Genomic DNA, 112,169 nt, shown 5'->3' with positions numbered 1-112,169 from the left:
AGAGACAGTCTACGTAGATAAAAAATAATCATTTATTTACAAACAAGATATATACAGTGGTATTACTAAAAGAAATTAGAGTCTGTGCGGAAAGAGAAGAGTCGTGGGATTTGAGGGCGCGCCAGTGCTATTTTATGATTTTTGCTATGCTGACAACCTGGTCACGTGATTATAGTACGACAGTAAAGGTCATGATACTTGAATCCCTTTTGTTTCGGTTTTTTGCCACGGCTTAATAAACGGAGCCTGGTGGTGGTGTCGACTCGTCAACTCAATCCTCTGATTTAGCGCAGGTACTAGTTTTTTAAAACACACTGTTGTTTTTATGTCTCGGATACTAAAAAGTGACAGTGCGATTGACAAAACTGCTTAAACTAGTTAAGAATCTGCCCAATACAACTGCCATTTTAGTACCAAACAAGATTTTCTTCCCGCTGACTAAACCGAGCAATGTTAAATATAATTTTCCTTGTGGTTTTATGCACGGTTTTATCGTGTTTTGAAAATATTTTATACACAAAATTTGCGGTTTTTGTTAATACAAATATACAATGACAGAAGTTTGTTTACTTTTTACAAGACAGGTGTCCAAGGTTTGATTGCCATATAAAATTGAAAATGTTAGTTCCCATTTCTGCCACGACTCTTCTCTTTCCGCACAGACTCTAAGATTTGCAGTCAAATCAATGAGCAAGGAACGTCAAACTTCTATCAAAATGTGACGTAACGTCTACGGTTGCCAAAATATCACTGCAAGCTTTATTTAGACGGACTGCAGTCAGCTCGCTAACATTTAGCATGTGCCCGGTATAATGCACCCGCCTCCCGTGACGTCAGTTGCATTGATCGGCTCGCAGAGTTCGTTGCAGGTCACTCTTCGTTGGATAGAAAATTCATTCCCATTTTTTGACTGAATACGCCTCCAGCAGCTAACCAGAGTTTACACATGAGATCAGGAGCCGTCAATCAGTAAATATTACATAGTAACAGGTAATTAATTTCATCGAAATTTGTTATGGATGATCTTTCGGTGTCAAAAGTGACGTTTCTGTTTGAAGAAATGACACTTTTGATCAGTGTCATTCATATCATAACCATAACGAATTCAGATCAAATCATAACCTGTTATCACAATCAGAATACGCCTCTAGCATACAAACAATCGGATGCACAGATCCGCCATTGCAGTCCCTTTACGGATTGCGGTATACGACCAGTATCATTAATAATTACGCGATCGGACTTATGATTTTAACCGCTTAAATTAAAGTTTTTGTTGAGCAGACGTAGGCGCAGGGCTCGGCGTAGGAATGCGGCGAAGGATTGTGATATAAGCATGTCGTCGGAAATAAAATGCTTCTTGTGCTCAACAAAATTGCAGTTGTAATTTCTCATAAATTAAACTACATTTCGTCCATGTCAGTGGATGATCAAATACGATTTAAAACAGTCACATTATTATAGTAAAATATGAAAATAGGATTTACTTATGCAGAGCCTTACATATTCAAAGGAGAGGAAACGACAGACAAACCGGATAGAATTGTAGAGTGGTAGCATAGAGTACAAACTTAGGTGTTGCCTGTTTATGTTAATAGTCTATACATGTAAAGGGTATACTACACGAATTCTAACACTCCTCCTTACACTTTACATGCCAAAAAAAAAATCTAAGTATGGCTCTACATCAAGCATACTTATAATTATACACTGCACGCTAGTATCTGTTACAATAAACATAGACATGCAGAAAAACAGGCTATGACAGGCATTACATTTTTAACACAACTAATACATATATCTTAATCAATCCCTGTATAAATTTAAATAGTTTAGCAGTACATAAAGAAAAACAAAACATCTTCAAACACAATATTGTTAGTTAACAAGCCCTCTATATTTAAATCAGGTCTTAAAGAAACATAACTTAGGTATATGTTAAATTGTTTTCATGGGAGTATTAAACAGAAAGCTTTTAAGCTCTTTGGCTATCACAAATAACAACACAACGTTTTGTTGATAATTTCAAAGAAATTTCAAACAAAGCAAATGTTCCTATAATAATCTCCAAGGGCTATGTACCAAGACTCACAATTAGAAAGTGACATATAGTACAACGCTTTTCTGGCCTCCCAGTTACAGCCCACATAACAGCCTAAATTAAGGATAAAGCCAGTAGGGACTTGTAAACAAATCATTAGCCCATTCTGCAAAAGCATATGCATTGACTTTTAAAACTTTATGAAACAAATGTCACTATTTATAGTACCATTCATTAAGTAACGATGCACACGCTTTGCAATGCGCCAATGACTCATTACATGCGTTTAAATACATAATATTTGGCTACATTTTCAAAAATACTTAGTGAAGTACAGACAATAATGAAAAATAAACACAAGTATAGAAGGTAAGTACAATACACTTCTTTCATTGCCTGTACAAAAGAAAATTTACCAAAATAAGTCTAGTAACCACTTTATGTACCTACTTATTCAGATTGATAAGTTGTGAATGCATTAATCTATAAAATATATGCATGACAAAATCAGATTAGCCCATATGTTAGTTACATTTTTAAAATTAACATTGTAAAAGTTGTAAAACGTCAATAAAATTTAAAATTAAATATAATACATTAAAAATTACAACATTCTACATATAGGCATTATTAGCATTATTCAGCCTTTGTTTTTCATTCATGATATAAATACACGGATCACATGTTGAGTAAAACTTATATATATGCATTATACATGTGACTTGTTTGCTTAAGGCCATACAAATTATGATTTCTCAGTATTTACTACAGATGGCCTGTAAATAGTTTGCCATAAATAAAGAATCGCAGGTGTTACACTGGTATAACAATAAATAAATAAAAGTTTGTTAAATCTTATGCCTTAAATGTATAAGGTGCAAAAGTGTCCGTGAGGCGTTAAGTCAATGACTGTAGCCACGAGCAACCAACCTTATGTAAAATTGTAAAGGCTTGCCTGATGTGTTCATCTATAGGCATGTCTACCAGGATCTATTCTTAGGTAAAGAATTGCACTCACCTTGCATTTCACGAACAGCCTTTAGCCATTATAGTTTCCGATTGATATGGTCAGGCAAATTACCTCGTGTTTTACATTGGCAGCGACGTGAACGATACGTGTCGCTAACAGCCGGCAACGTCGGTTCGTTTAGTACAGACTGGCAGAGAAGACATGGCACAACTACCTACTTCATCACCTTCGTCTGTTACAGACAATCAGACTCAGATGCTCACACATTAAAATTGTATGTTACTTACGGGACGAGAACTAGACGTGTCGGAAGCAGCCGGCAGCGACAGCTCACTTTTAGCATAGTCCGTCAGAGAAGTTACGGCGCCCATCATATTACCAGCTTCATCACCTTTGTCAATCGGTGGAGACTCCGGCAGAGAAGATACGGCGCCCATTGGGCCACCAGCTTCATCACCTTCGTCACAACTGTCAAGTGATGACTCCGGCAGAGAAGACACGGCGCCCTTTGGGACGCAAGCTTCATCACCGGGACTGTCACTTGCACCTACATCATCCGCATGGTAGTATCCAGATAGCAGCAACCACGCTGACCGCGTTGGTGACTCTGCATCTGAAACATTATTAAATGTGTATGAGCAATCAGCTGATTTAAAGTTATTATTTATGACTTTATTAAAATTTAAAGCTTCATTAAAATTATAGTCATAATTAAAATTATTCAATGCAATAAAAATTTTTTCATCATTAGGCATTTGAATATTAAAATGGTCTTTGTCATAAAAATTATGATTATTGAAATTGAAATTGGCTCTGCATTTAATTTTACCACTGTCAAGTTTTCCAATTAAATTATCCTCAATAAAAATGACTAGAAATGATTGCAAAACTTTATGAGGATAAAGCGGATCAATTAAGCTGTATCTTTGAAAAATATCACCATAACCAACTAAAAGAAGAACCTTTGCTCTAGTGTCAAACCACTGAATAGAAACATATGCGTAGGTAATACTATCGAAAATGCTCAAGTGACTAGCAACTTTAAAAGACTTAGTCAACAAGCTTTTGAGTATCCTATAAGCAGTAAAATCTAAATGACACAAATGGCTGACATAAATAAAAGACTCTGTCCTTAAGCATTTGGATAAACCATGGGCCATAAAGCCAAAATAGCATAAGTGGCTAACATCGATGAACGACTCAGTCCACAAGCATTTGGACAACCCATAAGCCATAAAGCCAAAATAGCATAAGTGGCTAACATCAATAACAGACTCAGTCCACAAGCCTTTGGACAATCTATAAGCTGCAAAACCGAAATAGCATAAGTGGCTGACATCACTGACGGACTCAGTCCACAAGCATTCGAGCACTCCGCCTGACAGTGCGCTGGTAGGAGATGTCACTCCCCAGTAACAAACACACAGGCCGGATAAAAGCAGCATAGATTTGGCTTTATTAAAATTAAAAATGTTAGTTTGCTTTTGACAGTAAGGCAATGTGGTTAGGTGTGTGATACTAAGCTCTTCAAAATAAATGGCAAGTTTATTGCATGAAAAATCAAGCCTACTATGAAAAATGTGTCCTGGCAAAACAAAGAGCTTCTCAATAATGTATATAAAAGCAAACAAAAGAGAACTCACCTTAAAATATTGCTTCAATTCCCATATTCTTCGGGTACAAAGGTTTGTGAAGGCCAACAAGATGCAAGTTACGCCCCAAAAACTGGCTTGCATAAGTCCATTCACATCAGGATATATCTTGGGTTGAGTAGCGAGCGTACTGCCAACAGATGTTGGCGCATCGCTAACATTCATGGTGTATTTCTGGAAAATAAAACACATGCACTTTTTCCCGTCACCACAAACCCACATACCTGATCCTGACAAGTGATATCGACATTTTAGCAAAGTGTCCTTTGACACCGTCAGCACAGTATGAGCATTCACTGTCCTTTGCCTCTGCAATGGCTTGGAATGCTCCTCCTCAAAGACGCACTGCACTTGTACCATATACAAACCATTCTCCTTATAAGCATTAAATGTTTGGTTGCCAGTGACTTTCAGAAAATCATAGTTTTTATAATGATCCTTTTGGAAAACAACAGTGTAACAAATGTAACCCCCATAGTAAATAAGTCCTACATACAGAAAAATGATTGAAACAACAAATACATGGAAAGCATTTCTGGAGATGACATTAGAAGATAAAAGGGCCCTAAATGTATTATAACTAAGTAATTTAATACCATTTGCTACTATATTCATTCTTGAACGTGATGGCCTCTTCTTCTTGTCCTCCAGAACACAGTGCTACTCCTTCCTGGTCCTTGCAGTACTAGGGCACGCGTAGGTTTCACCGACAACTCGTCAGTGAAGCAAGCTGTTTCCATGGTTCCATGTTGCATCATTGTGTAGGCATTTTACAGGGGAGATCACACCCCTGTGATCATTTGTGTTCCATCCAACATCATTGTGACAGTATTGGTTGAGCACAGAGTCGACGACGACGTGAAACGTGATTAACGTGAAGGATATTTCTAACCTCAAAATTTTCACTTCGATACAATCATACCTTTCTTTGGTTTCTAATTGCCAGTATCCTCGCGGAATCCACCACTGGGCAGCTTAACCTGTTGAGCAGACGTAGGCGCAGGGCTCGGCGTAGGAATGCGGCGAAGGATTGTGATATAAGCATGTCGTCGGAAATAAAATGCTTCTTGTGCTCAACAAAATTGCAGTTGTAATTTCTCATAAATTAAACTACATTTCGTCCATGTCAGTGGATGATCAAATACGATTTAAAACAGTCACATTATTATAGTAAAATATGAAAATAGGATTTACTTATGCAGAGCCTTACATATTCAAAGGAGAGGAAACGACAGACAAACCGGATAGAATTGTAGAGTGGTAGCATAGAGTACAAACTTAGGTGTTGCCTGTTTATGTTAATAGTCTATACATGTAAAGGGTATACTACACGAATTCTAACAGTTTTGGTTGGAATCCGTCCTTGCAAATAGAGTCTAGCAGCCATACACGTTTCTTAAAATTCGAATACCGTAAAATGGGGTGAGTAGGGTCAAAACTGAAATTCAAACCTCGATAACATTTTATTTTTATATATGAAAACTGAATGGTGTATAATAAGTGTTCGGGACGTTTGTATTTTAGTTTTTATTTTATTTTGGGTAGTTCCATTTCATAACTTTGACGATAAAGAGGAAAACCCACCTCACCCCCTAGTGCCTCGTATTTGGGGTGAGAGGGGTTTTCATACAAAGGTATCTTTTGGAAGATTGTTGGATCGATTTTTTTTTATCATGCGTATTACTATAGCTCCATTTTAAATTGGAATACATTATTTTTGTAGCAGTAGCCTTAAAATCCCTTCTCACCCCCCTCTCAAACCTTCTCTCCCCATTCATAACCCACCTCTCCCCGCGAAACCTACTCACCCCGTTTTACGGTATGGCTGTAGTTTTCGTGTAACTGTTCATGGCAATGCTCTTAAGAGCTCTAAAAAGAGAGATTAAACAGTGTAAAAAAAGGTAGGTGCAAAGTACAATTTTGCGTTAGCCTCCTCTTAATAACACGTCAGGAAAGTACAGCCAAGACTCCAATGAACGGATATGAAACCAAAAAAGACCAATAAGCCCTTAATACCGATTAGAAAAGGCAAAGGAAGCTCCAATAAAAGTAAAGGTTGAGACAATGGAGTCGGATTGTCTACGCTCGGCCGGGCACTTTGAGTCTGCAGTCTTTGAGAGTACCTTTTTAATACCGTTCTAATTCTTATTACTCTTCAGGTACCTACTCGTATGTCCACACTAAGGGATTATTTCAGCAAAGTATTAAAAAATGAATTTATTATTAAGCTTACCTTAGCTGCACGCGTTATAGGTACTTATAAATTTTACCGTTTTAAAATGTAAAGATGGACTCTTTTGCTTGTCACGTTGACCTATCTCTCCTAATGATTCCTATGGGAACTTGAGGGTTCTACTTATTCTGTGACCATACAGATTTCGAAGCTTAATTTCAGCCTGAGTGGGAGGCGCCTAACATACGTACCTATTTAGCATATAGCGTTTAAGTAAGGTGTTCATTTTAAAAAGCAGTGTATACTCGTATTATCTTTTCACAAATATACAGTCGACTCGATTTATCTTTTTCTTTTTTATAAATTAGATGAAAATAAAGTAAGTCGTATTAAGTCGTTGGACTAAATATGAAAGTACTGAGGTGTTCTACTGCATCTACCATAGTTTTTAAACGTTTTGTGAAATTCCATGATGTTATCAGCAAGATTTCGATTTAGCAATATTTGCGGGCCTATTTCATGCATCAGAGGCACAGGTTGTGACATGGCTACTATAAATCATCAATTTACACGAAACTTTACACGTGCCACGAGTCCACGACCTTCCCAGTCATGACAGTTCGTTGGCAGTGACAACAATGGCGTTCGAAATTAACTGGTCCGGCCTGATATTTATCAAACACACGCTTCATGAATTAATCGGGTTAGGGCCTGTGCAGACTTTACGTGACCTGCATATAAGAGCACAAGTGGTACGAGCAGGACTTGCATATACTTATAGTACTAGGGCTTACGGCGATATTTGGGTCGAAAGCTGCACTTCATGCAGAAAGCAAGCCGCTTTGCTCAGTAATACTAGGGACCAATCTGAATGATTTCATCCGAGGAAACACAAATTTCATCCACCAGAATTCAAGATGGCGGACCTTTTCCAAAATGGCGGCTGCAAAATTTAAAAAAATTGTAGAGACAGAACGGCTGCACCGATTTTAGTGATTGATCAATCAATTCGTATTAATACCTGTAATTGTAACAAAAATAAACCATTTAAGAAATTAAAGAAGGCGGCCAAATATTAAGAAAAATGTTTATTTTTATTTTTTTCCTTTTAATGAAAATAACAACCAAATATTCTATGGTATGGTCACATATTCTTTTATTTACTAAGCCTTATCACTATTACCAAAGCGTGTAAGTAGAAAATTCTGAAAACCCCCTTACAACGCCGCGAGAATAGTCATTAGTATCCTTGTAGTGTCAAACTGACATATTCGCTAACGGGTCAAAAAGAATACTGTGTTCACGTCTTTCCTGTAGACATACACAAGAGTTAAGGGCTATAAAGGTTAATTTTCTTATTTAATCCTTATCCACGTGAAAAGGTTCTTCTTTTATTTAGAGAACTATGATAAAATCATTACTTACATGCCCACAAGCTGTTAACTATTGCCCACAGGAGAGAGAAATGTACAGTTCGCGCTAACACACTAGTTTTCTAGTAAAAGTCTAGGGTCAAAAAGAATACTGTGTTCACACATGAACACAGTATTCTTTTTGACCCTAAACGTCTGCGTAACTTACATTTCGGTTGCACTAATGTGCGAGTAGGAGCGAGATGCATAATTATTCAATTCAATTCAATAGTGTCAAACTACTGATCTTATCAAAACTTAATATGGTCGATAAAATAAAGTTTGACTACAATTTGCCGTTAAAGGTTTTGGCATTTAAGCTTTGAAATATTGCTCAACTTATTCTTCTTCTACTAATACTTCTATCGGGTTAGCTACACTAAGCCGCAAATATACCCACTTAATAAAGAACTATAATTTTACCACATTGTCAAACATTTAGGGCGGTTTCAGACTAGCGTTTTATATGAGCGTACGCGTAGTCGCGTACGCGCTTGTAAGCTCGCATAGACCAAATGCAGGGAAAAGAAACGCTCGCGTAAGCTCGTACAAACCGAATGTAGGGAAATGTAAGAAGCGCGTAAGCTCGTACCGCCGAAACAATCATATACGCGCAGAAAATACACTAGTCAGAAACCGGCCTTACAAGAATCAATAACTTTTCACAGCTTATATTTTGTGTAAACCTTAGACTAATTGCTCTAAGCCCAATTTATACAAGAAATTAAATTACGAAATTACAAGATAAAATACCTAATACCTAAATTTGCCTGGGCCTCAGGTATAGCTAATTTTAGATGCTTTCAGGTTTTGACGGCCGAGAAATTATTTATACCTACTTAGAGACTTAGGTAATATTTTCGACGTATTCCTTTAGAAAAGGTGTTCATTGTTTCTTACCTTTTGCGTGGGTTTGAATACGCCTTCAATTAATATATTATTATTGACAATTAAAACGAAATACTATCTTTGCTTCTCGCTATTAATACAAATACAAATACAAATACTCATATGAATATTTAACACGATGTAAGAGGATTACATGTCGTTGGTGTTTTGTCATCCCGGGTCCCGGGGCTAATTATTCTAAAGCTCAAAGCATTTGAAAATTATTAATAATACTTTAAAAAGTATGATATGTATCTTTTTAGGGTTCCGTAGCCAAATGGCAAAAAACGGAACCCTTATGGATTCGTCATGTCTGTCTGTCTGTCCGTGTATGTCACAGCCACTTTTATCTGAAACTATAAGAACTATACTGTTGAAACTTGGTAAGTAGATGTATTCTGTGAACCGCATTAAGATTTTCACACAAAAATAGAAAAAAAACAATAAATTTTTGGGGTTCCCCATACTTCGAACTGAAACTCAAAAATTGTGAACCGCATTAAGATTTTCACACAAAAATAGAAAAAAAAGACAATAAATTTTGGGGGTTCTCCATACTTAGAACTGAAACTAAAACATTATTTTTAGGTCTTCAAAAATGATTTAAGGTTTCTAATAACATTTTTTTCTAAACTGAATAGTTTGCGCGAGAGACACTTCCAAAGTGGTAAAATGTGTGCCCCCCCCTGTAACTTCTAAAATAAGAGAATGATAAAACTAAAAAAAATATATGATGTACATTACCATGCAAACTTCCACCGAAAATTGGTTTGAACGAGATCTAGTAAGTAGTTTTTTTTAATGTGCACTTGTTTAACAATCGCTATTAAGCACTGGATGTTATCGTTACTAGGTATATTCGGGTATTACAGCTGCTGTTATCTTTATGTCAATTAATGTAAATTAATTTCTGTGGCCCTAGTGAAAAAAGGTACAAGTCTCGCGCAGCTTAAGTATAAAAGGGCATAAGTGTTACGTGGAACTTGCGCCCTTTTAGACCTGCGCTGCCCGAGACTTTGTACCCTTTTTCACTAGGGCCATAGATTTATTTTTTCGTTACCATCCACTTAAAGATAATTCTTATTACAGATTTCTTAAGTAAGTTAATTCGCGTGATACTAAATTCATGAACAATTTAATAATAAACTGTTCGCCATTGTTACAAAATACAACCTTTCTATACCAAAAATCATATATTAGCCCTTAATGAATGTCAACGCCAGATCCACTTAGCGAAACAAATTAAATTGGCTCGACCAAAACTCAATGGGACCAATTCAATTAAGCCCCCGTACAACCCATTTGACCCCTTCACATGTAGTCAGGCAACGGACATACGGATAAGTGGATCTGGCATTGACATTCATTAAGGGCTAATATATGATTTTTGGTATAAAAAGGTTGTATTTTGTAACAATGGCGAACAGTTTATTATTGAATTGTTCATGAATTTAGTATCACGCGAATTAACTTACTTTTAAATCTGTAATAAGAATTATCTTTAAGTTAAGACGGTAACGAAAAAATATAAATCTATGGCCCTAGTGAAAAAGGGTACAAAGTCTCGGGCAGCGCAGGTCTAAAAGGGCGCAAGTTCCACGTAACACTTATGCCCTTTTACACCTAAGCTGCGCGAGACTTGTACCTTTTTTTCACTAGGGCCACAGAAATTAATTTACATTAATTGACATAAAGATAAGAGCAGCTGTAATACCCGAACATACCTAGTAATGATAACATCCAGTGCTTAATAGCGATTGTTAAACAAGTGCGAGTCGGACTCGCCCATGAAGGGTTCCGTATTTAGGGGATTTATGAAGTATTAAAAAAACCGGCCAAGTGCGAGTCGGACTCGCGCACGGAGGGTTCCGCACCATCAACAAAAAATAGAGCAAAAAAATCGTGTTTGTTGTATGGGAGCCCCCCTTAAATATTTATTTTATTTTATTTTTAGTATTTGTTCTTATAGCGGCAACCGAGATACATCATTTGTGAAAATTTCAACTGTCTAGCTATCGCGGTTCATGAGATACAGCCTGGTGACAGACGGACGGACGGACGGACAGCCCAGTCTTAGTAATAGGGTCCCGTTTTTTACCCTTTGGGTACGGAACCCTAAAAAACGACTTACTAGATCTCGTTCAAATTTCGAAAATTGTGGGCATTTTTCTGTCACTTTAATTACGCCTTCATTGGAGTAAAAGAGAAAGTTCCCTTAATTTGCGAAATTCGGTTTTCGCGGTAGCCCCTCTGTCCCTAATCCGCCGGACAGAATGAAGTTGCGCAAGGTCACGGGTATTTTGAGTTTGCTTGTTCAAGCGGACGTGCGGCACGCAACCGAACTGAGGATTTCATATTTCCAACGAGGTTATAATTATAGTGAATGTATTCAGTCGTGGGTAGTGTTTTGCATAGAGATAGACTGCCGTATTCGAACTTCAAGATATTCACAAGAGACGACACGTACTAGATCCATTCTAGATACGTTATAGTTTAGATTTCAAATAGTTCTCTTTTGCAGCGCAATTCGGGCAACCAATGTCACTTTTACGATAGATCGTGTTAGATATCTATTAGATGTGAATTAGATCTCTAAGTACCTAATATCTTGTGGAAATAGTTCAAGAGTATCTCCAAAATCGCGGAACTGTCAAACTTGACAGGTTAGATCTTAAACATATCGTTATCGTATCTTGGCGATGTCTAAAAGATATCTAATAGATGTCTATTACAAAATCCGAATCGGGCCCAGAGACTTACGGGCCGATTCAAACTTTAAGATACGTCAAATATTACATCTAGATACGATATGGATTAGATATGTCAGTATCTAAAATGACGTTTCTTCAAACAAAAACGTCACTTATCTAATCCATATCGTATCTAGACGTAATATTTGACGTATCTTAAAGTTCGAATCGGGCCGTTCATGACTAACACTAACTGACTAATGGGTATAGCTAAAGATTTTTTTTATTGATACTATAACATATCTAAGCAAACTTTTTGCTAACGAAATAATACCTTTTATATGTAGGTATATTTAGAATGGGTGAAATATTTAATAAATATATCGCATCAAGCTGGATCAACACATGACTTGTTAACATGAAAATCGGTCTAACATATATCCTTTCATATTTACGTTGTGGCTACATTCAAGACATGGGACTCGAGTACTCGACACGACATGATGACAAGAGATGACAAGACTACTTATAAGTATTAATTTTAATTAAACTATGGCTCTATGAAGCGGTGGTGGCCGAGTGGATATGACGTCCGACTTTCAATCCGGAGGTCGCGGGTTCAAATCCTGGCTCGTACCAATGAGTTTTTCGGAACTTATGTACGAAATATCATTTGATATTTACCACTAGCTTTTCGGTGAAGGAAAACATCGTGAGGAAACCTGCATACATCTGCGAAGAAATTCAAAGGTGCTAGCGTGGGGACTATAGCCCGAGCCCTCTCGCGCATGAGAGGAGGCCTGTGCCCAGCAGTGGGACGTATATAGGCTCAATTTATTATTATTATTATCATGGCTCTTTGCCGAATGCTAAAGTTAACTTTTTTAAATTGGCGAAAACGTGTAAGAGAACCACCAACATAAGAGAAAAAAGTGCACGTGTTTATAAACCTATAAAGGTACCTATACAGTTGTTTACGGCCATTACATAGTGACATAAACAGCCGTATTCGAAGAATAAGATACGTCAAATATTAGATATTCAAACGATATGGATTGGATATGTCAATTGTCAGTGTCAAACAAATGTCAAAAGTGACGTTTTTGTATGAAGAAACTTTCCTTTTGACACTTGTTTGACACGGACATATCCAATCCATATCGTTTCAATATCTAATATTTGACGTATCTTATTGTTCGAATACGGCTGAAAGTCCTTAAAGTGCGTAAGTTCTCATTCTATGGGTTTTAGAAATTATTCTGCTAAGGACGGCGCCCTCCAAAATAAAGGAACTTTAACATGAAACTACCCTAAAACATAATACCAATGAAAATACTAGATAAATCTTCTTTTTGTGAACAAATTAAGGGATAGCGTGTATTTTTTTATTATTAATCAAACACGGAAATACTGTTTTTTAAGTTTGCAAAAAGCAAAAGCAGACTGATCGGTGCCTAAGACATAGAAAATCTGCCTGAAATAGTACTTAAGTATAGGTACTTTTATTTTTCTACTTAAGAGTGGTCAACAAATAAAGTGAACTAAGCGGAAAAACATAGACAATCTCAACAAACCGATGAAAATTCTGTCCACGATGAATGCATAAAAACACCATTTAGTAGATGAATAAACCATTTAGGCTTCACAAACACGAGCCCTATTTCCAGGCGAGTGCGTGGTCGGCACGCGTAGGTACGATAGACGTCAGCGCGCTCTATAGGAATTTAATGAAGCATGGAATTAATTTGAAATTTCGAACGCGCGGGAATAATCATGGCCGCTATTTATAACGGCCATTGTTGCTACTAGCGGAAAAGCAACTTGCGTAACATCTACATTGAAAATAGTTACATGCTATATTACATGCAGTTCACCGCAAAGTTATTTGATGAGATAAAAAGGTATCACATTTACCTTGCATCGGTCCATTAAGTGATGGGAAATAACCCCTAACGTAAATTTATTATTTAATATCTGGGTGACCGAGCTTCGCTCGGAAAACATATAAAAACTCGAAAATGCGCGTTTTCCCAGAGATAAGACCTAGCTAGATCGATTTTTCGCCCCCAAAAACCCCCATATAGTAAATTTCATCGAAATCGTTAGAGCCGTTTCTGAGATCCCCGAAATATATATATATATATATATAAATAAATAAATAAATAAATAAACAAGAATTGCTCGTTTAAAGGTATTAGATTTTAAATGTATAATATTATTTACCAATGTATGTAACAAAAAATCTATTTGACAGAGTTAACGCTGAATTACAGAAAATCAAAATTTTAAAACATACACATTACTTATTATATATTATACTTACCTACTTAATTATAAAATACAGCTTTTTTAATAAAAAATACCTACATATGTTTCGTTCATTTCGTTAGCGTTTCGTTAAAATAACAAGGAGTCTAATTCTAACCTTTGTATTAAAAATATCCTAATTGTATGACACAAATGTTATACGTCGTACAAGATCAAAAGAATATATATTTTTGGACTTACCAAATTACGACAAAATGTCGTGGTGAATTAATAGAACCATCATACAAAGGCCCCAGCCTAATTAGCTACTCTCAGCAGAAGTTTGCATCGAGTGGAAGATAAGTACCTAACTTCTAAGTTAAGAGACTCCTTGAGAAACTCGAACCGGCATCAGGATGTAGCGTTCTGCGAATATATACTCGTAAAGGGTTCCCCTCTCTTGATTAATAAACCCAATTGGTATCATCATCTTCCTCGCGTTTTCCCGGCATTTTTGCCACGGCTCATGGGAGCCTGGGGTCCGCTTGGCAACTAATCCCAGTAATTGGCGTGGGCATTAGTTTTTACGAAAGCGACTGCCATCTGACCTTCCAACCCAGAGGGTAAACTAGGCCCGTATTGGGATTAGTCCGGTTTCCTCACGATGTTTTCCTTCACCGAAAAGCGACTGGTAAATATCAAATGATAAACCCAATTGGTATATTATTAAAATAAAATGTATCAAAAGAATTTGCTGGGGCCCGTGTTAGTTTACGTAATACGTGAACGTATTAAGCGAGATCAGGCGGCCTAGCCAAGGTGACAATCGCTATCGCTTCGCCATCGAATCGCTTTGTGTCTCTCTATCACTCTTCCATATTAGTGCGACAGTGATAGTTGCGTTTCGATCGCTACGGAGCGTAAGCGATTGGCATGTTCGCTACGCGGCCAGGTCTTGTTTTGATACGACCATAAATAACTCTCACGGTGATTGGTGCTTGTGAAATGAAGTGAAAGTGGTGTGGGAGATGCGCGCCAATCACAAAGACGATCGTTGAGGTCATAATAAAACCAGTTCAGAACCATAACAAATTGTTAAATTAGAATGGACCTCCCGGTTCTACTATACAGCTTGGCAAAAAAGAGTAGAAATTAAAAAGTGGCAACATTGTAGTGTTGTCCCTTTCAAACCAATTTATATAAGAAAACGGGACGACACTTACAGTGTTGTCACTTTTTAATTTCTACTCTTTTTTGCCAAGCTGTAGTTGTAATGGTAACAAATTACGTGCGTAGCAAGCTACGAATACACGTAGCATACGAATCAACTCTTGCGCCTAATTTAATCATTAAAGAAGAAGACCGATTCGAAGGTACAAATTTATGTCAATTTAATCTCATTTTGACATCACTTACTTCACATGATAAGGCCCGAAACCCGCTCTCATATCAATATTCAGAAAAACCAAAAGATCTCTTTTTTTCTACTCCAGCACTTAAATGTGTCAATTAAATGACTGACAGTGATATCTAAAGCAATGTCATTTGAATGATTTGTCTATAGGCTCATAAGATGACTGCTAGCAGTCATCTTATGAGTATAATACAACTGCTTTATTTTTTTTAAAGATACAAGTTCCGATCATCTTGATTGAAAGAGGTATGTTTTCATTTACAATAATAACTCTTTTTTTTTTTAAATAATAACTCAATTTTTTTTAAATAATAACTCTTTTTTTTTAATAACAACTTTTTTTTTTTTTTTTTTTCTGCAGCTGTCATAGAAAAAGTAATGTATGCAACAGCTCATAATTGGTTCTTAAAATTCTCGGGTCTTTTTTACAAAACTCGACTACGTCTCGTTTTGTAACTTCGACCCTTGAATTTTAAGAACCCTTATTATATCACTGTTGCATAAACTACTATTATTGTACACATTTCAAAAGCGAAGCATATTAATAAACGGTTCTCATCAAGAGTTTTTCTTCGAAACTTCCATCGATAGTATAATAATCCTGGCGTTTCGAAAATTTTGTCTATTTCCACGTGTGGCCTCCAACATGGAATTTAAATGAAAGCAACTTTAAATAATTAACATATTCCGTGTTCGCAAACGACATAATTGCGTATTCTTAATGACTACAATTAAGGATACCCTATAACCCTATACAAGCAGCTCATTAAGAACGTTTAATTTAGTCTGAGCACGTTACTCTCGTTTCTCTCACTTGTTTGAATTAAATAAACGTTTGAAAACAATTGGGTGGTAAGATAACATGTAACTCATGTAAGTAATTGGAGTATAATAATACTTACGCTCGAATGATGTAAGTACAATGTTTTTAGAATTACTTATATCTGAAATATTTTACATACATCGTGTTTAAGAATTTTCAGACAATTTTCATGTGCAGTGAAACATTCATATTTTTTGCTGCAATTACTTTTTTCTGTTTTTATTTACATACATGACATACGTTTACATACATGAGCTTGAGGGTAATAATCATTTATTTACAAACAAGATATATACAGTGGTATTACTAAAAGAAATTAAAAAGTAGCTTAAATCTGAAATAGGCCCTGAGGCATTGTACCAAGGATGCTGGCGACATTGTTAATATTTGTAGTATAAAACACCCCTACCATAAATTTAATATATCTATAAAATACCAAAGACATCAACCAATTACTTAGAGAAGAAGTATCATGTTGTCATCAAAGGAATATTGAAGTGAATTAATGAAACATAAATTATTATTCTTATAATTGGATATCTAACTACAACATCAAAAAAATTACATTAAACAAAAAGACAGTTTAATTTGAAATCTAAATTGTCGAAACAACTTTTTTGTATAGGAACTAATTTAAATCAGAAATTCTTAAGGCTTCTCAGTTAATTGCTTTGCTTGTCTTCAACCCTTTCGCGGAGCCTTCGAAATTCAAAATATTTGCTCCATTGCGTCTGATGAGCAGTGAAGGTCAGAATGTCGGATAAACGGGACAAAGCTGCCCAAGTTTTATTTGCACGTGAAACGATGACTGATACATATAGCTATAGCGGTTCGCCAAAAAACGCTGCAAATGGTGTTAAAGGTCTGAACATCGGTACGATTGATCTTTAGGACATTTGAAACAATTTGACCCGAAGCACCAACGAAGAGTTTTTATTTCTTATCGAAGAAGATTTAGGATTACCTAAATGTTCATTAGAACTGATTTCAAGATTTCTTTATTTGTTAGCAAAAAAACCTTAATGGTTTTATCTTAATTAGAACTGAAATCCGAGACGGTGGCACTCTAATTGTATAAACTTATTCTTTGTCAATTTTATGAACCTAGTTGGAAATAGGTACGACTTTTTGAGGTACCTAGAGATTTTCTTCTAGTCCATCAAATTATTGAAAGGAATCTATTTTAGCAGATTTCGCCAGAGTGGAATTACGAGTACCTACCTAACTCGATTCTCCTGAAAATTAAAAATTTTCAAGCCTGACCGTTAAATAACATGACATAAATTTGGGCATTTTCAAGCATGTTATAAGCGATGCGAGGCTGTGAGTTTTTTATGTTCCTCCACAGTGTGCGAAGAAAGTTATCCAATATTTACCCTGTTTACGTAATTATGTTGTTATATATGTACACAGTTAACCGTGGCGTGGCGGATGCGACCCCACCGGATATCCGGGATGAGCGTATCGGATCGGACGGGGTCTACGGAAATAGAGAATTGATAAGAAAATGAGATTAGAAAAACTGTCAAGTTGAACTTATCTCCTGAATTCTATTAGAAGCGGGACACTGGAATTATTGTAAGAAAAATCCATCTCTTTATTTCAGTATACATGGAAGGTCATCCTGTACAAAGACGTCTTTATTGCTAACGTTTTTTCTGTCTTATTTTCCCAGATATTCCAGTTTTTCCAGTCATTCGCGTACTAAATTTGATTGTCAGCCCATTAATCAACTAGAGTCTTTTTATTTCAAAGATGATGAGATAAGTAAGTCTGTCTTAGCACGAACACATAAGTGTAAATGACACGCATCATATTGGCAATACACCTCTTTTTATCTCTTGAAATACAAAATTTCAGAAACCGTATATCCCTGTAGATTTTTCTTTTTTTAAACAGTACGGGGTTGAGAGATAAAAGTCAAGAATTGCTACGAAGTTACGAACTGATTCTTTTCGAACATATTGAGTACGTATCTGTATTTTGTAATCTTGTTTTAGCAAATACATTTGTTGGTCTGGTAGGTACTAAAATAAATTACATACAATGTAAAATACGGGCCGTAAATAGCCCAACTACCCTGCAAATTTATTCACCAATCAAGTTGAAATATGTCGGGAAAGAGACATTAGGCCGCTTCAGGCTGACCACCCAGAAATAACCAGACGAGCCTAGTCTAGAAATACCTTTTTACTGACATTTTACACAAAGTAGTCAGTCAATTTACCAAACTAACTTCGAACTTTGGTCTTCATTGAGCGCGTAGTTGACCGTGAGTCAAAAACTTTTTAGTATGAGTTGAGGTTATGCGTCTTTTCTGTGTACATCATAAAACAAGTGGACCTTAACCTTATAGGCCTTATGTTCAAACCTTTTATTTCTTAAATAAAAGCTATTCAGTTAAAGCCTTGGTAATTTGTAAGGTACCGAAATCGTTAACTTTTGAATTGTCTACAGGAACGTTGCTCGTTTCCCTTGAACTATTTACCATACCTATATTTGGGTACCTACCTACTTTACTCGATTCAAATGATGCATAATTTGAATTACCATACTAATCCATACGATCTTTAGAGTACTCCCTAAGATATTACGTTTACATAGAAATTAGGTATATTCAGGTGAAGCTTTTCGGTACTTGTGGTTTATTAACATTAAACCTATAACATACGAAATGTGTTGCGTTTGTTGGGCTACGCATTCATTACAGTACACACGCACATTTTGCATAATCATGACGGATCGGCGCGCGGCGTCGATCGCTCAATTAGCCTTCGGCTATGAGCCCACCATTTGTCAATAAACTGAATTAGCGAGCTAATCGGGCAGACTGCCGGCTTAACAGTCGATTATCTAATAGACTAACAGTTTATGTTAAGTATACACCTATTAGTATTTTGAGCAAACAAAATGAACGAGTTCCAAACAGTTGCAGGAACATAATAAATAGGGTTTTTAACCAACAAGTTATTAAGTTTGACAGAGAACTAGATGGCGCTATATTATGGCGCCATATGTTATATATGCTATACCCCATTTCTAACATAACTCAATTGTTAAAAGTTAATAGTTCATTTCTGACAACCAGGGACCAGGGTTGCCGCATAATATATTGATATGATATGCGCGATCTACATAAGCTGGACATTTCGAAGGACAAGTTTCTCTTAGACTTTATACGTTTTATATAATATATCTCTGGTTCTAACTACTTAATCTATACGATGTCGCGTCAACGCTTTGACATGAGTACTAGCAATATTATCGTTTCCTTAAATTACTCAAAGTAATTTCGTTAACTTTACCTCTTTATCACTATTGAGATGATACCTATATTATATTCTTTTCAAATTAATACAGAATTTACAAACTTTGTTATACCTGCGTGTTTCAGTAAACAAGGAAAGTTTCGGCAAGCCTCGAAATATTCCACAATATATAACTGAAAGTGAGATAAGCTTGTAAAATAAATGGAATCGCAATTCGATATGAATGGAATATTCATTTAATAAATTCGAGAGCCGAAGTTGCTACTTTGCGAGGCTTTGGATCTATCCAAATTAGATTTTTGTACTGAGAGAAATTACTTTTTGATAATTCACCTAGAAAACTAATCTGAATAGGTATTTCAACCCTTAGACATATTTTGCGACGTCAACTTTGGAGTTCGTTCTATAGTAAAAATTACTCAGTATGACAGGGAAAAAACATCACCTACTTACTGTTTGCATCTTCTTCTTAATTATGTGTTAATTAGATTCTTCGCCCGGGTGGATCAGGCAATGAGTGTTTGTAATTGTCTTCGAGCAACACCGGCTTCCGACACGTCGGAAGAGAGGGGCCCAAGCGATATCTTACCGTACAAATCTTTCTGCCCTTTTTTGCGGGGGGAAAGGTGCACACAGGCGCACTTCTCACACACTTACATACAAAATCCAATCTGTAATGACGACACAAATACATAGAAAATGACACCCTACACAGACAAATCTTGCACACCTCGATCTGTTTTTGTGTATGGACGAGTCACAAGTGTCACAACACGCACACTAACACATTTTATTCGAAGAATTTTATTGTTTTCTGAGAGATGAGAAGTCGGATTTGTCGCTCCACCAATCCGCAATTTGTACTGGGCGAGCAAAATCAATAAATCCAACAATTACATGAGACTAAAATATAATAATTGTGTTTAAATGTAATTAAACGTATGATATGTAAAAAAATATTACATGTGCAATGTAACACCTTCTTTTTGTAAATTTAATGTCCCCGACCTCTTTTTACAACAAAAAACCGAGCAATTAGGCATTTTTTCTGCTGCTGTCTTTCCTTTTAAATTGATCTATTTTATCTCATCTAATGATATTTTAATGTTCAATTGTTCACCGTTCAGATGTGTAAAGGAAACTGCACAGTCATTTTAGGTTTTCGAGACGTCATGGATCCTGGCTCGACCCCGACACGATAATGAGATTTGATGATTGCACAAATTCATCACTTTTAGGTGTTATTTAGTGCCAGCAATCTCATGGATTCTACCAGGTACTAGAATTCTGGCCCGACAACACCACAACACAACAAGGTTTGATTATTTAGGTGCTATTTGGGTGCAATTCGGATTTTGAACTAGACATCTATTAGACATCACCAAGATTCGACAACGATATTTTTAAGATCTAGCGTCTCAAATTTGATATTTCCGCGATTCTGGAGATACTCTTGAACGATTTCCACAATGTCTAAAACGTCTCGTTATGATTTGTAGATCTCAAAGCGATTTTGAAACGATCTTAATACGATAATTTAACGTAAAAGTGACATTGGTTGCCTGAATTGAGCTGCAAAAGATATCTAGTTCAAGTTGAAATCTAAACTACCAGGTATCTAGTACATATCGTATCGTTCTCTTCTCTAGAACGGATCTTGTTTTCCGGATACCGCGGTTAGTCATATTCATTTATAACTTTCCCGTTTTCCGAGTTTACCTAATTACTGCTAATTTAAAAATGGACGACTTTCAAGATGCTGAAATGAAGTTAAAGTAGTGCGTGAGATTGTATCAAAACCATAACAAGTTGTAATATCAGAATCGGTCTCTCGGCCTGAGCCTTTTAATATAGCAGTCATATTGCGAAATCGAGTTTTCCCCGATAGGTGATGAATAGAGTAGTCAGATATTAGAAGGTCTGGCACGTGTGTTCAGACCTTAGGGACTCTTCTATTAGATAAAATAAATTAGGTGTTTTCAGTCTGAAAAATTGTTTGATTAGATATTTTTTGTTTTTGTTGTCATTGTGTGAGTGTTTTTATTTTAAATTTAAGTTTTTCTATCTAGTTTTAGCCATAAATGTACTAGAAAAGGAACGTCTATAAATAAATACTTTAAAAATATTAAAATTTTACCTTGAGCAGTTTCACTTGAGAGTGTATACTGTATGTTCCGAAAATCGTTATTTCCTAATTGCAGTTAATACCATTCGCATTATTTCTCACTTTATATTTTTCTCGTAATCTTCCTTTCCCTATAGCAACTTTAGTCATTCGCATATTTTTCCATTCTATTTTTTTTTGAAAAACTTATTTTCCCGGTATGTTTTGTAACCATTCGCATTATTTTCCATACAAACGTCCGGAACACTTATTATATATGTCTTAGTCAGATTGTATAATCCGCCGTATTACATTACGGCTAGCCGTTTTACAAAACAGGGGCGTTTTGAAATGCGGCGGTTCGACGATTAGCCGGATTGTCATTACGATACGTTCTTCAATAAGGCGGCCTACGTTTAGCCGCATCGTATCTACTATTTAAATTGTAGAGTGACCATTCTTTCGGTCGCCTACGTAACCGGAGTTTGACAATGTTTGCAATTTAATTTATTTTTACCATGATCCCACCGCACTTCATGTGTTTCTTTTCCAAAACATTTCCCTCACAACTAAATAGACGGAGCCCCGCTTCGCGGGGCTCCTATTTCTAGGCGGTTTGCCCTTCGGGCATCTGAAGCTACCTAACGAACCTAACCTACTTACCTACCTACGCTTTTTTCCCCAAAGTGTAATGTTTTCACGGACGTCTCACTAAATCAATAGCTAGGTAGGTTAGGTTCGTTAGGTAGCTTCAGATGCCCGAAGGGCAAACCTCTCAGAAATAGGAGCCCCGCGAAGCGGGGCTCCGTCTAGTTAAGTTGCAAAGGAAATGTTTTTTGAAAAGAAACAGTCCGACGAACTCCATCTTTGATGGACACCCCAGCGTTTTTCATAGTTTGTTGTTGTTATGTCAGGCAGAAAATAAGCTACTAATAAATACATAGAATGGGTAAATATGAAAACGGTTCAAAAACATATCGAGAAAATAAGCTACTAATAAATACATAGAATGGGTAAATATGAGAATGATTATAATTGCTATTGATAAATGAAGCTTACGAGAAAAATAAAAAGTGGAAAAAAATGAGAATGGTATTAACTGCCATTTAGGAAACTACAGTATACACTCTCACTTGATATCATAATTATGTAGATATTTCATTGATTGTGTATTCGTGTCACGCATAAATTGTAGCGTAAAACAGTTTGGCTTCGATTTTGTTGTTAATTAAGTACCTATATAAATAAAATAACTCTGTTTGTCAAAAGTTGGCGTTTTAGACAATTAAGTAACGACAAAACATGATGACGTACAGCGCCATATAGTTCATCTGCCAAACTTAGGGGCAGATTTATCTTAGATTTTTTTTACTTTTTCTTACACCTTTTTACAATCAATAACACATTGGATTATCTCGGCCTGCTGTCACTCGCGTTCCAATAGTCCCTTATCAATTGTCACGTCAGTCTGATGGTTCTCTGGCAGGTCATCCGACAATCGATCTACCTCCTGCCGTTGTCAAATGATGAAGAAATACGCAAACGGTTTAGATGTAGGTACGTTATTGTAGTTTATGTGACTGCTACATAATGAGAGGCATTAAAATACGAGTGTGATATTATAATATCTTAGAAAAAAATTCTTACCAATTGCTTCAGAGTGTAAGAGTGTAAACTACTTGTACCTATGTAACTGTACATAATTAGGCATTAAAACACTCGTGTGATATATCCTATTAAGAAACTCACTTTGTTCGTTTCTTAAACCCACTGCCCTTTATTAAAAATCAACCCTTATTAAACTGGACCTTATAAGCACTTTAATTGTATTTTATATACAATAGATTTTTATCCGTACATATAGGCCCGCTCACAAACGCAGGACTAAAACGATTTACTTTTCCTGCGCCGTCATTTATTTAATAAATCGTATCGAGCTCGTGCCGACTCCAAAATGGGGTATAAATCCATCTTGATGGCAGATAATCTTGTTACGTAAGCGACAATTGAGTTGCAAATTCGAGAGCAAAGGCCCTTTGATTCCATCAGAGCACGAGCGCTGTATTTATTTATGAATAAGGGCAGTACGATTAAGTCGGATTTACATTAGTATACTCGTAGTTAAGGATTACTCACGCTACTCTAGCCTATACTCGTGCCTAGCTGTGCCCGACGTAATGTATATTCGAGACGATTATGTAAAATAACCCTAGTTAACCCTATTTGAATTAAGTGGTAGTAACCAGCCTCAACTACGTGAAACGAGATCAACGACGACTACCACCAGGCGTTGTTTGGATGCGTTAACATTTTATGACGTTAACGATTCAGACATGTTAATAAATAAGCTGGATTTATTATAACTAAATAGTTAGATTGTGCTTTCTTTTTAATAAACAACACGAGTCGAGGCAAAGTTTTAACACATATACGGTAACCTTTTCGGTATATTTATTTGCCTATATATCTATTCTTCATGTAAAACACTTGCAAGTCATCCTCGTAACAACTTATTCGTTTATGTTTGATTGAAGTATAAATTGTGTATTGTGCAATAAATTACATTTACATGTGACGCACAATCTAAATTCTAGAGGTATAATAGGTATTATAATTTATTACATATACGTAAGTCTACGTACACAGGTGTTCACAACTTCAAACAAAACTCGAATCGAAGCGACGGAACATTGCACTGATACCCGAGGCCGAAGCGTAGCCTGCGGCGGCACGTTGGAAAGTTGAGGAACATTCCGAGTCTTGAGTTTCACAAAATCGATGTCACATCAGATATAGACCTGTAACAGTAAAATATTTCATCACACATTTTCTACGACGCATACTAAGCTACAAAGCAGGGTTTGAAAGGATAATTATCAGTGATAGTTATCTTGATAATTATCGTGATTTTTATGCCTGATAATTATCGATTTGATAATAACCTAATAAAATGTATAACAAAATAGCAAAAAGCGCCCCAATTATTTTTACTATCAAAGAATTCAAAGAAAATAAATATAGCACCACATACCTGGGACAATTATCCGCTATTTATCGGATAATTATCGCGATAATTATCAAAGACTATAATTGTCTGGTTAATTTCGAACCCTGCTACAAAGGCAAGTCACATTCCAAATATACAAAAAACAATTATGAATTTTTAGCTTTACAGTAATTACAATCTTGGATTAAATGCAAAAAAATGGGTTAGGGATATCCTTAATTTTACCAAGGTTAGGTCATAGTATGTATGACGAATTTATGATGTCCCTGGTCGTTACTTTAGTTATATTATCTACAGAAGCTTAAATGACTAGCATTTGTTTTAGCGCTAGGGTAACTGGAAAGGACATAGAACCAGTGAGATTAAAAATTATGCCAGGTAAACGATGAAATTGGCGAAAATTTGAGATAAGATAATAAAAAAAAGATTCCAATTCCGACGAATTGAGAAAATCGGTTAAAAATAGGCGAGTTCTTCAAATTTTGTTCCTACCAACAATAATGACAGTGTGATAATGACAAGTCATTCAAAATTGACGCTTATTTTATCAAATAACGCTATTCATCATGCGCCTGCAGCTTGGCTACAATATACTACTCGAACAACCTGCACAATGGCGGATTAATACTCGTAGTACAGGCATTGTTGTCAGCAACCCCGTTAGTTCGTTAGTCTGTAACTGGGTTAAACAGACAGACATGACGGCTTTATTGAGGAATTATTACATTTAAATATGAGCAATTTGACAGTTAATCTACTTGTGGCGTGCGGTTTGCGATAATTGAGACACTGATTTAAACTTTCACGATTTATACATATTATTAAATTGTACAACAGGACTTAATCGCGTATCTAAGTTTTAAGATTTACCTCCGACGTTTCGAGGACGGCGTTGTCCCCGTGGTCTCGGAGAACTGGATTAAAACTTAGATACGCGATTAAGTCCCGTTGTACAATTTAATAATATAAAATTAAGCTTCTTACGGTAAGTTAATACGGATAAGTATGGCAGGTCTTCACATTGCCGCCCTGTTTAGGTATTGCAAGTTCATACATTTGCTGCATTTAGTGGCAAATGTACCTATTAAATATGTAAACAGGGCCCAATGTGAGGGCCATTCACACTTAACCCAGGCAGCCACACTCATGTTGCCCTTATATCGGTATATCGAGAATCTGTTTCTGAATTATTTTACACTGGTTGTACATTAAAGATTATCTGCCTAAGTACTTACTAACTCTTGCATTGTTAATTACATCTATGAATATTCCATTAAATAAAAAAGAAGACAAATCCTTGTAATAACCTAATTAATAACTTTTTATGTTAATTACTTGATTAGCAGCCATTAAATCAATTAAGGGGTAACTTGATCTAATTCTGGCTAATCCCGCGCCAACGCTAAGGGAGGCTTCTGAAAAATTATGCAAATGGAAAGTTAAATGTAACTTAAAGAGGGGCTAACTGCTCACGCTACGTAAGTACCTACTTTTTAAATACTTCATTGTTGTACCCAGGGGTCGGAAACCGGTATTTGCTCCATACGAAAATGCCGGTATTATTACGTTCTTTTTCGTTCTTTGGTTTATTATTTAATTATTAATGGGACAATCTAATAATACAAAGTTGTTACCTAAATACATGATTCTGTTTTACTTAAAGAGCATAACATTATTAAAAATATTGGGTTGTACCAGAGGCAATACATTACATAGACTAACTACCTAACTAGCGACCAGCCCCGGCTTCGCACGGGTTACCCTTAACAAATTATACACCTTAACTTTCCTCAAGATTCTCAAGAATCAATCTGTCGCAGGGAAATGATCAAAACAGAGATTTGAACAAATCTCTAAGGGATATGATCAAATCACGCAGGATGTTAAAATCTCGAATCCCTATCATCATTTCCCTAGAAAAATTCAGTCATTTGACCAAATCACTGACTCTGTTTAGTGAAAAGACAAAATCGGCCAATAAACGCGAAACGCTTTTTCATTTCACTAGATTTGTTTAGGAATTTGACAAAATCCCTAACCACGACAGTAAGTTGACGAAACGAACTTAAAAAGTCAACTAGTTTTATCATTTCGCTAAACAAGTTTAGTGAAATGATAAAGTCTCAACTGGAAGATAGTACCTATATGGTGATTTGATTAAATCTGAACAGTTTAGTGAAATGACGAAAGCAAGACAGAATACAACAGTTTACTCTACAGTTAAGCGATTTGATCAAATCTCTGACTAGATTAAGTGAACATTTTTGAAAATATCGGCTGAAAAAATGAAAGAGACTTCTCTGCACAAAGAGTTGCTAATCAAATCAAGCGTGTTGGTGGACGTCCCTAAGGTAGACAGAGGTCCATTAGATAGAAGTAATGTACCGGGGATTGTTTTAAATAGGTATTAAAAATTATCTGTACCAAATCGGTACATCTCTCGGCATCATAATTTCAAAAAATTTCACTTAATCTAGTCAGAATCAAATCGCTTAACTGTAGAGTAAACTGTTGTATTCTGTACTTGCTTTCGTCATTTCACTAAACCTTTCAGAGATTTAATCAAATTACCATATACCATCTTTCAGTTGAGACTTTATCATTTCACTAAACCTGTTTAGCGAAATGATAAAACAAGTTGACTTTTTAAGTTCGTTTCGTCAACTTACTGTCGTGGTTAGGGATTTTGTCAAATTCCTAAACAAATCTAGTGAAATGAAACAGCGTTTCGGCGTTTATTGGCCGATTTTGTCTTTTCACTAAACAGAGTCAGTGATTTGGTCAAATGACTGAATTTTTCTAGGGAAATGATGATATGGATTCGCCATTTTAACATCCTGCGTGATTTGATCATATCCCTTAGAGATTTGTTCAAATCTCTGTTTTGATCATTTCCCTGCGACAAATCTATTGATAGATAAAAACCGCATAAAAATCCGTTTAGTAGTATAGTCCGTGTAGGCGTGTAGTCGTATGTATGATCGCGATAAAAATATCGCGATCATACATACATACACACAGACAGACGCGGCGGGAACTTTGTGTTATAAGATGTATATAGATAGGTATTAAAAAGTCACGTTATTTAAAATGTAAAGATTTTTCCCAATTTTCTCAATGAAAAAGGCTCTGATTTATAAACTTCTTCGAATGACGATATCCACAATAATAATGAGAATATCGATTTTATATTGACGTCATTCTTACGTGTCATCGCATCAATTACGCGTCGTTTTTACTTGCGTATCATCAATTATTTTAATTCTGAGCAAATTGAAATATGATAAAATATGATTGAAATATGATTGAAATATGATTGATATATGATTGAAATACGTTATATAAAATATTAGCAACAACAACAACAGGTAGTATATTTAAAAAAGAAAATCTAATGGCTCCTCTACACGATGGGCCAGCGCCGGCCACTCCAAGAGACGCAGCCATGCGGTAGAATGAGATAGTAATATCACTTGCTCCCTCTAACGCATAAATGCGTCCCTTGGAGTGGCCGGCGCTGGCCCATCGTGTAGAGGAGCCATAAATCTTTTTTACAAATAATTAGGTAAACAAGAATGATGAGATTATTTGTGTAAACCTAACTAACGTCATTTATAAAATAAAACTAATTTAAATTGCAATTTTAAATTACATACAACAGCTCTAAAATCGGCAAGAACAATGTAAGAGTTTTATTTCATGTGACAGTTGCCTCGCAACTTAAAACAGTACGGAACAAAATAGAAATTCCACGTTAAAAGCTAAATAAAATGCTCCCATTTCCCAAGCCAACTGTACGTCCAATAAGTCAGCCGTTGACGGCCGTAAGCCGATTTGCGAAGTACAGTCGACTTCCTAACAGCACTTTGTTACCGTCATAATGTAATGCCGGCGGAAGGGTAAATAATTTAAAGGAGTACATGGCAACACTAGGCATTATTAAGGGGATATAGCACTGCCACAGAATAAATAATAGTACTAAGTACAGAAGACTCACTCTCTAACAAAACGCGTCTGTTACGATCAGCACAGATATGGCCGCTAGGTGGCGACAGCGTCACGCGCGGCTTATGGCTTTCCCCAAAATTGGGGCCGGAACGGATGTACTTTTAGCTACTTGTAGCAAAGCGACGAAATCGCGAAGTGAGACACGCCTGGCACTGCTTTTAACTGGCGTAAATATTTACCTTGAGAACCGAAGTGTAATGAGGAAAGTAGTTAATTATAAAGGATACCTACTCAAATGTGTATTTAGAGCGTTTAGCGCTTATAAATTTAGATTTACGGTTTAGGTTTACCTAAGTTAGTACTTACATTAAGCTTTACGACTTTATCCTTTGGTAGATCTATTCGTAAATCGAATATTTCCGAGGTAGAATTAACTAACTGAATATATCTAACGTTATAATCAGTAAGTACAATAAATCATTATGTTATTTGCTTATTGTTGTACCTTAATTTAATGTAATTTTTTAACACAGAATTATGATAACTATCATTATAAATATCGGTAACTAATAAAAAAGTAAACACCCCTATACATGGTAAACACCCCGTATTCCATAGTGTTCATAGTCGTGTAAATGACCATGTTAGCTTTAAATCGTACTTTGACATTATTTTTCTATTGTTTTTTTTATTCCCTTCACTCGATTGGCTCAATTTGTTTTTATTATCTAAGTAAAATGCATGAACACAAAAATGACGCTCGGAGTTTATGAACACCTTAATAAAAGCTGAGCGCCTACCGCGAACCACGTTCGACGTGTTGCCTCTCTGTCGCACTTGTAAATTCGTACGTAAGTGTGACAGGGAGGCAACACGTGGAACGTGATTCGCGGTAGACCCTCTGATTTCAGCTCGTTTCCGGACGGATGACTGCGTCATACTGTGAACTTGATATGGGCTACTAATTATGGCGGAAAATTTCCGAATCGCCCGTTGTGTAGATTTTTATAGTGAGAACGCTATAATTACTTATCAGAGGGGCAAACCGAATTTCGCAAATTGCGGGGATCTTTCTCTTTTACTCCAATGAAGTCAATAGGTACAGGTAGAAACACTAGAAACTAACATTCATAAATTTAAAACACAACTAAAACAATATTTAATCAGCAAATCATACTATAAGCATTCAAGAATTCTTAAGTGAGAATTAGATTATTCAGTTGTATTAGTCAGTTGCTATAATTATTGTGAAAAATTATTATTAAGATTTTAGTTATTTCATATATTGTTTACGCATATTTAATGTTGCTATAACTTCTCAGGGTTCATGTTGAGACTTTACTTAGCTTTTAGCTATATACAAGCATCAAATGTACACATGAAATGCAATAAAATATTTGATTTTATTTGATTTGATTTGATGAAGGCGTAATTAGAGTGACAGAGTAAAATGCCGGTTCTATTTTTACGAAATAAAGCTCATAAATATTGACAAAATAAAGTTTTCTTATTTAATAATTTTAGTTAGTCATGCGCAAAATGTGTCACTAAAAAGAAAAAATTGATATGCATCTTTCGTACGCTCTGAAGTAGGTACTTCACTTCTTTAGTTCACTAGTTCAGTTTAGTTCAGTAGCTCAACAGATCCATCTATATCAGTGGTGGGCAAAGTACGGCCCGCGGGCCAGCTCCGGCCCGCGAATGGATTTTATCCGGCCCGCCGCCGGTCCTATGAAATAATTAATAACGATTGGCCCACGATTCAAAAATAAATCGCAAATCAAAATAAATTTTGGCTACAATTCTGGCCCTCCACTAAAATTTCCTAAACTTTCTGGCCCCCCATGAAGAAAGTTTGCCCACCACTGATCTATATCAACAGTACTGGTTTCATTTCTGTCATTTGCGGATATATTGAGTTGAGTGAAGAATTTGATAGATAATTTCATTCAATATGAATCAGTCAAAAAAATTTATTTATGAATCTTAGGTTTAACATGGCATCCTTGTCACTCTCTAAGCAAATGAGCAAGTAAATGAAAAGGTTTTTAAACTGAACTGCTGAAGTAAAGACCTAAATGAATCCGAACTGAACTAGTGAATGAACGAGTGACATCAAGTGAATTTAATCTTTCATTCGCGAACTACCCATGTCTAATTTTAGTTATTCCACCATGTCTTATGCAGTAGACTGTATCTTTAGGTATGCTCCCCTTGACAGGCCCAAAATGCAATTTAATTCCAATCCTAAATATAAAACAACTCAAACTCGGAAAAACAACAGAGTAAATCCATTCGGCCAGATGAATCCGCAAATTTGAGAGCCCTCAAACAAATTGAAATCGATTTGGAATTGGACGTTACAAGATCTTTAACGAATATGAGATGTCTGCCATTGGAATAAGAGTTGAAATAACTTGCCGGCCGTCTTCTATGTCGTAGTAAAGTTCTTTTGCGATATTGGTTCGATATTACTGCAAAACGAAAAATAAGTACCTATACCTACTGGAGACAGTTTCCAGCCAGTATCAGAACGTAAGTAAGTAAGTAGTGTTACTAAGTGATGTAGTAAGGAACTGCAAAGATACTTATGGACTACTAGCTTTTGCCCGCGGCTTCGCACACGCAGGAGAGTTTTTTTAATTTTGTTTTTTTTTATGAATTTTGAAAAATCCTTTCTTAGTGGACCCCTAGACCTTATAAGGAACCTACTTGCCAAATTTGGGCTTTCTAGTCCCAGCGGTTTGCGCTGTGCGTTGATTTAAGTCAGTCAGTCAGGTCTTTCACGTTTATATATATAGAAGATTAAATTGATAAAACGATATACATACGTATAAGTAAAACATTAAACTCAAACAGTTTTAAATATCTACACACTTACTTCAACTCAACTTACAAGTAGGTCTAAGGGTGATTACCAACTGGGCATAGCTATTATTCAATTTTGTAACAGGTCATCAACTGAGATATTTTTGATTGATATTTTTATCCAAAATAAATTTTCTAAAACTGTATAACATGTTATTTCCGCGACGTAACGTAACATAGAGGTGTATTAAAAATAAGTGCCTGAGAGCAAAGCGATAACCAGATGTGTTTTTTGTAAGTAGACATATAATTTAATCATAATAATCTATATTTAATTGTTTCAGGTGTAAACGATGCGTCTAGTGATGCCTGGATTTATAACAGACATACGCGTGAGGCCATGGCTGCGCGTACTGACCCTTACGCTCCTTATGGCCCTGTACCTCACGAGCGGTAAGTAGCGTGTGACATTTTATAGAAGGAAGAGACAATGTAAGCGATGCGTCTAGTGATGCCAGGGTGTATAATGGACGTACGCGTGAGGCAATGGCTGCGCGTACTGACCGTAACGCTCCTTATTGCCCTGTACCTCACGAGTGGTAAGTAGCGTGTGACATTTTATAGAAGGAAGAGAAAGTGTAAGCGATGCGTCTAGTGATGCCAGGGTGTATAATGGACGTACGCGTGAGGCCATGGTTGCGCGTACTGACCCTAACCCTCCTTATGGCCCTGTACCTCACGAGTGGTACTGGTAAGTAGCGTGTGACATTTTATAGAAGAAGAGACGGTGTAAACGATGCGTCTAGTGATGCCGGGGTGTATAATGGAGGTACGCGTGAGGCAATGGATGCGCGTGTTTATCCTGGGCTCCTTATGGCCCTGTATACCCCACTAGTTGTAATAGTATAGGACATTATTTTGAAGGGAATACAATTTCCAGTTTATTATAATTACTGGTTTTTATTTACTGGTATATAAAACAAGTAATGAATATATATACATACTTAATGGCAAAATTCAGCAATTTTGTACCTACGAGTAACTACATAGATTAATATAAAAGGAGTTTAGTTCAAATACCTAACTAAAGTCATTACATGACATTGACATTGTGCTTGTAGGTGAAAACGAACTCGAGGTGCAGAACAGACTTGAGAAGTGGCGGCAAAAATTGGAGAATGTTGGCCTGAAGATCAGCAGATCTAAAACAGAACACATGTTCTGTGATTTTGGCGGTCTCTCCAGTTTTGCTGCCATAAAACTCGACGGCGTTACATTGCCGGTTTGCTCCGACTTCAAGTACCTCGGTTCGCTAGTACAGTGCGATGGCAATATCGATCGTGACGTAAAAAACCGGATTAGCACTGGATGGATGAAATGGCGACAGGTCACGGGAACCATTTGCGATGCCCGAATGCCTCTTCGGTTGAAGGGTAAAATTTATAAATCAGTCATAAGACCTGTCGTCATGTATCAGAGTGTTGGCCCCTAAAGGTGACGGATGAAAAGAGATTGCATGTAGCGGAGATGAGAATGTTAAGGTGGATGTGTGGCGTGACAAGAATGGATAGGATAAGGAATGAGTATATAAGAGGAAGCCTGAAAGTTGCACCCATAACAGAAAAAGTAAGGGCAAACCGCCTAGCCTGGTACGGACATGTGATGCGGAGGGATGAAAGTCATGTGACGAGAAAGGTATTACGAATGAATGTGGAGGGAAGTACAAGGAGAGGAAAACCGAGGAAAAGGTGGATGGACTGTGTGAGAGATGATATGAAACGAACGCAAGTGAATGATGAGATGACGGGTGACAGAGAGGTATGGAAGAGGAAGACATGCTGCGCCGACCCCAAGTAAATGGGACATGGGCAAGAGAATGATGACCTAACTAAAGTCATTACAAGTTGGTCCTCCTGGTAAAATTGTGGGATTTTCCGTCCAATCTAGGTTTCCTTTCACTTAAATATTAAGGGTTTTATTCTGGAAACGTTTTTGTCGGCTGACTGGTAATAGGCAGAGGTAATGAATTTAATTTGTTGAGCCGATAAAGAAACGTTACTCTTACTACAGTGGGAATAGTGGGATAAGTTGTAGTAAAAATCATACGATTGTTAATAAGATAAACCACATCCACCACTTAATAGTCAGCCAAGTTTTTTTCTTAATCAACTTGATAAATTCTCAATCAGGAGTAAATCATCAGTATTCATATTTTAGGGGTCCGTAGTCAACTAGGAACCCTTAGAGTTTCACCATGCCCGTCTGTCTGTTCGTCTGTCTGTCCGCGCCTTTGCTCCGGTATCGTTAGTACTATAATAGAAAGAAAAAAACTTACATTTACGAGACTTTATGATACATCTCCCTTAAGCACTTTACGACTTTTCTCCTGCAGAACTTGATCTTAAAAATCTGGTACCTACCTATTGGAAAGTAGACTGCGTGAATAATGGCGTTAAAATTGATTTTTTTACAAGGTCAACTGCAATCAGACCACAAAAGCAGAAATTAGAAATTCTCAGCACGCAACATTTCGAATGACATTGAAAACGGACCAATAGCCGCAATTTGTAATTTTGGATGTGAAAATGTGCGTAAAGACATTTCATTTTTTTTTTCAATATCAGCAATTTCAATATATTTCATGTCAAATATATATTTACCAAAGTGTTAGGTTTCTGAAATTGGATCGTTATTTTACTTTTGAAATGGCTGCATTTGTCTCGTAGTTTTGAATTATTCCGTTTTTATTTTTCTCGAAAGATGAATTTCATTGTAATATGAAATACAAATACGGGCGTGCTAAAAAAACCGTTCATATGCTCAGGCCCTAGACAACGGTATCTTATTAAGACAATATAAAGAATATTTAGATATATTAAAGTTAGTTTTGTATGATTTTTATATACCATTAACCTTTTGTATAATAAAAAAATAAGTGATTTTTGACATTCAATATATGTATAGGTACCTATTTTTTCACCAAACATATACTTTATATCATTAAGTAGGGTCAGGGTGAGGTCAGAGGAACACCGGGACAAGAGAAACGGGAACACCCAAATATTCCGAAATATGTTTTTCCGACTTTCATAACCTCGATTTTCATAATCCCGATTTTTTATATGTCCGAAATATCGAAATTACGACTTTGAAAACGACGAAAGAAGAAAATCACGACTGTGTTATTGCCGAATACTTAAAATCCGATTTTCATATGGACGAAAGCTTATAGTTCCGATTTAGAAAAAATCCGAAAATATTTTTTCCGAATTTGTCTATTCCGAAAAATCATTGACCGATCGGAAATAAAGTAATTCGGTATCAATTTTCTCTTAGATTATACTTATCCCTTTCCACATTTATTAAATTTCTACTCGAAATAATTGATATTTTATTGTATTTATAAATTTATACTTGTTAGAATATAATGTCTATACCTGTAAAATTAATATTACCTACTTAGTCTTAAACTGTGTTGCTTTTTTATCTAAAACATTTTTGTACAAATAGGTGAACTTCATAAAATGCTCTGACTAGACGAGAACATATATAGGTAGGTATGCATCAGAGCTCGTATAAAAATAAAAGCCCAACTAAATTTTTTATCAATTTACGCGCGAATTTTTGTTTCATTATCTTGGCAACGTTTATTACTTTTATTGGACACTATTCCTTTCCACACAAAAGTTTTATTAAAACAAGCATTTCATTGATTTAGGTAGATAAAATGAAACTTTGACACTCGTCGCTCACAGGTTCATTAATTGGCACCTTCGGAGAAAATCAAATTAGTGAGAACGAAGTTCGATCGATCAGCGAAAAGCCAGTTATCTCCGATCGCCGACTTCGGGCAATGTTACGTTCTTCACGTATTGAATCTTGAAGTTTAAAGACCCTTTTAATTAATTAAAGAAGTGAACTATTGACTTTCGCCTTTAGTTAGGATTCATTAGGATCAGATGATCCTAATGAATCCTAACGCATATAGTGCTAAAACTTAAACGTATTGGCTATAGTATGACTATGTCCCCTGCTATTTGGGCCGATTTATTTTTCGATTTTTTTCTTCATTACATTTCGATGACAAATAGCTGGTAGAAAAGCTCCTCATTAAGAACGAGATAAATACAAGAATGACAACTTATAAAAGTTAAAAAGTAATTTTCCATCAAGTTACGAAAATTCCATCCGTTTTCGTAACATAGAGGAAGATTTTTTAGAACGCACATGTGATGAAATTGGGCTTATCAACATTTTACTAAAATAAAATGATAACCAATGTAAAATTTACCCATCTGGCACTTGCAAATGACAAATAGAATGATAATTGAGGCCTAATAACATAACAATATATTTTAACTTAATAGAAGCGCTGGTGGCCTAGCGGTAAGAGCGTGCGACTTTCAATCCGGAGGTCGCGGGTTCACACCCCGGCTCGTACCAATGAGTTTTTCGGAACTTATGTACGAAATATCATTTGATATTTACCAGTCGCTTTTCGGTGAAGGAAAACATCGTGAGGAAACCGGACTAATTTCAATACGGGCCTAGTTTACCTTCTGGGTTGGAAGGTCAGATGGCAGTCGCTTTCGTAAAAACTAGTGCCCACGCCAATTACTGGGATTAGTTGCCAAGCGGACACCAGGCTCCCATGAGCCGTGGCAAAATGCCAGGACAACGCGAGGAAGATGATGATGATACTTTAACTTAATATTAGTTAATATGTATGCCGCAAGTTGTTGATGTTACTTTTAACGCAGTACCTATATAATATACCTATATACTCCATAAGGTATACAAATAATTTAAGCTAATTTATAGATAGGTGATGAAAGAACAAAAGAGACCCAAAAGTTGTCCAATACCTGGCACACCTGTTCAGCAAAGTTTGAGGTTGGTTGCCAGTTTAAAAACAGTACGGATTTCTTGTAATTACCTAATTATAATCAAATTATCAAAACTTATATCAGATTCGACAGAAATGTAATATACCTACAATAAGTAATGGTATAAAAATTGGAAGAAGTGAAATTAATAACTAATATTATAACTGTCAATTGTAACCTCCCACTATTCACTTACTTACTTACCATAATATAAACACCCTCTTTAGATTTACCCTTAGAATATGGCCATGTGATTTAGTCGTGATCGTCTAGTCTAGCGTTAGGACCCCTCGAAGTGAACCGCGGTACCCTAGGTTCTTTAATGAGTATCAGCTAAATTTTGGACTCTGATTTTATTTACAATTACCTGGACTTTGGGAAAAATATATTATGAAATTGGAAGCACATTTATTATGATGTTAACGAGTAACTTACTAGAATAATTTATTAAAATACAGAAATAGTACTGAAAGTTACCAGAATTTATTACTGTAATGTAAATGTTGTTATATTTTACTTCAAATGATATTATTTAGGTAAATGCAGCATACATGATAATATGAATATAAAAGGAATATATTTGGTAAAATGAGTTTAAAAAGGGGGTTGGTAGAAGCCTGCCACAATCTATTAAGCCTCCGGGATAACATATGAGTAGCACTCCTGGGGTAAGCCCATTTACACCCTAGCATTTCAAGTTAATATTATTAACTACCAGCTTCTATACGAAATATGCTACCCATACGCTCGATGCAGGATTGGGGGCTCCTAGTCCAATCAGCAAGGTCAATTGGAACTCCTACCCTACTCTTTAGCCAGACGGGCTATGACCAACACTTCGGAACCTATGCGTGCCTAGATGACTATGAAGAGAAGTGTCAAAGTATCCATCAGTCATCAAAATTACTATTCTTTTTTATTTCAAAAACTAGGGATGCGAATCCCATTTCCATTCCCCAGAACTAAAATATAAACTGTATTTCTAGTTTTTTAGAAGTATGAACGAAGTACTAAGTTTATTTGTTAAAAATATACTATATTTTATGAGACTGAAATATCAAGATGAGCATTATTTCACTCAAAATATCCTTCGGATTACTCTTGCCTGCCAAAGGTTCCCTAAAACAGCTAGTCGTCGATTTTCTATCTCCGAATAGACTGTGTTCCTAATCCCAACTTGATATTTATGATTTTATTGTGTAAATACCTTAGAAACATGATTGTAATACTCAGTACCTCGTCTTTACACCAGAAAACCAGAATTTCATAAATAAAAATAGAGATAAGATTTTACGTTAATTATTTTCCCCAAATAATTTAAATATTGGAAGATCTAAGCAATTCAAACCCTATACCTATTTACGCACAATTTTAGTATAGCGAGACCGTAGTTGAAGTCCCTTAAAAAGAAAAATACATCAGTTTTACAGACCAAGACTAAAACGAACCCTAAATTCCGAATAATTGGTGTGTGAATTTACCCTAAACCTACCCTTGTCCCTACTCTAGTATAACCAAAGCACAGTTCGTACTTACCATCGACCTGGTACTTTGGAATATACGCAAGTGTATCCCTACTAAGAAGCTGTAAGAGTTCGGCGAGCGATTCCGAGAATGCAACCTAACAGCTCGTGGTCTTGTCTCCCCCCATGGCGGGTTGCACAAAGGCAGGGTGGCAACATGGGTAAGACAGGGCCCTATTATGTATATAAGTGGTATAAATAAATATATTTAATATACGAAGCCTCCAAATACTGTAGATTTCAAATGGGCCCAGATTACTCCGGATGATGCGCACGTGACATCCCCATTATTCATCTAACAGCTGGACATTGGAGAGCTAAGGAGGGAGACGTTTTTCACCTTCTATGTTGGTAAAGAGAAGGTGCCAAGATAACCCTCATCTTGGAACAAAAAGACTCCTAGACAGCTCACATTTAACACCGCAAGGGGTGAGCGGTCCAGTCGGACAAACAGTCAGTCCAAACAATGATCTGGTTTTTAAACTATATAGCAAAAGACCCCATAGTAAAACACTAAAATAACTAGGTTCAATTTTACGAACCAAACTACTCACAAAATCAAACTAACTAAACACAGAAGTGAAATTCCCTTAAACACCGCTATCTAAGTTCAGTTTTATGACGATATTGTCCCCACAAAACCAAACACAGACACGCTTTCCAAGCCCCTGTTATGCAACGATACTGTCCCTGCATAACGTGACGGCACTTAGAAAACACAGTGTAGAAAACTTCACTATAACAACACACAGTAGCAAAGAATCCCCGCAATAGCCCAAGTTCAGTTTTACGACGATATTGTCCCCGTAAAACTAAACACAGACACGCTTTCCAAGTCCCTGCTATGCAACGATATTGTCCCTGCATAACGTGGCGGCACTTAGAAAAACACTGCGTAGGAAACTTCACTATATTTAAATCCCGTACACGGTAACAAAGAATCTCCACAAAAGTCTAAGATCAGCTTTACGACGATATTGTCCCCGTAAAACCAAACACAGACACCATTTCCACGCTTAAATTCACCAGGATAATTCCAAGCGAAAACAAACATAGCAACAGTAGTAGAGGAACTTTGCTCACCGAATATTTAAACGCCCGAGAACCAGAGTCACTGCTAGCCGATGGTTGAAGAATGAATGAATCGCTCGCAGCGCGCACCCGCCTTTTATACCCCTTACTGGCGACCTATTAGCGACGCAACGGCGACCTATTGGCGACAGGCGACGTACTGGCGACCTATTGACGACAGGCGACTCAACGGCGACCCATTGGCGACAGGCGACGTACTGGCGACCTATTGACGACAGGCGACTCAACGGCGACCCATTGGCGACAGGCGACGTACTGGCGACCCATTGGCGACAGGCGACGTACTGGCGACATATTGGCGACAGGCGACATAGTGGCGACATATTGGCGACAGGCGACGTACTGGCGACATATTAGGGACCTATGCCTAGGGTCATAACAGTGTCGTATTGACAACGTATTGACGACATATTGGCGACATATTGGCGACATATTGGCGACATATTGGCGACATATTGGCGACATAATGGCGACATAATGGCGACATAACGGCGACATAACGGCGACATAATGGCGACATAATGGCGACATAATGGCGACATACTGGCGACATACTGATGACATAATGGCGATATAACGACGACATACCGGCGACATAACGGCGACATACTGGCGACATAATGAGACAAACATTAATCAGAAAGTACCAGGATACCATGACTGAGGAAGAGGTCATTTGCCCCGTACCTATTAGCGATATGCAACCGACGACCAGTGATTTATTAAGACAAATGTTTACCAAAAGTACCAGGCTACCATAACCGAGGAAGAGGTCAAAAGTCGTAAAGTTCGATGCTACCAAGATCTATCCCTTTCACGCTTGCGTCTTAGAGAAAGACGGAGATATTCTCAATGACGTCTACGCACACATTCACAGGCAATAATCGGGTAGTCAGTTTGAGTAGACTAAATTATAATAAAAAGGAACGCTTTATGGCCCCTCTACACGCACGAACCTGCAAGCATTATTTTACTTTGGGATATTTTTAGTCTCTTTCCGAAAAACACTCCTGTGTGGAAGTATTTTACGTTCACCAGTAGCAAACATACTCAAAACATAGCGGGAAGTTTAAAATCTTAGGCGTTTTGGACTGTTTGTATTAACTCTGTACTAGGAGTTCAGACTTCAATACGACCGAACGTCACGCTGTCAATGTCACTGTCATTCTAATGCCAAAAGTTCACATATTTGGGTTAGTTTCAACTTGTGATGGTTATTTTACGCAAGTTATTAATCTAAATAGCAAAAAATTTATAGTGGGTTATATATTTAATGAAACCACAAGTGGTGAAATACGAAACGTGCACTTCAAGTTGTAATTGTGACATTATTCATATGAATCATGCATGAAATACGCGACTGAAAGGGATTTTAGTATTCAAGGTATTTCTTTCTAGTTTGTGTGTTTTGTAATGAACAAATTAGGTTAATACTAGGTATGTAATAGGCATACGACCAGTCACACAATATATAAGTAAATATCATTTTTGTTCAAAAGTCAATCTTAAATTATTTTTAGAAATAACAATCTAGTAAGTATCTCTAATTAAAGAAGGCTATAGATTAAACTTCACCCTCCACTACTCCACTAAATTATTATGTACCTCTTAGAATTTACACCAAACCCACTTTCAAAAAGGCGATTACGAATATGTACTTAATAACCCATTTCCCATTTAACGTGGAATAAGGATTTTCTAAATTATTGTTAATATCTGGGAAACCGAGCTTTGCTCGGAAAACGTATAAAAACTCGAAAACGCGCGTTTTCCCAGAGATAAAACCTAGCTAGATCGATTTTTCGCCCCGGAAAACCCCCATATACTAAATTTCATCTAAATCGTTAGAGCCGTTTCCGAGATCCCCGAAATATATATATAAATAAATAAATAAATATGCAAGAATTACTCGTTTAAAGGTATTAGATAGATTAGATATTCTAAATATGCTCCAAAAATACGTACCTCTATCATTGTCTATGATGTGTTAATATTTAAAAAAATATATTTTTATAAAAAAATTCAACCTGTTTACTGTAAAAAATCTGTGTACTAGCTTGAACGAAGCGAGTTTAAGGACCCACGAACTTTCTAAGTACGTGCCGTGTTTCCTGTGTTATTTTAATTATACTATAGGTACCTCAGGGTATTATCAAGACATACTTCATAAACTTCATAGGTATTTATAAAGGACACACTCGGCAAAATGAAGCCCTCTCACCAATTAACCGTCAGTATTATTTAAAAACAAATTATTAGAGAGTAAGAGTTTTTAGGTACTGAAAATTCGTCAGTTTAGCGATTCATTTGAAACTCTATTTTGTAGTACCTACCTATAACTAAAAAAATACCTACATGTCCGAGCGAATCGAGCGTTAAAACGCCTCACTAAAATCGAAGAGCAAAGCCGTGGCAGATGTATAGTCCAGTTCACAAACATATTTTCAAACCAACGTTCCAAAAATATACTATCTCGCCTGTAAGACACTGAGAATAAGGTCGTGTGTCGTGTAAATATATTTTTGGAACGTTGGTGTTTGTAGATTTTTGCTGTTAAGGTTAGTTACAAATTCATTGCTGTTAAGTTTGTGTTTTTCTACATTTAACCTGCTCGCGACGTCCTGGGGAGGTTCCCTTAAAAAAGAAGAAAAATAAAAAAAGAAGAAAAATATACAGCTGGACCCAGTTTAGGGGATCGGGAAATATGTCTTTATGCCAAGTGGTCGTGAAATAATTTTCGTGAAATGAAAAAGATATAAGAAACACTGTTTTGTTATATAAAAAAAAATTCTATTACAGGAGCGCTGGTATTCCAGCAATTGGAGGGTCAGAAGGGTCAACCAGACGACCAAAGGGCTCGGCAGGTCCAAAAGTACAAGCACGACTTCTTGCGGGACCATCCTTGTATCTCAGGTTAGATTACCTAGTTTAATTGTCTAAAGCAGGCCACTGACGAGCCTTCCAACAGTCCAAATAGCGTGGCTGCAATCCAAAATCGGTCCGTGAATGTCAAAAACGTAATGTTTAATATTAGGATGCCGTCCATTTGGATGAATGGACGGATCGATGGATCGTCAGTGGCCTGCTTTAAATACTTTTTGTCAATTTGCTAGAAATAATTGCATGTATTTCTAGATTTAACTTTATTAGTGTTCCGTACAAAACTTTGTTCACGGAACACTTATGGGATCACTTCGGTCTTGCAAATCAGTTATTTTTAATTTTATAATAATATAGTTTGTTTATGGGGCATATTTGCTGAACATATGGAAATATGGGGTAGGTATGTGTGTGCGTGTGTGTTTATGCGTAATTAATTATGAATCCTGCTAGGAGCGATACATTTTCCGTTTCTTGAATATAAAGCAGGGATGTTGCGGATGCAGATTTTTTGACATCCGCGGATGCGGATGCGGATGCGGATATTTAAAGGCTCACATCCGCGGATGCGGATGCGGATGCGGATGTCAAGATTAGGTACTTAGAAAACTTCAAATATTACATGTTTAGTATTTGTTTATTTAAAAAAACGAAACGTTTAGTATTTGAGCAAGAATATAGGTGCGTTATATTTAATAAACAGTAACTTCGCCGAATTTTCTGGATCTAGACTATTCTAGACGATTTCGTTATAGGTAATGACGAAATTACCTAGCACTTACGCCGCCGCTAAGACGTTCCTGTACCGACTTATTCGACATCCGCATCCGCATAAGCTCCGCATCGATTTTATGCGGATGCGGATGCAGATGCGGATGTTGAAAATAATGCGGAAGTTCCGCGGTTGCGGATGCGGATGCGGATGTTCGCAACATCCCTGATATAAAGACATAATATGTCAGTGAATATGTCACATGTTCCCGATTATTATTATTATCTCGATTCGACCCTATTACAAAAGGTGACTGTTCACGACTATCATTTTATTAGCACGAATAATGACAATATTATACTTAAATTTAATTGCCATTTATAAAGTAGGTTATATCTACTTAGTTTTCTTATCTAGGTACCTATTTAAAAGCTTTATATGACAACGGTATAATGCTCGACTTGGCGGGGGAACTACCGTGCCCACAGATGCAAGTGGGAACACCCTCATTGAAATATTTACTTAGATACCTAGTTAGATACATCAGGCGGGCCGCTCGCTTGTTTGCCACCGTAGTGGTATGAAAAACTGATACAGTCAGTTTATACAGTCATTAATAGTAACTTCAATATGCGTGTTCATAACATGAACCTATAATATTACGGACAGAGTTTCGCTTACAACACAGCTGTGATTCCAACATCCACCAGTTTCTAAGTATTTACGCGTGACACACACACATTGACAGCCCACATCCACCAGTTTGCCGTCAGACGAATCGAAACGTCATTGAAGTAAACATGTCGAAGAAAACTATAAAATATGCGTAGTTAAATCCTGCTAGAATTGTACCGATCGAAAGAAAAAAAGTCACGGAATAACTTTTCATACTTAAGTTTATCAATTAGTACGTAAAATCACGATAATTTGTTGTTTATAAATTATCAAACTGCAAAACAGGAGTGTGACCAGTAACATGAATAGGGTAATTTCCCGAAAGTAGGGTAATTGATACCCTTCTTATTAAATCATTATTTATTAAGAGATCATTTAGGTAAATGGTTAAATTATTGATTGTGCATTTCAAACTAGGTCGGTATGGTAATTTCCCGATACTAAGGAGCGATACTTAACGTTTATTTGTTATGTATTATAATTTTTTTGTTGAAAACCAGATGTGTTTCAAGTTAAATGTATAAATTAAAAAAAAACATGACGAACTGATTTCATTACGATGCTAAATATCATTAGGTATTGAAAATAATGTTTGCACAGTAATTGTGCAATATTGCGCATTTTCAAGACCTATAAAATCAGATACGTACACACCTTTTTTTATTGTCTAACGTAAAACTGTCCTAATTTTTTATTTTAAATTAAAAAAAAAACTAGCACGATATTAAAAATAATTGTTTCACCAGGAATGGTCGGCCTTCAAACACTAGAGACTAGACGAAAGCTGCTACATATAATGCATTATCGCCAACTACTTCACAATAAAGTAGATGGCGCATCCGTGCTTGAGAGAATGGGACTGCAGAGGGCTTACCGCGAACCACGTTCGACGTGTTGCCTCCCTGTCACACTTACGTACGAATTCACAAGTGCGACGGAGAGGCAACACGTCGAACGTGGTTCGCGGTAGGCCCTCAGGTGTCACGGGCAAACGTCGCAACAGGCCGGGTGGGTCCGGCGGCGTGGGCGGCGCGGTGCCGGCGCGGCGGCGGCGGCGCCTGTTCGCGAGCACCGGCGCGCGCACGAGGCGCGGCGCCAACGCTCCCACCGCTCGGGCCCAAACTGCTCTTAACCGCATCATACTGGAGTCAGATGATGTAGATATATTTGCTGATAGTGCTGGTGTATTTTACAGGAAACTGATAAGGTGCATAGATAAATAATATAATGTTAAAATGCATCCCTGATCTCATTGTTATAAGTTTGTTCTGTTGTAAGTATAAATATTTTAATATAATTATGTAATATACCACATAAGTGCTTTGGTGTTATACTGTTAATTTATGTGTAAAGTTTAATAAATAAAATAAAAAATAAATAAAATAAAATTAGGGGAGAATTTGTGTTACATGGTAACACTCGTCTACACGCACATATTCAAACCGGCCGCCATTGCAGTGTCACAGTTTGTCTTAGGTGACAGTCCGTCCGTAATATTCTAGGTCCATGGTTCATAAAGTACCTAATGCGTAAGATACGCAACGTAAGCGATTCGACAGCTGGCATATACTTACATCCATACAATACAACCAGCATTTTGCAAGTTTAGTGTCTAGCATAAAGCTGAGTCCATGCTGCATGATGTTCATCTGGTCATTGGGTAAAATATCTCAATTACGAAATATGTTTGCTCGATGTTCCATTTGCCGAATTTTAATTTGACCGAACGCGATCCTGTAGAATCCATTGGGTTAATTACGTTAGGTTAGATTCACTTCTAAAAATTTTACGGTTTTGAGAAAAAACGCGTTCGGTCAAATGAAAATTTCGGGATTTTAATAAATTCCGGAAATGAGATATAGTCCGTCAACCAAATCTTGTCAGTAGCAATGTAAAGCAAACTAAAGTAGGGCAACACTCAAAGAGCAGTATTGCGCTAAGAAAAGCAGCAATGTACATCGAACCAACAGATTTTTTTTCCGCTGAGCGCGCCCTGCGTACGTCAATTCAAATTGTCACTCGCGGTTTATTGAAAAAAATTGAAACATGGACGGACAATTTAAAAGCGATGTTAAAACAATGTTAATCAAAATGATGAACAAATTTGAAGATATCAAAAACAACTGCTTATATTCTCTTTGTTCCCTATCTATGTCTTCTAAGTTTACTAAAATAAAATCATATCAAAATGCAGATAATTAGATAGTGCATATATTTGTTATTTACAATATAATATGCCACTTGTTAATGTAAATTAGTGTACTGTTCTGGATGAATATGACATACCTGTGTAATTTTTTTGATTGGTATATATTGTACAATATACATATTAAAAATAAAACAACTGATATTTGGGTGTTTATTTAATTTAAAGGTAAATAAGATAAGGGTCACTTTTCGACTTGGTTGCGTTGTACATATAAACCGCCATAGGTAAGTATTGTCTGAAAAGATACTACCTACTACGAACGCCTTATATTGGGCAAGATTTAATCCTGCAACAAACATGTATGGATTAGGTAGATATTGCGAAAGAACGGCGATATAATCAAGTTTACCTTTGTAAATAGTCACAACTGATTGCTGAAAATATTAGACATGTGGGCCTATGGACGGTTTCCAGGACACAATTTATGGTCTTGTTGGATAGATTTAGGCATACGTTTTAATTTTATTTATGCCTTTTAACCCTAAAACAAAAAACTGAACATAATCGTAAAAGTTCGAAAGAGTTCTTCCAATACTTGTCATAACCTCAATTTTTAGTAATGTTTACCATCAACGCCAACGAGCATGATTGTACATTGTAGGCCCCTTAGCTTTGCTTATTCTTATTTAATGTATTGGTATTTAATGGTGACAGCAGAAATATCTCTTGAAACAGAAACGATTCAGAATGAAAACCAAATGAAAACAAATAAGGTGACGGCTGTCGTTCACGATCCACATTCCACAGATAAAACACAGATGACACGCGTTTTGGAACTATTTGAACACAGTGTTGCTAACCCGCGATTTTTCAAATTTGCCGCCTTTTACTACTGACAAGATTTGGTTGACGGACTTTAGTTAACCATATATTGTCATTTAACTTACATGTTTTGATCGCTAGTGTGGGCGCTCCTTAAATTGACCATGACCGACTTAGGTCCAAATTTATTCGGTCAGTTTATCAGTCTGCTTTATATAAGTCGAACACATGTTATCACTTATCACTCTTTACATTGTAAGTAAACTTATCTGTTTAGTAATTGATACAATATCTGCGTAGGTAGGTAATCATATTTTTTGTTATAGTACTAGCGGTATTGTTAAGTAATTTTGAATCCAATTCAATGTCAGAAACGACCTTGTTGGAAAATTCCTATCTTTTCTGCTATTTTTCTGAGCGGCGCGAAAGTATCATATGTTACTTAAGGTGACACGTGCCTAAGTTTGAGATAATATCGTAACTTTTGTCATTTGTCTTTCTTCGTTTTGACATTAAGTAAATACTTCTAGCTTCTAGACACTGTAACTTATACTTTATTAGAGACACGCATATTATATAGACTGAAGTCTTCAAATTTAGTTTATAATCAGCATCATTGTTGCAAAAGTTAAGTCTCAGCCAGCTATCTATGTTATAATACGTATAGTTAAAGTTAGAGTTAAAAGTAGTTTCAACATAATGCAAGCGATAAATCTTAACTTATACTTTAACAGATACCGTAGTTGTAGATGGATTCACAAAGGTACCTACTTTGTGAATCCATCTACAACTACGATGTAAATCACATCGTACTATATAAACTGCAAGTTCTTATTTTTCACATGTCCTTAATATATACAAGTAGGTATAAGACCGTACACGGCGGGAAGAAGCTGATAACTCGAGATATTTTGTTGAAGAATTAGGTAGAACTTTAAATTAAATTACATAAGGTTCACATTTTTTCCATTATTTCCCGCGAGTTATCAACTTCTTCCCGCCGTGTATATACCGTTAGAGTGAATCAACTTTTTCGTTGCCATGGTTACGCTCGCCTGGGTCATTCTTCAAATCCTTCTAATAATCCTTAAATCCTTTAAATGAACCAAAACAACATTTTTGTGGCAGTTATAAGCCTTTTCCAAAACGGGCCATCCACAAAGCACTATGATATAACGTGGTACAGACAGACACCTGCAATAATATGTTACACAACGAAGACTGCAAAAATATCTGACACGATCTTATTTGTAGAACTATAAGAGCGTGTCACATATTTTGGATTTGGCCTTCGAAGAGTAACATATTATTGCAGGTGGCAGGTATTTACGAGAGTTCTAACAAACTGTGCTACTATTATTGCATGGCTGACGGGACAGAATATACAAGAAATAGTTGATTCACCCATATGTACATATTGTACATTCGTGAGCACCGAAAAGAGGGACGAATTATCTAGTTAAAGGAGATTCAATAAAATCACTTGAGAGTTGAGTTGAGACCTTTACTTGCAACGATCTTCAATCGTCAGTCATTGTAAGTATATACATATTGCTATCTATGATGCAATCTGGAGCGTGAACTTTAGTATCTTAGGGAAAACGTAATAATAAATACATAAGTGCAATAATTATTGTTTTTATCAGAAGCCACGCCTCTACTGTTTACAATTGGCATATTGACGTCATTTAATTTATCTTGATACTTGGTTTAGATCATTATGTATGTAATTCTAGCAAAAGAAAAGACAAACTTTAACATACATACCACGTACATACAATAAAGGTGACGGTAGCTGCATTATTGTTGCGACATTACTACTGCGGCTTTGACGCGGGTGCTGTAGTTAAGTGGTCTACCACCCTACGGTTGAGGTTCGTTTGAACGTCATGAGACAACAAGGTCGATTTACTTTAAACTCCGTTAGAAAAGTCAACCTTAGCGATCGTTAGATCTCGCAGAAACTTGTCAAATTGGTAGACCACTTTCTTGGCCCACTGTACGTATCTGTCTATTTCCTTGATAAAATGAGTGACGTTAGCCACCGTATTACTGCTGCGATTATGACATTCATTCCGTCACTCATTTTATCAAGGAAATTGACAGATACACGCCTGCGTTAAAGCCGTAACAGTACCTTATGTCGCAACATGAACACGACTACAGTTGCCATCCGAACGTCACCTGTAGGTTTTCTTTCTGGCGGTGCGGTTACGGTTAGGGCTTGCAATCCGGATATCCGAATATCCGTTTTATCCGGATATCCGTTCTATTTACTATCCGCATTTAGGTGAAGTTGATATCCGGATAAAACGAATAATTCGAATACTAAAATTTTAAAGAAAACTATTTTAAAAACGTTTAAAGTTATAATGGTAATCACGTTGTCGGTTGATTTTAATTATTTGGATACATTTTTACGTTATAAAAACTGTTTATTTCAATATTATTGTCGACTACCCCCTTATTTTTTTGATATTTGAGATATTCTTATGCAGATCGACCTAGCTCCGTAAAAGTAACTTTGAGTGTACATACTTGTACCGTGTTCTTGTTAAACCTGATGCGCTGTCATTATCGTTAGCGTCCGAATACATTATGAACAAAGTGCGAACAGAACCAAAATGAGGCCAACGGAGGATGATTTCGATTTATAGGTATTGAACTGCCGAACGAAATGCAGTAGGGTTTTGCAGAAATGATGATGAAGGTTTTATCATTTTCTATTTGAATAAATATGTAATGAAAACCTTGATTGACTTTAAATGCAATGTAAAATCTTAACAAGAAGAGACTGTTCTAACAGTTAAAAGATATTCGATTCTCTAAATATTATCAAAACCTAGTGGTTTTGATAAAAACATTGGCAGTCCAAGAAATTAATTTCACAGCGCAGACTGCCAATATTAAATGGAAGTTGAAGTATCGCCATACCCTAGTAAATTATTACAAATATAGTTTGTGTCACCTGTTCTAAAACTATATCTAATCTAATCCAGCAATTAAACTTAAAGGTTATGTAAGAAATATTTGCCGAAAATATTTTTTAGTGTTTGGTGAGTATAATTTCATTTTGCCATTATCACGTCACGTGACAACTCAACACAGTCATGCGTAGGTATTAACTTAACTAACCTAACCTCACGGTTACACCAGCTATATATTTGCACTTGCACATAAACTTAAAAGCATCGATAAAATGGTAGAACGCCGAAAAATTGCTTAATACTTGCTGCTCGCAGCCTTGTGTCCGTAAAATTATATTATATTACACTTTTTATTAAGTTCATGTGAGTTTTAATAAATAAAAAGTAAGTATTCGAATTATCCGTTTTATCCGGATAGTAAAACAATAAATATTCGAAATATCCGGATGCGAAAAATGGGCGGATATTGCAAGCCCTAGTTGCGTTGGTGAATACCTCGCCATCAAAGTTTGTTTACTTATCGTAGGTACATTAAATCCCTCGCAAAATCGCAACGTTCAAATGTCTACATTTGCTACGATCGTAACTCAACATCGCAACCTTTAGCTTGCTAAACTTTCAATACAATTACGCACGTGTGGCAAACATTGAAGGGAACTTAATATAAATCTAATTATCATACTCAAAAGGGTCTAAGCGATTTTCGAGCGCGTATAGTTTATAAATAAATAGTTGTTTATTTAGGTACAAGAACAGTATAAGTATCTAGTATCTAAGGGCCACTTGCACCATTAACTAACCCGGGGTTAACCGGTTAAACCATGGAGTTAACATGGTTACCAGTACAATTTGACACTGGATTAAGGATTTAACCGGTTAACCCCAGGTTAGTGGACTGGTGCAAGTGGCGCTAAGACATCTAAGTATCCCGTCTTTATCACAGCAACGTCAAAAAACTTAAGTAGGTAGGTCGGTAAATGAACCTCTTATCTACCAACAACACGCCGTAGATTAAATACTTGATACATCGCTCCAACCCAACCAGTTATTCAACGGCCCCCGCGTTGAACGTACTGCCGCGCTTCTTCACTTCCAACCGTAAAATGTATCAAAATGGTCGTTTCTAAACTCGAAAAATGCCTTCGTAACTGTAAAGTGACAGAGACTATAGCGTTATTCGTCGAACCTAATCATCCTAAGCGGTTTTTTAAATACAGTTGACCAAAGTTTTACGTTCCGCCGTTTGGAACACTTTGAAACTTGATATTGGACATTTGAAGTTCGAAATTTGAAATTGACTCAATAATGGCGAGTAATAAATACACGCGTGTTCATTCGTACGGAAGCATGAGCTCAAGAAGTGACGACGATATGGTGGTGCATTCGCAACTCTACCCTTATCCGAAGAAGATGGTGGTGCAGCGGGAGATTTTGTATGAAGAGGAGCATCCTCCGTTCCAACCTTTAATAGCCACTGAGAGGTGTTTTGGAAAGACTCGTTTTACTTTCCTGCTGCTGAGTTACGTGGCGTTCTACTTCGTCTATCTGATTTCTGGCGCATTGGTGTTTTCGGCTTTGGAAGCACCCATGGAAAACCAGGTGCGGTTGGACGTGATCAGAGCGAAGCAGGATTTTATGATGCGGCATCCGAATATTTTAGGTAATTATGAGGCACTTTTTAGTTTAATGAAAAAGCGGGTAGATTATTTCATTAAAAAGGGAAGCACAACTTGACTTATTAATAAGTAGGTAATAGGTGTGGTCCAACTTGTCAATTACCACCACATTAACTTAACACAACGTTCGTTGTAGTCACAAAGTAGCATCAAAGTAAAAAAACAGGCCAAGTGTGAGTCGGACTTGCGGACGAAGGGGAACCCGTTTTTTGCGTAATGGTACGGAAGTACCATTACGCAAAAAACGGAAAAAAATCACGTTTGTTATCAATCAATCAAAATATTTATTGTTGGGAATGAGTTAAGAGATGTGAAGCGATAGGAACAATGCTCAGGTTTCCTTGCGTAGGTACGTAACGTACCCCATACGGACACAAACTTTATGGGTTTCATAGTTTCGGTCAATACGAGGTAAAGTTTAGTAGGGGATAGGGGATACTATGGTACTAAGCAAGAGTGCAATTATGTAAAAAATAACTACCTACCTACCGTTGCGTTTCTTTAATAATTATATGTGTATCATCAATTATGAAGCGCTGGTGGCCTAGCGGTTGCGACTTGCAATTCGGAGGTCGCGGGTTCAAACCCCGGCTCGTACCAATGAGTTTTTCGGAACTTATGTACGAAATATCATTTGATATTTACCAGTCGCTTTTCGGTGAAGGAAAACATCGTGAGGAAACCGGACTAATCCCAATACGGGCCTAGTTTACCCTCTGGGTTGGAAGGTCAGATGGCAGTCGCTTTCGTAAAAACTAGTGCCCACGCCATTTACCGGGATTAGTTGCCAAGCGGACCCCAGGCTCCCATGAGCCGTGGCAAAATGCCGGGACAACGCGAGGAAGATGATGATGTGTATCATCAATTATAATTATGGGGACAAAGATACGGAAAGTTACGCAAATCGATCTGCCTAAGTAAATAAGTGTTATTTTTTTTATTTAAAACTCTAAGAAGTTGGCTAACATACAGGTTGCTAAGTAAGAGACCACTTTTGAAAACTTGGTAGTATGTAGGTAGGTAATTAAGTTTACCTATAACACCACTACTCTTATTTATACCATCATCGTATATATGTATAGATAGAATATAATAGAAATGTTTATTTGCCATAATACGTTACAATTAGGTCTTAATACAGTTTTATCATCAGTATTCAGTCGACATAAAGCCAACATGCAAAATGTTTGTAAATTACAATACGGGTACATCAGGTACATGCAATAAAATTTTAATGATCCATACATATATTTACATTGGTAAATAGCAACGGTCGGTCGGTCGGTCGGTCTCGGTCTTGCGTAGGTTAGCATTCGCTAACCTACGAAGGTTATGACCTGACACTTGTTTGTCTAGGTTAGTTGTAATTCTATCCTTTAAACGAATCTGTATTGTGTTGCGTAACGTGTAACATAATATATTAAGTGTAATCAATTACTTAACGAACAAAGTCGCCATTTCTTAGGTAGTAGTGGATAAATTATTAATTAAGTGACATGGCTAATTTTGTGTCAAGACGGCGCTGACAAATGTTTAAATATATCGGCAATGAAAAGACGTATTAAGAAACGTTTAAACTGAATGTTTATCAATTAGTGTTTGTTGAACAACAAACTTTTTGTTGAATTTTTAACCCTGTAGTCTAAAGGGGCCCACTGTTTAACAGTCCACCGGACGACATCAGCCTGTCAGTTAGAACAAAAAGTTGACAGTTCCGAACAACTGACAGGCTGATGTCGTCCGGCGGACTGACAATCAGTGAGCCCTTTTATAAATATTGTTAACATTTATTTTTAACTTTACTAGACATTTTTAATATTAATTTGGTATCGATGTTCTAATATCTCGTAAAATGGAACATTAACTCGTTCGAACCCGCAAGGACCGTGAAAAGCCTCAACAGAAGGCCTACCGCGAACCACGTTCGACGTGTTGTCTCTCTGTCGCACTTGTAAATTCGTACGTAAGTGTGACAGGGAGGCAACACGTCGAACGTGGTTCGCGGTAGGCCCTCTGATGGTAGAACGTGGTAGAACTAAAGGTTCCGGTTAAATAAACAAGTCTTGTTGATTTTGGTACTAAACTTAGCAAAGTTAATTTACCTAATTCATTACCTATTTTGATTTTCGCAGTTAACCAAATTGAATGTTAACGTGAAAGGTCTATTCAGGGCCCCGTTGAGGCTCCTAAATGTATTGTTCTAATAAACATCCAACCAGCTTAGCCCTTTTGGCCATCTATCAACCTGAAAAGGAGGTGGACGTAATATTGCCTGTGAAAATGTAGAACAATTGGGCATTATCAGGTCAACTCTGGAGCCTTAATTTTTATGTTTTCAGTAAGATGAAGTAACTTTTTTCTAGAGTTTGAACATTTTTCTGTAGGTACTTCATTTGATACAACATTTATATAAAATATTTTTAGTAGGTACCTAAGTAAATCTCTTATGATTCCACAAAATTGCAATCATAAAATATTCGTTGTAAGAAAACAAACAAATGGAAAATAAGTAGGTACCTATAACCTATATAAAGATCAAAAGCAAGGACACTGTCGCTCAAAAGAGCCCATTTCTATTGGTTTACGGCTTTCTTGCTACTGTATATTTTACTGCTAGTTATTGTTGTTTTTATGCTACAATAATAAGTAAAAACGAATTGAACTTTGAAATGCGATACTAATTAACTGTTGTCATGAATGTGTGAAAGGCTTAATAAGACATGTTCAAAAAAATACGTAAGTAGATATAGAATTGATATTATTCTCATTAGTTCTTTGGTACAGTACCTAAACCTTATAGATAACCGCAAACATTATGTAGAGATACCTACATTATTGTGTCATCGACTGCACTTCAATCATGCATCATTCATGAGTACTTACATAGTACATACATTGCGTATGCCAAAGACATATATAATTTCATCCTATCTATTCTCTTTACTTATGCATATAATATACAGAGTGGAAATTGCTAACTTTTAACAGTAGATCATCATATCCATAACAAATACAAATTCATAATCTGTTTTTATGATCAGAATACGCCTCAAGGTACCTCAAGGTACAGGTAGAGTTAAATAAGTAATCAGACGATATAGGTACTTCTCCTTCTATGTTTGAAATAACTTCAAGACACAATGACCTTCTGAAATCCCAGACAGTTCAACGTTGTTTACTTATTTGTAACTTTCATAAGTTATTCTGCGTTTTTAAAGTAAAAAAGTTTTTTTTGTAGCGCTATTGGAAATATTTTTGAAGTGAAAACTTCTTTAGCGGCGCTGTGCACTTTTTGTGATGGGGAAAAATTGTTAAACTCGTAACAGGTGTCACGTGACCGTAAGGCGTAAGACGTAACCCTCTCTTTCTACCGCGCGGCGAAAATGCATGCCTGAGCCTGCGTTTCGTTTTTATTTACCAAAGAACTTTAGTCATAACGTATCATAATCAGGTCAATCATTTAAAACTGGACTTTTATATTACGCAATAAAGTTCAATGTTCTAATCTTGTACGGGCTGAAATAAGAGGATCTCACAGTTACATTCTAACTTCATATCACTCAAATATAATTCAATAAAGCTACATCTCGATGAAATCGCTAATAAAAGCGAACTCTAGTACTGGTGATTAAAACTCAAACACTAACTTATTAATCTTATTATTGATCCTTGGATAGGCTAGCACGGGTAAGGTGGTACGACCTAATATACCGTGTTTTCATGCTTCATTATCTAATATCTTTCCAACCTATCAATTACTTCAATTATGAATCATTTTGCAGCCGTAATTGTGTCAATAATCGTTATCGATTTATAACCTAAAAGATTAGATAACATTGATTGCTACTACAACAATAGGTATCAGTCGAAATTAAACAACAATTTTATTTGGAGTTGCATCTATACTTCAACATTATCAGGCGTGGCTCACTCCGCGATTTCGTCGCATAGACTAGGAATCCTCTAGACGGAGCTTAGAGCAATTATTTCATGAAACCGATGCTGCCAAAAATACGCGGATGCGGGGGGACGAGGTGACCGAATCCCGTGCCGTGATTGGTCCGTTCAAAGACACGGACCAATCACGGCACGGGATTCTGACACTTTGACTCGAAGATGGAGTAAAACTACCGTATATAGTGGCAGAGGGGGTAGCGTTACTATGCTCAGTCTAGAGGATGTCTTGTCTGTGTTTCGTCGCTTTGCTACAGGTAGCTAAAAGTACACCCGTTCCGCCCCAATTTTGGAGAAAGCCATAAGCCGCGCGAGGCGCTGTCGCCACCTAGCAGCCATATCTGTGCTGATCGTAACAAACGCGTTTTGTTAGAGAGTGAGTCTTCTGTACATAGTACTATTATTTATTCTGTGACATATAGTATTTAATACCTACAGATGTAAATTGAAAAAAAAAACCACCAACATTTCTTTTAAAGTAGTCCATAGGTATCATAAAATAGTATGATCAGTACGGATATGATGGTCGTTCTTGTCTACGTGACAGCGTGATAAAACGGTGTCCGTCACTTTCTTTCCCACGGTGTTAAACAGTGACAGTTATTTTATCACGTGGATAAAGATGGATAAAGCTATCCATAATAGGCTGGCTGGTACCTACTTTTGTAAGTAGTATTTTGGTTTGTTTGTTACCATCAGAATCAACACCAGAAGAGCATTGACACACAATCAAAATGTTAATAACAAAATCTCCCTTTGACCTAAAAACTAGAAACTTGCTTGAAACAGCGTCCAAACTACTTTTAAAACAACCGGTTTTTTAACTACATATATAGTTATGCATCCACGCAACCAACCAGTTTCCAAAACTGATTGCCAGAGGACAGAACTCGTGAACTTTAAATATAAATAATATTATCAAAGGAATGTAGCCAACCGTAAAAATTGGTGTAAAATCAATCTGCAGACGTTGCTAAGCAAATAAACATTCCGAAAAAAGAGGATCTCACTTCGTCGGGATTTTTTTAATTTTTTTTTTAGGTACAGTAGGTTCCCCGATTTCTCAAAGACGAGATTAGAAAGTTATTTTATTTGTATAAAAGGTCCCGTTATAATCAGCTCAAGATTTGATTACGACATCATAGATTATATATTTATTTACTCTTTAGTGAATTCGTAAATAAGGGCCATAAAATAAAATGATGTCACTGTTTGTAGAAATAAATTAAGATTGACAGATACGTTTTTCACATAATACGGTATAATTTGTTAATTTGTAGATATAGAAACCCCTGTACTAATTTTGTTCTTAACTAGAGAATAGGTGCTTCATAAAAAAAACTTAAGTCATTTGCTACGAAAATAAATAAGAAATGGTAGCATAATGAGCGAGTCGAAATTAACACGCATTAGTGATTAGCAATCGTTATTCTTAATTAATTAAATTACACACATAAACTAATAGAAAATATTTTATTGAATAGAAGAGTAATAACAACTGCTTCAACTACTTTGGATTTGGTAAGTAAACAAATGATCATAAGAATTTAACTAGTAGTTCGCCCCGAACTGAGAACTCGCAGTTTGCCAAAAATTAGCGATTGACTTTGTTGCACCTACTTACTCGTATAGTGCGACATAAAATAGTAGAAGCCGAAATATTTCCTGTCAAATGTCAAATACGATATGTTTATTTTATTTTATTTTATTTTATTTTTATCTTGCGAATTATTTCAAAATGGTAAATTTAAAAACGATATTATATAAGTGTAAGCCGAGCACTTTCATTTGATACCAAACTCGACCATACTTTCTTGCAAATAAAATGACCAGAATAGCAAGACCCCTCACAAACAGCTTTTTGGCCTTCTTAGCTCTTCTAGCTCAATAACCCCTTGATCGAGCCTGCTCATAATTTAATGACTAAAATATAATGCCCTCGACTACATGTTTACCCAATTTCATTTAAATTAGAACAAATTTACTAAAGTTATTGTGTATCAAACTATCTTCTGACAGTTCAGCTTAAAAACATCGAAATGCCGGGACGTGCCGCTAGCCAGCCGCGTGTTCCAACTTTCCAAGTCGAATGTAAGAACTTCGCTTCGCTTCGCTCGCTCGTTCGATAATGTAATCTAAAGGTTATTATTTGTTAACAAAACTCTGAGATTAGTTAACTGGGCCCTATACTTTGCTACATAACTTGTTTTATTGGAAAAGTTTCAAATAATTATAGTTACTTATGTTTATAAAGTTATTGAAACATGGCCGCAAGAGAGGTAAAATAAGTCATAACTTATTATTAGTATACTAGGTACCCTCAGCCAATGCGTTATTAAATAAGTCAATTTGGTAGGTATACTTAACTCAGTTAATATCGTGACTCTGGCGCCTAGGTAAATAATAAAATAATTAATGCATTATAAGTTAAGTCAATAAATAAGTTTCTTAGAATTATATAGGACTGTAATATCTACAATATAATTATGTTTGTTTTGATTGCGTATTTGAAGTGACCTAACTATTGAGTTGAAACGTCACATAAGGTCATCAATGTTACAAGGTTAATATGGATATGGTTTCTGTCTTGGACCTTTATACCGACCGGTCCCGGACCGATAGGTATACTAGAAGTCAAGGATTCGTTACGGGATGCGGGTAACGTGATCGGTCCCTTTTTTGACAATCTGTATGAGATAAAATGCCGCTTTTGCAGAGGTTTATATATTTAGGTATGTTATACCTACTAGAAAAAGTGTTCCTCGACTTTATTGATGATATCCCCTTTATTGTTTATTGTTTCTGGGCTCATGTAGCCGAATACGTAAAACATTTCATTCAATCTATGGTCACGTTTCAAAATTGTACACAATTTCGGATCTTATTCCATAAACTTAAAGTCTAAAACGTTGTACACGGCTTTTGGAGTAGACGAGCCCTCGTAACATCTGCATTACGGTTCACTTAAAAAGATTCATATTGTATGAAGGCTTAGTGTCGTTACTGCATTATTCTTGTACGCTAAAACTGATATTTTGAACCAAAAAGACGTATGCCATTATGAAACTCAAATGAAGATACGCCTTTTTAGCTTAACGCGATTGAAAACTGGTCACTCCCAAGTGTCGGCGCCCTCCTGGGTTATCAGAATACCCCCTGGACACAGCTTGAGCAATTACTTTATGTAATAAATATATTATGCTCTGATAGGGCGGTCATGCACGCACATTATCACGTGTCACCTACTTGTGTATATGATTGGTGGGTTTGCTGTCTAGAATATTACTTATTGCTTTCTTGCTAATTAGCGATCCTTTAGTTAGAGTAATAGAATAGTCCTCCATATTTAAGCTAAGGCGGTAGATTTATATGTTTGTTATGTTATGTTTCTTAAGAGATTACCTTACACACTCATAAATTAATTTAAGGTTCAAGTGAACAAGGGTGTGCTGCTTATATATGCAATTCACTAATTAACATTGTATCGGAAACACTTCTTGGCCCTGTCCAAAATTCTCTTATAAATGCACTAATACTGATAAACTATAGAACTCAAATAAATATTCTGCCGCTGATTTAAGGCACTCCGATTTATTTCCAAATTGAAGTCCTACCATTCAAATGTCGAAATAACATGAAATTAATCGCTGTCAGGAAACATTTATTCATAATCTCACGAAAAACATTAAACATTGTAGCCGGTCAACGCGACCAAATCCCAAAATCCATCAGCTGTGCCATTAATCAAGCAATAACACAACAATAACCCAACTTTATGATGAGCACAATGGCGCCGCGAATGGGATGGCGGAATGAAAACTCCATTATTCATGTTTCGGTACTAGGCGGTATCGAGGTGAAATTGTTCTGGATAAAGTTATTATGGGTGAGTTGGCATGAAATGATGAACCTCTAGGTACTCTTTGTTTTGCAATAGTCAATAGTAAGAACGATTTGTTTGCTGATGTGTCATAAGATGACGAACAGAAATAACGAAACTCCGCAAATTTTATTTATAAGAATATGGATCTAGGTAGATGAATAACAAATTAGAGACGAAATAATTACCTATGTGTGTTTTTATAAATACGTCACTTATTTAAAAGTAGGTACTAGTCTAGTTCGTATTTTCATATTTATCGACTAAAAAACAAGTTTAAAAAATCCTGTTAAGTAATACCTATCAAAAAATTCAAGACTTACCTACTCTAATTTTATATTTTACGTTTATGTTACTTACACGATGTGTCAGACCTAATATTTCAAAGGCACATAATTAACTACTCCATATTTTTTTGCACGCAATCGTCCAAATAACTCCAGCGGGCTCAGCACGGTTCCATTTTTATCGACTATCACTATGCCCGTCACTTTCACACTTACATACTTGTTAGAACGTGACAGGCATGGTGATAAACGATAAAAATGCTTCCGTGCTACTGGGCAGGTAAAGTTTATTATTATAAATCGGTGCCAAGCTACGTTATTTCATTAAACGGCCAACTTGCAGCGCGTTCTGTTGCCAACTCATTACTTATTAAGCCAAAGCCGTTGTTTGGTACGCAGACGTGTTGCCTTAATGCGGGTTTCTGGAAAAACACTGAAAAGCCTAAAGGCTATTTGCAAGTTGGAAAATAAGTTACTTTTTTTATTTAAACGGTTGTGGTTTTAACTACAGCTGGTGTTACAGTGCATTCGTTAACGTATAAAGAAAGTGCTGTTAAAAGGAACAAAGTAGCTTTATAAATGTAATAATAATTTCACTTAAGTAACACATTTTAGGTGCGATTATCTCTTTAGGGATTACTTCATCTTAATATGTTGCGGCGTTATTGTCAAGTATTTTTGGTGTTAACACCCGACGGTTACTAATCTATAACGAAAAGTCGCTCTTAGGCCCAGTCGCAAATTTTAAAAGCCTTTTAGGAAAAACTACCTGAGATAATAATAACAATACTCAAAGTACATTGTTGCCGAAGGAATAAATTAACTCACACTCATACCAATATGTTTTCTTTTTAGGGTTCCGTAGCCAAATGGCAAAAAACGGAACCCTTATAGATTCGTCATGTCTGTCTGTCTGTCTGTCCGTCTGTCCGTCTGTCTGTCCGTCCGTATGTCACAGCCACTTTTCTCCGAAACTATAAGAACTATACTGTTGAAACTTGGTAAGTAGATGTATTCTGTGAACCGCATTAAGATTTTCATACAAAAATAGAAAAAAACAATAAATTTTTGGGGTTCCCCATACTTTGAACTGAAACTCAAAAAAATTTTTTGCATCAAACCCATACGTGTGGGGTATCTATGGATAGGTCTTCAAAAATGATATTGAGGTTTCTAATATCATTTTTTTCTAAACTGAATAGTTTGCGCGAGAGACACTTCCAAAGTGGTAAAATGTGTGTCCCCCCCCCTGTAACTTCTAAAATAAGAGAATAATAAAACTAAAAAAAATATATGATGTACATTACCATGTAAACTTCCACCGAAAATTGGTTTGAACGAGATCTAGTAAGTAGTTTTTTTTTATACGTCATAAATCGCCTAAATACGGAACCCTTCATGGGCGAGTCCGACTCGCACTTGGCCGCTTTTTTTTTACTGCGTCCGTGCCGTGCGCGGGGTGACGCTGCGTTGTCCACGCTGGGATAAAAATTGGGCACTTTGCATCTTACGAATAAAACGTGACCATTTCCGAGCATGCTTGAGAAATTCCTATAGCCTTATGATATGGTTATAACAAGCCCCATCTTTCGCAGCTGATGACCTGGAATCGCTGATAGAAGTGGTGGTGCGAGCCACCAACCAGGGCGTGCCGGCGGCGCAGAACGTGAGCGGCGGACCCAACTGGAGCTTCGGACAATCGCTGTTCTTCTCTTCTACTGTCATTACTACTATTGGTAAGAAGTTTGTTATATTTACCACTATTACCACCACAAACCACACCACAACTTTTGCCGAATGTAAAGTTGAAAGTTTTGTACGATTTCCCTTAGTTTGAAGTAGGTCTGGTTCATTCCGGTCCGGTTGCATTCTGAGAAAATACTTTAAAGAAGATAGCCAGTCCGCCATCATTGTTTATTAAAATCCGTTAATTTTATCTGTCCTAAAAAGTCTAAGAACACAAAAAGGGAAAACCCAGATATACTTAGTAACTGGGTCAGTACCAGTAGGTACCTACCTACTTAAAGTGATAATAAATAAATGTAACATTGGTTCTTCACATTGTCAATTTCACACCTGAATCACCCTGAATTTTTTGTTACAAATCAATAACGATTTTAAAAAGTATGTGAAACATTATAAAAGAATGGAAAATTCACCGTAATCAATTATTTATGTTCCTTGTTTTTTAGACTACATTGATGGATGGACCACATTTTTAGGACGGCAATGATCATTTAATACACTTTATGTGAACGTATTTTTTTGGTTGTTCACGGTTGTATTAGGCACAAATTAGGTAGGTACAGTACATTATTATGCTCCGGTTGTCTGTAAGGTGGAGAAACTTCCCCAGTTGGGCTCTGCTCTAGATCTGGAATGACATCCGCTGTGCTGTGCCCTACCACACAAAGCGAGACGACATTCACAGTGCCTATACCTCTCTTTTGGATACCGTATATAGTTTAAGTACATACCCGGGTCCAATAATCTGAGCTATCGTGGACATTTGTCATTTGTCAACTCATAAAATCTTAAATTCCAGGCTACGGCCACGTGACCCCCCTCTCCAAGATGGGCAAGCTGTTCTGCATGCTATACGCAGTGCTGGGTATCCCCCTGACTCTGATCCTGCTGTCTGCGCTAGTGGAGCGACTGCTGCTGCCGGCCACGGCTCTGCTGCGGACCCTTAACGCAGAGCTTGGGCACCTCTACAGGCCCTTTACTATACGGCTGGTGCACCTTTCGATTATTGGTAAGTAGGGGAACATCGGTTATATTGTACCAGTTTGTTAATTAAACTTCGATATTTTATTAATGAAGGCATAATATATATACAAATGTTTGAATATGCACATAAAAGTTCAGTATCTTGGCTATTACGTGTGAAGATGAGTATTCTGGGATTAAAATATCTTAGTCAAAATGTATTTTTTCGAAGGCACTGTCATCGGTACGATTTAGCCAACCGTTTAAATCGTCCCTTTTTCCGTAACGCATGACGCTCAGAAACGCCAACATCGATAAACATTTTCTGCCATTCTATAGCTCTTGCATATTCGAACGATAGAGAGGCAAATATAGAAATTTCGATTTTAATTTGTCACGATAGGACCTCAGACTGCACATAAGATCAAGATCAAGTTGCAGCTGTCGCATTCTCAATTCCAGTGACGTTCCTGGTGGTGTTCTTCCTCGTCATTCCAGCCGCGATCTTCGCCTCCCTTGAGCCGGGCTGGGACTACCTGGACTCGTTTTATTACTGCTTCATTTCGCTGACCACCATAGGACTGGGCGACTACATTCCTGGAGACTCGCCTGGGCAGGAGTACCGCCCCTTGTACAAAGTGGCTACTACTTGTGAGTTTGATTGCAAATTACATAATATATGCCTATACTACTACCTATGTGCCTATTAGTAATTTCTTAGAATTACCTATCATTTCTGTAAAAGTATTGTTTTGTTTGACTGACGGCTATAGATGGACTCAATAGTACTTAACCTAATAGGAGTTTTGTTTGTTCAGACAAACTTACAATAAGACATAATTCCCTAAAGGCGTCGTGGTAGGCCTAATCAGATGAGCGGATGCTTGATGGTCCAAACACCCATCAAGCATCCGCTTGGTGTTCAAACCTTAATGATTTTTCTGTATTTCATCGCGTTATTCATAAACTCGCTATCACCCTCAATCAGATAATGGTCACTTGTCTTAATCTATCTTTTTGACTTACATATGTATTCGCAATAAAAATTATGTAATATTTGTAAAGATCAATGAAAAAGGGGGTCAGATTACTCAGAATATTCCTTGATGTCTATTTATTTATTTTTCCAGTCTTCCTACTCGCCGGGCTGACCTTCCTCATGCTGACACTAACCGTTTTCTACGACATCCCGCAACTGAACCTCAGCACCGTCTTCTCCACCGTGAAACTGGACGAGGATCCGGAGAAGATGCGTCTCAGCGGCTCCGGCGTCATGGGCCCCGGCTACGGCATCGGCGGCCTCGTCATGAGGGATGATTACAACCACCACGACCAGCGCCGGTCCGTCGTACACATTCGGCCACATTTGGATGACAGTCCCAGCCCTGAGGACACCACGCCTGTCCATGCCAGGGATATGAGGGTGCCTCACGTCCATTAAGCGGTTACGTTGGACTGCCTGGCAAAATGATTTACAAATATATACCTAAACCAAAAGGCAGACGGACGGAACAGATCTTGATAAAAAAAAGGTTTTAAAAATGGAGCAGATAGTCAGATTTGTTTACTCTTGCTGTTTTTTCGTTTAAGTATAACGTAATTCGAAATATCGAAACAATTTTTTTGAATCATCATAATGTCGACGTGTGCAAAGCAATTGACGCTCATTAGTTTTGGAGTACGCCATTTTAAATTTTGCCTGGGTATGTCTTACGGCGTCAGAACAATTGGCTATCTTGACAGCATTTGCAAGAGAACAAAAAAATGGCATTGCCTACTAGGAATCTCTTTTCACACTTGAGATATAAGGATTCCTAGGTCTATGATTGTTCCCTGAGTAAATAGCAAGTGCTACGTAAACAATAATCAGACCATCATTTGTTTGTTTGCATAATGAACTTGACGCGGAGCTATTATTACATATTGGCATAATTCTAATTATATTTATGTAAAGATATAGTTCATACCTATAATATGTAATTTCTTATGTTTGAAAAATATTTCAATCTATTTAATTCATGACTATGCTCTTTTTTATAAGAGCGCAGTGTTGCGGTAGGTATGGTTTTAATTTACCTAATTGTTTTGATTGTGAATATGATTTCGTCTATAAATATAAGCGAACTTACATAAAAAAACATAACTGATATACTTACATAAAAATGTCAAATTGTTATTTCTTAAGAAAAAGTGTCAAAGTAGGTATCCATACGTTGTTTGTATTTAATAGAGATATATACTTGGTCAACCAGATCTTGACAGTAGAAAAAGGCGGCAAATTTGAAAAATGTAGGCGCGAAGGGATATCGTCCCATAGAAAATTTGAATTTCGCGCCTTTTTTTACTGACAAGATTTGGTTGACCAGCTATACTTATTATGAAGATTTTAAAAAACTGCATAGTCAAAATAATCGTAATTTAAAAAAAACTGTTATCTGCTTCTCTTTCGCTCTTGCCTACTCGAACGACAGAGACGCAGATAACGTTATATTTGTTCATGTTGACGATCCTGACTTGCGCTGAAACTGCCTACTTTGGTATATTTATCTACTTTGTTCGAGGACAAATATTTCATCTATATTTCCTGCAGAACTATGCAAAATTACTGCTGTTTTTTACAAGTCAATAAAATTATTTTAAAAAAGGGGCTAAAATGGCTAAATCAATAATAATAAACTGTGCAGAAATTGCATTACTTCAGGAAACTCCTGAATTTTGACGCGCAGTCTGCAAATACTTGGTTAGATACATGCTACAAAATATACCTAAATCATTTTACAAACCTTGCACAACTTGTCACTTGTTTCCTCTGTTTATATCGATGACCGTCCTCTTAAAAATAACTTAACAGTGATGTTCACGTAATCCCTTGGAAAATTCGTCGAATTCACAACCGCTGGTGAAACTAGCTGAACTGAGCACGTTAAGACTGACAAGGATTTAACAAATTTTCGCACTTTTCTATTTTCACATTAGATTTTGTATTTGGGACTAAATGAACATAAAAAAAAGTTTCAAAAAAAGTACTCCGTTTCATAGAGTACAGATGTAGTGTATACCTAATTATTTTCCATCGTATTTTCACGGAAACGTAGGAACGTGTCTTGCTATTTCAGTCAGTCTCGGTACAAAAAGTACTGAGGTTGATTGAAGTAGCATGACAAATACGAACATTTCTGAGAAAATACGATGGAAAACAATTATGCACTACATTTGTAGTGCAAACTTACCTGTCTGTCGTGTTATTTTTTTGCTCAATACAGACTTACAGCCTACCCTGAAGTCTGCTTTTATAAATTATAAAATAAATAGATAACTTATACTTATTTACTATTTCATTCCAGTAGTATATATTGTACCCTAAAATTCACACATTTGAGGTCATCCATTAATTACATCACACGAATTTCTAGGTTTTTTGACCCCTCCCCCCCCTCATTGTCACATTTGGCAAACCCCTCCCCCCTGGTGTGACGTCACATTTTTTCAACGAAATCGGCAAATCGAATGAAGTAGGTTGTACAATGTAAGTACCTATTATTAATATTTTACCAAAATATTTTTGAAAAAAGAAATATTAGCAATTTTATATCCCAAAACTGATTAGGAAAGAAAATTAAACGAATAAAAATGATCTTTCCAAAAATTTGTTATTTAACTGTACAGCAAATTATAAGTATTTAAATAAGTTAAAGTGACGTCACAAAGTTTGTGACTCCCCCCTCCCCCTGTCACAATATGTCACATTTTCTTGACCCCCTCCCCGCCCATAAACGTGTGATGTAATTAATGAATGACCCCTTTGAAGTAAGTACCCAGGACTTATATCATGCGAAAACTAGGGGAATGTAAATTACTTATATAAAACGATGACGTTACAAATGTTAGTGCAAAACAATTGTTTTCCATCGTATTTTCTCGGAAACGTTCGTATTGTCATGCTACTTCAGTCAACCTCAGTACTTTTGTACCGAGACTGACTGAAATAGCAAGACACGTTCATATGTTTCCGTGAAAATACGATGGAAAATAATTATGCACTAGATCTGTAATTCTGTATACAGTTTAGGTATACCCACTACCCTTATGTGCTAAGTATGGCAGTAAATAGACTGAACCACTTGAATCATTCTGATGTGTAATTGTGTATGTATACGGTTTACAATCTTTATAATATTTAAATAACATATCATTGTATCATGATCCCATGGAATGAAACTAATAGTAATACGACCATTTTTTTAAATACATATAAAACAAAAAATACAAGTAAATACAAGTCATTTTTAAATAATAATTGAATAATAAATCATGTTCTTAAACGAACCGCCAAATAGTAAGTACATAGTCTGTCGTCTCCAAGCCGGCTTCCCACGGCCCGTGTTCTTTACAGGCCAGGCCGGACCGCGCCACGCCTGTGGATGCCTGTGCGGTTGATTAAACCGGCTTCCCACGGCCCGTTTTTTCACAGGTCTGACCGCGCCTCTACAGGCCGACAGATCGTGGGAACGGTCGCATCTGACGAGGCCTGTGCGCTGTCCCAGGTGAAATGAACCGACGCAGACGCGCCCCTACAGGCACCGTCGCGCCGCGCCGCGACGCGCCTTTGAAGTTACCGACTCCCGACGGATCGGACGGGTGACGACAGGCCTCGTCGGATGCGACCATTCCCACGATCTTCGGCCTGTAGAGGCGCGGTCAGATCTGTGAAAAAACGGGCCGTGGGAAACCGGCTTCAGATTCTTTTAAGTTGATTAAAATAACATTAAGCTGAGCAGAATTTTTGACGATGCGCTCCTTCTCACTTTTTAAGACACTAAAATATGTGTAATACCTCATCATTCGCTTGCCTTTGTCCCAAAACTATAGTTATTTGTACAACAAGTGATCAAAGTTTGATATTTCTTCGAGTGCTTATTTTGAGTCCCGTGCAAGCGAAAGATTCTATAATAGATTCACGAGCGTAGCGAGTGAATCTAATTTAGAATCTTGAGCGTAGTAAGGGACTCAAAAGCGCACGAGATGTAAATAACTTTGATCTCGTGTAGTACACAACATTTTTCACCTCAGCGCAGTGAGAACATACCTATTAGACAACTTGAAAAATGTAATCCTTCTTCATCACTTAATACCTGCACTCATGTTTTCTTAAGATATACAAACAATTACGTTTAATTACCGCAATGGAACACAAAAACAAAACGTAATAATAAATTCCAGTAAAATAATATAGAAATAACAAACATTAACTGACACTTCAATCGCCAACTTTGACAACAAAAAAAATCTTTGTAAGATACGGTCCGAATTGCGGATACGTACTATTTGTCAACTATGGTAGAAATTCTTAAAAGTAAAATAATTAATTTTGCGTGATGATCTGTGTATTTTTTGAGTTCGTTATTTTAGTTGTACAATAAAATACCTAAAATATAGTATTTTATCAGTTTTTATGAAATCTTAAACTTTATTTTTATTTATTAATTATTAAGAATTCATACTCGTACGTGGTTTGGAACGATGCGGTCTGAAGTTTTTCGGGGGTCTATTATAAACCGTGAATATACTGTTGAATGTCGTTTTAACTTTTTTTGTCTGTTTCTTTTTGTGACAGTGTGAAAGGGACAGAGATAATAGAACCCAAGTATTTCGAACTTTTATTAGACCTCGCATGTTGAAATGACATTTGACTATAAAGGTCAGTTGAATGTCATTTTGTCTCACTCAGTGAGCAAAATCGCATTTTGCTCACTGTTTTTAAGAATCAAAGTACCCTTGTTCGAGCTGCTGAGGTGAAAAAATATTTTTACATTGTCTCATTATCCATTTCCGTCAGTATAAAAGGTGACAGATATGTAAAAATGTAGGTGCTATAAAAGGGTTGATCTGCAATTAAAAATAAATTGAAAAATAAAAGAAAGTCATACAACAGTTTATATATGCTATTAATATTATTACTTAATACTAGTTAAAAGGTACACAGCGTTCTTCAATGAACTATAGTAGTTTATGCAACAGTGATATAATAAGGGTTCTTAAAATTCAAGGGTCGAAGTTACAAAACGAGACGTAGTCGAGTTTTGTAAAAAAAGACCCGAGAATTTTAAGAACCAATTATGAGCTGTTGCATACATTACTTTTTCTATGACAGCTGCAGCAAAAAAAAGGAGTTATTATTAAAAAAAAAGAGTTATTATTTAAAAAAAATTGAGTTATTATTTAAAAAAAAAAAGAGTTATTATTGTAAATGAAAACATACCTCTTTCAATCAAGATGATCGGAACTTGTATCTTTAAAAAAAATAAAGCAGTTGTATTATACTCATAAGATGACTGCTAGCAGTCATCTTATGAGCCTATAGACAAATCATTCAAATGACATTGCTTTAGATATCACTGTCAGTCATTTAATTGACACATTTAAGTGCTGGAGTAGAAAAAATATTAATTGCAAATAATATTATATATGTGTTGTATACACGAAATTTAAATTATCTTGTACCTACCTATTTACCTAAAGTTTATTTACATGTAACGTACGTATCAATTCGGTGTGATAGATGACCAATAATTTAGTAGATTATCTGAGATTATCAAAAAAATATTATACATATATGTAATTATCTTCATTTAATTCCTTCAATGATAATATAGTAAGAAACGTAGAATGTTGTGGCGTATAACGCAATTTAATTTGTATGTAGATAAACGTGTTAACGTTTTGTAATTAATTATATTACCAGTTTTAGTGAATCTTTACCGAAAATTTACCATTACTTTGTCCTTTATGATTTCATGTTTACTTATGTATTACGTACGTATTTGGGAATGTAGAAAAAGTATTTAAGGTGATAAGGTCTACAAAATTAATTGGTGACTCAGTCCCAAATAGACGAACAGGTGTAATGCATTTGCATAATTGTTTTCCATCGTATTTTCTCGGAAACGTTCGTATTTGTCATGCTACTTCAGTCAACCACAGTACTTTTTGTACCGAGACTGACTGAACTAGCAAGACACGGTACGTTTCCGTGAAAATACGATGGAAAATAATTATGCACTGCATCTAACTGTACCCTACTTTTCTATTTTACTGTGGGGAAGGTGGGATACAGAAAGTGGTCCTTTTTCGCCTAAGCATCACAAATTTGCCATTTGCATCTTAATCTTTCATCTAGTGTGGCTGTGACTGATTAAATTAATATCAAATGTGAATAGGTACATTACTATTGATAAAATCCACAAAGTACGGTTAGCATAGCAATAGTATATTCCGTTCACTTTGAATCGAAACGCAATGACAATATTGTTGACTTATGACCTATTACAAAAGAAACAAAATGTCTAAACTTATTTTCGTAATATAGATAATGTAGGTAAACTACTACAATTAGAAAATTATTATTTGCCGCATCTATCTTATTAATCTTAATAATTGATGAAAGGAAAGAATTCAGTCGACTCATTCGCTGATTTCATGTGTAGGTAGGTATAACAGTAGTGTCTTTTTTTATAAAAAAATCCGTACAGATATTTTTTTTTATTTAACGTTAATAATTTTAAAACGCATTGTAACATCTGATCGTACCTAATTATGTATATTATTAAATGTAACCCTATTATTGTATGAGTCGTGTTTTTTGTTTTATTAAATGGATACTGAGGGCCCTCTGAAGTGTTTGTATGTTCTAATTCTACATTATAAAATTGAGCTTGCGATTATCGTTGGCTGCGCTCAAAGTTCCGACCGACCCCACGAGTCTCACAACATGCAAAGAAATAAACATTTTATTTACTTAATTAGGCACTAAATAAAATTGAAGATATCGGTTTATCGGTTGAAAACATCGTGAAACGAACACGTTCAACTTATGCCATATTGTGGGGGCGTGCCCAACGATAATCGTAAGCCATTTTTTGCAAAATCTGTAGAAGGCTTATGCTATTTTACGAAAATGATATCTTATTAAAAAAACACTTTCATTATAATAACTACATTCAAGCCATTTCCGTCAGTAGAAAAAGCGGCAAATTTAAAAAAAATATAGGCGGGAACAGGATTATCGTCCCATAGAAAATTTAAAATTCGCGCCTTTTTCTACTGACAAAGTTTATTTTATTGAAATAAAAATGTAATTTAGTGGTTCATAAGAACTATTTCTACAGGGAGCTATCTTCGATTGTAAAAAAACTTTTACTGATGCATGCATATTTAAAAAATATTTCACTGAGTTTAAAGATTTCTTTCCAAAATTATTACCAATTAAAATTATAAGTAGACTTAGTTATATAGGTAATTAAAATAAGGAAATACATCGTTTTATAAAGTTAACAAACAAAAGTTGTACTGGATATAAATTAGCTAATACCGTGTAAAAAAAGATGTGTACCTAAAGGGCAGTCCAGAGAGGGGACAGTCAAATTGACAATTTGATCAGAAATTAAATTGGCGTCAGTCTCATCTATAGTTCGTTTTTTTTAGCATTAGAAATAACTTGAAAGAAGGTAAGCGATTTCGACATGTCATTTAATTGAAAAACACTTTTTAAAAATCAATAACTATTACTTATGAAAGCAGAAGACTATAAAAGATCGTATTAGATTCATAATTGTTACATATTTACCGTAACTTATTTTTAAAATGTGTTTTTCAATTAAAAGACACATCAAGATTGTTTACCTTATTTCTAATGCTAAAAAAACGAAGTATAGTCCACGCGTAAACAATTTAATCACCAATTTTAGATTTATGGTGACAGTAGAAAACTTTCTTTCTGAGAGCGTTCCCCGACATCGAAAAAGTATGAGATTGTCCCATGCATAATATTTATTTAATTAATTAAATTGACAATTGAATCAGATTGTGCAAATAATTGTCCTGTCTGAACACCCATCTGTGTGGTCACGCCAAGTATTTATTAGAAGTAATAATAATGATTACCGTATAACTTAAACAAAAAAATATAAATATCTAATCGTTAAACTCACGTAAGTGTAGGTACATTTTTGTGTAGGATAGACACGTATATACATTAGTGCAGAACAATAACACAAAAATAAAATGCTTTAAGTGGATAACCGCAAATTAGACACCAATCTGTGCTATAACCGCGAAAATCGAATTTCGCAAATTGCGGGCATTTTTCACTGTCACTCTAATTACGACTGCATTAGAGTATTTGGAGTAAAAGAGAAAGATCCCCGCAATTTGCGAATTTCGGTTTTGGCGGTAGCCCCTCTGTACCCTATTTGAAATCATTCATAAATAAACCAGCTTGAAATGTGATACCACTTTTATTGCGACTTTCCCGAAAACATCTCAACCCTGCAGTATAATAATATACTTATAGTCTGGCAAGAACATTTTTTCAGTAACTAAGAACAAAAAAACTATACTCATCCTTTTCTTTTGTGTGCTAGTACTAGTGTAAGACAAAGATAGTATGATTATCTCTGTCTATGTTTGAAATGAGACAGTCCTTTGACAAACTATAGAGTAAAAGCCGTAACAGACTACTGCACCGCTCTTTCTCTCACTTAATATTATGGGTACGGCGCACCGAGGACGCAGTGCGGTAGTTTGTCAAAGGACTGACTCATTTCAAACATAGACAGAGAGATTCATACTATCTTTGTCTTACACTAGTACGCTAGTACTAGCTAGTAGTAGTTAGGTGCTAACCCAAAAGAAAAGGATGAGTATATTTTCCTGGTTCTTACTGACTGACAAATTGGTTTGACCCACTATATTTAAACGCACCGGTCATTGAAAAAAAAATGGCAAAAAGTTGGAAACGTCAACGTTATTTGTTAATCACTTGATACATGCTTTTATTATTTTAATTAATTTTGTGATAAGCCCACACAAAAAGAAAGGGATATCTTTTTCTCGCTGTCACTTATGGGTGCGACGCACCGTGACCTTGAACGGTGCGGTAGTGTGTTATGGCTTTTTTTATGTTTAAGCTGATGGCCAAGGTGCCAATCAAAGAGTAGTATAATATATATATATAGTGTGTCAAAGGTCTGTTTGATTTCAAACATAGACAGAGAGAATCATACTATCTTTGTCTTATACTAGTACTAGCACCCAAAAGAAAAGGATGAGTATAGTTTTTTTGTTCCTATTTACTGACAAGATTTGGTTGACCCAGTATATATATAATATATATATGCTCGTAATAATAGTAATAAATTTAGCTGTGTCCAGACGGGCTGGGCAAATCGACCGATTTCATCAGGAAAATAATTGGCGCCAATCTAATCTAGCGTCCACATGGCGTCCACACGTACACAATTTAATCACCAATTTGCCTTCCATAGATACTAACTTCGAAAATTGGCACTTTTGTGTCCACACCTGCTGATTTGGTCGGGGAATCAAATTGGCATTTGCGTCCGCAGGGCCTAATTCGATCGGACAATTTCATCAGATTGGCGAAAAATTTCATGAAAATACTTATAAAGTTATAAATGTGAAGAAGACTGTGCTGAGCAAGTTATTAAAATTCAATCATTGTTTTTGCACACCGAAGAAACCAGTGCAATGGACGAGAATACTGCCATATCGGTTGATTCTGCGCCTTCCTCATTTTCGACCTCCAACGATCATGAGGACGGCGCAGAACAACTATTACTTCAAGCCACACGGGAGCGTCTAGATGTACACTCACGGGCATATACCGCGGGATGGGTCACTAGGAAAGTACTGAAGATACTTGCTTGCAAAAACTGTGAGAAAGATTTCACAACGGAAGAAACAGATATCCACAAATGGATATCTAAGAGAGAGTATAATGTAATAAAATAAAAAAATTACCTATCCCTCGGAGCATGCCGTGAGAATTTTTGGTAACATTATCGAAAAATCAAATGAATATTTGGAACATAACGCGCATATATCAAACATAAAAAAAAAAACAAATTACTCAAATTTTAAGGTCGAAATATTCATTGATTTTATTCAATGCGAAATTCACCGTGATTTGGCTAGACAGACGTTCATTATTGTATCTCTAACACTGAGCATTTTCAACTGGTGTAATACAATAAATAAAATTTTAATGGCACCGATGTATCAAGATTGAATATTAAAAACTTGCCTCTTATGCAAGCACAGGCTTACAGGAAATATAAGAAAAGGTTTAGAAATAAATGATAGTAAATATTACATGGTGCTTTCATTTAAAAGGTTATTTCAGTTTATCTGGGAAGATTCTGGATAAACTGAAATAACTTTCCCTATAAAATTAACCTTTTTATGAAATTATGGTAGAATATATACTTGGTCAACCAGATCTTGACAGTAGAAAAAGGCGGCAAATTTGAAAAATGTAGGCGCGAAGGGATATCGTCCCATAGCAAATTTGAATTTCGCGCCTTTTTTTACTGACTAGATTTGGTTGACCAGCTATAATTTCAAAATTCCCGCGCTGTGGGAAGCGTTGAATTCAAATTCCTTGATTATTCCCGCCATTTGCATTAAAAAAAAACAAACGTCATTATCGAACTGGACTGACCACAGATCCTTAACTACTAAACCACAAGGTCCACAAGTAGGCCAGACGTTTGTCATATACGCGGATTAGACTCTCGCGCGAGCCACGAGACGAGCCGCGAGCCGCGCCACGAGACGCGAGTCCACCGCTTACACTCGCGTTCGGCTTGTCATTCGGTTATAAACCTTATGCCGTGCCGTTAGTGTTTAAATTATATTAGCTCGTCGAGCTTGCGAGCCACGAGACGAGCCGCGAGCCCACCGCTTACACTCGCGTCTCGTGGCGCGGCTCGCGGCTCGTCCATATATATAGTCCGTCAACCAAATCTTGTCAGTAGCAATGTAAAGCAAACTAAAGTAGGGCAACACTCAAAGAGCAGTATTGCGCTAAGAAAAGCAGCAATGTACATCGAACCAACAGTTTTTTTTTCCGCTGAGCGCGCCCTGCGTACGTCAATTCAAATTGTCACTCGCGGTTTATTGAAAAAAATTGAAACATGGACGGACAATTTAAAAGCGATGTTAAAACAATGTTAATCAAAATGATGAACAAATTTGAAGATATCAAAAACAACTCCCTATCGTAGTGCTAAAATATTCTCTTTGTTCCCTATCTATGTCTTCTAAGTTTACTAAAATAAAATCATATCAAAATGCAGATAATTAGATAGTGCATATATTTGTTATTTACAATATAATATGCCACTTGTTAATGTAAATTAGTGTACTATTCTGGATGAATATGACATACCTGTGTAATTTTTTTGATTGGTATATATTGTACAATATACATATTAAAAATAAAACAACTGATATTTGGGTGTTTATTTAATTTAAAGGTAAATAAGATAAGGGTCACTTTTCGACTTGGTTGCGTTGTACACGTACATAAACCGCCATAGGTAAGTATTGTCTGAAAAGATACTACCTACTACGAACGCCTTATATTGGGCAAGATTTAATCCTGCAACAAACATGTATGGATTATGTAGATATTGCGAAAGAACGGCGATATAATCAAGGCTCTTAATACTGTTTAAAAGGTTTACCTTTGTAAATAGTCACAACTGATTGCTGAAAATAATAGACATGTGGGCCTATGGACGGTTTCCAGGACACAATTTATGGTCTTGTTGGATAGATTTAGGCATACGTTTTAATTTTATTTATGCCTTTTAACCCTAAAACAAAAAAACTGAACATAATCTTAACCCTTAAATGCATGACTTTTTCTTTTTACCCGAAATTAATATATGTATCACATAATTGTTTGCCGATTCTAGGAAAAATAGCTAAAAAAAATATAACTTCGATTTTCACTGCGAAATCAGTGTTAGAAGTTGAATTGGCTAAATCATATTTATGTAAATATGTAATTTTCAGTAATAGATATATGAATTTTTTTACTACCATTAGAAAGGTACACTATTTGTGATATACCTATGATAAAGTTTCTAAATATAAAATAATTACAAACCCCGAAAAATCTGCCCAAAATGACATACTAAAAATCATCAACTTCTAGGTTTTTCCAAGTTTTCCGACATTCCGTCTATAAACAAATGTAATTTTTATAAATTAAAATACTGCGTAAATTTATGTAATGATTCGGAAAATTTATTAGTTTTACTATTGAAATAATATACAAGAACAAATAGAATTTGTTTAATAATGCATAACATTTGATGTTTATGTTGTGTGTATAAATGCATCACTATGCATTTAAGGGTTAAAAGTTTGAAAGAGTTCTTCCAATACTTGTCATAACCTCAATTTTTAGTAATGTTTACCATCAACGAGCATGATTGTACATTGTAGGCCCCTTAGCTTTGCTTATTCTTATTTAATGTATTGGTATTTAATGGTGACAGCAGAAATATCTCTTGAAACAGAAACGATTCAGAATGAAAACCAAATGAAAACAAATAAGGTGACGGCTGTCATTCACGATCCACATTCCACAGATAAAACACAGATGACACGCGTTTTGGAATTATTTGAACACAGTGTTGCTAACCCGCGATTTTTCAAATTTGCCGCCTTTTACTACTGACAAGATTTGGTTGACGGACTTTATATTATACTACTCTTTGGGCTCGTCTCGTGGCTCGCGCGAGAGTCTAATCTGCCTATGATATTGATACCTAGTATCTTCTAGTACAGTGTTGCCAGATCGTACCTTTTAGTACGGTTTTGCGTACTATTTTGGATTCTTGCGTACCTTTTTTGTACGCAGCGTACATCGTACTAAATTCGTACCTTTTGAAGTACGATAGTTTAAAAAAAAAATTCGGTATGTTGGTTAATTCGGGGCAAAATTTCTAATTTGAAAATAATGGCCAACATAAAAAAGTACCATGTACATGTAGGTACTATAAGGAAATTAAAATTATGGACAATATATGTCCAAACAATGTACTTACGTAATTACAAATAGCAGTTGCAGTCGGCAGTTGTGTCTTAACAAAACTCTGATAGTCAAAATTCGGTCGGCCATAATTTTTCATGTATATCAATTTAACTTTGTTTATGTTAAAATGTATTTACTGAGAGAAATACTTAAAACAAATGAGTTGTATTGTGTACTTTAAAATACTTAGTTCTTTTTTAATTGCAAATTGCAATCGCAAAATGATAGCAAAATGTAGGCAAACGCTGATGCTGTTTTATAATATAACCTTTTTGAATATGAGGGCCTCCCGCGAAAACCGAAATAAGCAAATTGCGGGGTTCTTTCTTTTTTACTCCAATGAAGGCGTAATTAGAGTGACAGACAAAGATGTCCGCAATTTGCGAACTTTGATTTTCGCGGTTATAGCCCTGAGGGTCAACCGCGAACCACTTTTGACTTGTGGCCTCTCTGTCTCACTTATGAATTCGTACGTAAGTGTGACAGGGAGGCAGGCAACACGTCGAAGGTAGTTTGCGGTAGGCCCTCTGGACTATTCAAGTTATTTTTTTTTCAAACAGGGCTATAACCGCGAAAATAGATGTTCACAAATTGCAGGCATGTCTCTGTCACTCTAATTACGCCTTCATTGGAGTAAAAGAGAAAGATCCCCGCATTTTGCGAATTTAGGAATTCGCGGTAGACCCCCAGATTCTTCAGAAATATTATTTCTGTAAGAAATTTATCCTAAAAAAAATCCGTACTTTTTTTACCCAAATCGTACCTTTTTTGACGTACCTACGTACAAAAGCTGGGAGCGCTCTGGCAACACTGTTCTAGTAGTTTGTGAGTGACAATTAACAATTCATTCGTGTATCGTTTAATAAAATTGTGCAATGTTAATTTAGGATTTTTCGATGTAATTAAACTTATAAGTTAACGTTATTGCAGATTGAGCAGTGCCTGCTTCTAATATATTGTGATATTTAAAATTATTGCCATAACAATTTTAATATTGTGCAGTTTGTATACAGTAATTGTCTAATTGTATGTTATTGTTATTATTGCACAATTATTAAGTTCATTTAAAGACGTACTTCACACGGGTATTTTATATGGCCACAAAGGCGGCAAAATTAAAAGAGAGAGAATTTATCAAAGAGTGTATTAAGCTATACCGTAGTTTACCATCCTTGTGGAATGTAAAAAGCAAAGTTTATTATGACCGAGAAAGAAAGAAAAAGGCATATGCTGTTTTGTTATCTAAGTACAGAGAAATGTTTCCCGAAGCGACAAGAGAAGATGTAAAGAAGAAATTTAACGTTCTGCGAACAAATTATCGCAAAGAATTCAAAAAGTACCTTAGTGCTATGGCTGCAGGGGAGTCATATACACCATCGTTATGGTACTTTAATGAACTGGATTTCCTGTATGATGATGAATCATCAGAAGATTTATGCGAAAATTCTATCTTGGATGCTCAAAGTTTTAGCATAGATGATGAAGAATTAGCAGACATTGAGGTAAATAAATAATGGTATTTGGTTTGATCTATAGATTTATTTCTTGCACTTTATACAACTGCCCTGTCACTTGATTGGCATCAAGAACAGATATCTGATTATTACATTCCTTTCAAGTATTCCTCAAAGTTGTATTAGCTCTACCTACAAGGGTTGATGTCTGAGGGCCAACCACGAATATCAGAATTTAGTTATCTTACTGCTTCTCTATCACTTTTGCTTATTCCAGCAAATTTCCATTTTCCTGGTAGACCCTAATTAATAAAAGTAACTTAATAATACAATTTTTTCCAGGAAAGTTCAGCCAATAAATGTAAAAAAATTAAGACAGAAGAACCAGCAGATCAAGAATATCCAAATGTAATTGAAGTCAGGGATGAATTTTACCATTGGGCTATGGCATGCGCTTCAGATCTTCGAAAAATGGAACGGACTCAACAACTTTATGCTAAGAAAGCATTCGCTGATATAATTCTAGAAGGTCAACTAGGACTGCTTCACCGGCACTCGGTTAAAATAAATGAAATTTCACCACAAGCACCGGAACCTTCATAGCCCGACACAAGTAGGTACCTACACATTATGAAACTGCATTAACTTCTGGCCGAAGGTTTTGGAGAAACTGTCAAATCTGACATAAGAGCAGACGATTAAATGGAGCCACACCATTTAACCGTCAAAATAGTGTTTAGTTTAAAGTTTATGAAATTTATATGTATTTTAAATTTTAAAATAAATAAAATTTAAGTAGCAACTAAATGAAAATGTCACGCATAATTACTAATATACTGCAAATCTTAATGTAGTTTATATTGTGCAAAATAGGCCTTGTTCCTAAAGAAATTTGGCTCTCTCATTGTTACTGATTTTCTCTCACTTTTAAGCTAAATCCGCATCAACTTTAAGGCCCCAGTACACAATGGGCCATCGCCGGCCACTCCAAGGGACGCATTTATGCGTTAGAGGGAGCAAGTGATATTGCTATCTCATTCTACCGCATGGCTGGGTCCCTTGGAGTGGCCGGCGATGGCCCATTGTGTACTGGGGCCTTGACAGCAACCAATTATGGAAGAGCCCATGCCGGGGCCACACTCGCGCACGAGTGTGGAGGGCGCTTTAGTGTGGCCCCGGACACGTCACACCATATTAGTGGCCCTTCCACACTGAAGCCTGCAAAGTCGGTGCAGTTAATTTGGACTAACTACCTGTATAGCCCCCTCCAGACTATGTGCGTGAATCGCGGGCTTCGTGCCGCGATTCGCGCACGTGTGTGGAGGGGGCTTATAATTATGTATTTGGGCGTTTTTTTTGTTGTCCCCTACACTTTATTTTCAAATTTGGGATTTTTTATGTTATTTCTACTCAGAATCACGAGCTCTTTCTATCCTAATAGGAGAAAAACAGTGTCCCAAAATTTCCATACATTTTTCGATCTTTCCCATGAATCTAGTATAACTGGATTGGGCATGAGTGGTGGGGATAACTGACAGAACGGGATAGTCTTATGTACCTTTCAGTAGGAGTAGCAGCGAAAGCGCTATTATTGTTTGTCCTTGTCACAGTCTCACATCTTGTTTTATTCCCCACCGTAAATTGACCACCGTGATTGGTCGAATTCATGTTTGCCCACCATAACAAATAAATTCGACCAATCATAGCGTCTCAATGCGACGCTATGATTGGTCGAATTATAGGATGGCACTTCTATAGGATGCTACCTTCTATGATCTATCCATTGCGCGACCGCCATACAAAGTCTATGAAAAATGGTGACGTAATGGAAATAAAAACCTTAGGACACTTTTTTTCTCCTATTAGGATAGAAAGAGCTCGTGATTCTGAGTAGAAATAACATAAAAAATCCCAAATTTGAAAAAAAAAAGTGTAGGGGACAACAAAAAAAAACGCCCATTTTTATCTTGCATTTTTTTTTGTCCCAAACGGGCAAACGCCCTGCCTCTTGGTGATCATTGTGACCGCAGCGCCGATGGAAATCAACAAGGGCACCTTGACCGGAAACCCAAGAGTAGTGTAATATATATATTTATGAGAAAACCAAAAACTGCCGGAAACTTTGTTGGCAGGTTGGCAGCCATGACAAAAACGTTTTGTTGCTAAACGCCAAATGCAATCATTTGACATTCCGTGAATTAACGAAACGAAACGCAAAATAACCTCAAAAAGTCAAAAACATCGACTTGACTTGGGCATGTTCACTTCACAGCCGAATTTAAGATTTTTTTTTATATATTATTAAAGTTTTGTTTTGTGATGTGTTAACATAGTGAAATACGAGCACAGTATTTTTTTTTTCAAAAGTAATCGACCTCAATTTATAGTAACATAATGGAAGAGTCGCCGGTATCAGCTTTTGCGATCTACAGCGCTAACCGAAAACCCGATAAAAAATCAAACCCAAAAAACTTAGCTCAGAAACTAAAACGTAAACAAAAGAAGATGAAAGAAACAAAAAACATCGTAAAGCAGAAAAGCCACAAAAAGAAGAATACAAAAAATGTCGAAGAACTATTTAAGATAAACGTACATCATAAGAAAAATAAAGAGGATAAGAAAAGTTTAAAAAATAAGAAAAGCATTAGTGAAGAGGATACAGAAGATGTGCCGGAGCTTGTACCAGCATTTGATGTGAGTCAACAATTTAATACTTCCATCAGTGGTGTATCCAACCAGTCAGATTACAGCGATTGTAGTAACTGCAGTAATGATGGCTCGTTCGATTTTACACCAGTCGTGACCGATAGCGCGGAGGAAGGACTAAAGGTATTCAAGTGGATGATCTCACCATACAACCCAGACCAATTCCTTAATGAAATCTGGGAGAAGAAGCCCCTACACATTGCTAGGAAAAAACCTGCATACTACAAAGAAATCATGTCAACTCCTTTCATTGATGATATGCTTCGTAATGAACACATTCAGTTTACTAAAAACATTGATGTTACATCCTATGTTGATGGGAAGAGAGAAACTCATAATCCGGAAGGCAGGGCTCACCCACATCTTGTCTGGGATTTTTATCTAAATGGCTGCAGCATTAGACTGTTAAATCCACAAACTTACATGCCAAAATTGCATCTACTTAATGCTACACTGCAAGAGTTCTTCAATTCATTTGTTGGTGCCAATGCTTATTTAACCCCTCCCGACAGCCAAGGTTTTGCCCCACATTATGATGATATCGAAGCTTTTATACTACAAGTTGAAGGGAAAAAACACTGGCGCATTTACAAGCCTCTCTCAGACAATGAAGTTTTGCCAAGAGTATCTTCAAAGAATTTTGAGCAGGAGGAAATAGGTCAACCAATAATGGAGGTAACATTGGAAGCTGGAGATATGCTCTACTTCCCCAGGGGCTTTATACATCAGGGAATCACCATAGATGGAGAACATTCTCTTCACATAACTGTCAGCATGTATCAGAAACATTCTTGGGCAGATTTATTTGAGAAAATGATTCCAGCAGCCCTTCATCTTGCTATCAATGAAAATGTAGAGCTGAGAAGAGGTCTGCCTTTTGATGTTTATGATAACTTTGGGCTCGTTAACTCTGATCTCAAAACACCAAGAAGAAAGGAGATTCAGAAACTAATTGTATCCCTGTTTGATAAAATAAAAGATCATCTGCCAATTGATGAAGCTGTGGATCAAATGAATAAGAACTTCCAGCATGATGCTCTTCCCCCTGTTTTAACTGATTTAGAAAAAGCTGTCACTGTTTATGGAGACACTGATGTCATGGTTGATGATGGAAAAGTCACCAACAGGGTTGAGATCAGTCTTGATACTAAAATCAGGCTGCTGCGTAAAAATATCCTAAGAATGGTTTCCGAGGAGGAGAATATTAGATTGTATTATTATACTGAGAATTCTTTGGAGTACCATGCTAATGAGCTGCCATATCTGGAGATTGAAGAGGACATGGCTACCGCGATTGAGACACTGATCACGTCATATCCTGAATATGTAGCAGTAGAAAATCTAGACGTACCTAATGATTCTGACAAGTTGAATATAGCAGATGCACTCTGGGGGCGTGGCCTGGTTATGACTGAATACCCTTTAGAAACCATTGAAGATGATTAAATAAATTATGTCATGAATTTTACTTCTGGTTTTATTCATTGGGTTGAATTAAAACACTTCTGTCTCTTAAATTATTATATTTAATTCTGAATTGCATATAAATTTTGTAATTTGTGGACTTTCTGTTACAATAGTACTCTCAAACTGATATATTTTTGTATAAAACGCTAAAATATGTTTACAACTATTGTACCACAGGACCAGTGCAAACATTTCCCACTTGGTACGTTATAAACAGAAAATTCACACACAAATTTATATCCTAAGCTTAAACCTCTCTTTAATTAACCTATTTAGAAATACCATCTAAAATGTAGGTACTTAATTTTTCTAACACACACTCGCACGCCCATCTCGGGTCTGACGTATAATAACAACATAAGACTTATTGGAAACATTCAACAAAATGCAGTGCGGCGCGCGCCCGCCGGCCAAAACAACCTTAAGTCATCAACTCAGACGTGATGTAACAAAGCCGGGAAAATGTTTTCATTAAAACTAAATGGTATAAAACTAAAAATAGATTAAGTTATCTATTTTTACAATTGAAGAAGTTTCGAAACAGGCAGTGGCATAACATTTAGTATTCAACTGTACATTGATTCAATGTATTTTATTCACTCGTGATATTATGCTTGGTCCAAACAGATACACATTTACTCTGTAGACTTGAGGATCTGCCAGCCACTATGAGAAACCTTAATTCTTACAATCCATTTCCTTTCGGTCTCATTGCAGTTAAAACGACATCTACCCTCAATTCACGACAGCACATTATGATAACAGTAAACCAACAGTATCAAAATATATTCTTATTTCAAATCAAATGTGAAACATTCTGATTACTTTTTAGTTCTTTGTACTGATTTTATACAAAACTTCGAAATATCGAGTACCATATCCTAATATCAATACCTAGCAAAATTCCAAATTTTATCCTAGTCTTACAAAAAACATTTAAATCTATTGCCTATGGCTAGAGGAGAAAATCGTCCCCCAGCATTGGATCCAGAAGAGCAAAATTAGACTGTTAACATTCATGTTAATTGTATATATTTACAGTGAATACTAAAATTGTTACATATACGTTAGTAAAAGTAGTATAATCAAATTAAAGTGAATTCTGGATTTCCCATATTTTATAGAAACATTATTCTTACAGTCGATCACTTATTGAAAAGAAATAACGTGGCCTTTCGCTGACGAGTTCTCATATTTACCGGGCATTTTACACTAGTAGGCCCCTGATCAATAACTGATCAAACACAAAACTGTATAAAAGTAATTACATAATTATAATTTATCTCAACTTAGCATTTCCCTATAATATAACAATATTCCTGATCATTCTTGTCCGTCATGATTACTGTACTTCCATCATCAAAAAGTCATTAAATAAAAACATCTGATATGCAAATAAAGGTGCTGTTTTTTTCGTGACTTAGGGCTCATTTAGACGGCGCGCGAACTCGTATACGATTTTGTGTCTGGTCCGCAATGTAACTAAAATCGTATACGAGTTCGCGCGCCGTCTAAATGAGCCCTTAACCCTTTGAACGCCACGCCTGTCGTGTGCGGCGCGTCATTGCGAACCTTGCCGGAATGCACGAAGGTGATGGGCTGTAGCTGTGCGCGTCAGTTGACGTCTTTAGCGGTCAAAGGGTTAGGTTAAAGCATCCATCCCGTTTTAGGTAAAATAAGATGCTTCCCTCCTTTGAATTATGTATACAATTTATGACTAAATCAATGTTCACACAATGGCATTTTGACAGTGTTATATATAATATTTATCATTTGCAAAAAACCAGTGATGATTTCAGGTGCACATCTAACGGATTTCCTTACACCTATAAGTACAAAACAAGAGAACATTAAAAGATATATTAGCAATATTATTCCAATTTGGAACATGATTAAAACATCTGTCAAAATGCATGTTGCGAATATAGTCCAGATACAATAAAAAAAAACAATATACATTTAAAACATTATTATGCAAGTCCATGTTGTAAAAATAAATATCTTCTAAGACACAATGTTACGACCTCACCACGAGGACGATACGTTTGATAATTTATCTACTCAACTGGCTTCAATGACTGCATTAAAACGAGAAAAGTAGAGAAAATTGACAACTACAGTGAGTCTTCTGTGACGATAAAAACCGCTATACACTTGTATATCTGAAGACTAGTCTGATAAAACAATTAAGTACCACCGAACGGGCGGAGTCGGGGTCGGGGCGTATTTCACAACTGTACGGCGGCAAGCCCGGACGGACGCCATCGCTTCTGCCAGTATTGGCCGAAACGTTAATTCAATTGACCATTAACCATTATTAATTGAAACGTAAACTGTAACCGTCCGTTACAGTTTACGTTTGGTTAATGGTCAATTGCAATTAACGCTCGGCCAACACTGGCTTCTGCCATACATAATGTATAGGCACATTGAAAATCCGCTCCGGCGCGGCCCGACTCCAGCCGGTCGGTGGGAATCGTACATTAGATTCCTTCAAGCGGCAAACGTCATTTTTGAGCTGTTGGAATTTTGATTTTATTGTAATCAATCAAATTTAAATGACGTAATTGATCGGGAGCCGGTTCCTGTATTGAGGCAGTTGTCCCACCAAGAGCGAGTAAGCGATTAGTTATCGGCGATTTTTTCGCCCAAGAAACGAACAAAAGATAGGGATCCTGTGTTAGTAAAAGAGATACATATAGTATTTATAGTTCATCGCTGGCTGTTCACACTGCCGGCGAGAACACTCGCTCTACTAGTTTGTCGCCGAGATAAGAGCGATGAGATAAAACTAGCTCAGCGGTACTCGCTCGGCGATGCTCGCTTGGTAGTTGAACTAAAGCTGCGAGACCAATCAGTGGTGATTTTACAGCGTGGATTTCAGTGCAGATATTTGCTATGAATTTGAACAAAGCATTTGAGCTGTCATTGTTGTCTAGTTCAGACGACGATGATAATGAATTTTGTAGTATAGTGGCAGCAGCAATTCTAAATAGACGAAAGAAAAAAAGGAATAATTTGAACAAACTGCGACGTCTGCGTGTTCGGATACACTGTCCGAGCGAGTGAAGCGAGTAATAGCCCGTCGCACTCGAACACTCTCCTATAGCCGAGCGACAAAACTATTGAAGCTAATCGCTTCTCGCCGCTCGCCCACTCGTTTCTAGTTTATCGTTCTACTCGCTTATAGCTCATCGCTCTTGGTGGGACAACTGCCTGAAGGGCCGTCAACGTACAAGTATCAACTTAACATAACCTCTGTTATATCTTATTTTCGATGAACACATTCACTGCCAGGCGGGTTCTCTGTTTGAAGGCGCTTTTGATTATAAAGCGGTTTTTCCGCTTCATACCGAAAAGCTAAGGGTGATATCGGCTAAGAACGTAGCGTATAGCTCGCGCTGGCAGTGACTGTGTTAAGACTGGTCTACTTTAGGTTGATCATTGTATTAATTTGCATAAAACCATGAAATGGCGTGAGGCATTATCGCATGTCGCTTCGTCCAAATAACATAACACTTCATTCACAATTTTGACATTTCGTTATTGCTAGACCGTGGTACATTTTGATGACATAAAGGAGGTACAACATTAAAATTCACCATTAAATTAATGTTCCATTTGAAAACAATTATCTTAGATTAAGTCCTTAGTGAAAGTGGACCTGTAAAAGCGGTTTCAATATTCACTAGAGTCCCTCACCGCGCTCTGGGTGCGGTCACGCGCAGTGTGGCGCCGCGGTGCGTCTCGTATTATTTCTTCGCGGGGGGCTTCCGCGGCGTGCGCGTGGTCTTGCCGGTGGACGTCGATGGCGTGGGCACTATTGGGGAGGGTTTGGTGTCTGGGGAAAAAGGGTTTAATAAGAAACACGAACAAAAAGGGCCACTTGCACCATGCCACTAACCCGGGGCATAGAGAAAAAAATACATAGAGTGCTCACTCCATACATCAGTTCAGACTATTAATTTCAGTGTCTACATCTAGCATCGAGTAGCGGAACTATCAGTACTGCTACTTGACAATAGATGTAGCACCGACCGGAAAGTCTTATCTCAACAGCATAAGACTTTCCGGTCGGTGGCTACATCTATTGTCAAGTAGCAGTACTGATAGTTCCGCTACTCGATGCTAGATGCTAATAGTCTTTTTGGTACTAAAACTGATGTATGGAGTGAGCACTCTATGTATTTTTTCTCTATGCCCGGGGTCAGGCGTGGCTCACTCCGCGATTTCGTCGCTTTGCTACAGGTAGCTAAAAGTACATCCGTTCCACACCAATTTTGGGGAAAGCCATAAGCCGCGCGTGGCGCTGTCGCCACCTAGCGGCCATATCTGTGCTGATCGTAACAGACGCGTTTTGTTAGAGTGAGTCTTCTGTACCTAGTACTATTATTTATTCTGTCGTGGGTAACCTGTAAAACCTGGAGTTACCATGGTTACCAGTACAATTTGACACTGGGTTAACGGTTTAACCGGTTAACCCCGGGTTTGCAGGGTGGTGCAAGTGGCGCTAAGCAAGCTAAATGTTTAACAGAGTTACGGTTTAATACATCCTCCCGTTTCGAAATCGGTTATAAATGTAACCTAAATAGAAGAAATCGTTTTGATACTACGGTGGAACTACAAGTGGTCAAGCAAATCTTGTCAGTAGAAAAAGGCGGCAAATTTGAAAAATCGCGGGTTAGCAACACTACGTTTGAATTGTTCGAAAATGCGTGTCTTATCTGTGGAACTGTTTTGTTTACATTTCATCAATGTTCGATGTACATTGCTGCTTTTTGTTCGTTTCCTAGGGATACCATACTTTAGTTTTCTTTACGTCGCTTGACATATCCAGCTTGACAGACTATAAATTCAAAACTGCAATAATTACAGTGTTATTAACAAGCTTTTATTAGGTCGACATGTATGTAACTATGTAATGGAATCTAAGGTAACTAATTTAACCATCTTCCAATGATCGTAGCGTCATGAAAATTGGCAACTGTATGTAGTTCTGATGACAATACAATATGGTACTATCGAACTGATCTGATGATAGAGACAGGAGGTGGCTATAGGAACTCTGTGATGAAACAACGCAACCTAATTGTGTTAGGGGTTTTTAGAATTGTCTCGATGAGTATTAGTTGTCTGTTATAAGAAAAGTAGTCAGCGATAAAAGCTTGTACCAAAAATTAAATTTTTGCCAAAAACTTATTTTAGGTTATAGCACAGACAATCCAACCTCTAGACATAGCATAGTCGCGCTACCCCCTCCCCTCTGCCACACATAGGGTAGCGTTACTCCATCTTCGAGTCAATCCCGTGCCGTGATTGGTCCGTGTCTTTGAACGGACCAATCACGGCACGGGATTCGCTCACCTCCCCCCGCACCCCCGTATTTTTGGCAGCATCGGTTTCATGAAAGAATTGGCCTAAGCTCAGTCTAGAGGTTGGATTGTCAGTGGGTTATAGTGTCTACCTTTCACGATTGACCGCCTCCCCCTCGTGGGCGTGGCCGGCGGCGGCGTTTCCTTCTGTTTGGCCGGCGTCCTTTTCGGCGTCTTACTAGCCTTTGCCTTTTCCGTTACCGCCGTGGCTGTCTGAAAAAGTCAAAGGTTTAGTACGTGCTGAAAAAAACGTGTTTTTGGACTTTATGGTGGGACTGGTTTAAAAACTTTTACTAGTAGAGTTTTGTAGATATCCTTATAGAGCTTAGTCTATTTTTCTGGTATATTCTTCTGTATTAAAAGTATTCCATTCCACAATTTATAAACATATTTCAGAATCATCATCTCATGTTTTGCTCCAATTATTTATATTTCTTTTGAAACAAAAATATATCTAGGAATAGGTAAAGAGTTTTAATAAAACATGAACATGATGAAAGACATCATTTTTTAACAAATTTCGAAGAAATTTATCCTTTTTAATAATGATTGTTACTTGGCCTGATATAAATTTTCTTAAAATATCTCATTTAAACTTTCCATGCAATACAAACATGCTGTATATAGGAAAATTCTATAAAACAGCAAAATATAAAAGGAAAGGCGAACCATCAGAAAAAAAGAATTTGTATAAATGTAGAAAAACACAACAAGCAAGCAATGATGGGTGAGAGTGAATGAAGTTATTATGATGAAATATACATCGACAGCTTCAGAGCGACCCCCGTTTGGAAAAGCTCCGTTAGCAAGCTACACACAGACAAGACATCTCATGAGCATAGTAACGCTACCCCCTCTGCCACTTATACGGTAGTTTTACTCCATCTTCGAGTCAATCCCGTGCCGTGATTGGTCCGTGTCTTTGAACGGACCAATCACGGCACGGGATTCGCTCACCTCGTCCCCCCGCACCCCCGTATTTTTGGCAGCATCGGTTTCATGAAATAATTGCACTAAACTCAGTCTAGAGGATTCCTAGTCTATGAAGCTACATCAGACGGTCTAGCATGAGTTGCGTTCTCGCGCGCGACTCCATACATCAAGCGCGACTTCAAGTATGGACTCGCGCGCGAGAACGCAACTCGTGCTAGACCGCCAGACATGTCTATCAACAAGGATTAGAACTGAGTAATCTAGAGGGAAAATAATAAATTTCCTTTTTTATAGGTACCTACTGTACAGATGTATATATTTGTCATGCTACTTCAGTCAACCTCAGTACGTTTTGTACCGCGACTGACTGAAATAGCAAGACAGGTTCGTACACACGATGGAAAATAATTATGCACTATATCTGTATGTTTAATACTTTCACTGCCAGCAACCCGTTAGGCGGATTCTCTGTTCGAATGCGCTTTTCCCGTGTTGTCGGCTACGCTCATAGCGCGTAGCGAAAGTATTAAAGTTGTGGTAGTCTTTCAACTGGTATGTACACTATTGTACTAATATGCATATTAAATTTAATATAATCAAAAAAAAATACTCTCAATGTCAAACCTTCAACAAAAACAAAAGAACCGAATGCACTATCATAATGCCATGTTGATTATTATTATTATATTAAAAATGTTGCCCAAGAAGACATGTAAGAGGTAGGCTTGCTTAGGGAACTTTTCTCGGCGCGGGGAGGCAGCATTTGGTTCGATGTAAAATATATAAAAACTATTCTTAGCATATACTTCAAAGAAATGTTATAGTAAAAATATTAAAATACTATCTTTACAAGACTAGAAAGAGAGCGAGCTCGTACTATTCATCAATTTATTATTTGAGACGCCTTAGTTTCAGATTGAAAAGTCGAGATTTCTTCGAAAAGGACGAGCTCTGAAAATAGCGCCTAATTTTAAGTACCTGGCCGCGTAGCCAACATGCCAATCGCTAAAGCTTTGGTTTCCTCCGATAGCGGTGCCGTCATATAGCGGCCGTCTCCATACAAATACTACGACATCCATATTTAGCCGTATTATTTAGTATGGAGACGGCCGCTATATGACGGCACCGCTATCGGAGGAAACCAAAGCTTAACGCTACGTAGCGAACGAAACGCAACTGTCACTATCACACTAATATAGAAGAGTGATAGAGAGACACAAAGCGATTCGATGGCGAAGCGATAGCGATCGTCACCTTGGCTAGGCCGCCTGTTCTACTGCCGACGATTTGCGAGAACCGATGGGAAAGTAAAAAGTTCATGACGGCAGTCAGAACACTCAATATATTTATCAGCAAAAGTCTTAGCACCCCTGATATCAAGGGATGCTAAGCTAATGGTTTTGCTGACTACATTACTCGTAGCTAGGGAATGTAAACCGGTTTTAAATTGTATGGAAAACCCGGTTATTAACCGAAATTTCATACAAATAAAAACCGGTTTACATTCCCTACTCGTAGCTTCTTCGCCGGCGATCGGACAGGTGCCTTACATGGTTGTCTAAGCGCGCATCATTTTCACAATAACGAATAACCGGCATTATCACTGTCTTACTCTTACTTGGCATGCTAGAGGAAGATGGATAATGGCAATATATTGCCATGAAAATGAAACGCGTTTATACCATCTATATGTCGGCGGCCGATCGTAAGATCAGGCATATCGTGAAACGTGAAAATCTTTGACCTGTTCCCTGAGTCGACGGAGCCCCGCTACGCGGGGCTCCTATTTCTGGGCAGTTTGCCCTTCGGGCATCTAAAGCAACCTAACGAACCTATCCTACTATATATTGGTTTAATGTCACTATCGTCAAAACATTACACAGGAACATTACGATCGGCCGCCGACATATACATGCCGTCATTCGTTCTCTTAAACTCCGTCAGCATCTCCAATATATTTATCCACCTATCAGGCTATCACCATCACCAATGATTTACATTCAAAATATTGTGTCTTAATTCTAATTAGTTATTTCAATTTTTAGAGTACTTAGTGGTCATAAATACCTATGTAGTATTTATGACCGCTAAGTACGGTTGCCTATATTTTCTAATGTGAGACCAAAATATTACTATGAATATAAAATGTACTGTCTACTTGTAGTATATACATTACAAAAGGAATATTCAGTCATGGATAAAGTTTCAATTTTGTTATATAAACAAATGAATTATAATTTATGGTTTCCCCGTTTACCACCCTTTCGTTGTCATGCCCTCATGAGTAAATATTTATAGTTGTTAATGTAATGATTTTGTGGAATGACAATGAATAAAGAACATAATGTATACCTCGACCCAAAAATAATGCTGAGTAGTTACACTGAAATTATATAAATACATTGGCATATTTAAATGCATTAACATCGTAACATGCACTTCGGAAACTTCAAAGAAATCTATGTCTAATTCTTCAGTATATTTTTTTATAAAGGAAAATAAATTCATCTATTTCAATACAAATCAGTGCCTTTATCTGCTTTTATAAATATCATTATTTATGTACATCAAATACCGGTTTCTGTAACTCGCCTGGCCTATTACTTATCTTGAATAACTTTTACTTATTAAAGGTGAATGATGACTGTAATTAAAGTATGATCATACTAGTAACTAGTACATACTTATTTAATTAGAAATAATTTTAGCCCAGCCATTTTAAACCCAACATTCGACCTAAAATTGGTAATTGTGAACAAAATATTCCCATTTGGATGCTAAAAACTTTTTTTTTCAAGTCCGATTGTGTGTCCTAAATCCCTAACGTAAAACCCAGATATTAGAAGGCGATTAAGTATTTAAACAACAAACAATCTATTTTTAATGTTGCTTCAAATTCCCTAATAAAAAATACAAGCTTGAACACTGACTTCATTAATATTCCCAGTTACCAGCGTGGTAACAACTGGGATCACTGGGAAAAATTGAAAAACAAAATTCCCAGTAGTTACTACCAAAATGGTGCACCACCAAAGTAGTTAAACCAAATTGGTGGTACCCACTTAGTTAAATCTTTATTCGAACTATTCCCTCCGTTTTCACCTTTTGTTTCAAACCGAGCCACAGAAACAGGTAATAATTCAAAATCAAGCGAGACGTGTCGCTATCCCGCTAGCGCGAGAGAGAGACGGCACATGCATCCATAAACCACACACCTCTTACTCACTCTCGGACATGAATGTATATGCTGATGATTGCGGATACGTACATTTCTATATATCCGTTGTACTATGCCTACCTTGCTTGCCGTCGCCACTATGGGCGTGGTACCTGCCGATTTTCGTTTGGTTTGTGGTTTTTGCGGTGTCGGTTGTGATTTGCGCTTGGGGCTGCGCTTTGGTGTGGTACGCGCCTTTTTTACCGGCGTCGGTACTTCCTTCTGGAAGGGAAATTGATGTTTATGGACGCGGTAGGGTAGTTGTCTTATCAATATACTTCAAAACCTCTTTACAATATTATATTTGTGAGAGTTCTTACTTTCTTAGTCGGTAAGAGATAGTTTCGTTCCGTGGACACTAAATTTTACACCATTACGTCATTGAAACTCCACCACAACTAGTTACCTAACAAAGATTGGAACTCTTAATACTAAATCCGTTCTCTATCATTGTATGGCGAAGGCGTGACTTTCTCTCAGCGAGGCCTCACGTTTGACGATTCAATCTTGTGTACTTACAATATTATACATTGTCAAAAGGACGTTAAGTGTAAAATACACGGACAGGACACTGACACCATTAGCGAGCTCTGGTTTCCTAGGATAGCGGTGCCGTCATATAGCGGCCGTCTCCATACAAATACTACGACATCCATATTTAGCCGTATTATTTAGTATGGAGACGGTCGCTATATGACGGCACCGCTATCCTAGGAAAACCGATCCAAGTCACGCCAAATGAAATGACGGGTATCGAACACAATAAAGGTGAACGTAACTTTGTATGAAGATTACCAGTCCCTTTATTTATTTATCCATACCAAAATCTACCATATAACCTTGCATTGTAAGTTTAGTTGAGGTTTTCGGCTTCCTAACTAACTAACTAACTATTACGGCTCAGCGACCCAAAGAGGATCTTGGCCTCCGAAACGAGAGCACACCATTTTTCCCGATCCTGCGCCGTTTCCTGCCAATTATCGGCTTCCTACACTAATTATAATTTAACTACAGTTGACGTCCACGGCACGAACATATTTCAATATAAATTATCATCTGACAGACAACTACCCTTAGCTTTAATGCAAAACATACTAATGAAAAATGAAAGTTTTACAAACCCAAATGAGTATCAAAAATGTACGAGTTACGTCAAGCTGCAAACATGTTAATGATTAATGACTATGTGCCAATTTCGACACAATTAATTGACCTAGTGTAAACCTTATTACAAAGCTGTAAGGTCTACAGACGGTCAGTTAACTGTGTTAGCTGTTAGTGCATTAATTACATCCCCAGGAGCCAATGCACACGAAATATGCGCAAAGAATTTAATAATACGTTTAGACGCAGACTGTTTTAGTTAACTTACTGTTACATTTGTACCTTGGAAATCGACGTGCAATTCCATAAATTTTAAATAAGTGTAAGGAACTATATTCGATTTTTTTTATTATAATTTGTCCGGCAATAGTTATTTGTACAACAAGAGATCAAAGTTTGATATTTCTTCGAGTGCTTATTTTGAGTCCCGTGCAAGCGAAAGATTCTATACTAGATTCACTCGCTACGCTCGTGAATCTAATTTAGAATCTTGAACGTAGTAAGGGACTCAAAAGCGCACGAGATGTAAATAACTTTGATCTCGTGCAGTTCACAAATCTTTTCACCTCAGCAGTAAGAACATATTAGAGAACCCGAAAAATGTATTCCTTCTTCATCACTTACATTACATCACTCATTCACTCATGTTTTCTTAAGATATACCAACAATTAAGTTTTCACCTCAGCAGCTCGAACAAGGGTACTATGCTACTTAAAAACAGTGAGCAAAATCGCATTTTGCTCATTTTGTCTCACGCAGTGAGCAAAATGCGATTTTGCTCACTGTTTTTAAGCAGCAAAGTACCCTTGTTCGAGCTGCTGAGGTGAAAAATAATTGTATACTTCTCCGTTCTTTATTTTTATAGTTATCATAAGATTTAACCCTTGAAGTGGCAGGAATTAAATTTGAAATTTGATTAATTAAAATAAAATCGATATTCCAACAACTCGAAAATAACTTAAGCCATTTGAAAGGATGTGGGAGCTAAGAAAGTGCTTAGGAATAGTTGAAAACGACCTTGTCTTCAAGGATTACGCTCATTAACAGCAAGCGGCCATGAGTTAGAGCGAAAGTTTAGATCGCGGCATCTCTTTTGCACGCTCACTATTGCTCACCATGTAAACAAGTGAACTTTAAGTGTCCGTGTACATTGGCTCCATAAAGGTTAGTATAGTTTGTAGCTTTCTAATATACCCCGAAGGCTAATCCTATTGTCTATTGTTCAGTAAAAGCGCACGTGCTACTTACCTGCAAAAAAGGGTCCTAATTATTCTATTTGGCACCTGAGCGCGGGCTAGTCCAACGCTCAAAAAACCAGTGTAGGTGCGCTCTCCGATAACGCGCCTTTGTTACGCATCTCGATGACACATTTTAGACTGGTTCTGTAGCGTTCGACTCGCCGGCACTCAGTAACCGAAGTACCGATTTTTTATGCAGGTGGTTGTGGCACGTGGCACGAGCGGTTTTTCTTAACAATAGACAATAGGATTAGCCTTCGGGGTCTATTAGAAAGCTACAAACTATACAAACATGACAGAAGTTGTAAAGACTTACTTGTGTATCGGCTTGGCGCGGGGAGGACTTGCGGGGGGAGGGCTTGCGTGGGGAGGACTTGGACGCGCTGCGCTTGCGCGACTTCTTTTCCAGCTGCGACTCGTCCGTGTATAGCGACAGGTCCACTGTGGGATATAGTTTATGTAAGTTTGGTTCGTAAATTGAGAAGACAAGGGTGAATTTTGACCGCGTGGGAGAATGAACTTTCTAGCGTCATTCCTTCCTTGCCAATGGTAGACAACTCTTAAAATTATGTTTCAGATTATTTCAATTTGCAGAACGTGCTTTTTCGTAGTTTTTATAAAATAAGCCATCTCCATGGGCAATCTCCTAAACAAATGAAATGCAAGAGTTCTTCTAGTAAACTGTATAATATTTTTACTTGCAAAATGGGACATAATAACAACTCAAAAGTGAAGGTACAGTCAGCAGCAATAGTTGCTAAACGGGCGAGGAGTTCAAAATGATCTTGACGCGCCTTTATTGTTAAGAGAATAAGAGCGCGTCAAGGTAATTTTGAACACCTCGCCCGCTTAGCAACTTCTGCTGTTGACTGTACCTATTTGATGTTCTTTTTCCGGACTGTCAAAATGTTGAGCCACTATGAAATCTATATGAAATAGAGAACAAGTGACGTCACGGTAAGGTAGGCACCCTCGGTTGGATCTCGTCAGGTCAGGGCTGTGACCGCGAAAATCGAAGTTTTCAAATTGCGGGCATCTTTCTCTGTCACTCTAATTACGCCTTCATTGGAGTAAAAGAGTTTCTGTTTTCGGGGTAGCCCCTTAGCACAGAATAACTAATAGTACTACCGTACAGAAAATTCACTCCTTCACAAAAGTCAGATTTAGGTATAAAATTACACCTATATCGCCGCCTGCAAGCAAAATTGAAACTTATAACCGCGCATGAACCGTGAATCTCCTTTGCGCGCCGCAGTTTTATGACCGAGCTGTGAGTGTCGGCACGGGGTTATCACTTGACAAGTTTTTATACCTAAAGTCAATTTTTTATTCGGTAGACTGAAATGACAGTTCATAGTATGAACATAAAATGTCATTTCATACTATGAACTGTCATTTCAGTCTACCGAATAAAAAAATAGACTCTATACCCACTGATTTATTATTTTTAAGATAAATATGTAGGAATTACAAACGCTGATTATGTAAACATACATTTTTTATCCGGAGATAGTATGTCTGATTCTCACGGAAGTAAGTTTCGAAGCCATTGTGTATTTTCAATTTTGCGCGAGCGCCGCGTGACACGACTATCGTGCACGCCGAGCGGCAGCCCACTGCCATACTCCTGTCCGATGGGCGCGCCGGCCAAATGTACCTAAACTGCGGAGTGACACCCCCCCGCCCTTAGTACTCACCAGGGATGTTGCGAACATCCGCATCCGCATCTGCAACCGCGGAACTTCCGCATTATTTTCAACATCCGCATTTGCATCCGCATCCGCATAAAATCGATGCGGAGCTTATGCGGATGCGGATGTCGAACAAGTCGGTACAGGAACGTCTTAGCGGCGGCGTAAGTGTCATTACCTATAACGAAATCGTCTAGATCCAGAAAAGTCGGCCAAGTTACTGTTTATTAAATACATAACGCACCTATATTCTTGCTCAAATACTAAACGTTTCGGTTTTTCTTGAAATAAAAAAATACTAAAAATGTAATATTTGACGTTTTCTAAGTACCTAAGCATGACATCCGCATCCGCATCCGCGGATGTGAGCCATTAAATATCCGCATCCGCATCCGCATCCGCGGATGTCAAAAAATCTGCATCCGCAACATCCTTAGTACTCACGGCCGTCGGGGTGCTCCTCGGTGACGTCAGGCTTGGCGTCGCCCTGCTCGGCCTGCAGCGCGCGCTCGAGGATGGACCGCGCGCGCGCCTGCTCGGCGGGCTTCAGCACCTGCGCGCCGCCGCCGCCCGGCGCTCGCGCCAGGGACAGCGTCGTCAGCACGCACTCCATGTCTAAAAAAAACAAGTTATTAGAAGTATTAGAACTTGTACCTTAATACAAACTGCCGTAAGGCTGCGAAGACTGCCGGAAAACTGCCGTACGGCGCGGCCAGTGTCAAATGAAGGCTATTCATACATTGCGTTCGACCTGCCGCTCGCCGCGCGCCGCGTGCGTCCAGTCCGTGGCCAGATAAAATTGTTCCAGATTGAAGAAAAGCAAACTAGACAAGTACGTAGGAGTAGAAAACCTGCTAATGGGCAAGCTGCATCGAATACGTATACAGCACGACTCCAGCCTCTTAAATGCTACATCGCTAGTGTTGTGTGAAGAGAAGCGAAACGCGGCTGCTGTAAGAAATTTTCCGAATTTTTCCTACGTTAAATTTCCGAATTTTTCCTACGTTAAATTTCCGAAACATTTCGCAATTTTGGAAAGTTTCCTTAGGCACATCAGTACGCGTGACCTTAAGGGGCCCACTGAGTACCAGTTCGCCGGACGATATCAGCCTGACACTTAAACGCAAAAGGTGACAGTTACGAACAAGTCGAACAACTGACAGGCTGATATCGTCCGGCGGACTGGTAATCAGTGGGCCCCTTTAGTCTCCAGTGTACGTAATACGCAACGTACGACGACATATTGTATGGAAAGTCCGCAACATTTAAATTCCTCAAACATTGTCCCTCAGTTAAATCTATAGTAACTAGCTTAACAACGAAGCTTAGGTACCAGTGACATAGAACAGCGAGAGGATCTTGGTCTTGCACGTGCTGTGGTAAACACGGCTTCAAGACACATGACACGAAGAAACCGCCGAGTAACTAGGGACATTGACCTATCAGCCGTTTAGGAATTCTGAAGGGACCGCATTTAATTAATGCTAACAGAAGTCCATTTCGAAGTCTTCCCGGAAGGGTCTTCGTCTTGTTCTGAGACACCCAACGAATCTTGATCTTGCGAGGGGTCCTGTATACCTAACCTGCATGGCACTTGTCTTAACACTCTTAGGCCTACTTGCACCATTTCACTAACCCGGGGTTAACCGGTTAAACCTGGAGTTACCATGTTTACCAGTACAATTTGACACTCGGTTAACGGTTTAATCGCTTAACTCCGGGTTTGTGAGATGGTGCAAGTGGGCCTTAACTTACCAGTGACGTCATAGAAGTCCGGTTTGTAAGTCTCCCCGGACGGGTCCGCGGTCTTGTCCTGGGACAGCCAGCGGATCTTGATCTTGCGTGTGGTGCGGTACACATTCTGCGTGGCCTGGCAGACATAAAAACCGCCTTCGGCGTTTCGGACCGCTAGGTATTCGTTTCTGTAATGGAGACATCCAAATTAAACGAATAGAGTCTAGTATAAAAGACGTCAACGTCGGGTGTGTAATGTTTTGTACAATACCTAAAAAATATATTTGAATTTGGTATTTATCCACAAATACAGCTGCGATCCGCCAAAAAGTTGACGAAGGCCCGCTTCGCGGAGCTTCTATTCCCGCTCTGAGGGGCAAACGGTAACTAACAAACCTACTATGGTAAAGCTGTTCAGTTTTATATACTGAAGAGTCTTACCTACATACAAAAAAGGTAAATGAGGTCTGGTAGAATAAGAGAAAGTTTCTTTTCTACTTTTTTAAAGTTAATTTTATCACTCTATATATTAGTTTTCTTTTTAGTATAATCATTATCAATGATGTGTTTACTAGAAACCACGCTTAAAAATGCATTCGTTTTATCTAGATGACGTCATCGTATTTATACCTACAAAGTTCAAGAACCTTTTGATACTTTTGATAACCCATGTCATCACAACTCATAAAACTAGCCGTTATGCATAAAATGAAGTAGCTAGAGGTAGACAAACTGACTAGTATTGTAGTTAGTATATCACATCATCCCATTCACCATCACATTAACCCTTTCACACACACACACAATCTCTCGCAACACTTGTTTCTAAATAAAAAAAAAAAACACTACGTGTATATGTGGGCATATACAAAAAAGAATTGAGTTTTTAGTATCAAGTTTTTATTTATTTATTTGCATGTTTCCATATAATATTCGTAAGTGAATTTCCAAATTATTGTATATTTATGTTGATCGCATATTTATCATTTATGTGACAAATTCATTTGAATTTAAATTGATTTGTACAAGAAAAATAAACATTTATATCACTGGTTGTTTTATTATAAATAAATTATTCGTATTCTTATTCTTATTTTGAGCCGACTGGACACAAACAGGGGATGCATACATTTTACTTAATTTAATAACATTATTATTTACTTTTTCTACTCCAGCACTTAAATGTGTCAATTAAATGACTGACAGTGATATCTAAAGCAATGTCATTTGAATGATTTGTCTATAGGCTCATAAGATGACTGCTAGCAGTCATCTTATGAGTATAATACAACTGCTTTATTTTTTTTAAAGATACAAGTTCCGATCATCTTGATTGAAAGAGGTATGTTTTCATTTACAATAATAACTCTTTTTTTTTTAAATAATAACTCAATTTTTTTTAAATAATAACTCTTTTTTTTTAATAATAACTGTTTTTTTTTGCTGCAGCTGTCATAGAAAAAGTAATGTATGCAACAGCTCATAATTGGTTCTTAAAATTCTCGGGTCTTTTTTTACAAAACTCGACTACGTCTCGTTTTGTAACTTCGACCCTTGAATTTTAAGAACCCTTATTATATCACTGTTGCATAAACTACTATAATAAGTTTCCAGGACTCAGGTACCAGAAAAAAAGTAGTCTCAAGGAATTCTCCAGTTTGTGTCTCTGTTCTACTAACTTCAGTTAAATATACTCTGCCTATTCTGATCACTGGTAGAAATCTATGGAGGCTAAAATTTGCCAGGCCAGGCCATTCTTATCATAAGATTCATGACTTACTTGTAGAACACAATAAGCTTGTCATCATTGGGTTTAGTTGGGGTTGATCTGCCAGCAGAGGCGGACAGCTTGGTTGCCATGGCAATCTCAGGAGTTGGAGACTGGTATAGTTGCACCTGAAATTACAATATTATTGTCAATATTTTAGCCTTAACTTAATAGGTTCATGTATTGAAACTAGTTATGTATCTGACACTACCCTGCCTAACCCTAACCTTCCTGTTCCCTAAGCCACCACTAAATTAGGGTAAGGTAGTGTGTCCCTAAAAATTGGGTAGTGTGGCTTTTTTTAGGCAAAAATATTTTGTAATGATTTACAAATGATAGCTTTTGTAGATGCCACAATTTAATAACATTATTGTTGTCACTACGGTATTCGATAAGATCCCGTATACGGTATAGGTACGGTAAAAATTAACGCCGGGTGAACCTATTCATTAGGTATTTTCAAAGGACTGTGGCCGTCTGAGCTAAACTGGCAAAATATTTTAAACATCAATACTCTATCATGAATAATTTTACGGTACAGACTGACTTTTTTAGAAGTTTTTAGTAACTGCCACATGTTGCATGCCGCCCCAGTTACTAAAAACAAGTGAGTCTACCGTAAAATTATTCAATGTTAGTATGTCTCACAACAGTTAACAAGTTTAACACTATATTAAACTACTGATAACTACTTACACCTACAATAGCAAAGCAACTGACCAAGTAACAATTAATCAGTTTGATTTCCTATAATTTATCTTCAGACTAATTAAGTTATTACTTAAATTAATTATATTTAATAACTCTCTCTAAAGTCTCTAGTTAAATAGAATTAGTTACCATGGTTACCCTGATAAACGCAACTATTGGTAAGTTTAAATTTGTTTTTTTATATGTACTTTATAACTAAGTTTCTTATGTGTAATGTAATGAAAGTTCATTTGTTTTGTCAAAGATGCAATCAAGAAAAGAGAACTATAACAGTCTGTGCAGAAAGAGAAGAGTTGTCTGTTGTAGAATGTATTGGATCCCTTGCATTTCACAACTCTTCTTTTTCCACACAGACTCTAAGCATATGTTTGATATCAATTTTTAATCTCCATAGTACCTAAGTACTTGTTATACAGTATGCACTCTTAGATACATCTTCCATGTGCTTCAATTAAACAGTAATTTGCTGACTAGACATAGACAGGGAAGTGAAGAGTAAATGTGATATCTTACCGATTTCCTATTCCTCTTGGAGCGAGAGTCAGGTGTAGAAGGATCTTCAGCGGGTTTCTTAGTCACACTGGGGCTATCAGTAGACTTGGTAGGGCTTGCATGCCTTCTCTTCCTCATTGGTGGTGTGACTGTCGCAAGCTTCAGAGTAGACTTCGGAGCAGCCTTTGGTTCAGGTTTAGCAGGGGTTTTGACCTCTGGTTTTTCTGGTTTTTTCTCTTCAACTTTTGCAACGGGCTTTTCAGCAGTTTCCACTGGCTTCTCCTCCTTTTTAGGAGTTTCTGCCTTTTTGGGTGCCTCCTCAAGCTTAGCCGGTTCTTCAACTGGCTTGGCTGCTGGCTTTTCCGGTTCAGGCTCTGGTTTTTTCTCTTCAGGTTTTACATCATTTTGTACCTTGGCAGTTCCAGCTGCTGGTTGGGCTGGTTGTTCAGGTTTTTGTGGAGTTGGCGCCTTTTCAGGGCATGGACTGTCTTTAGCTGATTCTGGAACAGGCTTACTGTCGCTTTGGGATGGTGCAACATCAGCCGTCGGTGCTGGCTTGGGTTCAGTCGGTTTGGCTGGGGATTTTTCTGGTGCCTCATTGGCAGTGGCCACTTTAGGCTGAGCAGGGTCGGCCGCTAGGTTGGCATTGGCAGGTTCAGCCTTCTGAGGAGTACTGGGAGTACTTGAAGGTTTCTCAGGGGGCTTTGGTGTACTTGGCGATGTCTTAGCAATGTCAATATATTTGCTTGGTTCAGGATTTTGTGGTTTCAAAGTGGTGGGAGCATTTGCAGCTGATTTTGGAGAGTCAACTGTGCCATTTGATTGTGCCGCTGGGACAGTCGAGTCAGGTTCCTTTTTCTCTGGAGTCCGTGTCAATGCTAAGGGCTGAGAAGGAACTGGTGCTGGAGGTTTGTCTTGGACAAGACTCAATGGAGCGCTGGCTGGCGTCTTGGCGGGAATGGCGGCCACGGGTGGAACAGAGTTCTGAGTGACGTGCGATAAGTTACCGTGGTGACTCATATTTTGAGCCATTTGCGCCATGTTTGCGGAGACCGGTGCCATGGAAGGCACGGCGTGTGCGAGGGGCTGAGCTGGCGGCGCCAGCGGCTGTGGCACGGCCACGGGCTGCGTCAGGTTCTGCCCGACAAGGCTGCCCCCGAGGTTGGGCAAGTTCCCGCCCGCACCCAATCCGCCGCCGGCGACAGTCGCCTTCGCGGGACTCGTCTGCACACCCGGCGCCCCAGGCTGGGGCAAAACGGGCTTTACAGAATTCATATCACGCGAACACTCACACCGAAGCGTAAAATCTGAAACATAAGCGGTGAGCTGTAGAACTGTCGTAGACGCGCGCCAACACCGCGGAGTCTTTGACCCACAACAATCGTACGTAATCGAACTCGGTTCGGCCGATAGGCGCGTAAGTCGCGTAACGCGCTTAGCTCGCTTAGCACGCTTTCTACGGCGGCGTCGGTTGATAATAAAGCAGTAAATTACCACTAGCCGGTCCGGCGACAAAGGCCCATCAAGTAGCCCGATGTATGCGGTGGCCGCGGAGACGGCCGCAAAAAATATGCGTTGGTATAGCTAAGAAACTTCCGCAATTTTACGACCGCGATTTTATTACGCTTGCACTGCGTAGGTTAAACACTATGTGGTGTCACTTTATCTCACAGGCGGCGATATAATTACATGATAAATTACACTTTTTAACACGAATTAGCATTCATTTCACTCTAGGAATAAGTACGCACAGTAGTTAGAGATGGCGTCGGCCGAACGCGCATGCGCCACCCTCCTTCTAGCGCTCGTCCAATGAAACCAAGCCCAAGCGAACGAATCCTTCTGAGAAGTAAAATCTCGTGTCTTTGTCTTACAACAGGATAGGGAGTAAGATATCTATATTGCTATCTCTTTCTCTATTAATGGTCACATTCTGTTTGAAGAATGATGGATTGAATTGAACAGGAGCAAAATAAAATTAAAACGTTTCTTTCATTTTTGAATGTTACGAGCACAAAAAAGGATTTAACGGAATTGTTTCTCAAAAATTCTCAAAAATTAAACAAGATCTGATTTCAGTACGCAAAAGTCGCAAAAACAAAACTTACCTGTAGGTAGGTAGTAGGTACCTATTGAAGAGTTTTACGAAGCTAGGATTTGGCTAGGATCTATAGTACCTCAATCTTTAAATTTTTGTGTTCATTTATCCCATCTCGTAAACTAATAAAGCCCTTGCTACACGGTCGCCGACAAGCCCCTCAGACCGCGTGGCCTTGGTCTGGACGGACCGTGTAGACAGTTGTTTCCAACAAAATTTGACCAAAACTGATCAAGGACAGACCAAGGTCAGACGGTTAGAAGGCTTGTCGGCGACCGTGTAGCAAGGGCTTGACAGTAAAATCATGTTGTCAACATGTCAATAGGTAGGTATCTCATTGTAGTCATTATATTCTATTCATCTTTAATATGAAACAATTATCAAAATTTTATTTATCGAAATATAAGCATTAAGTGTCATTTTAATAATGTATAAGCCTTTAGCAGGTGATCAGTACCTCTACCTACTTAGACTGGTTTTATTTAGATTAACTTTGCCAGAATCTTTTGTTTGTTTTATATTAAGTACTTATATTAACTTAATAACATCAACCGACCGATTTGATCAGGAAAATAATTGGCGCCAATCTCATCTAGCGTCCACAGTGTCCACATGTACACAATTTAATCACCAATTTGCATTCCATACATAGAAGGTAGCATCCATTGTCTTTCATGAAATAAATCATCTAATCTAATCTAATTGACATTTTTGTGTCTGCACCTGGCCGCGTAGCCAACGTGCCAATCGCTTACGCTCCGTAGCGATCGAAACGCAACTGTCACTGTCGCACTAATATGGAAGAGTGATAGAGAGACGCAAAGCGATTCGATGGCGAAGCGATAGCGATCGTCACCTTGGCTAGGCCGCCTGCACCTACAGCCCCCTCCACCTCCCCTCCACACTCCACACTCATAGTCTGGAGGGGGCTTACACTGATTTGATCGGGGAATCAAGTTGGCATTTGCGTCCGTACGGCCGGATTCGATCGGACAATTTCATCAGATTGACGAAAAATTGTCTCGTCTGGACTCCACTTTATACTACTTTCTAACACTGGTAACATCTGCTGAAACGACAGACTATTTATGTCATTACTGTCATCTAATTGTCAATGACCCTATGGAGTGAATTAATATTACGTACGGCCTCAGTGTTAAAAAATTAATAAAGCACGTGTTAAATCATCTAATAAACTCATAATAACAATACCTTAAAACATATATTCAACGAGGATGGTACGTAAATATAGAGTATAACTTAAAATTTAAATCGTGATAGTGTCTGATAGTTAATAACTTGCAGTAGAATTTGGGTTAACATTTACAATAAATAGGAAGGAAGGAACGAGTAGTGTGCGTTTCAATTTGAAAAAAATACTGACCATGATCTGTAACATATATTAATTAAGTGTTTAATAAAAAAAAATACTACTTACAATTTAAATAAATTCTTTCGTTGTTCGTAACGTTAACCTTTTGTACTGCCACTGCCGGTCTTTTGTCTACGAGATGCGGTACTTTAATTATAAATCTTTCTAGATTTATTTACACAGACTACAGAATATGAACTGAATATATAATATTCAGTTTCGGAAGAGCACATGATTTAAATTTTGCTTATATTATTTATTTATTTATTTATGTTGTAATAATAATATATGGATATCTGGTCCGAAATAAAAGCTTTTTAATTTTGCTTGTACACTTATATATTAATAATCTGCACAAAATGTTAAAAAATAATTTAGTTGTCACGGGTAGATGCCAGACATTTTCTGATGACACTACCTTAACATTTCTTTTATGTTACCTAGTGAATTCTTATTTGTCTTGATTCTTATGTCCTTGCTTCAGGATGTCCTAACCAAGCCTGCGGAGGAGTTTGGTAATGATGAAACATTGGAGCACCTGTGGGCTGCAAAGGCTATGGAACACAGTGACATTTACTTCAATGTAAGTGTTGAAACATGTTATTAATTTTATATAACGTATTTCTTCATCATGTAAAACTTATGTCTTATTAGATTTATAGCCTGACGTTTCGAATGTGACGTTACATTTGTGGTCACAGGTAGAGTATGTTATATCAGTACTTTTTGTACTGAGACTGACTGAAATAGCAAGACACGTTTGTACGTTTCCGTGAAAAACCGATGGAAAATAATTATGCACTACATCTGTATATGCAGTCAAAAGGATTGTTTTACATGGCTTGTAGAACATGGAATTATCGTAAAAATTCCCCAATTACGTGTGGTTTTGTAATATTTGACACGCTTTAGTAAACTTTTAAACATTTGTGTTTCAGGTGTTATGTTCAGTAGACACACGGTTGCTACGCCTCACCCCGCAAGATGACCTAATATACACACACTTCAGGCAAGACTTCCCCGACCTAAATGTAGCCTACATCAAAGAAAACGAAATAAAGAACAACCACAACAAAGCAAAATGGCGTGCGTTTTGTGAAAAATTCAAAAATATCATTGAAGACTACAGTTTTGGGACTTTGATGAGAGCAGACACAAAAGGGGACTACTCAGAACAGAATACCATTCTAGTGCCGAGAGTGCAGTTCTATGCTATAGAAATCGCTAGGAATCGTGAAGGATTGAACAATGAGGTGAAGAAACGGTTCAAATGCCAGTCTAAAGCTAATTTAGAGGCGCAGGAACACAAAACTGCTGTCACCGCGTAGGACTCGACTGCCACTTATCATTTATCAACCATTCTTAAAAAAAAAGTCTGTAATTCAGAGCTGGTCAAGCAAATCTTGTCAGTAAAAGAAGGCGCGATATTCAAATTTTCTATGGGACGATATCCCTTCGCGCCTACATTTTTCAAATTTGCCGCCTTTTTCTACTGACAAGATCTGCTTGACCAGCTATAATTACCATCACCATTTTCATACATTTTATATGGAGTTATGGCAATTAGATTGCAGACATTTTTTTTTCAAATAGCAGTTTCATATTTTAAGGTGTTGCCAATAAAGATTAACCTCCTTATTCATAAACGTCTGCTAAGTTAGTCACCTGATGATCATCGTTTCTCCCTCTCTATGACAACGACAGATAGGGACAAACGACGATCATCAACTGATTAAGTTAGCAGCCGTTTATGAATAACGCCATAAGTTAAGAAATCAATATAAAAATACATGAAATTGTTTGGCCCTACCTACTGTATGGCGCCTATACTGTTTGTAGTTTTTGGTCACATAATGCTCTATATTTATTTGTTTTCTTTACCTACTTACCAAGGAAAGAGTTGAAACAAAACATTTGGATATTTAACAAAACTTGGATATTTAGATCTAGTTTAGTGTGGAGGCGCCATTATAATAATTTCCTGAAATAGTATTTCCAGTGTTATTTAACACTCCTTTGGAAGAAGAATCTGAAAAATATGTACCCAAACATGAATATTGTTTCAAGCCAGTGAACGCATTTTCAAGCATAAGTGCCAATAGCCAGCCATTTATAGTTTGTTTGACAAACTGACTGGACTGGACTGTCTCATTTCAAACATAGACAGAGAGAATCATACTATCTTACACTAGTACTAGCACCGAAAAGAAAAGTTATGAGTATAGTTTTTTTTGTTTTTATTTACAGACAAATTGGTTTGACCAACCATAGCAATTATTTCCATAAAAGCCTAGTAGCGTTAAGATATCTGGCCATTTATTACGTATCCAACCTGATAGCCTTATAAGTATCTGATGAAATCCATTACTTTGATTGGTTGCTGGTCCTGTTTATTACAAAAAGATGACAAAAAGCCTAAAAAGCAGCCATCATTGAAAAGCGTAGGTCCATCCATGGGCTGTCATTATTAATAAAGCGATATAAGCTTGATATAGCCTGTTTACCTGTGCTGCTAAGTATTTAAGGGATAGGTTAGTAAAAATGAATGAGGTGCTCAATAACTCATACATTTGTGTAATAAATTTTATACTACAGTTTGGTGGTTTATTTTCACACTCTACCCTCAATATTTCTCTTGATAATTGACTATGTATACTTAGAAAATTGATAATTTGACGGCGCTAGGGGGCTAGAGGAAACGGGGTCATTCGAAGCATGATTTTAGGGGGGGGGGGGGGTGTCTAAAATCGTCAAAAATAGATGACGTAATTTATGAACAGCCCCTAGTCTGTAATAACCTGAATTGCTATCAAGATTTTTTTATTGTATTATGATCTCAAAATATATCAACGTAGGTAGTGGTTATATTCTCTTTGGGTCTATCTACCGCAAATATCGAAATTTTGTTATTTCCCTATCGCTCTTGTAACTTGAAGCAGGCCGATCTAACGAAATTCCGAAATCAATGTTCGCGGTAAGCTCTTCGATTCCTGCAGTTTTAGTTTATTTTCCTAATCGCTCGCTAGATTGCGCTGTTCCGTGTGCTAAAAATTCTGAATCGCGCTATCAAGATTTTTCCTGCAATAACGTCCCCAGATTCCAAACTTTGTGTAGTTTACAAATCGCACGTTAGATGGCGCTGTTCCCTGTAGTAAAAATCCTGAATCACGCTATCAAGATTTTTCTTGGCATAATGACCCCATATTTTTTGCAGTTTGTTTAGTTTATGACTTGCTCGGTAGATGTCTCTGTTCCGTATAATTAAAATCCTGAATCACGTTACGATTTTTCACTTTATGGCCAAGGGCATAGAGAAATATAGTAAGAAGACTAGAGTGCTCACTCCATAAATCAGTTCTTTAGACTTTTAATTTCAGTGACAATAGATATGTAGCACCGACCGGAAAGTCTTATCTCAACAGCATAAGACTTTCCGGTCGGTGCTACATCTATTGTCAAGTAGCAGTACTGATAGTTCCGCTACTCGATGCTAGATGTAGATACTGAAATTAATAGTCTGATGTATGGAGTGAGCACTCTTGTCTTACTATATTTCTCTATGGCCAAGGGGAGGGGGGCATATATTTAGTTGCAGCACTTGCAGTCCGCCTCTTGGCGACGCCAATTATTCTCTCCTCTATGTAAGGACAAGTAGGTTAAAATGGCATAATCCTAATGTACTTGAAATCGAGTTAAGAGGTTTTCAATTTTAATGTATGGGCACAAACGGTACATGTTTTATTATAACTAGTGTCTATACATCATTCATAAACCAATCAGTTGCCACCACTTTATTAATTAGCTGACCTTTGCTTTTACAGTGAAAATGAGCATAAATTACTAGTTTTGAAATTACTTTAGGTGCTGTAATCCAATAATTAAACCCTTTTTTGCGTTCCTCTAAAGTCCATGTGTATATGTCAGCGGCCGATCGTAAGATCAGGCATATCGTGAAATTCCTAGGCATATCGTAAAACGTGAAAATCTGACCCGTTCCCCGAGTCGACGCGGGGCTCCTATTTCTGGGCAGTTGGCCCTTCGGGCATCTAAAGCAACCTAACAAACCTATCCTACCTATATATTGGTTTAATGTCACTATCGTCAAAACATTACACAGGAACATTAAGATCTGCCTGATCTTACGATCGGCCGCCGACATATATAATAAATAAAATGCAAATAGCGAGTTTTATCTTTTTTTATTAGCTTAAAATCTAGGTGTTCACGAGGTCTCCATGGCGGTGGCGGTCTCCTCAGTGTACTTGCCCTTGTCTTTGCCGAGCGCCGCGAGACGGCCCTTCGCCCTGCGGTCGAGGATCGCCTTGCGGTCCTTGTTCATCTTAAGCTTTACGATAACACACTGAAAGAGACAAACGTAATGGTGAGATGATGGTGGTTTTAAGGTTATCTTTTTATATGGAGGGGTTATTATCAGAGCCATGGAAGTGTATCAGCAGTAGCCGTGCTAGGCGTATTGGCCGTCAGTCGAAACTTCGGGTGTTAATACGTCTTGGCACGGTCTAAGTGGAAAATTTATCATCATTTTAAATTAATAAACATATTGGTTGCAAAAAATTGGACTAAGATGAAGAGGGCAGAGATATATCTACTTTTTTTAGCATTAGAGAGAAGGTAAGCAATCTTGAAGTGTCCTTTAATTGAAAATCACTTTCGAAAAATACGTCACGGCAAATATGTAACAATTATAAATCACATACATACCGTCAGGTGACAAGCAAAACTCACAAATTACTAAAAAATAATTAAACAAAAATCAACCTTCTTTTCGTACTAATATGGTTCACTATGACTATGAACTTGTGGTGGTACTTAGTGACTTTTGCTTGTCACCTGACGATACAATCATGAACTGTGAGTTGGGAATTGTAATTAGTGAGTGACGCTTTTAGTTTGCTCTATAGAAAATCGAATTGAAAAGTTGTAATATTTGCCTTATCTCACACCACCATCCATGATACAAGAAATTATTAATAAATTGTAAAGTTAAGAACATCCAAACTCATACAAAGTTGTTTAGCTCAGATTGCAACTAAAAATGCTATCAACAAGGTGTTAAATTGGTGGTTGAGAAGTGGCGCTGATTTTCACAAGCACACATAATCTTATGGGATGTTGCACATTAATTCTAGCGGCAGCCGGATTAACTAAATTTCTTATTGAATATGTCTCATATATATTGGAAATCCATGAAAGAGGCATATGTCCAGCAGTGGACGCTAATATGCTGAGAAGAAAGGAAGAAATGGAATATTCCTTAAGCTTTTGTCCTATACCCAGCTTTTTCTCAAACTTAGAATTTTGCTCCTATTTCCAAGAATTATTCTGTCTAAAACAAAACACCACCCGCATCACGCAAAATAGGCGCAATAATATGACGTCGAGTTGCGGAAACCAAGCCCGCGAATACCTACAACAAAACACCAAACAAAGTTTCGTAATTACCTTTGAGGGGTGGATGCCAACATACGCGCTGGCTCCGTTGGCCTTCTCACGCTGGATCCTCTCGATGTAGACAACGAACTTCTTACGGTACACCTGGACTACTTTGCCAACCTGCTGGCCTTTGTAGTGACCGCGGACAACCTGAAAAGTTGCAATTTCATATTGTAAACCTGTATTATGTATAACTTCTCACAATTAGTTGTGAAATTTAAGGCAAAACAATCAGAGCCATGTTTTGAACCATGGTGCAACCTGGCAACCAAGTTCTAGTGTCACCGAAGAAAACCTTCAGCTCCACTTTCCCGAGGAAGCAGTGATCGCAGTCTGTGAATGGTTTGTGTTCATCATTTTATTTTGCCTTATGATTTCTTAACTTAACTGCATAAAGTCATGTCTTTGAGGTTTTAAAGTCCATGAATTGATCACATGTACAATACATATATTAAAAAAAAGAAAAATAGACCCTCAAATTTTGTCATTTTAGAAGAAAATCACTGAAGTTCTTAGGAACACAAAAACAACTAGAAATTATGTCTGAAACAACTGGTAATTATAGCATTTGATACGCACACAGTTGAGTTTATGGAGTGTACCTTATTGTTGCTTCCATGTGAGATTTAAAAGTTCCACAAGAGTTGTTCAGTTGCTAATGCCTCAATACAATAAACGGTGATCAACATTTTTTATTTAACTTTATTCCGATATTCAGTTACCAGATATCGAATTTTCAAACATAACCTATAACCACAAAGAAATTAAGAATTTTTAAATATAAAACGAAGAACTTTAACAAATTAAAATAAGGAATTTACCTGTACTTCGTCGTCTTTGCGGATGGGCATAGATTTCACGTTGAACTTTTGCCTCAATTCCTTGGATAGGGGTGATGACATGAGAACTCGTCTGATGTGAGAAGGTGCACTGAAATGCCTCTTCCTGTTCTTCCTCCTCGAGGAAGTTACGAGCTTGTTGTACTTCATCTTGGTCCTCTTCGCTGAAAACCGAAATATCACACGTTTAACCTTTACTTTGGCTTAATGTTTAGGTTAATGTTCCACTCTGCGTGCGAAACGTCAAATTGCCGCGACTAATATTTCTATTGCGAACAAACGTAATGGCGAAAATACGCATTGTGTATCAACTAAAATATATTAAAGTACTATCTAGCAGCAATTTCACACCGATCTTTGTAGAAATATGTAAGATTTTAATGGATTTAACAACGTACCCTAAACAACACGGCAAAGAACCGAAATAAAAAGAATTTGTTATCTGGTGTTGCCATTTTTCGAAGAGCAAAAATGACTAAATGTCATTTCATACACAATTTTTTTGTAACTTTAATTAATTACACATTTTATCTAATGAGAAATAAATAAAAGGTATTCTAAAATTTTTTATTTAAAATTTTAATCTTACGTTGTATATATTTAAATTAAACACAGAATTACAAAAAAGGAGTAACTTTTAATCCCTTTAATTTTAATCGTGGACTATTGAATGGCAACACCAGATGTATTTGCGTTCCATAGTACGAAGCTAACGTTCATTATCATGCTTACTCGCGCTATCTAGGTTTTTCGTTGGATATATAATTTTGTTCTTTTCGTCACGTTGTAAAGAGCGATAGAGAGGTATATAATGAAATTTAGATTTTCGCCTTTGTTATCGCTGCCTCTCTCTAACAAATATGAATATATTAGTTTTTGTATAGTTTCGCAGTATGGCCTTGTGCTTTAGTCTAGAAAACGAACTTTTATTTTACGACCCATACGCTAGATGGCGCTGTTCCTGGAGTAAAAAAATCCTGAATCGTGTTATTAAGATTTTTCCTGGGATAATGACCCTGGATTCCAGCCAATTTTGTTAATCGTACATCGTACCCTGGATCGCGTTGTTACGTGTAGCAGAAATCCTGAAGCACGCTATGAGATATTTCTTGGGATAATGTTGTAATGACTCCATAAGCGTGTTTTTACATTACACACCAGCATATCTTCTTAGTAGTTTGTGCACACCAGGCCCCAGGTAACTACTTAAGTACCTAGCATACTTAATCAAATTAGGTACCTTATAATTAAGTGGAGTCATCTTCAAAACGATTATTTAAAAAATGAATTTCCTTGTCCCTAATATAATATATTATACGAAAATTTATATACATATACCGATAGTTGCTAGAGCAGACAGAAATTTAGCACAGATTTGACCTGTGGAGCCGAACCTTCCCCCCATTTTTTTGGAGGGGTTGGCCCGGTACGATCTCGTGACTACCTGGCCAAATTAGCATTTTTGACCTAAGGAACAATCGTGCCAAGCAGTCTCGCCTGAGACAAAAGTGCATACTTCTCCATACATTTCTGCGCTTACCCCAGTAAAAAGAGACGTTTCTTAATTCATCTGGATATTTATCTTTTTAAAGGATAAGAACCGATTTCTTAAAGCAGTACCGACTTGGCAAATTTCTTTTTTTTACGAATGGTCCCATTGTTCATCAAGTGAGAATTTGGTCTTAGTGTAAGGCCTGAGTGGACGCTCAAGTTGGGCGTGCAGCGGGGTGGGGCGTGCGGCGTGCATGTTAAACAAATGCAAACGTATAATAGCGGCCTTAGTGCACGCTGCTCAAATCCCTTGGGAGCTCGACGCCACGCTGCACGCCCCGCCGAACGCTCCGCTCCGGGCGTCCACTCAGGCCTTACACTTAGGATCCTGATAACATGAGAGAACATTAAAAAAACCGGCCAAGTGCGAGTCGGACTCGTGCACGAAGGGTTCCGTACCATTACGCAAAAAACGGTAAGTAAAAAATCACGTTTGTTGTACTTATTGTATTACCTTTATTTAATGTAAATTTCGTATCGTGTTTTTTCGTGTATAGTGTATACCTGGGGCATAAGGCATCATTGTGAGGAAACCGGACTAATCCCAATAAGGCCTAGTTTCTCCTCTGGATTGGAAGGTCAGATGGTAGTCGCTGTCGTAAAAACTAGTGCCTACGTCAATTCTTGGGATTAGTTGTCAAGCGGTCTCCAGGCTCCCATGAGCCGTGGCAAAATGCCGTGGAAGAATAAGACTTGGGGCATAAGTGTTTTAATTTTCATTTTTAGGGTTCCGTACCCAAAGGGTAAAAACGGGACCCTATTACTAAGACTCCGCTGTCCGTCCGTCCGTCCGTCCGTCCGTCCGTCCGTCCGTCCGTCCGTCCGTCCGTCCGTCTGTCACCAGGCTGTATCTCACGAACCGTGATAGCTAGACAGTTGAAATTTTCACAGATGATGTATTTCTGTTGCCGCTATAACAACAAATACTAAAAACAGAATAAAATAAAGATTTAAGTGGGGCTCCCATACAACAAACGTGATTTTTGACCGAAGTTAAGCAACGTCGGGCGGGGTCAGTACTTGGATGGGTGACCGTTTTTTTGCTTGTTTTGCTCTATTTTTTGTTGATGGTGCGGAACCCTCCGTGCGCGAGTCCGACTCGCACTTGGCCGGTTTTTTAAAAATAAGCTATATTTTATAGTGCACACACTCATAGTCACTATTTGTCAAATTTAACTGCAGAAGACTAAAATAATGCATTTGCACCTGTTTTGTGAAGTCGGTTCTTTTATGATAAAAAGTATTTGAACGGAAAATTTGGAAATCGGCTCACGCGTGCGCTGTAACTCAGTCGGGAGCGTGCATTACGCTCGTGACAATATCAAACTATGTACCTATACAGGGTGAAAAGTGAATTTGTAGGTTATACTGAGCAACTTTTATTATGGAACTAATGGAACCAATGCCGAAATCGAGAACAATAATTTGGTCATTTCATACATT

General features: G+C 37.3%; 6 protein-coding genes across 11 annotated transcripts; 4 read left to right on the top strand and 2 right to left on the bottom strand.

The window, feature by feature from the left end:
• The first annotated feature begins 31,783 nt into the window (after positions 1-31,783).
• Positions 31,784-63,102, top strand: LOC134651380 (potassium channel subfamily K member 1-like). 3 transcript variants are annotated; one of them, XM_063506471.1, is made up of 6 exons: positions 31,784-31,899; positions 41,747-41,860; positions 60,505-60,645; positions 61,455-61,664; positions 62,081-62,269; positions 62,749-63,102. In XM_063506471.1, exons 1-6 carry the CDS (start codon positions 31,800-31,802, stop codon positions 63,057-63,059), a joined length of 1,065 nt encoding a protein of 354 aa, XP_063362541.1. In that variant the 5' UTR covers positions 31,784-31,799; the 3' UTR covers positions 63,060-63,102. The 3 variants fall into 3 exon arrangements, with proteins under 3 accessions (XP_063362541.1, XP_063362542.1, XP_063362540.1); XM_063506472.1 differs by lacking the exon at positions 31,784-31,899 and adding an exon at positions 32,080-32,191; XM_063506470.1 differs by lacking the exons at positions 31,784-31,899; positions 41,747-41,860 and adding an exon at positions 50,030-50,772.
• Positions 63,103-76,576: 13,474 nt separating this feature from the next.
• On the top strand, positions 76,577-77,609 carry LOC134651543 (uncharacterized). The gene is made up of 2 exons (XM_063506650.1): positions 76,577-77,026; positions 77,321-77,609. Exons 1-2 carry the CDS (start codon positions 76,619-76,621, stop codon positions 77,579-77,581), a joined length of 669 nt encoding a protein of 222 aa, XP_063362720.1. The 5' UTR covers positions 76,577-76,618; the 3' UTR covers positions 77,582-77,609.
• Positions 77,610-79,369: 1,760 nt separating this feature from the next.
• On the top strand, positions 79,370-81,152 carry LOC134651792 (bifunctional lysine-specific demethylase and histidyl-hydroxylase NO66). Its single transcript, XM_063506899.1, has one exon. The coding sequence runs from the start codon at positions 79,373-79,375 to the stop codon at positions 81,128-81,130; it is 1,758 nt and encodes a 585-aa protein (XP_063362969.1). The 5' UTR covers positions 79,370-79,372; the 3' UTR covers positions 81,131-81,152.
• A 3,645-nt stretch (positions 81,153-84,797) lies between these two features.
• On the bottom strand, positions 84,798-101,216 carry LOC134651328 (proteoglycan 4-like). Of its 4 annotated transcripts, none has more exons than XM_063506398.1 (9): positions 100,907-101,216; positions 99,434-100,719; positions 98,222-98,337; positions 96,463-96,629; positions 95,152-95,322; positions 93,333-93,457; positions 90,725-90,895; positions 86,616-86,736; positions 84,798-84,992 (listed from the first exon to the last, which is right to left on the bottom strand). In XM_063506398.1, exons 2-9 carry the CDS (start codon positions 100,685-100,687, stop codon positions 84,904-84,906), a joined length of 2,214 nt encoding a protein of 737 aa, XP_063362468.1. In that variant the 5' UTR covers positions 100,688-100,719; positions 100,907-101,216; the 3' UTR covers positions 84,798-84,903. The 4 variants fall into 4 exon arrangements, with proteins under 4 accessions (XP_063362468.1, XP_063362467.1, XP_063362469.1 ...); XM_063506400.1 differs by having other exon boundaries at positions 84,799-84,992; positions 99,434-100,657; positions 100,907-101,215; XM_063506397.1 differs by having other exon boundaries at positions 99,434-101,216.
• Positions 101,217-102,659: 1,443 nt separating this feature from the next.
• LOC134651447 (protein PBDC1) lies at positions 102,660-104,229 on the top strand. The gene is made up of 3 exons (XM_063506554.1): positions 102,660-102,748; positions 103,367-103,465; positions 103,821-104,229. The coding sequence occupies exons 1-3, from the start codon at positions 102,746-102,748 to the stop codon at positions 104,208-104,210; spliced, it is 492 nt and encodes a 163-aa protein (XP_063362624.1). The 5' UTR covers positions 102,660-102,745; the 3' UTR covers positions 104,211-104,229.
• Positions 104,230-107,062: 2,833 nt separating this feature from the next.
• LOC134651453 (large ribosomal subunit protein uL24) lies at positions 107,063-109,667 on the bottom strand. The gene is made up of 4 exons (XM_063506562.1): positions 109,574-109,667; positions 109,158-109,339; positions 108,346-108,486; positions 107,063-107,242 (listed from the first exon to the last, which is right to left on the bottom strand). The coding sequence occupies exons 2-4, from the start codon at positions 109,323-109,325 to the stop codon at positions 107,105-107,107; spliced, it is 447 nt and encodes a 148-aa protein (XP_063362632.1). The 5' UTR covers positions 109,326-109,339; positions 109,574-109,667; the 3' UTR covers positions 107,063-107,104.
• Positions 109,668-112,169: the final 2,502 nt, after the last annotated feature.

Source organism: Cydia amplana, chromosome 10 (assembly GCF_948474715.1).
Source record: "Cydia amplana chromosome 10, ilCydAmpl1.1, whole genome shotgun sequence".
NCBI classification, from domain to species: domain Eukaryota; kingdom Metazoa; phylum Arthropoda; class Insecta; order Lepidoptera; family Tortricidae; genus Cydia; species Cydia amplana.
Note: the sequence above shows the minus strand (reverse complement) of the source record. Positions and strands in the feature narration are given on the sequence as shown.

Bases quoted from the DNA above. Each gene is read 5' to 3' on its own strand.
- LOC134651543 (XM_063506650.1), top strand. From the start codon at position 76,619: ATGGCCACAAAGGCGGCAAAATTAAAAGAGAGAGAATTTATCAAAGAG. The intron at 77,027-77,320 runs GTAAATAAATAA...AATTTTTTCCAG, and splicing joins AAGAATTAGCAGACATTGAG to GAAAGTTCAGCCAATAAATG.
- LOC134651453 (XM_063506562.1), bottom strand. From the start codon at position 109,325: ATGAAGTACAACAAGCTCGTAACTTCCTCGAGGAGGAAGAACAGGAAG. The intron at 108,487-109,157 runs GTAAATTCCTTA...GCAACTTTTCAG, and splicing joins GCAAAGACGACGAAGTACAG to GTTGTCCGCGGTCACTACAA. The intron at 107,243-108,345 runs GTAATTACGAAA...TGTCTCTTTCAG, and splicing joins TTGGCATCCACCCCTCAAAG to TGTGTTATCGTAAAGCTTAA.
- LOC134651792 (XM_063506899.1), top strand. From the start codon at position 79,373: ATGGAAGAGTCGCCGGTATCAGCTTTTGCGATCTACAGCGCTAACCGA.
- LOC134651447 (XM_063506554.1), top strand. The intron at 103,466-103,820 runs GTAAGTGTTGAA...TTTGTGTTTCAG, and splicing joins ACAGTGACATTTACTTCAAT to GTGTTATGTTCAGTAGACAC.
- LOC134651380 (XM_063506470.1), top strand. From the start codon at position 50,418: ATGGCGAGTAATAAATACACGCGTGTTCATTCGTACGGAAGCATGAGC. The intron at 60,646-61,454 runs GTAAGAAGTTTG...CTTAAATTCCAG, and splicing joins TACTGTCATTACTACTATTG to GCTACGGCCACGTGACCCCC. The intron at 62,270-62,748 runs GTGAGTTTGATT...TTATTTTTCCAG, and splicing joins GTACAAAGTGGCTACTACTT to TCTTCCTACTCGCCGGGCTG.
- LOC134651328 (XM_063506397.1), bottom strand. From the start codon at position 100,687: ATGAATTCTGTAAAGCCCGTTTTGCCCCAGCCTGGGGCGCCGGGTGTG. The intron at 96,630-98,221 runs GTAAGTCATGAA...TCTCCATTACAG, and splicing joins AAGCTTATTGTGTTCTACAA to AAACGAATACCTAGCGGTCC. The intron at 86,737-90,724 runs GTACGTATCCGC...TGACTTTTTCAG, and splicing joins TACAACGGATATATAGAAAT to ACAGCCACGGCGGTAACGGA.